Source organism: Corvus hawaiiensis, chromosome 1, assembly GCF_020740725.1.
Source record: "Corvus hawaiiensis isolate bCorHaw1 chromosome 1, bCorHaw1.pri.cur, whole genome shotgun sequence".
Taxonomy (NCBI): Eukaryota; Metazoa; Chordata; class Aves; order Passeriformes; family Corvidae; genus Corvus; species Corvus hawaiiensis.
Genome location: NC_063213.1, coordinates 54,282,765 through 54,426,943, shown reverse-complemented (window position 1 = coordinate 54,426,943; position 144,179 = coordinate 54,282,765). Strand labels below are relative to the sequence as shown.

The 144,179-nt window shown below is 39.1% G+C and overlaps 2 protein-coding genes and 1 long non-coding RNA gene across 11 annotated transcripts in view; 1 reads left to right on the top strand and 2 right to left on the bottom strand.

Annotated features, from left to right (window-relative positions):
• LOC125326551 overlaps window positions 1-1,833 on the bottom strand; it is a 14,886-nt gene extending 13,053 nt beyond the window's left edge. Inside the window, exon 1 of the long non-coding RNA XR_007203884.1 lies at window positions 414-1,833. This is a non-coding gene — a long non-coding RNA (uncharacterized LOC125326551). The remainder of the gene's footprint in view (window positions 1-413) is intronic.
• A 4,548-nt stretch (window positions 1,834-6,381) lies between these two features.
• GLCCI1 (glucocorticoid induced 1) lies at window positions 6,382-60,809 on the top strand. 6 transcript variants are annotated; one of them, XR_007203874.1, is made up of 9 exons: window positions 6,382-7,335; window positions 26,581-26,732; window positions 34,676-34,762; window positions 42,782-42,898; window positions 44,868-45,020; window positions 50,966-51,176; window positions 56,735-56,855; window positions 56,982-57,094; window positions 57,919-57,960. XR_007203874.1 is itself a non-coding variant. In XM_048304850.1 (8 exons), the coding sequence occupies exons 1-8, from the start codon at window positions 6,888-6,890 to the stop codon at window positions 58,265-58,267; spliced, it is 1,635 nt and encodes a 544-aa protein (XP_048160807.1). In that variant the 5' UTR covers window positions 6,382-6,887; the 3' UTR covers window positions 58,268-60,809. The 6 variants fall into 6 exon arrangements, 5 of the variants coding, with proteins under 5 accessions (XP_048160807.1, XP_048160798.1, XP_048160816.1 ...); XM_048304850.1 differs by lacking the exon at window positions 56,982-57,094 and having other exon boundaries at window positions 42,785-42,898; window positions 57,919-60,809; XM_048304841.1 differs by lacking the exon at window positions 56,982-57,094 and having other exon boundaries at window positions 57,919-60,809.
• Window positions 60,810-72,728: 11,919 nt separating this feature from the next.
• Window positions 72,729-141,759, bottom strand: ICA1 (islet cell autoantigen 1). Of its 4 annotated transcripts, XM_048304801.1 has the most exons (17): window positions 141,661-141,759; window positions 131,800-131,846; window positions 130,022-130,060; window positions 126,527-126,698; window positions 124,537-124,609; window positions 122,665-122,788; window positions 120,398-120,596; window positions 97,878-98,003; window positions 97,597-97,695; window positions 90,134-90,228; window positions 88,083-88,132; window positions 84,527-84,589; window positions 84,372-84,413; window positions 81,928-81,960; window positions 80,329-80,604; window positions 75,395-75,490; window positions 72,729-73,662 (listed from the first exon to the last, which is right to left on the bottom strand). In XM_048304801.1, exons 3-17 carry the CDS (start codon window positions 130,036-130,038, stop codon window positions 73,541-73,543), a joined length of 1,587 nt encoding a protein of 528 aa, XP_048160758.1. In that variant the 5' UTR covers window positions 130,039-130,060; window positions 131,800-131,846; window positions 141,661-141,759; the 3' UTR covers window positions 72,729-73,540. The 4 variants fall into 4 exon arrangements, with proteins under 4 accessions (XP_048160758.1, XP_048160766.1, XP_048160775.1 ...); XM_048304809.1 differs by lacking the exon at window positions 81,928-81,960; XM_048304818.1 differs by lacking the exon at window positions 84,527-84,589.
• Between the last annotated feature and the right edge of the window lie 2,420 nt (window positions 141,760-144,179).

Sequence of the window (144,179 nt, the reverse complement as noted above, 5' to 3'; positions counted from 1 at the left end):
CTGCACACTTCCTTGTTTTTACAGGTTTGTTCCTTACCGTTATGTAAATGCACTTTTATTGTATGTAAATTAGCATTAGGCAAACTCTTAAAGCCTGTTTTGTAGCTGTCACACCAACAAACCACATTTACAAATAAATATTTGTTTCTACAGGCAAATATATTACTTACCTGGAAATAATAATAATTTCCAGCTTTTTGACTCAGTGCTGGGACTCTGCTCTGGCCCCACAACCTGTTGTATGCACAGAATGGAACATTCTAAGAATACTCTGCTTATAGAGTAGCATACCCTAAAATTCATTAAATGTGGCTCTCTAATGCATTTTATTGTTATTATTCTTACCAGGCTGCAAAATCTATTTAAAAAGAGAATATTCTCCTGCTTCGAAGATTCAGAGATGGAGTGTTTACCTCCCAGTAGTAGTTGTGGAGTCCACCATGTCACTCAACAGCATCCCATTTGGCTGGTAAAGGAAGAGTGATGATAAGTTCCAAATAAAGTTTAGTGCTGTTTGTTGTACCTAGAAAGAAAGGTCATGGTGAACAAGGCTTTATTTGTCAGAAACAGCGAAGTAGGATAACTGGAGGGGTAGAAGCAACCCAGGAAAGGACTCTCTGAAATGAAGGTTGAAGTTCCCTAACCCTCAGATTTGCCTTTTAAATCAGTATTGTCAAAATGTACCCTTATTAACACGAGCACAAATCTGACAGTTAGGGCACTGGTGTGGTAAGAGCATTCATGCTTAATGCAGCTCAAAAAAAACCAACACAAAACCAGATACAGACCAAATCAAGAAATCTTAATAGAAAGATGTCAGGGACTCTACTATCAGACACTTATTACTCTTTTAATGGATCATAATGGCTTCAAATCTACCTCGTTAAGGGGATGCTGCTCATTTAAAAAGTTAAATGTCATATAAATCTAAGTACTATACAGTACATTTGTGCTTTCCTAATAGCAAGGTAACTGCTCATATGAAATGGTGCTTCTCCTTTCTTTTATTATATTGGTGTGATTGGTAATAGATATAACAATATCATTATATTCAAATTGCTACTGCTATTTGCTTACTGTTTCTACCTTTTCCATTAAAGATACGATTGCTGTACATAATATACAGTACCTAAGCACTCTGCAAACATTTTTTTTCCTCACAGATAATTCTATGATGAGCATGAAACTATTTTAAGGAATAATTATTTTCATTATGTTAACATGATGTGTTGCATTGTTTTGCTATTATTAATTATATATTTTAGATAAGAGACTGGCAAGATAAATTATAGTAAAGAACCACTAGAAGTGCCCATTACATTTGACATGGCAGGTTATCAGAATACCAACCATTTTACCATGTTTCAATCAGCTTCACTTTGGAGAATAGCAACCACACATACTTGTCCAAAAGTGTCCTCCTAACGAATGCCTAAAGTGGAAAAAAGGGAAAATAAACCTGCAAAATCCCTCAGCTTCTCTTTTGAAAGAACTTGGGCTTAGTCCCAACTGTGCAAATCAGACTTTTTTCCAGATGACGAACTAGGGAAGGGAGATGGAGATGGTGGTTGAGTCAAGTAACCAAACTCAGAATAGTAATGTAGGGCAGGACTGCTGCCTGGAGAAAACCCAGCTTCCGATGGGATACTGTCTGACATGGTTAACTTGCTAGCTAAAGGAAAGTGTTGAATGGAATTACCTGTACCAATGAATAGAAAGAAGAACTTCAGGCTGAAAGTGGAGCTGGAAGGAAGGTTTGGTGATTTTAGCTGTGTGTTGAATGTTTGCCTTTATGTAAAAGCAGATGCCTAAGGAATACATAATTCAAAAGTCCCAAGTGGTTGGCCTATTTTCCTGAAGAAGAGAAGAGAATGTAGCAGTAGGTCTGATTCCAGATGAGATAAGACTTTGTTATAACAAAGGTAATGTTAATGGGCAGGTTCTGGTTTAAGTGAGTTATTCAGTATCACAAAAAGGCTTCTGACAGATAGGAAAAAAAAGACAATTATCCAAAATGGTATTCAGTTTTCTTAAGGGGAAATCTTACAGCTGGCTCTTACTCTGTAGTTTACTGGCTTGTTCATTATGCAGTCCTCACTCCTAGTGACAATCCTTTACACTGAATGAAATAAAGTTAACAATAGCATTTGACTAAAAAGAAAGTACTATAATACCTTCTGGCTGAAATTCAGCTGTAAACTTGATTCTGAAATTTTCCAGTTTGTGAGTATTCATAAATACTGAGTTTGACCTAGTGTAAATACTGTTGGACCATAGGTCTAACAGCCCTTTACTTAATGCATTTTCCCCATATCTAGGAAAACAAAGACATGAGAAAAGGAAATCTAACTCCTGACTACATGCCTGACCCTAAATTGGATGATCAGCAATGTTAAGGTAAGTCCTCAGTAGTGGGTTTCCTTTTGTTATTGGAAGACAACTTGAGCATGTAGAGACTTGAAAGTGATCATGAGTTGGAATTCTCTTCCCTGGTGAGTGTCAACAAAGCCAGCAGTGGGGATAATGATGTATCAGCAGCCCTGGAGAATTCAAGGGCTCGAATGCAAGGTGAGTCCCGAGAGGCTTGGGGATAGAGAGTGCTTGGCTGATCTGAGGAAATCATATCTGTACCACTGAACATTTGGGAGCTGTGAGAAGATGGAGTGTGGTTGATGAAGGCAGTATCTGTCTGTCAAAAAACCTTGTAGTAAAAATAATTCCATATATATTTTTTTGCCATTACCATCATACTCTAGCTAGAACTTTGTTTAAAGGCAAACAGGCCGAAAACTAAACCAACACCTCCACAGTTTGAGACAAATATTTTCTAGGAAAATGGGCCACTGCTGCTTCAGCAGAGCTGCTCAGCTCCAGATAGCAGTTGCATTTCACGTGGAGGCCCTTACTACAGGGGATGTTCCCATTCCTGCCTAGGGATGCTCCAAGTCCACCGAGGCAAGCCTGTTTTAGTTTCAGTTTTGTAATTTGAGAGCTGCAGTTTGGGTCATTAGGGGTCGTTCTAGTCTTCAGCCACATATAATGCTTTCTGGTCATCATCTCTTTCAGAATATTACTGTGATGTAAGTACTTCTTGTTATTTCTCCCTTCCCAAATGTAATATTCCTAACTGTATATTCATTATATTCATTACACATAAGTGAAACACAGGGAATGGACCTGAACATACATGAAGATAAATGCACCCATTATTATTTTGTGTTAGATGCTGTGTGAATACCTCAGAGACAGTCACAAAGGACTTGATTCTAAGTGGAATGGGCAAAGGGCAGCCAAGAAAAAACATAGACAGCGGGAGATAAGAGAGACATAACAAGAATGAAACAAGCAGGTAGATACACTGGGAGCAGAGTATTGATGGCCTTACAACCTGGTAAGAGCCTAGAAACAAAAGGTATGTCCAGATTTGAAGAGTTTGCCCTCTCTAAAACCTTCAAGTAGGAACAAAATAAGGATTAGGATTGCACAGTGTCTAGTTACTGCTTAAAACGTCTCAGTTTCCATGGCTCACGTAAATCTGTTTCTGACCTTGAGAGATGAACCCATTATCAATTGATAATAGTAAGAGAGATGTAACTTTGCCTGTCACTGCCCCACTCCTTGAGTTCACTCCCTTGCTGTCATGCTCTTGCTGTGATGTGTAATGTCCACTGCTCTCAGGATGCCTCTCCCAAAAGCTGTGTTAAGGATGTCCTTGTCTCCCAGAAGGATTGAAGATTCAGAAATACCTGTTACCTCCAGTATAAACTCCCTTAAGCACATGCCAGCTGACAAGGTAGTTCCTTAAAGTGGAAAAGAGAAGCACGAAATGCCTTTTACGTGGCTTTTGAAAAGCTGAAAAGGGTATTTCAGGCAAACATGGGTTTCTGAAAGATATTAAGATTCTGATAAGAGCTCAGTTTTTACTTCACTTTCCCTGTAATATCTTGTTAATATTACAGAGCAATGGTACTCCCTGAGGGAAGTACTCTGAAACCTAGATGAAAAACACTGAAAAATTCAACAGTTGGTATCCCACTTTAAAATACAGAAGAATTCCTTCTTCATCTCTTCTGAAATCACTGTTTCCTAGGGATGTGGCATGGTGTTGTACTATGTATGCTAACTCTAGTTTAGAAAGAATTAGGATGGAAATAACTTTTGGGGAGCGAAGTCTCCCCAGTACAGCTGTTGATGTGCCTGGTAACAGTTTGGCTGGAAACAGTCCCAGTGGATCTTTCCTTCTCTGGTTGTGGTGAAGGCAAGTGAAGTGGTGGTTCAGTTTGGACGGTAAGGCTGTGGCATGGTCCTCAGCTTGTTTGGAAAGGAAGACTTGCTACTGATATTTTACACTGACATGCCCTGTGGTTTGGGGTGTGTGTGGGCTCTTATTTTGGGGCTTGTGGGATTTTCTTTGTCAGACATTTACCTTGTCTTTATGCATCTATTCTTCCTATCTGAATACCTTGCTTGTTTGATGTGCAAGAACATGGAAATTGTAAAATTTAGCCATTGTAAAATAGTATCTAAACAGACAAATTCAAGAGTTATATTAGTTCATCCTTATTTTAGTCTGACGTAACCCTGAGCATTGGCAATAGCCGGAATGTATCAGCTACTGTCTCAGTCAAAGGTGTACTTTCTTTCTCAGCTGACACCAGATGATTTTTGGTCTGTAAGACACTACTGTGTCAGCAATGCTATCTGACAAAGTTACATATATAGGAAAATGTGCTTACTGTTTAAAACTCTACTGATATTACTGTGGGCAGATGGCTACTACAGGTGAATGCTTTCCAGTCATTTTGAGCCCAGTGCAGCAAAGCAGAAAAAAATAAACTAGATGGACTTCATAGCTGTGATTAAGCACAGTGCAAAATCCTTGGGGGAAAAAGTCTCTACAGCCCAGTTGTACAAACAAATTTGGCTCATGCTAGCAGAAAACAAAAAGACCGGAATAATGGAAAAATACATGGTTGCTGATTTTTCTTAAAATGAATTTATAGGAGTGGCTTTGTTGACTGAGCACATGTTCACACGGGTGTGCGGTGTATTATTCCAACCCTTTCTGTAACATAACCACGGTGACTGCGTCACATGGTGCTAGTGCAAACAAAGTCTCACTAACAGCCCGTGAATAGAAGCATTTCCGGAGAATACAGTTTCTCATTGGGACTATCAACTGATTCCTGTGCTACCAAGTGATAAGGATAGCTATGGACAGCGTTGGAAGTATAGAGTAAGTGTAGTAATCTGAAATGTGCAAGACAAAAATGAGTGTTTGTTATATAATCAAAAAGGATACAAGGGATATAGTCCATTCTGTCGCACTTTTAATTGATTACTGATTGGAAGGCAGCATCTAATATAGGAGAGTATATCTTGTTAAATATTGTACTTCTATCTATATTCCATATCCTTTTTGTTCTCCTAATGTCTGAATCTGAAAGGCCATCACTGAGCTGACTTCCTCCACACAGCAAGACTCCCTGCATTTTCCCTTCTCCTCCATTACCATCCTATTTGCATCAGATCCAAAATAAGCACTGTTTTCCCGATGGACTCAGCTCAACTTGTCTTTCTGATCTTACAGCCATTTATTTTCTTAGCTATTAAGCTACTCATCCTAATCTTCATTTTGTTTCTCATTGTCTCAGGTTATCAATTCATCTAATGGGATCTCTTTTTCCTAGAGCAAAAGCACTTTTAAAAAATATCACTGTAAAACTTTTTATTTTCCTCTTGTCATTTTCTGAGAGGTGCTTTTGGATGTACATCAGGAAAAAAAAAATAATGTTCTATATACACTTATAGGAAATGATGAAACCACACTTACTTAGAATTTGAAGAACACCTTGATTTTTTTAACGAAAGTAAAAATACTGTCAAGGTTTGATGGACGTGAACAGACTTTGTTGCAGGAAATTCTGGCTGTTTCTCAGCCTTTCCTGCATGGGAGTGGAGTAAGAGGGAAGACGCAGACAGTCCTCTGGGAATAGGGATAGCGCAAGATTTGGTCCAGATGAATGGCTCTCTTAAGCCAGCGTTAAGTCGGCATCCCTGTAAAGTCCACTTTGAATTCAGCAGCACATCTTTGCACCTCACCCAGCGTTCCCCGGGGCTGTACTCCCCGCGTTCCGCCTACGGGCGCCGCATCCCGGAGCTCCGGAGCCGGGCCCGTGCCCGCCCCTCCCGCCGCCGCCACATCCCACTTCCCCGGCCCGCCTCCCCGCCGCCGGCCACGCCCCCGCCGCGCCGCCGCTCCCATTGGCTGGCAGCGAAGAACGGCAGGGCCCCTGGCCAATGGAACCCGCGCTGGTGCCGCGGTGGCGCCCAATGGGCTCGTGCGCCCCCCGCCCCTGCCCGTCGCGGCCGGGCGCCGGGGCTGCGCGGTGCCATTCGGAGGGCGGGCGGCGTGGGGAGCGGATGGTGCTGGCAGCGCCTCCCGGGCGCCGGCGGGGGCAGGAGCTGGAGCAAGAGCTGGCTACGAGCATCTCCCTCCCTCCCCATCCTTCCCCCTCCGGCTTCGTGTCCCCTCGTCGTGCGCTGCCGCCGACCGCGCTGAGCCGGCAGCGCTGTACGATGTGAGCGGCCGCTGGGCTCCGCAGCGCCCCCGGTGCTCTCGACGCTGGGGCGGGCAGCGATGGCCAGAGCCTGGCGTGGAAGCAGCAGCCGCCGTCGCCGATAGGAAGCGCCGGGGGCAGCTGGGCAGGCGGCGCGGAGACTCCCTCGGGCCGTGCAGCGCTTGTCCCGCCCCGCCCCCTCCCTCCTTCCCTCCCCTCCTCCTTCTCCTCTCCCCGCGGCCGGTGCATGCGGGGCGCTGGGGGCCGAGCTCGGGTGCCCCGCAGCCGCCGGAGCGAGTGACCCGCGGGGTTTTCCCCATCCCCGCCATGTCCTCATCCAGCTCCTCGCAAACCCCCCCGTCCCACCACCAGCCCCCGCCGCAGAGGATGAGGCGCGGCGCCGCCGGGTCCCCCACCGCCGGCACGGCCGGGGGCCCCGGTAACGGCGCCGGGGGAGGCGCGGCGGGGACCAGCCGACTGCTCCAGCCCATCCGAGCTACCGTTCCGTATCAGCTCCTGCGGGGCAACCAGCACAGCCCGACTCGGTCCCCCTCCGCCTCGGTGGGCAGCAACACGGGGCCGGGGGGTGGCGGCGGGGGTCGCGGCGGAGGCAGCCCCCCACCGCCGCCCAGCGCGACGCCGCCGCTGGCGGCGGGCGGCGGCGGAGCGGAGCCGGGCAGGGTGAAGGGCAGGCAGCGGCGCTCGCCGGAGAGCGGCGGCAGCAGGAGGAGCAGCTCACCTGAGAGACGGAGCCCCAGCTCCCCAGTGTACAGAGGTAAAGCACCGGGAGAAAGCCGGTCCTGCTTCCCTGCCCCGCGGGGGTGCTGGCCGGGCTGGGGCTGCCCAGCCTCCGGGCACCCTGGGCTCTGCTTTCCGCTGTCGGGCTGCGCCCTGCCTTCCCCCCGGGCCAGCGGGGGTGGGACACTGGCGGACTCCCGTCCCGACGGGAGGAGCCCCGCTGGAGCCTTAGGGAGCGGGTCGGGGGGCGGGGGTGAGCCTTAAACCCCCCCATTCCCGGGGCAGGTGGCGTGCCCCGGTTTGCTCTGCCAGGAAGCGGGAGGCGGGAGGAAAACACTTCATCCCGCCGCCCTCCCCCGGGATGGGGGGAGGCGACCCCTGAAATGTCATCCTCCTTCTTGGGCAAGGTGAGAATCCTTCTCAGGAAAAATGCCCCAGTGACCCCACCCGCGCCAGCCTCGGGAGGAGCGGAGGGGGGCGAGCCCTGGGGCCGCCGGCGGCCCCCCTCCCTGGGGGAGAAGCAGTCGGGGGCTCCGACGGCGGTGCTCCTGCCGCTTCTACCCCTGCGCTCGGGCTCTGGCAGCGGAGGTGTGTAATAGGGAAGCGAGCCTAAAATTAACTCGCTTCCCTGTCTCCAGCTGTAACTATTTAGTAGGGGTGATAATGGGTTAGATTTATATCTGGGGAGTCACAACCCAGCTCTGAAGTGTGTGTTAAAACCAACCATCAAATGCTCTTCCTTTCTGTAGAACTCAATTTCTTAAAAGACTTGCATTTTTATAAGATCATAGGATAAAAAATGAGGTGTTTTCAAGCACAGGTTCCAAAACAAGGAAATTCCCGTATTGAGGTGCTTAAAAACAAGTCTTCTTGTGAATGCTTGAGACTGTAAAAAACTCAAGCAAACAAAACCCACTACAAACCAACCCAAATAACCAAAATAGGCCTGTAAAGTTTAAAACGTGAAATTGATTCCCAGCAAGTCCAACTTAACCTGCATCAGGTTGTCTGTTGAATTACTGAATGTGTTAAAGTGGCAGTGGCCATCTTACCTCCCCCACTCCTTTCTGCCTTCCCCCATCACTTGAGCAGTTGAATGAATCTGACTAAACGCACTTTTTATGTTGTCCTGCTGTAGCTGGACAACATAAAAATACCCCTTGCTTTTTCTGTCCCTTCCATAAGTCTTACTGCGTGTGATTTCTGCCAGTATGTGTTGTAGCAGTGGAATCTTACCTTCTCCCTTTTTTAGTTTTTATGTGTAGTAAACCCTTGCTATCTGTAGTATTTGATACTTGGGCAGATCTGTCATCAGAACCATCCTAGGTCAGGGACAGCATTTTACAAATGAGCAAAATGTCACTGCCAGTTACAAATGGAGTTAATTTGCCCTATGCATCTGCTTATGCAGATGACCTAATTGATTGTGTTATAATCGGAACAGAGATACTTCATAATGTATTTTTCAAAAAGCCCATTTCTGCAGAGCGTTTTGCATGCTTGAAAATGGAACTGAGCGTCTGTGGTTTTGATTCATTCAAGCGCTACTTAAAATTTTAAAGATCATATTTTTCCCACTGTATGGAGCACTAAATGTAGATTTCCTCTTTGCCTCTTAAACCTTTGGAAAATGCTGATGGGAAATGAGGAAAAACCAAAATATATGTGCGTACGAGTAGTGGTGGTGCTGATGATGAGCAGTAAATTATTTAATTATGGGAACCCAGAGGAAAACATTGTAGTGGTGCAGTGTATAAAGGCTACGCTTAAGGTGTATTGAAGAGGGAGGAATGTGTGCAGTTACCTGCAAGCAAGAAAAATACTGCAAAGCTGTGAAGTACTTCATTAATGTGTATGAATTTTTTGTTGGAGGGGAAATTTTAATTTTGGAAAGTGGTTTCAGTCTTCTTCATCTGTGGGCTATTTTAGCCTTAATAAATCAGACTATAAATTAGTACTGAATGACTTTTCTGTCATTAAACTTGTTTGAGCTTGCCTCCTGGTGAACCGCGTCAGCAGCACACAGAGCTTGATTTGGTTTAATGAGTGCAGTGTATAAAATCATAAATGGTCCGTCGAGAAATGCACCCTGTAATCTGTATGCACTGCAAAGAATTCCTTCCCCCTCCTCCAGGTCAAGCCAGCTGCTGCTGCAGAAGCTGACATCCTCTAGCAAATCCTGAATGAATGAATGAAAACAACGTGATCGCCCTAATAATGACCACAATTGCACACGTCAACAGCTTTATTTTACCGAAGTACAGGCACCATTTTCTAGCAGGCGAGAGTAATAAGATACTCTATTTCTTCAGTCTTGCAAATGAAAAAAGGTTGCCAAAGCTCCCCTTCATCTGCCCCCCCACCTTCCCCCCCCAAACCTAGAGCTGTTTTTACACAGTTTGGAATATAGTTCCATGCCATGGGGCAGTATTTTGTCTTTGTTTCCCTGCTTGTTCTCAGCATTTTAGTACATGATGTGTGGACACTAAAAATGTGTTTGTAGTCTATATGGTGATAATAGTATATAGAAAATTGATTGCTGAACTGGAGGGCTACTGCAGTAATAATGGAGGACTTGAAAAAAAAATTTAAATGTTCCATTTTCAGACATGGACCATTTTGCTGTGGCTTGTTAAACAATGCTGCTCCAGCTATTTATAGTTGTTATCAGTATGCAAGTCTTGGGGAAGTGGCTTGATTAAGTTTTTTTGTCAGTTTTTCAAAGCCATTTCCCACTGCTGTAAAATATGAGCTTAGGCTCTAGGTTTAATCCTGTTGTTTTTCTCACCAGTGCGGGAGATGTGTTTGTCTTTGGCTCTGCAGTCTGACTTGGATTGTTTCACGAATGTGCTCATTCTGGAGACTGCTTCTGATTCTGATGGATAGATGTTACTCTCTTAAGACACCTGTCCCCTCCCCACCTCCCTTCAGCCTTTTTCAGTATAGATTCCTTGATCTGGCTATTCTGCTAAGCCATTTTGTGTGGATATTTTAGTGATTTGCTAGAGGTCCTTTTATAAAGGAGATTTCTGTGAAAGCACTCCAGCTTTGAGCTTCTACAGGTCAGAGCAACTACCACTGCAGGCACTGACATCACTACTACCCGAATGAAAGCAGCATGATCTGTTTTTTCTCCCATCATCATGTTTTCTACCCCTTCTTTCTAGTATACTGTAAATGTTTTTGTTCTGTAGCAATACCTTGTGTTTTTAGGACTGAAATTTTCAATAATATAATATTTTCTTCTAAGCAGATTTGGGGATTTTTAGTTGTTAGGAAACCATCAATGCCAGTAGCAGTATTTGGTTAGTACTGCTACTGAATGGGTGAGAAATTGTGAATGTTATATGTATTTTTTTAAGGTGCTAAAAAAAAAAAAAAGGGAAAAAGGGGGAAAAACCTTCTGATATCATAGGATAAATCTCCAATGTGCAAGTCTACACCTTTCCTCTTTCTTGAAATGTATTTATTCCTTACTAGTAGATATTTTTTATGGTGTGTGCTCATGTTTTGGAGAGCTGGCAGTGGAAAAAGTGTCTGATTGAATGTAACAACACATGGTTTTCTTAGAGGGAATATATCTGTTAGATCTCTGAGTGCATAAAAGTAATGTCAACAGAATCTGAAGCTATGTGGTTTATGACAAAGGTGTTCCGGTAATAGTCCAAAGAAGCCAAACCCTTGGACATGTCAAATAAAACTTGCCACTTGCTCATGGACACATCTTCTAAAGAAAAAAAGCAAGTTTACTTTCTTGCCTTACCTGGATAAAATCAGAAGTTTCTGCTGTTACGTAAAGTAGCTTGTATAAATATGAGAGAGGGTTTCCTGTTTAGTTTCTTTTTTTTAAAATAGGTGAATATTTTGTATACAAGGAGGGTGTAAATGACTTCTATATGATTCAGACTTAACACTGGTCTCACCAAATGCTTTGATTTGTGTAGTGTTAATTCTGGTGGTACTGTAGTATTATGTTTCATATTTTTCTAACTTTCACTTACACGTTTTATAGCACAAATTTTTTTTCCATATAAAATTTTAAAGACAAATGTTAGTTTTAAGGACATACGAAAAATACTGTAATCAGTTTGGCTGTTAAAGGTTCCCAATGTCTTTTACTTCCCAAAATAACTCCTGAAGCGTTGCCAGCATTGGTGAGAGAAAGCAATTACAAAAGATGCTAAACAACTGCATAACCCAGTTCTGCTGTAAGAAGTATATATATCTGGTTTTAGGCTAGTGGAGGGAGGAGTGGAGTAAAACAAACAGTGTTGTTGATCTCTAGACTTGTAAGGGATATCAATATTATAAAAACACCCAAAATGTGGGCTTCAAAAAGTGGAACTATTTTAGTATCCTGGATTCAAGCCATCCAATATTGTGGCATCATAAGCATTTATACCAGAGACCAAGATGATCTTTCCTTTATTTCTTTTAAATGTAGGTAAGGAAGTAATTTTTGTGACGCTTCCTATTTCCTGATCCCTGAATAATAGCAGTATTCCCATAATTGTATGGCCAAAACAGTTTTGCTCCAGCTTTGTCCCTCTCTCTTCCCAAAATAGCTTTCATTGGAATATAATATGATGAAATAAAAGACCCTGGCTAAATTTGATCCAGTTGTCCTGAACTCAGAGGCTTTTTAGTTATATGTTTTAACATGACTGTAAATGAGAATGGTGTATTAGGTGTCTTTAATAAATATGCTTTATAAAACAAATAAACTGTGCTTCTTTCTGGTGTTAAACTACAGGAAAGTAAAATAGGAAGGTACTTTCTCCATTAAACTTGAATAGTACTGTAGCAAGGCATTAGCTATGAAAAAAGAACCTCCCTACCCCATGGAAAAAACCCAACTTAAAGATGTATATGTATATACCTGTTTTAAATTGCTACTTGTCCTTTAATTCTTATTCTTTGGACATAAGCAAGTATTCATGTGTTACAGATGGCCAAACTGATGGCCAAATTGAAGTTACTTGCCAACATCTGTGCATAGTAAAACAGAGGCAAATACTGAAATTTGGTTTCTGAAATACATAGTTCCTGTGTTTTGTTGTTTTCTTTCCCATGGTGGTGGGGTGAATGGAGGTTCTTAAAATGTATTTTAAAATGCAGGGATGGTAGATCAAGGGAGTGTATCTTATAATCTTACAAAAAAAGTCAGTGTTCACCAAGCCTAGACTGCTACATTGCAAAAATTCACAGTGAAAAGCCAGTTATTTTCAAAATGGGTTTGTGCTACTACTCTGTCATTATGAAAAAAATAATAAAAATAACTGATGCAGTAATTCTGAAGTTTCAGTTCAGTCTAGACTTGAAAGCTGTAGTTGTAACAATGCAAAATGTGTTGGAAATAGAGTATATGCTCCTCAGTGTTTCAGTTTAAGTGAGTATCTGAAATACATTTTTAGTGGGCCTTCACTGGTTGATTAATTATCTTCATCTGAAGAATATAATAATTATTTTTAATTTGCAGTGAAAAACGAAAGTTCCTGTTTAAATCAGTTGGCAATTACTTCAGTAGAGAAAAGCATTGCCAGCACTTGACAAAATAGGTAGTTCTTCATGGATTTCACATGTGTTCACGGGAAGTTGTTAAAATAGTAGGGTTTAAGCATCAACTAGCATTTTTTAATAAGTATCTTTTATTGATGAAAAAGTGACCGTGTATTAAAGATGACTGGAAAATTTTGCTCAAGAATTTAACTGTTAATGATTATCATCTTGGTTTACTGTTAGTATTTAAATGAATGTTTATGTTATTCTTTCAGTGCTGCCTCCCATGTAAATCTGTAGTGCTTAAACAATGGCTTAAGGCATTTTCAGGCGAGTAAAATAATACTTACATCTCATCATTAGAAAGGATGCATCACAGCAACTTGTCAGCCTGAGATTGTGCCCTTTTCCTTTGTGTCACCATTTTTAAGATTTGGGTTATTGCAAAATGAAGAGCATTGGAGATAACAGTGAAGGAAAATGGGTACTTAAAAATCTAATTTGGAGTAATAATTTTGAATCTGTATTTACTTCCCCAAAATTAGATAGTCCTTCAGTTATGCTTTATTTTTTTCCCATCTGTTTTGACTCTGAAGTTCATCACTGCTATACAACTAGTTTTGAATTGGGAATTAAATGCTAAAGTGTAGAGATAGCATTGAAAGGGATCAGAGGCTTCTGCAGTGTGGATGCCACACAGAGTATCATGATACACTGTGTAATAGCAATCCTTTGGAAGGGTGAGTCAGGCTCTCCGGTTCTTACTTTTCTGAAGTTGACATCGCATCCATGGAAGCCCTCATCCACAGCTGAAACTGAAAAACGTGCTCTCAGGAACTCTTCCCTACTCTCCCAGCTGTGTGAGTCTGGGCTTAGCACCAGAGCTGTATGGTTATGTGGCCCCCTTGGATTGTTTGGTGATAACTTTGCTCAGACAGTGTGTCCTGGTAGTAGGACAGAGGAAGGCATGTAGTTCCTGGAAGTCTGTCTTGGAAGGAAACGCAGCCAGGCCAAGTGAGGCTTGTTGGGGAGTGCTCTCAGTCTGCTGTCTCAGGCCTTGTAATACTTGTAATGTCTCTGCCCTGGGTGTGTTCATTCCACTTCTCCTTTGGTTTGTGCATTTCCTAGCTGCTGCTGCTGATTCCTGCCAAACTATTCTCTGAAGAAAAGACTCCCAGAAAGTGTGAGTGTCTACACTCAAGCAATAACAGTTTTCTGCACAAAAAATTTGTAAATGGGGGATTAACCTAAACAGTTGATGTTAGGTCAGTGAAGATGGTTGTGATGGGAAGTTTTCATTTTTTGTAGTAGCAGATCTCTTAGCCTTCCATATTAGATATTGTTGCTTTGGAGATTGTGTACACTTCCCAGTAGGTTGTAAAATGTTATGAGCTTGAGTTTTGAAACCTTAATACAAGGTACTGTATTGGTTAGACCTCCTCATTTAGTGTAGCATATGTCCTGATGATAAATGATGCCACTGATGCTGGTGTTCATAAGGACTTAACATTCCCTGTTGCTGGTGTCAAATTGAGGAGTAGCTGTTTGCAATGGATATTGTTCTCTGAATCAAATACAAATGTGCTATTAACAGCATTGGTTCTTACATGCCATTTATTTTGCACAACCTGAAACTAGTTTTACTAGTAGTACCCAAACTATGCATTCTGTTTCCTCTTTAGGAAGAAAGTGTCTCATATTTTGCTCATAAGAGCAGTAGATAGTAGTTCTGTCATGGTTTTTGAATAATCTGAAATCCACTGTAGAGTATTTTCTTCTCAGTCTGCTGTGAGATAGTCTAAACAAGAATAATAATTTAAGTGTCTCATTCCTTGAACAGTGCAAGTCACCTGTTTGAAGAAGGATAGCTTCAGCCTCCTTTCCTGTGCTGTTACTGCCAGGCATTTAGCACTGTTGTAGACATGCTTCTGAATTTCAGGAATTAACACATATTTTTGACTGATAGGTCATTGCAAGATGACTGGCGTTCATACTTGATTTTGAAACTAATTTCTGTAGCTAAATTAATTTTAGTATTATATAGTAAGTATAAATCTGTCTTTTAGAAATGTAATTACTCAGTTGTGAACCGATTAAATGTATGGCATTGTGGGTATTGTTATAGTATGTGCCTTTTAATCTCAGGTGTTTTGGTGTTCAGTGTCTATTCTGGAGTTCTGAAAGAAATAATTAGTAAAGGTCGTCTAGCTGGATTACCTGGGTATCTACATTTTTTAAAAGTCTTCATAGTTAGGAAAAAACCCCAAACATTTTAATATAGGTGCTTAGGCTGCAGTACCAAAAAAAATTCAAAACTGTAATAATTGCTTGACATTTTCAGCACTTGGAGACCAAGCTATCATTGGAAATAACGTGTTTTTACCAGGAAACAAGTTTTGGTTATTCAATGTTCAGTTACTAGCTAATTCAATTAATTGTAGTCTGCAGAAATTACCCTGTAAATACAAACCTCACTTCAAATTACGTCATGCAGTCAGCAGTTGGCTATTAGGGAGCAGATTACTTAAGTGCAAATATGAATTCCCAGGTTTGTGAACATGTAGCTCTCAGGGATAACAGTGCAGTTGCTTTTCTTAGACGAAGTGCTGTAACGGTGCTGGATCAGAAATGTTGCTGGTTAAACCTTGAAAATTTTGCACTGTGTTCCCATAACTCAGGCCACAGAGACACAGCATGGAGGAGCCAGCTCTACAAGAACTGTGGGTTTCTGTGGGTATTTAACAGGATCTCAGTACCACCCCTTCTGCACGTCACGGCAGAGCTCCCTAGCCCAGTAGGACTAAAGGTGTTGGTGATTACAGCAGGTATCAGAGTGGTGCTGTCTGTGCTCGAAAGGTTTGGTGAGTCCAGTTCTCACACATGGAGGCAAATTCAGTCCTGAGTGTCAGCTGGTCGGTCTTTCTGGAATCTGGAGCCCTGGAAAGTACATTATGAAAACTAAGTGGTTTTGCAGCGTTGACTCTGTGAGTTAGGTGTTACACCTCCATATTCAGCATACATTATTCTAAATCTTTGTTATATGTGATATCTTAACTTTCTCCTTTTCCAAGCAGTGAAGAGTTGAGTTGTTCACAGAAAGTTAAATCCAGATTTACGCTGAGTGCCCCGGAACAGACTTTGACCAGAGTGACTCTAAAAATACCAGCTAACTGCTGAAGAATGCAGAATGAGACTTAGGTTTACACAGTAGTTGGGAGGCTGCCAGGTTAAAGGAGAAGCTATCTTCACAGAAGTAAATTTCTGTTCAAGGTCTTAAAATCTTTATTGTTAACTGATAGCTGTGTTTGGTTAATTGTGGCAATTGATAGTGGAATACCACACTTCCTTTCTCTCATACTCTGATTCCTTTGGTATTTCACCTTCAGTGGCTCCTTTGTTATACCTGATACCCTGCCCAGAATAATCATCTTCGCAATGTTTTCTTCACCCACAAAGAAACCATAAAATACATTTGAAATACTTGCTGTTCTTTTCAAAGGAAACAAGGAAAAGTCCTAAACTGGAAGAGAAAAATTTCTCATGGGCAAAAATGTAATTAACTCATGCATGTTTAAAAGTAATGTGTATTTGAGAAGTGTCCATACAAGGAAGTGACTGGAGACACATACTCTGTGTAGGTTATTCTCCATGTGGAAGATCCAAATAAACTTCAGGTGTTGTTGTAGAAAGAGAAGTTTATTCTTTCAAAACAAATGTGCAGTCCATACATATATTATTTAAAATATTCTGTAAAACTGTTGCATAGATCCACCTTCCGAAGAAGGGACTAGGCTATTCAGATGATTTGAGACTCATGGTTTTGTTTAGTGGTGTGGATAGCCTTTAATATGAAGTCGAAGGATGCAGGGAGATCTTTTCTTTGCAAGATTTATGGTAGAAACTTAGACTGGCCACGTTGAAGATGGGAATTACCAACTGTAACAACTCAAAATTTGGGAGAAGCGGAAGAAATGGGTGTGCTGACACTGTATGTAGAATGTTAGATCTTGTCTTTGTTTAGTCATGCAAGTTTGCATGCATATACAGCAAAAGAAGAAAATCCTACATAGAGGTATGTTCAAAATTCATAAATCTGGAGTAAAGTTTTGGATTTCTGAAGGAAGTAGTTTGAAAATTCGTCTAAACAGGGTTGCTCTGCCTTCAATACAAAGAGAATCTGTTTTAATGAAAAATGTTAACACTATTGGAGTCTTTCAGACATCAGAAGAGTTCAAGGATGTGATCTGATTGCATGGACACTTGTCGCAGCGGGGATTACTGCAACAAGTATATTTCAAACCAGGAGTCCCATGGAAACGAAGTATATATGGACAGATTCGTGATAGATGTTTCAGAGATGTTTATTTCTCCAGCCGCATGGCCGGGGCTCTGCTCAGGAACTGTTCCAGTCACGGGACCCGAGGGTCCTTGGCCACCCCGGGGAACCCAAACCAACCAATGGGGAATGAGACTGACCAGGGGCAGGGAAACCCCGTGTCTGTCCCCCCAGGGCCCATCTCCCAGGGCTCCATGGCAGGGGAGGAGACCCCAACAGACACTTACCTCGAAAAGGCTGCTAGGGATAAGCAGAGAACCTGCAAGAAACAGCAGGAGGAACTGAGGAAAGAATGTCATGTTACCAATCAAAAGGTGAACCTTAGCTGAGAATTTTTAAAACACAAACAGGCTTGGTCTTTGTGTGCTTTAAGACAGAAAATAAAAACAGGCAGATTGAAAAATGAGGAAGAAGTTGTAACCGTTTGGTACGAAGAAGAATAGATCTGAGAATGATCTGAGACTGATTTGCTAGAATGTATGGTTTCAAAGTCAGCTCCAAGGAGCAGTAGCTACAGTCTCAGAGGAAATAGCCCAAATACTTGGTCAATGCTTTGTGCTCACCAGAACAAAGTCTAAGAAATCGCTTTCCATAAGGACAGTGATTTTTAACTCAGAAAGATGAACCCCAAAATTGTAAATACTGTAAGGATAACTTGGAATTAGGAATTACCAAGACTGTGATAAATATAGATTGCATATTTCAGTAAAGTCAGTTCAGAGATCTCCATTGCAGGATTCTAGAGCAGCCTACTCAGAAATTGACACTTACATTCAAATTTCTGAGGCAGTCTTGTTAGTAGGAGTGACATCATTTGAGAATAGATATCTGAGTATAGAATATACAATGCTGATGTTTTAAAAATGTGAAAAACATGTCCATTGCTAGAGAACTGTCAGTGAAACTTCAGAAGACATTTGAAGGGATGGTGGAAACCAGGAAGAAATGTTACAGTGCAAAATGAGCTTTCCAAAGGGTGTCATGCTAACCTGGTGGTTTTGATAAGAAAACTGATCTCCTAGACGGGAAGTAGATCTTATCTGTTTAGGCAAATTTTGAAATTAGGGTGATGAAACTGTTGATGAATATTGAGAGGTTTAATTAGTATGCAGGAAGCTTATGCAAGAAGAGTTTAAGAACCATGGGAATTGAAATAATAAGTTTAAAAAATAAGATTTAAAAGTAAAAAGTGGAAGTTTATGTATGTGAGGTTGTACTTGAGGAGAATATATTTTCCTTAGAGGAGGAGCATCTAATTTGAAAATTCTGGAGGGTGGAGTTGGGTGATGGTGGGATCTCTAAACTGCCAACATGAAGTGACTGAAAAATTGCTGGGCACAGGTCTGGTCTTGCATGAAGTGCAGCTGGCCACACAGGGTCTGCTGGGGCATTTTATGGGGTACTGCCCACCATTTTGGTGCTCCACAGGTCAAGAAAGGTAAAGTCAAACAGGAGCTGACTCAGAGAAGGACTCCCAGATTAGGAGTTGAACTGTGTGATGTTAAAAAAAAGTCACCTCTGAACAAAAACAGTTGCTTTGTCAGAATCTGGGTGGGCAAGGAAGGGAATGAGTGGGTGGATTGCTTTGACAATGTAAATATTTATATATTAAACTATAAGAAGGCCTGAAACTATCAGGAGAAAAATTTTCCTGGGTCATTTTTCCAGTAGGAATTGTGACAAAATAGCTGCTGTAAGACTGACTGTACTCTTGTTTTGAAGTGATTATGTGTTTTGTCAGTGCTAGCTGTGAAGTGGGCTCCAGATTTAGGAAGTTGCCCCTAGTCCTTTGTTTCTATGTCTTAACTGATAATGAAAAAATAATTTATTTAATTGTTGAAGTTGAGCACTCTCATTTAGGCAATCAGTTTTAATCTGGTTTTACATTTCTATTCTTCAATTTTTTTTTCAGAAAAATATATTATTGTTTAGTATAATTTTCTCTAGCTAGGAGAATGCTTTCTATCTCTAATAATTGGTGATCATTATGATGGCATTGTATAGCCTCTATGCATTGATTACAGTTCTTTGTATATTTTGATTATGAAAGTAGTGAGTTGTGCCTTCTGATTTGTTTTATTCATTATTATGTCCAGCTGCATTTTGATGGAAAGAAGAATTAGATTAAAGGTTTACAAAACCCTCACTTTCTACATCTGGTTCAATTTTAAGTATTGTTGTTATAACAAGAAAAAAAAATCCTTTCAGAGTCATGAAGTTTATTCTAAAAAAGTGGCAGTTTCTTCAGTTGCTGGATCAACTGGCTGTTTATAATGACCTTCTGTATTTTAATTATTAATATCCTGGGAGGAAAAATAACACCCCAATCTTTAGTGCTGTTCTTGGTTCCCAGTTTGGTTCTCAATATTGTAGACATAGAATAGATGATTTAGCAGATCTAAATTAATGAACTTAAAGAAGGGAAATTCTCTATATCTGCTGAAGTGCCCAACAGTTAATGGATAGTTGTTTCAGTGAGCTTTTTCCCAAGTACTTAGCTGCTGAGCTCAAATCAAATTTGTCTTATCTTTATAGTATGAGCCTTTTTTAGTTACTTTATTAAATTATACTATTTGTGTAGTATTTATATTTGAAGTAATAACCTTACAAAGAAAAACGTATTCTAAAAATGTGAAATACATAAAAATTGGAAAGGTCTGGAATTAGTGTTTTTTACCTACATGGCATCCTGTTAGAAGAGTGCAAGTGTGTAGGTTACATTGGTTGAACAAAGCAGGCTTTTGTGACATGAAAAGCTACAGGTCCTATACATGCCAGCAGTAATCCTTGTTAGAAGAATAATTTAGCTTTAGTGGGCTGAAACTTTCTGCCATATGGTTTGTTTACTTTTCTTACAGAGATTAGAGCGTTCTTTCTATGTTTGATCTCTAAGGATAATGTTGATTTTAAACAGGGGAGTTTTGCTATGAAGAAAATCTGACTTCTGAAAGACATTCATAGTCACATTTTACTTGACCGGTGGTTGGGGGGAATAAGGGACACGAGGCAGAGACCTTGCTTCAATGTACATGCATAGGCAACCAGGATTTTGAGTCATCTGCAGGTCCAGTGAAATATGCCTACAAATTCATCCATGTGTTCTGTTTCCTCTGGTATCCATACTAGCCCTGCGCACCGTGCCTTCCTGTGCGGTTGGGTGAGCAGAGCTGACATCCTTGCAGAGTCGTGCATGAAACCTCTGTTACGGAAGGAAATGCCTTAACCTATGGGTTGGATTCAGTGACTAATCAGAAGCCCTCTTCCCTTTCTAGGTGACTTAGTCATAGCTGTAAAAGATAACTCAATATAGTGGATTCCTAAATCCCGTACTGTGGGTCAGTGTGTGTACGATTTTCCTTTGAAGGAACAAGCTGGTTTTGTTTTATGTTGTTTTCCCAGTATAGGTTACGTCCTGTCTTGATAGACTTCTGTTTCTTGCAGTTCAGTCTGAATTGTCATAAGCCTGGGCAGGTACAAAACCAAATCTGCCCTGACTACCAGATTGTAAAATGCTCTGTGTGGAAGACTGGCTTCCCTCTTCATTTTTTTTTTTAATCCCTGAAGAATTCTGTATGTAGAAAGCATATCATTCATGGACCTGGATCCTTGTTCGGTTTTGGTTGTTGGAGCCTTGGTTAGATTTTGGTGCTGTTCTGTGCTGCCATTTTTTTTTTTTCTTCAGTTAGGATGATGAGAGGAAATAGAGTGGATTGTGTCAGTCTCCTAGTAACTTAGAATGTCATCCCTCTTCATTTTTAGTCATTCTGTCTCTTGATTTCTAAAGATAGAAACTGGGGAATAATTTCTGAAGTTGATACAACTGAACCAAAAGCAATGTGGTGCACATAATGAAGACAGACGTTTTAAGTGGCTGAATGTAAAGTATTTTAGAGATGTATCGGAAGGTAACTTGAAAAGACTGTCTCTTCTTATATTCTCTTAGAATTATAATTTTGGTAGCAAAACACTGTACTGCCTTTTAAATGTTTGAAAAAGCTAGTATTTTGCTTTAAGATATTAAAAAGATTAAGCAATTTAATTTGAAATTATGAAGGAAGAGTGCAGTAATTTCACATTTTTTCCTTTCAATTGCATAAAAGGGTGTTGTGGGTTTTTTAAAGATGCTATTTAAAATCCTATTTTTTATTATTTTGTATGAACAGTACATGGCAAACAGTGTGCTCTTTGTTGCTCTGCACCTTTCTGAACTGTTAATGCAGTCATGCAGCCAGTTAGCAGACTGGGTCAGAAACAAGTCTGTCAGTCACTGGCAACTGGGAAATGTCTTTTGAGCCAATAGATCTCTTTACTCCTCTGGAGTAAAACTTCAGGGGACCCCAAATCCCTTGTTAATCTTCTTCATGAGAGATTTTGGCTCCAATTACAAGAGAAAAGCCTTCTTGAGAATGAAGGTTGAAATATTTTTTAGAGTGGCCTCTAAATCCTCCTTATTCCATCTTTTTCCTGGCAAAGTCATAGAGACAAGTTCTGCAAGTTAAACATGCACTAGTTGGACCATCTACCTATATAATCAGAGCAGGAAAGACCAATCAGATACACATTCAGATATCAGCACAGTGCGGTGGTTTTTTTTTTACTTGCTTAAAAAGCAAACCAACAAAAAAAACCCACCTCCCTTGACCAGACTCTTCAGAGACAGAGTCCTTTTGAATCCAAAAATCTACTTTTGTGCTACTCAGGGAATCACTGTCCAAAGTAAGCAAGAGCAAAGATAACCCTTCTTCATGCTTGTACAGGGTGTAACAGGAGGAGGGGCTTTTAACTAGGTGTAGGACAGTCATCAGTAGCTGCTGTGGGAAATGTGACCTAAGTGATGTCAGGCCATCATTCTTATGGGTCACTGTGGGTCACCATTCCTTAATATTCAGCTTTCTATTTCTAGTTTTTGATTTCCTAGGCTGCATTCCCACATAAGGCATTATTTAAGAAGCATTCACACATGCACTTCTTCAGCTCATTGGGTTAGTAGATTTTTATAAATTTGTTGTCATATCTGGTAGGAATGTCCTAGAAGTACCTGATACTATTTAATGGTGCTATACCCAGTCTCTGAACATTCTTTGAGCCAGACTACTTGAACTCTGACTCTGTGGCTCTGGAAAAGAGTCTTAAGCAGACTAGGAAATCCATCATAGTCCTCCTAAGAGTATTTTTGGAGAAAATTCTTTTGAAGTTAATATTAATTTCCTAGGTGAAATCTGAAATTCTTAAGGAATGGATGAGTCCTAAGCTTGGACTCATTTCACTAGTAACTTGTGACCAAAAGGTTGTGCAGGGTGCTAGCAGCTAAACTGAAGAGAAACAACATCTCATGAAAATGTATTGTGGGATTTAGTACTGATAGTTCATGGTGTCTTGGGTTAATACTTTAAGTTAAAGAACTTTTGAGAAAAGAAACTAAGAAATTACTTCAAGAATATTGTCTAGCCTTTTGTCAGGACAGTGTCACGATTAGCTGACATCAGTAGTGAGATGACAACACTCCTAGTCTGGGGGAAGACTTAATCTTACTTTTATTTCACATTTTTCACTCAGCTTGAGAGGAGTCTGTGTTATCTGAGACATTCTTAGGATAATTTTAGTCTTTGAAAATCAGTTACATCTATGCGAGTACAGGAGTGGAAAAGTTTTGGCCGAATTTGAACTGGATTTGCTAACTGTTGGAAGAACATGGGGAGAAAAGATGCTGACAGATGAACTCTGGTGGATTGAGCTGAATCAGTTTTTTTAATGCTACCAATGCTAACTGTCAGTATTGCTCTTCTACTGCAGGTGATTCTCCTCATTGCACATGTGGCACAAAGCTTTATTTAAGCTGAAAATGGACTGTGAACATGGCTTTCAGATTATGTACAGGTTACCTATCTAGCCTAGATGGGAAGGCAAGCTCTTCATTTTAGAGCTCTAGCAGATGGTTTTATTTGAGTCCCATGTCCTTTCCAAAAGAGCTGTCGTGTTAGCCTCTTACTGAATTACATTTTGCTGTCAGAGAAATGGAAACCTTTTTTCAGTCAGTCTAGGTGGTATAACTAGAATTCTCTTTGCTCTCAACAGAGCATGCAGAATCATGATTTCATGCAGTTTATTTTAGTTGATTCCTGCTGGGAGGTAGGATCATGCTGAATTTTGCCAGCTGTAGTATTCAGGTGGACCCTTGTGTCATTTTGTATAACATTAACATTCATAATTAGAATTGTGTAGCAATTTGCCCTAAATACATTCCATTAAAACTTGTGGCATTTTTTAAATAACACATAGCATCACAGGATATTCTGAGTTGAAAAGGACTCACAGGGATCATCGAGTCCCACTCTTAAGAGAACAGCCAATACAGAGATCAAATCCACAGCCTGGGCATTATTGTCATCATGGTCTAATCCACCAAGCTAATCTCAGTCGTCATGAGGTATTTTGCCTTGCTGCAAGCATATGTCTTGCTTTTTTAATTTCTGGCTAACTTCCTCAGGTAATGTTATGCTGCTTAAGTGCTGTGATCTTAAGTTTGCTTATTCTGGAGGTAGAATTGGTTTTCATATGAGATGTCTCACTTTTCACTGAGGAAGACAGCAGAATCCTTTGACTTACCACTGCAGTAAAATCCATTCATATGCTTGAGATGTTGTCAGATGAGTTTTAGTCTGAAACTTGGATAAAATCAAGTCTGTAATTCTAGAGATTTCTTTGTTTTGTTGAAGCCTTTCTGAATGCTGAAGTCTGTTGGCTATCTTCAGGAGCTGTTGAAGCACTTCAGCTACTTCGATTCTCTGAGAAAACTGGAACATGAGGTTTCCAACCAGAGAAAGTGATTTGGGCTGGAGAAGGATATTCATGACAGCATTAGCATTCCATTGATAATGAAAATTTGAGGAGAAGTGTTATGTAGTAGCTCCCTAGAGTAGTGGGAAGCCAGACTTAGGAGGTGAGAAAAGCAAGATTAAGAAATAAACTCTGAGAGCAGTTCTAGTATTTAGAAAACAATTTAAGCTGACCTGATCTGCCACTGTTGGGGTCCAGTACAGTGATGCTCTCCAGGGCATCCCATCATCTCTGAATACATTACTGTACAAGACACCTTGTCAGATGATAATTTGCAAAAGTTCCTTCAAATGTCGTGCTTACAGATCCCGTCTCCTTTATTTTTTATGATCTAATGATATATCATGAAAGATGAGGAGCCAAAACTGTTACTGAACAGACCACAGTGCTGCTGCTGTTCTAGCGCTCCTGGCGGTTTCTGCCCATTATGTTGTGGCAACTTTGCTGTAATGGGGAAAACCATGTGTTTATGACTTTGGGGGGATGCACTTTTCTTTATGTTTAACTCAGTGAATTGCTTTCACACCTCTGTGCATGCCATCTCAAAGGAGATGGAAGGAGCACAGACAACGGTGGAATAGGGATGGCATTACATTTTTGTTAACTTGAATGGATTTATGCAGTTCAGAAGTGGTTTGTTTCCTGTAATTCAGAGTAATATTGATGAATATTAGGGACTTTGGAAACCACATCTTGAACATTTTCTTCTCTTGGCTTCAGGGCTTGACAGTGTCTTGCAGTCCACTTCCAAAATGACCATGGAGAAATAAAACTAGTAATTTTTGGTGGTGTTGTTTCTCTTCAGTTTTAATGGCATTAGTATAGTTACTAATGTTGGGATTTGTTGTCTTTCTTCTGGATGTAGAACACGTCACAGACCGTAGCTAATTTTCTGGTTGTATATATTTTGTTGTGTCTTTTAGGCTTGTGTTTTCTTGGGTTTAGTCCTTATTTCCTCATCTTCAAACATAATTTTGTGCATTGTCTTTGACTTGTTTTAAAAGGTGTTTTTTGAGAAACTTTCAGAACTTGGGCTACCTGAAACAGTAGCATAGTGCCATAGCATGACAGGGAAGGTTGGAAGAATTCTTTGTAGCTGTGTACCCATTAGGTACACTTGTGTTTCAGCACAAATGTAAACACTCGTTTCATTTTTAAAATTTGTCATCTTTATTTTGGATTTCAGACTTCTTTACTTTTAATGGTTCAGGGATCTTTCTTAAAATGCCAGTTTGTCACAATGGGAATCCTATAAGAATAGATCTGTTTGAAATGGTAGGGGTTTGATTTATAGATAAGGCAGTCAAAGCAATTATAGTGTGAGGCAGTATGATGTATTACATCATGTCAAATTCACAGCATTACTTAAAAGTCTTCACCTAAAATTTGTAGCTAATGCAGTGTTTCAGCAGATCTATATTTGTATAAAATGGTCTGTTTTAACATTATTGTCTTCATATATGATGCTGTAACCATGCTGTATTAGTGCAAGCTACACCCTAATTGTGCTGAATGCTATATATCACATTGATGGTGGACCCTGCCTTTTGAGATCAATCAGTTCTAGGTGATACACAAATAGAAAATGGTTGTGAAGGCCAGTGGCCTTGTTTGGAGTCAGAAGTGTGCCAGCAGATCTGCTCTCACATTCTGAGCAGTGAGTAGGCTTTTGGTGGGTCAGATCAGTGCATATCACGTGACTAATTTGGAAGGTATCTCACCTGCGAATTTCTTTTAGTAGGGGTGAGCAAAACAGACAGTAGTTGCCATGTAGGGCTTAGGTTGGCTGAGGTGGAGTCTAGACGATGAGTATATAAAGTAATTTTGCCTAAAGGACAAAGCAAGACAATCTAGAGAGTGTGCTGTAAAACTCTTGTTCTTTCCCACATCAGTCTCGTGAATCACCCTGCACTTTGCTCTCCAAATGAAATACAAGAAAAAGTGTTCCATGATCTGGGTGTATGGAGAGAGAAGTACAGGGAGGAGTCAAGGATTGCAGGCAAAATGAGGAGTGAAAACAAGCAAGGCAGCTGCTCTGACCTGAGCTCTTTCAGAGGGAAAGACACAGACACACTCTCAGCTTGCTAAGGCCTGTAGCAGGATCTTGTAAATAATACGGACTTGATTTAAATTATGAAATAATATGGAAAAGAGAATAAATTGGATAGGGATTTTCTTGATAACCACTATTTTTCTCATTATTTGTATTGTAGTATCTAGAAAGCTAAGCAAGCTGACTTAAAGAGTGCTATACTGTGCTATATTTTCTATTTCTGCGTGTCTGGCTTTCCTGAGTTGCATCATCACTGTATTTAAATTTGCTTGATGTTTTTTGCTGATGAAAATACATAGCATAAGTAGCCCAGTTCTTCGCAGATATGAACACCTGAAGCATTGTGGGGGTTTTGTGACTGTTAAATTTTCCCTTTTCTGTTTGTTTTTCTGCTTTGTCTGATGTTATTTGCTTTGATGTGATGGCATTCTTTTCAGCTTGGCATTTAGACAAAGGTTTCTGATATGTTTTTGCCATTGTGTGTCATAGCTAGCTTTTAACATTTCGCATCAAATTTAGCCTGACTTTTTTGTTGGTTTTGTTCTGGTTTTCTACAGTGGACAGGCCAAAATCCCAGCAAATCAGAACTTCTGGTACCATAAGGCGAACTTCTTCTTTGGACACAATAACAGGACCTTACCTCACAGGACAGTGGCCACGTGATCCCCATGTACACTACCCTTCATGTATGAAAGATAAATCTACTCAGGTAAAAGCTGTAAAACAAGACAACAGAGATGTTTCATGTAACTGTCTACTCAATTTAATTCTGAAGAAATGTGGATTCACTTAATTTTATTATAAATATGAAACCCTAAAATAGGTTGCAGGAGTCTTTTTTTAATCGGTGCTAATGCAGTAATGTGGTATGCGACGATAATATTTTTATGCTTTTAGAAAACAGTTTGTTAAAAATAATTTTCTCAGTGTGGGCAGATCTGTTGAGGCTGATCAATCTCAGCCTTGTATCTGGTTTATTTTGAAGCTGCTATATGCAAAATTGTGCTGAATGTTATTTAAGAAAGAGTCCCTATAGCAGTGGCTGACAAACTAAAGATTTTACTAAGTCATGGTAATAAATCTGTTGGTCTCAAAAAGTGTGTTTGTGTGTACGCTTGGGGGTGAGGGAAGGCTACTGAGGTTATTGATGGCCTGATACTCTTGTCATAGCCTTGGATTCTCTTCAGAGCTCTGTCTTTGGTAGGAGCCTATGGCAGGTAGGCTGCTGGGGCATTCTGCTGCTCCAGTGCTCTTTGGCTAGAAATGTGAATGTTCTTTCTTGCCTGCTTCCTCCTCCTGCTGGAGCTTGTTGCCCCCAAAGATGATTAAAAATACATAATTCTAACCAGCCTACAATTATTATCAAAGGAGCTGCGTTCTTGTTTTTTCAGTAGTGCTTTTGGGGTTTGGAATAAGCCATTTGAGTTTGACTTCCAAACTAAATTGGAAACTAGAAGAAACTAGCTCTCTTCAGTTATGTTTTCAATCTAACAGGCAGTGTAGGTGTAGTTGTTAAATCAGTTGCTTATCTCTTGTGCCATGATTCTGATCCATAGTTATCATGGGTCTTGAAATAGATTCTATGGTTCTAGTCTTTTGTGTAATACTGAGTTTCTCAGGACAAGTTAGAATGTATGTAGAAGTTTCCTCATCTCTAAAATATGCTGTCTTGCAATGCAGGAAGCTCTTTGATGGGGTAAAGATAAGCATAGAACGCTTAGAAAAGAAAAAAAAATGGGTCTGTATGTTTCAGAAATCTCATTTAATGAATTTGAGAAACTGATGATTAAAATGTTCCAAGAAAAATTTTAGAAACTTTGGTGAGGACCTTTTGGAAAAACCTGTCTTCATGTCCTGCTTATTTTGGAACCAGACAGTTAGTTTTAGCAAAAAAGCAGCGGTCATATTTACTGTCACAAAAGGATCTACCTAAAAAGCCCTTAATCCTGGATTTATTTTCAAGATGCCTTCCTTTCACAATACTGTGCCTTTAAAGTCTTTCTGTTTTGAAAATAAAATTTCCATTCAGGAGATTTTCAGTAGCATGCTTTGTACTTACTTTATTTCTCAACCGCTCTCTTAAAATATATATCCATATCAATCTTTACAAATACTCTTATGAATAGAAAATTTAGAATATTTAAACATTCACAAACAAACCTTTTCACTAGTTACGGAAAAGATAAACAAAGTGTTCTATAAATATTTGAGCTCCAAGTATTTGGCAGTAAAATTGCTTTCCTAGTGAGCTCAAGTAAGTGTTCAGGTTATGTGAACTGTTGGCTGCCTCCTTTTGCCTCATTCAGAAACTAAAAATGAAGTTTTACCTTTTCAGCATAATCAGGTATAACGGAGAGGAAAAGCATACTGCTGTCATTACAAAATCAAGTATTATTTCAAAGGGGTAGGAACAGTGAGATCTCAGGGTTTGGATTTGTGGCTATCTCCTAGTAAAGAATTATATTAGCTGTCTTTTTTTCCAAGTTACGCCAAACTCAAGCGTTTATCAGTGCTTAAGCTGAGTCACTCCTTGGGACTATGAATATGTAAAATGTAACAAGCATATTGATTTGCTCAGTGATTTCCAGTTTGAGGGGTTTTTTTTGTTTGGTGGGGGTTTTTTTCCCAAGTAAAATGCTCACTAGGAAGGCTTTAAGATGATCATAAAACATTGTCTTATGTTTTAGTGTGTGTCTGGGTTTTTGTTGTTTGAGCTCTGTGTAGTTTGAAGTATATCTAATTTCGAGAACTAAGGATGAGTTCCAAGTTGTTGATAGGGTGCATGCATCGCAAATAGGTTAAATAAAAAGAAGATAATGAAAATCAATAAACCATTCTTCTGTACGAGCATGTTTCATTGGAGAATAAATTATCTCTTGTTTTACTTATAAATTCATGAACAATGCTGTCAGTATAACTTACATGGTAGGTGGAATAATTATTTCTCTTTCAAGGGTATGTTTTGTTCCTAATTAAACATTAGTCTAAAATCCAGATTTTGTGGAGTTTTGTTAAGGTTGTAATTATGGCTGTTCCAAATTTCTTAGACTTACTGTTTTTAAAGAAAGAGAGACAGTTTCTGGTCTTCATGGTGATCAGATGAACGTTTAATGAGTTTTATTCCAAGTTCTTGTTTCCACTTAAATTCTTTCAACCTGTATAATGCTCATGAGTAAAATGTTTCTTCATAAGAATAGATGGGAGGGAGCAGAATTTTGTTTGGTTTAGTTTCTGTCACGTCTTGGAGAATAGGACTACGGTTCATATTTCTGTGTCCCTCTTACTTGCCTCAAGTGATTTGACTGAAAATACAGAAGAGAAGTGAGGTGGTTATGTTTGCTTTCGGAAAAATACGCTGTAAGACTGCATTGTGGTATTTGTACAAATCAGTATTTCTCAGAATTCTGTGTGTATGTTCATGCGTGTATGTGTGCATCTGCATACAACGAGCTGATCTTCAAGGAGCAGCACGTTTTGGATAATCAGACGTATGCAATTTTATTTAGTCATGCTTTAGTATTTCAGAAATGCAGGTAAACTTCCTGTTGTAGGAAGTTACATTTGTTGATGTACTTTGTGATTCCCTTTCCTGAGTTCCTTCATTGTCCTACCTTCCTCTCCTTTCTTAAAATCTGAACTTTTCATTAAGGCCATTTAAAACTCAGTATAACTTCTTTCCCCATTTTTTCTGTCTCTTTTGGAGCACTGATGGAACAATTTTGTACACCACTTCTTTATGCTTCATCGTTTAAGTATTTCCCCCTTCATAGTGTAAAGAACAACTAGATATAGAAATGGCTGTGTCTAACCTTGGAATCTTCAGAAACCTTTGGATAATTGTCAGAGTTGATAAATATAATTATTTGGCAGTAGCTAAGTAATTAAAAAGATATTTATAAAATTAAAAAAGAGATTAAAAAGAAACATGGTGTTAATGTCATAACAAAAATATTGCCAGTTAATCTGTGTAATCTTTCTCTATCTAAATAATACAAAGAAACAAACAAATGGCCAAGTGGCATATTTATTATCCAGTAATTTCCAATTGATGACTGAGGCATATCCAGCAATCCAACTGGAATCCAGTTTTTCTCATTGTATATGGCAATTAGGTATTGCACAAATGAAATGAAAGAAAGTTTGCAAAACACCTTTGAGAATTTTTACTTCTCTCTAACCTAAAGAACAGTGCAGAGTTACTAGGCTGGAATGCTTGGCTAAAATACGTTTTTCTTGTGGATAGGTCAAGGCTTTAATGTAGTTAGCTCTCGTTAGGCACGTTTTGTTTTCTTCTGGGTAGATTTTTTTTTTTTTTTGCTCTAAAGTTAACAGCCATAAATGAAGAGGATCAGTTCCATGAAGCTTTTTTATTGGTCTGTTAGTTGTCATTGATTTTATGGGATATTTTAATGATGTACACTGGCAGAAAGAACAGGGAATAAGATGTGTCATAGAACTATGAGTTTGTCCTTCTAACCTTACTTAACCTGGTAACATATGTTTAAGAGTCATAATTTGATGTTTAAGAGTCATCATCTATAGTCAAATTGACTTCTAACTGCTTTGGCAATTTCTTTTTGTGAAGTTTCTAGATGGCCTTTGAATGCTTTAGAAATACCTGAAAACCCATCAGTTCTTACGTACTAGTGCTGCTGTTGGGTTTCTTTAAAACGTGGAAGTTCTTCAAAAACACATTGCTTCCCCTGTAAAGCGTGGACATACGTAGGTATTCCAGAATGCAGGCTGGATGTAGTAATTGGAGTGAAGGGCTGGCAATAAATGTGAGATACTTAAAGTAATACAGTCTTATTTTAGGTTTAGGTAGGTTGGTATGCTATGCAGTCATTCTGATATAAGTGGAAAGAATGTAGGTGTATGTCCCTGGCATGGGTGGAAAAGCAAGGCAGGATTACCAAACGTGTTGGAAAAAGTGCTGATCTCCACAAGGTTGGTGAGTAACAATGGTGGTTATGGTTTACATGAAGACTGAAGAGAGCAAACAGATGTGGCATTCTGAGCATGTCCTATCCCATATGTCAACTGAAATGGAACATAAACCTTCACATCTTGAAAACAAAGGATCCATGTTTTGTAGGTGCAGCATGCGTTATCTAATGTTTTCAAGGTTCTTCCCCTAAAATCTTAGCAGGACTAATCCTTCTTCATGAAGTTCAGTGCATCACTTCTGTGATGCTCTAAATTTCTTTCTGCTCTGAAATGTTACTAGTTTCACATTTGGTGCCTGACCTCTCTTACTGTTAGAGGTACTCTTTCTCTCTGACTTGAGGTGCAGCAGCTGTGGTTTTGTTTATTGTGATTCAGATTTTTTTCTTCTGATACAATTCTGAATTATGGTTTGACTTTAATTTTTTTTTCATATGTTTAACACTTGAGAAGTACACTTGCAGCTTCCATCGATTAGCCTCTTTTGTGGAAGTCGTAAATAATTTTCATGAAATGTGACAGATTGTGGATGCTACACATCCATCAATATTTGTGGTCTAAATGACAGCATTTAAGTGAGATACGAGGTGGTCAAACATAAGCTAAACTTAGAAAAGCAGAATTTCTGTTTGACTGCAACTAGTCTGGGGTGTTTCTGTTTGTTTTTTGAAAGCTTTTGCTTGAATACAAGGATTTGATGTTACAAACCCAAAACTATTCTTCATATAATGTGGATTACAATATATTATAAGCAGCAATTTCTGTGGTTTGAAGAAGACTACCTTGCTATAATATTGTAGTAACTGCTTATGTTGTATTATTTTTGTAAAGCTTTTTCTTTTTTAAATCTGCCTCTAAGTAGCACATTAATATAATGTTGTCCAACTTCAGTATTGTGCTAGGAACATCATACAGTGCTCGTAATCTAATACTGTAGGTAAAATTTGGGGTCACAGATAGTGTGCCCCCTGTATACTGTGTATATTTTGAAGGATTGTATCTTGACTCAGTTCACCAGGGGCTGAAAGCACCCATGTAGTCCTTGTTTCCAGGGAGATGCTATTTGAGTGGAAGAGAATGTCAAAGCGTACTTGAACAAGTACAAAATTTAGGATTAAGTGAATAGATATTTTCTGATTTTTATTTTTGATTTCTGAATAAATCCTCTGCAATATAAGGATTCCCATCTCTCTCTCCTAACAGTCGGTGTTGTTGATGAACTTCAGGGGTTGATTTTAGTTTGCTTTTTGTCCTTGCTATCTGGATCAGTATCTGTGTTTACTAAAAATACTATCAAGCTCATATATTCTATATATTTGTTTTGTTTTTTAACAGTGTACTTCTCTTCATTGAGAAAGTCACTTGGCTTTTTAGATTCTTGGCATCTTTTCAGTTTATTAAGCTGTAGTTGAAAGGATATGAGCTTATAGTGATCCCTGCTACACCCTCCTGCACTACCAGTAAGTATTTAAACTGCCAAACTGCCTGCTTCTGCATCATCCTGGTGTTCCCCAAATTGTGGAGCAGTGCTGTATTCAGAAAACACTCTTGAAAGATAAATTTTCTGAGAATTCCCTTTGCGATGCTGTTGTTGTGTGAGGGTGTGGCACTATATCCCAGCTGTACTTGGGATATAGTAAAATACTGTAAGAGCAATTTAAATTGGAAAGTAAATTGTAACAGATTGTGAAAGCCCGTGATTTTGAAAAAGTAAAAAATTTTCCTCATTTTCTCTAGTTCAGTAGAAATCTGCAAGCCACTTCAGTGTTTAAAAAAAACCATCATTTAAACCCAACAGAATGTCTTTCACACAAATTCCAGAGAAGATGGTAAGTACCTGATCTGCAAAAACAAGTAATTATTTAGAATGTGGCTCTGTTAAAATGCAGAGCAGGCAGATGCACACACAGGTGGCACATGCATGTTGGCAGAGGCTCTGCTTTGGGTCAGGAGAGTTAAGCATTGCCTGGCTGAGGGACTGCCTTGTCTTTCACGTAGTTTTAAGTATCTGTTTTAACTCTTCACATTTGATTTTATTCTTTTTTTCATAACCGCATTATCTTCTGGTTTCTTCCCCAGACCCAAACAGAAATGGGTATTACGTGACGGAGTCAAGTAATAAATACACAGAACTCTTTAATTTTTAATATAAGAACTTGTTTTTTCTGGGAGCATGCAGGAAAAACTTCAGGACTGATTTTTTTCCGTTTTGCTTTCTAGTCGCCCACACGGCTTGCTGGGCCTTTGGCTGAAGTATTACTGGTGGTGTAAAAATAGCAGAGAAAAAGCCCCACCAAAACCATGGAAAGTGCAGGGCTGGCAGAAAACACAAGAGGGTTGAGTAGGCCTGTGCACACAGAGACTGAGTACATTAAATATTAGCACTGATGAGTTAGGCGCTGGGCTGTAGGCTGTGTAATGCTGTGGCGGTGTGGTGGTTATGAAGGTGCAGCCCATGCTCTAAAATTGCAGTTCTGTGCTTGATGGTGCCATTCCTGGCCTGGTTTAGCTGGAGGGGCCTGGTCTGGGGGCTGCTCTCGGCTCCCTTTGCAGGGCAGCGAGGAGCTGTTGGTTTTATGGTGTTCTCCAAGGTGGTGCCCAGGCTCCTTCCTCAGCCAAACAGAATCTGTGTTATCCATGTGGGTACTACAGAAGTTTCTAGATCCTAGATAGGAAGCAAGAGTAAGGAAAGCTGTGGAGGATCAGGGTTTCCATGCCTGAGAACACGTCCCACAGGGATGTGGATCCCAGATCCTATTTGTCCTGCCGGCTGGGGTTCTGTCTCCCTAGAAGTCTCAGCAGTGGCCCCCTCCCTTAAAAACCCCATGGACAAATTGTTGTTTTCAGTGGTATGGTTTTATTTCTTTTGGACTTACTGTGAAAGATTCAGCTGATACCAGTAGAAGCTGTTGGGGAAAAAAGCCCCCAACATAAACAGCTTTATATTTATGTGCCTGTAGCCCTGTGTTTTATATAGTTGATATCCCAAACTCTTCCTGAATTTTAGATGTTTCCATTGTTCCTGTGACTCTCTTGGTCAGGAATTCTGGTGGATAACCTCAATTTTCATAATAGCCTTGTGGCGAATAAGCATAGTAGTTGAGAGTTTGGGCTTTCAGATGCTTCTCAGTCTTTGGGGTTTAACTTTAGCTCCTGCATCTGAGGACAGTCCCCAAACGTCTTGGCTTTGAGATATGGCTGAAAAAGGCCAGCGTGTTACGGTACTGCTCATGTAAGTTGGTGCCAAAAATAATAAAAGGTGTATCAAACTCTATCAAGTCAGAGTTAGCAAGAAGGGATTGGTTGTGTGGTCCAGTGGTTGAGGAAGACAGGTGAGAGAAGTGAATCCTGGCTTGAGGTTGTTGTACAGTTTTTTTAATCTTGTGGTTTTCTAAACTGTCTGCTGAGTGAAACATAGACATGGATACCAAAGCACCGGGTGGGAGCAGCCAGGTGAGGTTTTTGTCAGGCCTCTGATTCCTTCTTCAGTAATGTGCATTGTTCTTGTGCTTTGTAAATGCAAGTTTACAAAGCTTTGGTTTTCTGTATTGCTTTTTATTTGTTGAGACTATTAGTGCTGCATATCAGATTCTGAGATTTATTCACGTAACTCTGACACTGCCTAAAGAGTAAAGCAGTAATTTATGCCAAAAGTTCGTCTTACCTGGAGAATTCAGTACAGTGCATTTTTTTTTCCCCCCCTTCTAGACACCCAGTTGTTGGGCTGAAGAGGGAGCAGAAAAGAGATCACATCAGCGCTCAGCATCGTGGGGAAGTGCTGATCAGCTGAAAGAGGTGAGAAGTTTTACACAGTGGAGCCTTTCAAATTTTGATAAGCCCAAGATATTTTTTAAACCCTTGCTGTAGTCATGGAATCTGCACCCTTTCCCTCTCCTCTTTTGCTTTTGAAACAGGTTTTACCTCAAATCTAAGAGTTGTTTGAAGAGTGATTGTTATTTTATGCTTGTTGGACTTCCTGCATACTATGAAGCATTGGCTGTGAAAGACTGGCCAGAGTGAGCATTGAGGAACCAGCTTCTTGTTGCTCGCTTTCTGTTCAGTGTTACCTTAGTTAGCTCTCTGATCTTTAATGCTGCTCTCCTGAAAGAGGCAAAGTGTCAGGTGGTGTGTTAACATATTCTTGTTTAGAAATTTTGTTCAAATTTTAGGTTGGAGATCAAGAGGACACCACTTTCACAAAAAGGTGTTGATACAGTAATGGTATGAGTACTTGAAATGCTCTTTAGTCAAAAATATTTTGCTGTAGACTATAATTGCAACTAGAAAGAACCTACCAAAAGTGAAGTGGATTTGCATCATGAGAAAGTAGATACAGTAAAATGGTTTCCAGCTCAGCTGAAATGACAGTATCTCGGTTTTTGTCCCAGTAACCTCCATTTTGTCCAGAGTTTGAGTAACTAAATCTGTCCAGAACCTAATAAGGGGCTACATTCAGCCTCATGCCGCTGTCAGGAAGGGTGTAGCCTCTCTTCTTCTTCTGCACTTTCTTAAAAAAAAAAAATCCTGCAGCATGTTCCCATGAGGTGTAACTTTCCCTCATACTCTGGGCTTTTTGCATGTTCTTTCCTGACTCTCTGTTGAATAGGACATTCAAAAATGAGAAGAAATGTATAGGTTATCTTAGGAGAAGAAGTTATAGAGGCAGTATATATTCCTCTTCTGGACAGACATTGATAGAGTAATTATCAAAAGGAGTAATGCAAGTTTAATTACTCAAATTTTAAAATCACATTTGACAAATACGGAATAATCTTGCAATCCACTGGTGGCAATAGCCTCATTTTTAAAGATGAGGACCTGGGCCAAAGGGAGGTTGATCCAAAGAGGTTTTTCTGTTCCCGTCTCACTCAGTACCTGTTATGAAACCTTGATGTGTTGGAACATGGGCCTTCAGTTGCCTGGATGACTTCATCTGCAGCTGTGAGGAAGCATTCAGAATCACAGATTAAGTGATCAGAAATTAGTGCAGAAGGAGTTTTGTGTCAGAGAAGTTTTGGCTTAAACCTTACCTACCAGCACAAAGAAATTATAATACAGACAGGAGGAGCATCTGTTTTTCTAGGATAATGTTTCCTTGCTTTTACTGAGAGACTATCCTTCGTATTCTGGCAGTTCCCTATCAACTTGTGCAACAGGCAGCTGTACTTCACCACAGGCCTGTGGCTGTCAGTGATAGTGAAACCTTCAGCATATAAGCAAGTCTCTGCTATTTGATAACAGTGATCCATTGTGCTGGGTTGCCACCCTCTTGGTGTACTGACCACACGAGAAAGATAAGAAATGTGTGGCCAATGTGTTTCACAGTTCCTTTTTCGATAGAATGCATTAGTGGACAAAATAGGTTCTGTGGAAGGGAGTTGTTTCTATCCAAACTTTGCAATGGTTGTTCGCCCCAAAACCGCCCTTGTCTTCTTCAGCTTACAGTTCTTCCCCTTCCTCTGTTTTCCTTTCTCAAGCTACTCAGGACAGTTTTCTTACCTTTTCTAGTTCCTTGGATTCATAACCCAGTGTCATTCTGCATGCATCATCCAGCACTCGTCATCTACCCTCTTAGAGCTCTTACTCTGTTACCTTCCAGCTCCTTGTCAGTTGTGGCTCTCCATTGTTTGGCTTCTATTTTATCCCTTTCTTTTTCCTTTCCCTCACGTGTCAGCCTGTGTGTGGTGGGTGTTAAGTGTTTGTTCAATACCAAGAGTATCTGTGCACTCACTTTTTTTGTGCCACAGTAATCTGCAGTTCCTGGAAGGAGGAATTCTCTGGGGTGGTTCTATTCAAAGTGTGAAGCCCACGAGAGGCAGAATTGTTAACAAATGCAGCTGCCAGTTCCAGATATCTTTCTTGAACATGTGCAAACTGAAATTTTTGCCAAAGCTTCACCAAATGTAAAGATTCTTCCAAGGGACTAGAAGAGCACATTTGCAGCATAAAGGACCCCCAGGCAAATGTTTGGCTTTTTCATCCAAAACAGTGGAAAACAGAACTATACAGGTAAAAAGCTAAAGTAATGTGTTTTGGCACGTAAAATGGTAAAATCTCTTCCACCCCCCTTTCATTTTAAATCACATTCTTAAACAACTGTAACACTTGTACTGAAGTCTGATGGGGAGGAGATAGAAGATCAGAATGTTGCATGGTAGATATTTGACTAAACTATGGGCAGCTGAAAGCAAGAGCTTAAGTAATGGAAATAAAAATACCACCTTCTCCTGGGCAATTGCTTTTGTTACGTGTGGTGTAGGTAACATTGTTCTGCTTAGAATTTTGAATTGTTTCCCATAGCGTTTGACAGTAAACAAGTAGATAGCTGTTTGGAGTTTCCTTGGGTTGTTTTTGCAGTTTGGATTCATGTTTTCTTGCTTCAGAAATTAATGGGATGGTTTCTAGCATGTTTTTTTTTTTTATTATGTTGGTTCTGTAAACTAGCTAAACACTTGTGTGATAGTTACTGGTTTTGATAAAATAAGATTGAATATTCATTTAAGTTTAAAAAAATTATTTTCTTGGTTAAATTTGAGTACTATTAAAATGAGATATATTTGTTTAATACAACTGGTAGCTCTTTTTTAAAGATCTGTATCGTAAAAACTAAGAGTGAGTGTATAGGTTTAAGATCCCAAGCAAGCAAATGAATTCAGAATTACCACTTTTAAAAAGGATTTCACTTTGGGTAGTAAAACTTACTTTGCCCTTAATTGGGATAGGTATGTGTCAGGATTAAATGTCTAGCACTGAAATAGATATATTTGCTTTCTTGTAGTGAGTCTGTTAGAAATTTAGAAGTCCCCAGCTCTCAATATAAACTTCCCTTTAATAATTTCATAACAAAATCTGCTTTTAAAGAATTTGTTTATTCTGAAGGGCTCTACTACTTGATTTTAAGAAGTCTTAAGTGTAACTTGTCTAAGATGATGCCGGACTGCTTTAACATTATTTCAGTAGGTACATGTCTTGACTGGGAGATGAAGATTGCTATCAGTCTTTATACTGGATACAAACCAAGTAATGGCTAAAAACACTGGTATTTTTTCCCTTTTCAACCTGAATAATTAGTTTGAAATTCTATTGACGTTGTTCAGGGACAATTTTAGTTATAGCTTACCCTGAACTGGAATTTACCCAGAACTGGGAAAAACCCTCTATTTAAAGCAAGTAGTTTTCGCTTTGTATAGGTTTTTAAAGACATATTTCAGACAGCTGATTTTTCACTTCCCTTAAGCGGCTCTCTGTGCTATATCTGTTACACAGACAGCAACAGCCCCCCATTGGAAGGTCCCTTTTGCTCTTTCAGAGTACTTGAAAAGGACTTGGGAATAAAAGAGAATTGAATATGAGAGCTTGCATGCCTAATGGGCTTTCATATACCAATTGAAAGATTGTATTCAAAGGTTTAGGGTGAATTTCTAATGCTTGTTTTGCTTTTTGACCTACTGGTTAACTCGTTTATTAACAAACATTTAGTGATTGAGGTGGAGCTCACTCATTACCAAGGAGTTTGTGGTTTGTTCAGCAGTAGGAAGTTACCATGTTGTGTAGCCTGAGCTGTAGAAATACAGCCTATTGACTGGTAAATATTAGTGAGCATTTGGAGAGGTACAGTGGGATGTGTCAGGTTCCTTCATATTCGTCTGCATCTAGGTCCCTTCAAAAGGGAAAAACTACCAAGATACTCAGATTATCACAGTGTTGTAAAGCACTGACCTAATTTGGTTATTTCTCAGTTTAGTGCCATTAGTTATATTAGACTGCATGCATATTACAAGTGGCATAGACAAAATTAATATTATTCATTGTACAGCTTCGAGCTGGAGAAATACTTAGGAAGCAGAAAATATATTTGTAGGGGGTTTTCCTGACTTGTTTAATAATCCTGGATGGTCATTTTATCTTTGACTGACAGTAAACCATTAAGACCAAATTGAAACTTTGTGCCCTGAATGACTTTGTGTAGGTTTCTGATGCACTGATCTTTGTGTTTCCTTGGTGTTCATTGTTGGTGGGGGTTTTTTATAAATTACTTTAAAATAGGTGAAGAAAAGAGTCTTTCCGCTGCATCAGCAACATTGCAGAGAACAGTCACTGGAAGAGCAAAGGCTGAAAATTCTCTTTAATTTTTTTTGAAATGTGCACAGATTTATGCTGTGTTTTCCCCCTCCATGCAGTCACATGAGAGTACTTGCCAAATTGTGAATTAAAAGATGTACTTTGAAATTCACTACATATATGTTTACCCATCAAAATGTAGCAAAACAGTTTTCAATAACAAAGGGCATTCGAACATTGGAAGTAGCATTCAAATTGAGTTCACTCCTTTATAAATTCCTTGATTCTTGTTTTAAAATTTGTTTTACTTTCAGCTGTATCCTCTAAGAAAATAGCTGTATTTTCTAAAGGAAATGTTCGGCATGTCTTCAAGTTAGGTAGGCAGGGAGAACATTTGAATTTGTTTACTTATATAATTCACGTTATGGATCTAAGTGCACATATGCGCAAGGCTAACACTTAAATGTCTTCGACAAGTGGATGCTTTAGGATACACGTGAGATCTTTTTGGGATGATTTACATATGTTCCTTAATATGACTGTGTATGCCCCAGTCATGTTCGTGCTCAGAACTTGGGCGTGTGAGGGAAGTGGTGTCCCAAACCTTTTCTGTTCTTAGCTGCTCGGTGAAAATGGAGTGTTTTGTTACTGCCCTTTGGTTTCCCCAGCATAGCACATGGTTCCTTTCCTGCCACTTCCTTGGCACTATTTTCTTTGAATAGATCTGGTCTGATGGTGGATCTTCAAGTGCCTGTTTTCCTGATACCACTCACTTGGCACCATTTTCTTCGCACAGCAGGCTCCCTAGCTCATATTAGCTGCATCAGTTGAGTGCCCAAGAGAAAGGATCTGCTGCTTCTTTGAGATAATTGGTAGAACAGGTGCCATCAAGGCATATGTTTCAGATCCTTTTTTACTCCATAAATTATATTTGTTTTGTAAGAATTAGGGTACCTCATAATTGTCTGTAGATCATTTTGCTTATGTTTGATGCTCTGATGATGCTTCTCTACCTGAGAAGAAGGTGTAGATAAACTTCAAGGAAGCTAGCACAGCTGTCTATTCCTGTTAGTAGTAGTGACTTTATTTCAGTTTGAGATAAGAGAATAATTGGTAATTAAAAGACAATCTTATAGAAGAAAAAGAGCTATTGCAGTGTCAGAATTAGCTTTAGCAAGTGGTAGAACACTGTGGACTCCCCTTGGTGAAGAGCTGGAGCATCATTTAGTTCAGCGAATTTCATGTACTCATTGACACTGCACAGACAACTAGCAGGCCTCTGTCTCCCAGGTCTGCAGGATAAATAAGAAATGGCGAATTCCTTTTTATATGCCCATTGTTACTTTCTCATTTTCTTGTCGAAAGGTAACTACCACATCATGGACAGTTAGGGTCCTGCAAGTTCAGGGCTAAGGATGTATGATCTAAGAAGGCACATCTGTTTCTTCACTGCATTACTTGTTTGGCTTAAGTGATCGTATCAGCTCCAGATACACAGTCAAATCAACTATTTTCCCTCTTCCGTTTCTCCTCAGTGACCCAAGAAGTCTTTTCTTCGTTAGTGTCAAGAACCTATTGACTGCCAAAATACACATACTCTTGAGGTGGCTGAGAGAACCGTAAATTCCAGGGATCCATTGATTCCTTTCACAGTATCAGAGCTTCAAGGTTTTTGGCTAGCCTAGAGACATACCAGCCTATCAACACTCTCCCATTTAGAGCTTTCACTATCCAAATTTTAGGGTGAGAGGCTATGTCCTCAAAGATTTGCAAGCTTACTTGTGACAGAAATCAGTCAGCCAGACCTCTGAGGTGGTATTGTGTAGTTATTTTTTTTCATAGTGTGCTCCTGAGGAGAACTCAAAAACCATATTTCATTTAAATTAAACAAAATAGTGTATTTAACTTTTTGATTTAGGAGGAAGTGCATGGCATCAAGGAGAGGCAGTAGAAAGGAAGGATTTATATACAGCACTCTCCTTGCTTTCTGATTATTCTTGTAGCCAGCCATCTCTGTCCACAGCTGTCTTCTGATCTGGGCATCATTTTTCTCCTCTGTTTTTAAAAGGGAAGATGAAGATTATTTCCCAGTTCTCCCCATTCTTCAGCATTCCAATGTAAGACACAGATATTTGTAATGTGTGTATATTTACCAGAGTAGTTACCTGCATGTTTTTTCCTCTATGGAGTTAGGTTTCCCAATTGCTGTTACTCCTACAGGAAGAAGGGAAAAGTTCCCAACAAACATACGTATATTTTTTAGAGGTGAAATATCTCTTCATACTCCGAAGTTTCTTGCAACATGGTGCTTGAGTTGCACCTTTTATCAAGAGCTTAGTGTCCCAGTTCTCTAAATGTAGCTCATCTGTGTAAGTAATGCAGCTGTATTAGGGCTCTGTTTTTCTGGATGTATTGAACACACAGACCCTTTTGGAAGTCTTGAACTGTTTGTTGTTTAAAGATCAAAGCATTCAGCCATTTCTGAGTAGCAGTTCTCTAAATATGGGTAACGAGCTGTGGCAAGACTTGATATGAAGCCCTAAAGGTAGATTGTTCTTCTGTGAGCGCTACCAGAAGCAGCACAAAGAAAAGTTCACAGCCTGCAGCAAAGCTCCATCCAAACCTCTTCACCAAGCACTGTCATCTCTGACACTGTGAAGAGTGATGTGAAGTGATTCTCTGCCACAGAGTTGCTTTGCAAGAGTACCAGTGATATATTTAACTACTTGGAAATAACCACAGAGTGCATGTACTTGTAAGTTGTCACTCAGAAGGAGAGGTTAGTTTCCAGCTGATATATGAATTCCATGTGCATTCATTCTCCTTACTTGCCCTCAGGTTTTTAAAAATTCTGTCTCTAGCTGAGTTAAAAATGAAATGGGGCCATGCATGGCCTTATATACCAGTGAGCTGAGCATGAGGAACAGTAGGATTTGAGCCTAAGGGAACAAATTATCCGGTTTTAAGGAAGTGTCTGTACCTGTTGTGTGAATTTGCACATAGTCTAAACTTCTGAGACAATGTTTATAGAGGTAAGTACTCTCTTTCATGTAGAAGTTTCCCAGGAGGGATAAATAAGTAGAGGAATCCCCAAATGAAATTCTTAGGTTTCTTGTTAAGGAGCAGGTCAAATGGATAATGGCTTTAGTTGCATTTGACATTTAAAATATGTAACTTTTGATTAGACATCTTTGCAGCAGACAGTAGGAAAGATAATTCCATCTGCCTGAAGGAATTTGTGTTAATTTTGCCTGCAGGGAAGTGCTATTGAATGTATTAAATAAGTACTCAAAGATGAGCAGTGCATTTTGATTGCCAGTTGTTTGTGAAGGCTCTTTACTTTTATGATGCATTACCACTAAAAAATTATGGTTTGGTTTAAGATCAAACAAATTAAACTGTAGGCTTCAAAGTCCCCAGTTTAAACCAGTTAGAGGTTAGAAAATGCTACAAATTGTCATTCTGACTCCTTTTATTTGCATCAGATATTACAGTGCTTGTGTGTAAATGAGGAAATTCACTAAATAAACTAAGCCTGTTGTTGTATTTAGGTTGGCGAATAGGGCAGATACTTTGGAGTATCTGATAAGCAGAAAGAAGCTTTAATGCTCATACTTTAAGGAAAGGCAATCCCATATGCCTATAAAATCCTCCAAAGAGGATTTAAAATGTCCATGGTTCACTTGATACGTGAAGATTTGAGCAGTTACCCATTCGAGAACTCATTCTCACTTGACCTGAACTTCTCTCCAGCAGATTGCCAAACTGAGGCAGCAGCTTCAGCGCAGTAAGCAGAGCAGTCGTCACAACAAAGAGAAGGAACGTCAGTCACCTCTCCATGGCAACCATATAGCAATCAGTCAGACTCAGGTAAGTGGGTAGCTCCTTGTATTAACAGCCTCCCACCTTACCAGGGTTGGCTGAATAGCCTGCTGAGCGTTCCCATCTGTCTTGTGTTCTCTTGTGTGGTACACTGAAATGCTTAAGTCTGATACACTGTACCTTCACTGGAGTTTATCTGATGGTCATCATGTAATAAAAGAAGGGTTGCACCAGGATAACAACTGAAATATGTAATGATGTAAAAGTTTTGGGCATGGCCAGATAAGCCTGTGCTTCCAGGCATACATACTTGCTTCCAAGACTAATCTTTTGTGGTAAACTTTCGAAGCTCCTGTGGAGGGTATTTGCTTATAAGTTTTGCAACCTAATTTTATCTGGGCTAGTTAAAAAATAAAAATAGAAAATAAAGAAAAAGAAAGTACCAAAGCAGGGTGCAGTGGAGGATGCCCAAAGCAGTCATGATCTAGTCATTACAACGTGTCAGCAAAATTGCAACCCACATTACAGTTCTGAAGCTCAGGTGAGGTTCAGTCAATGCCTTCACAGACCTTAAGCCACTTGTAGAAAGCATTTAATCATGGCTTATTTGGGAGTGCAGATATTTGAGTCCTGATTACATTTCACCTATAGTAGTTGATCCTTAACTTGGAGTGCCTGTTACTAACAGGCCACTCTTTGAACATCTGAAATGTTGGTTCTATCATGGTATTTCCTGAGTACCTTTTTAGCTACCGGGTGTTCTATAAAGCAGTTAGTTACAGCAGCTGGTTGAGCTGTAATGGCTGATTCCTTACATTCCTTCTGTGGGGGTAAAGTCTTGTGGTCAAAACCTAATGCAGTGAAGACAATAGGAATTTCATACTTTTTCCTGAACCTGTTATGCCTTTGTAACAAAGGGTCCTGCAACATTTTGCATAGAAAAGCATTTTGCTTTACATCTCAGAGTAAGCTGTTGCAAGTACCTATGCCATTATAGTCACATAGCAAACAGTCTTTGACACAGATTGAAACCCACCTAGGACATATGCTGTGAAGAAACATTCTTTAGTACTTGGAGCTCACTTTGTCATTGCTCATGTGACATTTAGATTTCTCAGGAAGGTGTTCTCTGATAGAGCCGTTCTGCAGGCATTGTGTTTTGGCAGTCAGAGAACGGCTTGCAAATGACTTGCACCTTGGGAGCTGCACGTTGTGCAAGATTCACTTGATAAGAACTCAAAAAAAATGTTTACGTTTTGTCTTAAGCATCCTGTGATTCTGTGAGTAGGAGGAGAACACGTTGATTGACATGTGAACACGGTTCATGGCTGTCAGTGTAGCTGCTGCCAAGGTGAAGCTTTTAAGGTTGACTGTGTGAGATGTGTGTGCATTCTTGTGAGTGTTTCCTGTTGGTAACAGAGCTCCACTCGACAGGCTTTTCTGAAAGCCATTTTTTTACTTACTTGCATGCTTTTGTCTTAAACTCAAGATGATTTCTCTTAAGACCTTTGACATAAAGTTCTGAGAAGCTATAAGCTAATGAAATTAAAGGTTCAGAATGAATGTTTTAATTTTCATTCGCTAAAGCCAACCAAAAGAGAGTAAAAGTGCATTAAGTGAATATTTCAGTTGAGTCATTAAGCTTTAGGAATGTTATGAAATGCCTTTTGGATCCCAGTTAAAACATTAGCATCAGGCCCCACACGCTCCCCGTCCCCCTGCAGTGTAAACTGTAGTCTGTGCCTCTGGAAAGTACATACACCTGTCTGCTTACTACCAAGTGAAGTCATAGAATGCTTTGATTATACAACTCTTCTTTGAGTTAAGTAGAGATGATACATTGGGTTTTTATTTATGCAGGCATTTGTTTTTATTTAAATTCACTAAGTAAAGATGATCTTCTGGATGGCAAAATTAATACACAGCATCTTACTTAGTAATGTTTTTAGTTTTGGTCTCAGACTTGTGCCTTTATTCTGTTTTCCATCTTTAAATCATGTTACTGTCTACCTTCTAGGCTTGTATTTCCAGATCAGTCCCTATGCCACTGTCAAACATTTCAGTGCCAAAATCAACTGCTTCACGTGTGCCGTGTAATGTAGAAGGAATAAGCCCTGAACTGGAAAAAGTATTCATTAAGGACAACAGTGGAAAAGAAGAAGTATCCAAGGTAAGCGTATAGTAACATGTTTATGGTTGTTATCTCTTTGTAATCTATAAACACCGGGAAAACCTTCCTCTTGAGGAACCTTCCTTGTGGCTGAAATTACAAATAATTTTCTTCAAAGAACTGTTGGAAAACTTTGTTTCAATGTTTTAGCATGGTGGGGTTTTTTTTTTGTTGTTGTTGTTGTTTTTCTTTTTTATTTTTAAAGGGCTTTTGGCCAGACCTACTTTGTTTAGAATGCCCTTTCTGTAGAGAACTTGAAAATTTTTGTGACAAATACAAGTGTTTGAACATTCAGACACTTCAGGCTGCAGTAATAAGTAATAAGAGATCAGGAGGTTGCTATATTTGCTTTGTTTTGCACTCTTTTTCTTGTGCAAGATGTAAGTTCCCAGTGCTATGCTCTCTTTTTCGGTTTTAATGCTTTTTTTCTCCATAAACTGAATGTGGACCATTTTACTTCCATGAAACCTCTGTAGTCTGTCATGGAAGATCTCTGTGTGGGAAATAGTGACAAAGGGGGCAGCTTTGCTTTGGAGCCATTGGACTTGTCACTGAAGAGTTTAGTGCTTGGATGACACTTAAAATGTGGAATTCTTCCTTTACAGCCACTGTTTCCTAAACACCCAGTGAAAATTTTCTGCTGTGGAGTAAAGTACTCCACCGTTTTTTCTAATCTTCTCCAAGGTGTAGGTGCTTTTCTCATGAATGGTCATGTAATAGCAATTCAGTGTACGAGTCAAGCTATAAAACTTCAATCAGAGGTTTAAGATTCTGAAAGCTTGTATTTGCAGTTCTTCATGTCATTAGTAAACTTTAAAAGTTTGGGAGTAGTCTTGGCTTCTCCAGATACCTAGTTGTGTGGAAAAACCAGTCTTAACAATGAAATACTGTAGTAGTTAGTTGTACACTAAGTTTTCTTTCCTAAGGCTGTCTTATCCCTTTAGAAGAGGTGTGTATTATAATGGGAATAAGGAAAAAAAAAAAATCAAACATGCAAACTGAAAGCCCAGCTCAATAAGCCTTGTTGCAGCATCTCCAAAGTGAGTACAAAAAGGTGTGTATTGTAGTGCCACCACTGATGTTGCTATGGCTAGGGTTTTAATCTCCTACAGTTGGAGGATATTTCATTTATCTGTCAGACAAATCATCCTTGTAAATGTTGTCCTTGGGTTTTAACAGCTTATTGCTTGGGATGCAGAGCTCTCCTGCATATGTTACTGAATGTACTGACTCTGATCCAGCAAAACAGTTAAGCACATACTTAAGTGCATTGTTGGATTTGGGCCAGAGGTGCTCAGCAGTTTATGCAACCAAGGCAATAGTGAACCCTTCCTCCAAACATTCAGCTGGCGAGAGCTTCAGACACAAAAGAAAGTCATAAATCAGACATTGCCCTTGAAGTCAAGTCCATCTTTGTGGGCAGAGGGTTGTTTCCTGCTATGTAACTGTTAATTTCTGTGAAGTCTGGTCTTGTGGGACCTGTAGTGGGACTCCTAGCACTGTCTTTGAGATTACTAGATCTCAGTTTGCTTATGGAAGATCATAACAAGGTCATAATTTACTCAATCTTACTGCTGGTGAACTTTCTCCTAATAAACAACTTAGCTGTGTTTTAGCCTGGAGGAGTTGGGGCAGCTAGGTTAAGCGTTAGGAATTACTGAACAAAAGATAAATCGTAGGAAACCAAACTTCACTGGTTTCACTGCTAGTGAGCCTGTTTGTTTTCCTTTGAATTTTCTGCCATTCTTTCTTGCTGTAACGTTTTGTATTTTTAGAAACTGTTTTAAAAGCACAGTCAAAGATAGTTTGTTGCTTTGGAATATGTCTTCTGTCTTTACTCATTCTGACTTAATTCTGTTGGTTCTTCGAAACCTTTTTTTTGTTTTAACATATTAATGATTCAAATTGTAGTTATAAAAGTAAAAAAACCCCACCACTATTGTGCTGTCCTGTTATTTTTGTGTTTCATAAAGATAATTGATGATTAGTAATGTCTTTGTGTCATTACCTTTTAAAAATCCAATTGACTATAAAGTTTAGAGGGATTGCAGAGTGGTCAAAATATTAAAAAAATTTCATTCTTTGCAGTTTAGCTATAGATGTATTTTTTCACATAATTGATCTTGCTTAGTTAGTTAGCTGAAGGTGTTTTCTTTTTGCTCTCATAAAAATAAGTTGTCCTTATTGAGTCACTTCAATCACCTCTTTCTCCTCAAATTTATTAATAAACTTTTAATTCATGTTCTAATGCTTAAATTATAAATGTTTAATTTATTCAAAATTCTTGGATATATTTTGCTTCCTTTTTTTGTAACCTGCTGATTAACTCTGACAAGGTGTGATGGTGTGTCTCTGTTCTCACCATAACTTTTAAGACGGAATCAGCTTTTTTTGAAGTTGTTGCAGGCTTTTGTGTCCTTGTCCCATTGTGACTCCACAACACAAACGTTGGAGACTGAGGTACAATAAGATGATGGACTTTTTGTAGGGATTAAGGGTTAAGAGGTGTTCCCGCTTATGGAACACAAGAGTGAAAATCGCGAAAAGTGCCCTGTAGCAGAACACGGAAGTGTTCATAGGCCTCCTGTTAGGAAAAACAGTCTACTGGAACTATCAAGTATACAGAAGTAATTAGAAATAAAGACATTTTGATGGACTGTCACACAATGTAAGTAAACTGATTACTGTGTTCCTTGTTTGATTTTTAATGCTGCTGGAAGGAGATGGCAAGGTGGTTTTGTGTACCCATCTGGAAACTTAATCCTGTAATAAAAGGACTTTTTATTTTGCACAGATGCAGAGGATCCTCACTTAAATCTTCATAGCCTTCATCTGAAAACTCTGTTTTTCCCAAGTGTTCCTTCCTAGGATACATTATGGTTTTTGCACTTGCACCTCATCTGATGCACTGATGCCAGCAGGAAGAAGCACTTACCTGTGTTGGCCTTGGTGTTCCAGTCTAGAGGAAAGTTTTTAAATCAATAGCATTGAATGCTTTGCTCTCAAGGAGTTGCCTCCCAGATAGATGTACAGCTTGTGAGGAGACTCCCATCAGTAGTATTTTTACAGACTGGTAGCATTCCTGATTCTCCTAAGTAGAACATTTTTGGGGTTTTTTCCAGCAAAAAGATCATTACTGAAAACAGATAGGTGAACGTTAACAGTATGTTGAGAAATGCATGCTTGCTGTCAAATGGAGCATTTTCATACCTTTGCAGGGAGATGAGAGCAGTATGTAACTGTGTCCAAGAACACACATCCCATAGGGATGGACAGGTGTCCTGTCAGAATGCATTTGGCATAAGGGAAATAAATGACTGGACATACTTGCAAAAAACCCCTCAAGAAACAGTGTATAGAATGCAGTAATTTCTTGTTGTTTTCCATGCATTGGGCATTATGGAAACTTAATAGCAGCTGTACCAAATCAGTTACCCTCTTTCTTATGTTGTAAGGTTGTGAGAACTTCAGTTTTAGAATAGTTTGGGCATGACTCATGAAAAGTAACTTCAGAAGTGTTTTTTTATGTTGATCAGGTTTGATACATAAAGTTTTTGACAAGCAAAATACTTTTAGTTGGTATTTTCATGGAGATTTTTGCACTTGTCAGCATTAAGGGAAAGATAAATACAAAAGCACAGTAATCTGAGATATTAACTGGCATTTTCTATGCCTTAAAAGTTACTGCACTTGGAAAGTATGATAAATATTTAGCTTTTTCTGCTTTTGTGCATCTTTAGATATGTGTGTAAAAATATGGATTATTTTTGTACCTCAGGCTTTATTTCAGAGGAGATTGAAATATGTGATTTGGGATATACTTCCTGACTAGCTGAGACTACATTGTTCATCCAGGTGTGGAAGAACATCTGTGTTATCCTGAAGTCTTTAATTATGTGATCACTTACTGGTTTTTTTTCCCTCCCTGGAATCCTTGTTTTACCTGTTACATAGACCATAGTGTATGCCCTTAATGAGCAGCTGTTGGGTGTTTTTCTTTTCTCCTCCTTAGCTTTGTGTCCTCATGCTTACTGTTACACCTTGCTTTGAAGTCAGAAATCTGAATTTTTTCCTGAGATTTTGCTTCTTTTTAATAGGAGTATGTCTGAAATTTTGTTCACTTTACATCACAGTTATGTGAGAAGAAAGACACTACTTACACTTCATGGATGGGGAAACAAATCCATCAGGGTTCTGTAGTGTTGTTCTTCAGGTAACTCAGGATGTTGTATTCCATTTTAGGAGTTCAGGGTGTAGTCTCCTTCTGGATCTCTTAATGCAGAATACTTTTACAGATCACACCTGTATAAACTGGGCATCCAGAAGAGATACAGTAAAAGACAGAGGTTGGTTCAGTTGATTCCCTGACATCCCACAGAATTTTTGTGGCAGAGAGAGAAATAAGAATGCTGTTTTGCATCACAGTTTTTTTGTTGGTTTTTGGTTTTGTTTTGTTTTTTTATGTGTTTTTTTTTTTCTTTGTTGGTTTGGTTATGATAATTATGAGACTGTTTTCTTTCACAGCTTCAGTCTTGTTTTTTCTCTCTTCTTTGTGTGTAACAAACACTACAGTGCTGCAGGTCTGTCTTGTGCATTGAATGAGTCAGGGCCTGTTGGGGGTGGTGGGAATAGAACGTGCAGTCGTGTTGTAACGCATATGCAATGTGAACTGAGCTGTTGGAACAGACCACACAGCTGTGCCCAAACCTTACAGCATTTGATGGAGCAACTGTAATGTTCTCTTTATAGTGTGTTTCTTTGCTCTTACTTGAAATATGAAATGGTATTAACTGGAAGGCTCATAAGAAGAAAATTATCTTCCTGCTCTGCTATGTCTGCCTCTCTGTGTAATATGTGGTGGTTTTCTGGATAGACTGTTGCTGAAAAGGGGAGAATGTGATACTCAGCCAATAGGTGTCATGTCCTCATTGCTAGCAAAAGCGTTGGGTTGAATTTTAGGCTCTGGAACAAGCTGTTACAGTTTTGGAATATATGGGGAAGAGAGGTAATAAAATAAAAATGTTCTCTTGAAGTGAGAAGGAAAAAGACATTAATTTTTTTGTAGCTAGAACATTTAAACTGTTCTCTATGGTTTGGACACAGTTCTTCCTGAAGTGAGAATAAAAATTGTTTAAATCTTGCAGGCAATTTTCCCCCTTTGCTTCTAAGCAAGACACTAATTCCCATTTGATTTCTTACATTTAAAGCAGCACTGTCTTTATTAAAAAAGCTAATTTTCCACTGGGAAGGACAAGTAAGTAGAGCGTGCCAATCTACTGCTGTGAACATGTCTATGCAGTATGTTGCAGAATGGGATGCAGGATCTCTCTGGCCAGTGCCAGCTAGGCTGATACGGGCAGGCAGAGCTTGCTAGCTTTGGTTCAAGACAAAGCCTGTGAGCCTTGTTACAAGCCTGTGTGTGCATCTTCTGTAGAAGGATGGAATGTAGGGGTGTGCTAAAGAATTACAACTTAGTAGCAAAACTCGGATGGTTTCCTTTTATGATTGGTTGTTATGGCAATAGTATGCCATTGTATTTGACATTTTCTACTTTCCCTTTTATCCAAATGTGATCTCTGTCAGGGTACTTGTTTTTCTTTTTTAATAACAGTGACCTTTATTGAAAACTGTAGTACTAAGTATGATTAGAGAGGGAGGTTTGCTTTTTTAAACTGTCATAAAAACCATAAAAACATAGCACTGGCATGTGTTGAAGTGTGGATGTTAACTGCATTGGAACATGTGCACATTGCCCCAGTACTCAGCGTAATTAATGTATGTTGTGTCCATTGTACACTGCATTATTTTCTTGTGTGAGATCTTCTGTTCTTTAAAAAATGCCTTGTTTGTTCTTCTTAAGGCCTCCACTTATGACTGCTACAGGCTGACCTTGCTTGTGAGTTTGATGTTTTCTCTGTAACTTGAGTTGCTTGTTTCTCTTGCAGCCTTTGGATATCCCTGATGGTCGAAGGGCCCCGTTACCTGCTCACTATCGTAGTAGTAGTACCCGAAGCATTGACACTCAGACTCCGTCTGTCCAGGAGCGCAGCAGCAGCTGCAGCAGTCACTCACCATGTGTCTCTCCCTTTTGCCCTCCTGAATCTCAGGATGGGAGTCCCTGTTCAACAGAAGATTTACTCTATGACCGTGATAAAGGTGAGAGTAGAATGGCCTGCCTTTACCTATGGGAGGCATGTGATGTCCTGCTTTTACAACTACCTTCATTTTACTCATTACATCAGTTTTTGTTTTTGTTTGATGGCTGTGGAGGGATTGAGGATTTATCTGAAAATTGGTTTTGTTTGTTTACATATCTTTTTCCCTCTTGTTTGTGAAACTTCACAAACATCTTCCATAAATATGTCAGAGGAGCACAGCAAACAGTTAATTATTTATGAAGATTCTAATGTGAAGAATTCAGACTGTAACATGTTGACATTTAAGAAAGGTTTCAGGAAGGTTTGTGGTAGACTGTATATTTACCGTAGGTGAGTTGCTTGCTGTTCAAAATGGTGATGAAGTTTTGGACTGCTTTTAAAAGTACTCTGCTTCTGAACTCTTACATTCCACCTGAAGCTATTTGGTGAGGAGTTCAGATACCTGTTTGAACAACCTGATGGAGAGTAATTACTTCTCTGTGTATGCTGCATAACAGCTCAAAAATTCTGAATAATTTATGTGTTTATCAATATCCTGCTTTTTTTTTTTTTAAGTCTGTAAAATGTTGTGGTTCTATAGTGGGAGTCCAACTGGAATTTCAGTAATTAAGAGTTACTGACAGACTGTGGAGTATGGGAATGTAGGCACCAGTGTGAAAAAGACTGTGGCTTTTTTTTGACAACAGTTTGCTAATAAAATTACCCTTGTGCTTCTGGTCAGCTAGCTGAAACGTGGACTTCAGTATGGAGGATGTAGGATTTGAGTAAATCATGCAAACTAAGAGGAGTAAGTTTCACAGAGGAAATGAAAACTTCTAAGATTTAGCATATATTTACTAATAAGCTAAAGATAGTATTTTGAGGTTATAGGTAAGGTTAAGCTTTTTTCTGTAAATACTATCTGTTTGTTAATTGCTAAGGTAATTTGGGAATAGGATTGGGGAAGTCAGCAGGAGAAATACTAGCTTTTCTTGATTTCTGAAAAGTATTTTTTTCCCATCTTGGATTTAAAAGGAAGTAGTGGAAAACAAATCCATCTGCCCAAATCCTGAACTGGGGGTGCGTTAAGTTAACCACATTAAAGTAAAAGTCTTAAGTCAACATGATAGTTGGCTGTGCTCCAAAAATAACAGTGGTATTAGCTTACCCCCACCATACTCCTCTTAGACTACGCATGTGAATTTTAATATGTTGTCAAGACTGATTCACTATAGAAACATCCACTAAAGTATTAGCACACAAAAAGCCATCTTGACAGGTAAATTGGTTCATATATGTCTTGATAACAAATATAAGTTAAAAAGCAAGGAAATGAATAATTCCTTTTGCAGTTAGTACTTTGTTATCACAGTAATGGGAATTTTCAGCAGTACATTTATTGGCAGTAGCGAGTGAAGACAGTTTGAAATAGTGCATCTAGCCTTTTTAATGCTTTTCAAGGCTTTTTATCTCCTGCCTTGTATTTTTTGAACAGCTGAATGGAGTGAAATTTATGAGTAGATACTTATTTGTGGATTTTGGTTTTAAGACTGGCTTTAATGCTAGGCTTGTATCAAAAGTCTTCTCCAGTAGTAGTGTGTAGGTGATGGTGATAAACAGCCAGTTTTTTAAGTCATCATGATGGCATTTTAAAATCAGTTTAAGTAAGGAATGTAATACTGTGCATATGAAAAATGAAAGTTTGAACTGCTCATCACAACTTAATTCTTTAAGGGCAAGATTAAAAACTAGGAAAATATGTAGCAGTTTTCCAAGAGAAGGTAATTTGTTCAGAGGTTATAAAAACATAGTCAGAAAGGTGCTTTTTACTTCTAGATCATCCAGATAGTACAGGCCAGTTGTTCTGAATGTTACTCAAAATCATTAAATTATAGATAAATGAGCAGTATAGGTAGAAATACCAGAGAACAACAAGTTATGAGGGACAATTTATTACATTTGTTGTGGATGTTACCTGCTCTGTACAATAAAAACTTGGGAAGGTTTCCACACCTTCATTTTAAAGGCTTTTGTGATGCTAGAGGAAAACCATCATCAGTTTTTTGTGAGGCCTGTTAAGTTCGGAAAAATGTATTGTGTAACCAAATGTAGATGTTTTAACTATGTTTTCTTGTTACTTTTCTCAATGCTTGATTTTCCTCTTGATGGGAATAACTTGGGTTTACCATTAAAAAGAAGAATTATCAGCATTATTAATGGTTCTGGGGTGTGTTGCTGAATAAGAAAGGAAGGTTAGTTTGACTGAGAGACATAAGCAGTGAGAGGAGCCCATGGTCCGTACAGACACAGCACTGCTTTACATTCCTAAAGCATCTTTTTGTGCAAAGCTGTGCTTTGGCCTGAGGCCCTCACAGCTGTCCTTTGGACTCTATCAGCTGTTGGGTTTATCTTTTTGCAAGAAGCTGTTAAATAATTGAATTTTTCAAAAGCAAGTGAAAGCTAATTTTCAGGAAAGGCCCACAATATTGCTCTGAACACAGTATTGATTAGAGCAGACAAGGAAGGGTTGGGAAAGAAGGTATTTTCATGGCACCTGGCTTTATGATTTTATATTAAAACCACTGGTTTCACTAGATCTGTTTTGTGATGCTCTGGTCCACGAAACTGTAATTCAGAGCCCTACATAGCATTCTCGGCAGCTGTGACAGAGGTGAAATTCAAAGGCATCCGAATGTATAAGCAGATGAAATTTGGGGGGTGTTTTTTGGACAAATAGAGATGGTATACCCTGTTTTTCAGGGATTTTGATTTAGGTGCCTTTACATAGCATTTAGTAGTCCCACTGTTGCTAGCAGGCTCTTACAAGTAACATGTTCATGAAGATGAACTGAAGATACTTGTTAAATTCTGGGCATCTGATTCGTAGTTTTTTAAAGGGAGGTTGTTAGCGAAGTCTTTGGATAGTCTTATTATGTGTTTTTGAACATATCAGAACAAATCCCAAGGCTCACTGGCAAATTTTTGTTTAAGTATTGTCACTCAAAAAACTGTTCTACGGATTCTTTTTTAGTTAGCCTCTTTAGTTGTTCTAATGTGTGCAAGCTGTAATTTCTGGTATTGAGGTTAAAAAGGTATTTTTAGTGTTTTAATGACAATCTTAAAATGTCTTCTAGATAACAGAATATATCTGTTTTAAGTATGTGTCCAGAAATTTCGTGTGATAAGGCTCCATATTGTCTGCTGTGCATTTGTGGCAGCAAAACTGCCCAAAGATTCCATGGTCACTGTGAGCGGGGTGGAATGGGGTGGGTGGGCTGGGACACGCGGCAGGGCGCCCCCTGCTGGTGGGACGTGAGGGCTCGGCCTTGGGGCCTCAGAGAGCAACAACGGCACAAATCAAACACTCGCACAACACTCGAGATTTGCTGCGTCTGTGTCGTCGGGGATTAGTGATGGGATAGATAGCACTGCAGAGCTTACAGGATACACAGGTGGAGACTGTCTTAAGCTGTGAATTCCACTTCTTGCCGCTTGTGGCCTGTGTTCCCAGCCCCTTCTGCTCTCGCCCAACACCCGGCCTGTACGTGCGGGTCTGCTCACAGCCACACGTGTTCTTCAAATAGTGCGTGCTGTGCGTTTGGTCAGAACGAAAGTCTAACAACTCGTAGGCTTTAAAAGCAGGGAGGGTAAAGAGAGATACTTGTTTAGCAGCTGCCCTACATAGAAAGTTTCAGCCAGACAGGGCTAACTAAACCAAAACCTTGTCTGAAAGCTGAACTGGCTAGTAGACAAGATTTAGAATCTTCCAAGAACTGACTTAACTTTGAATTCTGTTTGATTCTTCCCTTGAATGTACTGCCATGGTTTTCCACTATTTGGTGAAATGAACAGTAGTACATTCTATGTCTCTAATTTTTTAAATAGAAACTTGGATCTTCAGTTTTAAATATTAGAAGGAGGAAACAAACTGTCTGGATTCTGTTAATGATTTCTGTGTTTGGAATGAGCAGTGTGGGCCAACAGTGGAAAGCTGCCAACAGGACCATCATGCTCCCAACTTGGCAAATATCTGTATCGTTTCTAAGCACTTTCTGCCTTAGTAGTTAACACCAAAAATTCTGTAAATAGAAGTTCTGTATTCACTCCACAGCAGGAAAGAGCTGAATAATCAATATGCTACTGAGGTTCACTTCAACTTACTTTTTTCCTCATATCTTTCATAATAAGTCTTCAAAGGGAAATGTGACATTTGAGTTGATTTGTTTCTTGTTGTAAGAGGAAGCAGAAATGTTTCAAAACAGCTAATATTAGCCTTTGTATTGGAGTCATGGTAATATAAAAGTTTGTGTAGTTACTCTTTGCAAGCTGTTAAAGACAAATCTGTCCACTTGTGTGAGGTTAGATCATAGTGCTTGAAGCTTGGGTAGCTGAAAGGCGACACACATGCACAACAGCAAAGTAAACAAAGGTTATAAACTTGAGTTAAAAATAAGGTACCCCACATTAGTGGAAAGATTCCAAAAGAGCTAAAGCAAGAGCAGCTGTTTCTCTCCAAGTAAGGTGTATTTGTAAGTTGGGTCCCCTTTAATTTTAATATTTCATTTTTTAATTGTAATCCTAAGCAGGGCATAGGGAACCACTAATACAACCCTGGGAGAGATGTTGCTCTTTGAAAAGGTAGAAGCCACTGCAGAAAGCTAATTTTCTGTGGATAGCTATTTCTGTACCTACTTTATTTCCTTAATGCATTCACTGTGATGTTGTTAGCATGACTGCTTAAAGGGAACCCTTTCATAGACTTAATATTTCAAACTTTTGTGCTGCTGTCATTACTGGACTTGAGCCTTCTCTCATACTTTCTGAGAAGTACCAACAAATCTGCCCATTGCCTTTTGTCTTAGATCTTCACACCTTTAATTCTACGTGTGTCTGGTTACAATACACACATACAGCTGGAGTTACGAAGAATACCTGTATCATATAGCCAGTAGTGATGAGAGAATTAAACTGCAGAAGTTTTATTCTGGATACTAAAGCAACTTCACAACTGTGAAGCAAGTAAGATAAGACATTGTAATGATGAGGTAGCAGTACCTGTGTCACAAACTTGTTTTATTACAGCTTCTGAGCTGTTCACGAGACTAATAAGGTCAACATTCCAGTGAAGAATTATGTTTTAAAATAAGACACAAGGTGTATATGCACATTTTTAATAACACTGTTTATACAGTGAGAAGGCATTTTCTCATTACCACTCATAATTCTTCTGCATGTATTAGGCATATTACCTTGTTCATTTATGGTTTTTGAACTACGTAATAAAGAATGTATTTGTTTCCAGGATCACAGCTCTGCTTTGTTCCGATTGCAGTGTTCTGGATAAAAATATCCTCCTGTTACGTGTTGTTATGCGATAGATTGCTGCTGCACCGAAGCTGTTATTCAGAAGAAATGTGCTATACAAGGGTGTTAGAAGTAGCCTGCAATAAAGGAAACGCTGTGGTAGAAGCAAACCAGCGTAGTGGCTAAATTGTGAAAAAGGCATCTTGTTTGGAAATCGAATTTAATTAAAAAGCACTCTCAATCTCTAGTAATATAACTGCTTTAAATTTTCAGACAGTGGGAGTAGCTCACCGTTGCCCAAGTATGCCTCATCTCCCAAACCAAACAACAGCTACATGTTCAAACGAGAGCCCCCAGAGGGATGTGAGCGAGTGAAGGTCTTTGAGGAAATGTCGTAAGTAATGCCTTTTATATCAGCTGGTATCTGCAAAGCAGTAAACCTGTTTACTGAGCCTATTCAACTGCAGATGAATAAACTATTCCAGCTGATGGGTTTTTCAGGAGCAAACTATTCTTATAGTTTGTGCAGAAGAGAAGTTGAAGTGTTTACATTGGTGTGAAGAGAAAATGGAGTCTTTTACCTCTTTTTGTGCACTTATAAAAGGCAACAAAAATCCAAGCAGGAAAGATAAGGTACATAAATTTCCTAAGCATTTATTTAAACCTCTTTCCATGTATTTTTTATAACATTTTAAATTTTCATGGCTTAAACAGAAACTCTCCTTGTCATAATTACCAGTTTCAAGCATAGGTTGCATTTTGATATGTATTAAACATATAAAATGGAATGAAAGATATGTAAAAGATTTGTAGATGGTAGTATGCTTATGGCATAGACTTGGCTCAATATTTTTGCTGAGCAAGAAATTGGAAGTTAAACTCTTGGACATCATGTCTTTTTTCCCTAGACCCAGCAGTATTTGAGCACAGCACATGCTGTTGAGGTTGCATGCTAAGCTCCTGTGGATGAAAGAATTAAGGAGGGGACGTTTCTTGCTCTAACAACATTCGTTGCCTGCTGGGTGGTGAAGGGAGCAATGTTGGGTTGTGGAAAAAGCCTCCAGACAAATGATGGAATACGGGAAAGGAGAGGTCTTTTTATGGAGGTCCTCAAAGGGATTTAAAATGACTGAATATGTTGTTGCTGCATTGCCTATGAAAGAAAAATTTGTGCCATTCGAAATTCACTGCGGCATTTTTCGTGTGCATATGTAGTGCAGATTTTTTGTGCTGGAAGTTGCATGTTTGTCCAGTAATTACCAAGTCATTTTTTGTGATGGTACTATTTTTAATGCTGTGGATCAGTTAGCTGACTACCAATATGGAAGATGTTTGCCCCTCTGTCCAATTAATCCCATTCCTTGTCATTCACATTTTAGCAATGTGTAGAACCACAAAGTTCATGATGTGAAAAACATCTCAGCTGGCCAGATATATAATCTTTTTTCTCGTTGTAGGTCTCGTCAGCCTGTCTCAGCCCCTCTCTTTTCATGTCCTGACAAAAACAAGGTTAATTTCATCCCAACCGGATCAGCTTTCTGTCCTGTAAAACTTCTGGGCCCCCTCCTTCCCGCTTCAGACCTGACGCTGAAGAACTCTCCAAACTCTGGTCAAAGCACAGGTTTGAGCACCCTGACTGTTGAGCAGCTTTCGTCCCGGGTCTCTTTCTCATCTCTGTCAGATGACACCAGCACAATGGACTCCCCAGAGATCCCGGTACAGCAACCGTCCCAGCAGCAGCAGCCGCTTCTGCAAGAAATTCAGACTGAAGACCATTCCTCTCCTCAGAGCTACATGCTAATCTAGAGCAAGGTGGAGCAGGCCTCTGCCCTGAGACAAGGAGTGAGGAGATCCTAGTTCAGATACATCTGCATGAGGTGGCAACCTTTCAGAACACCACGGAATACTTAGCAGCATTCAAAAAAATATCTCAACACTGTTCTTGGCAGGGACAGAATCCATATTCAGCATTTTTTGGTGAGAAAGCAGTAATGCCTGCAGAATTCATATATCATTAAGCATTTTAAGTGGAGACTATGCATTTCATAGTACGTTTGACCAGATTAGTACTGTGTCCTGTGTTCTGTTTCAAATTCTACAGTATAAATAAGCTCTCTCTATATATAAAAAAATGTTGCCTGTCTGAATAGAAAATGTCTTGCTGTGTTGTGTCCTATGGAAAATACTGTACTTCAGAATTATGTTTACAATTGATCCAGGTGTTTATGTTTCTAACTTCCGTAATACACACAATGCAAAAAAAAAAAAAAAAAAAAAAATGGCCACAGCAGTTGCACAGTGCCCACCCTATGGCCTAGCTTCAGGTACTTCTCTTGAAGTGTAAACTCAGGTAACTTGGAATGTATATCATATTGGAATATAAAATATTTTCCAGCTACAAAGCTAAAGAGGGAACATCACTCTTTTGCCTTTCCTTGTTTTATGCATTAATATTTCCTCATTACATTCCACTTTCTTGGAATAAGTGCATTCAGATCCAGGTGAATGATGACCCTGGACATGGGTGAACATGAGGAGAACCAGCAAATCTGTGATGTATATCACTTTGTCATGTGCTTACAAGTAAAACAACTGTTGCATTTACTGTCATTTCAATAGATGTAAAATTGTGGCATTTAAAGGTTTCAGGTGTTGCTCAGTTAATGACTGTTAAACTGTTGCAAATAAAGTGTTCAGTACTAGGCTGTACATGAGAAACATTCCACATTGTGTGTGAGAGGATTTTGAAAGACAAGAATGTTTTTGTTAAAGGACAGAAATTCTTTCAGGTTTCACAGGGGGCGATTGGGGATTTCCTCTCAAGGTTTTTGTTGGCAGTTAAGGATGTGAAATGCTACTGTTACCGTCTAAAAGTCAAATTAATGTTTAGTTTCTCTTTTGGAAATGTTCGTTCATTTGCTGGTTGGAAATAAGTTTTCAAGATTTTGTTGAGCAGTGTTAGAAGAGCAGCGTTTTATTTATGTAGTGAGTAATTGTGTTTGGGTGAAAGTCCAGAAGTAGCAAGTGGGTGTTCTAAGAGGGGTGGGGAAAACAATAGTTTTAAGTTCATGTTACTTAAAGCTTCTCCCATAACTTTCAGTTACTTGTGTGTGTAAAAGTGTGCTTTCCCCCCTCCTTAAGTGTGAATAAAAGAAAAATCCATGTAAAATAATCCTGGTTTTGCAGGCTGGACACTTTCTCAAAACAGTACATGGCAAGATTGGGTTTGTGGTGCTCTTCTATTGTACTGGAAAAAGAGGAGCATTGCTTTCAGAGATAATTTTCTGTGATACAAAGAGGACCCCAAAGGCAAAATAAACTCGGTGTTCTTGCTCCATTGCTTTCAGCTCATTGGAACTCTGTTTATGCTGTCTACTCCTAAGAGAATAAGGTTCACCTTTTCCAGGAATTGAAGAGATTAGTAGCCTGCAGCTACTAGGAGCATTTAAACTTGCTCTTCTCTGTTTTTTTCTGCTTTTGGAGATGAGATTGGAGGGGGGTGAGAGTGAGCCACCCCTCACCACTAGTGAGGTGGGAGGGGGGTGAGAGTGAGCCACCCCTCACCACTAGTGAGGTGAGAGGGGGGTGAGAGTGAGCCACTACTCACTAGATATGTGCTTTTTATGGAAATAAAGCATTGCTTCCTTTTTATTACTGAGTTTTTGTTAACGCTGTCTTACAAGGTGGAATTTGCAGCCTATAAAACATCCACTGTTTTTTGACTCCCCTTGCAGAAAATGTAGAAGGAGAGAGGTCTGTCTCTAACCATTTTCATGTGAAAAAGCTTCGTGAAACACAACAGCCATCTTTAACCCTACTAATCTCAGGCCTAGGTGAAAACACTATATATTTTATAGACTGAAGATAAAGGGCAGAAAATACTCATGATGTAAGTATCAATTCCTTTTAATATTTTTCTTTCTAGACTAACATTGCAGTATGATGACCTTTTTATGCTCTGGTTATGTCCAGGTAAGAAATTATAGTCTCAGTTATTGGTGTTAGGTTTCCAGGGGATATGATGAGTGGTTTTTAGGTCAGTGCTGAACTCTGTACAATATTGGCAATGCCATTACATGTTCTTTATATTTTTTCCATGAGAAACTAAATATTAATTAAAATGCACATTTGTTCTTAGCAGAATTGAAGGTTTTGAACCAAATGTGTTAAAGCTAATGCTTTGCCATGTAAATTTCCCAGCAGTTGTTTATCTCAATTGTATTCTACATCCAGCTGTAGAAATTTGTCAAATATTGTTTAAAGTTTTGTACATAGTTGTACTGTTATTTCTAGCCACTGTGCTGAACAGTATTCAAGTTATCACACAATATTGCTTTACACAAGGAAATGTGTGGCTTTTGTTTTGTATTTTTTTCGGTATAGAAGTTCCTGTGTCTTATTTAAATAAAAATTATAGTTAAAAAAAAAAAAAAGTGGTGGGGACAACACACAAAAGCAGTGGTTCATTTATTTGTTTTGGAAACTCTGCATGAAACACCATAGGAGGAGATTAAATTTTAATATTGTTCCAAATTTACATCTAGAATAATGCCAACCACGTATGACTAGTGTGCTATGTCTTCTACAACAAGATAATCTCTTATCTATTGATTTTTGCATAATGCTGTACTCAGAAGCAGGGAAAAACCCTAAAAATAGCTGAATGCTTAAATATGCTTTAAATAGCATACTCTGTTTCTACATAGCACAGGAAAAATACCAGTTAAGAGTTATTTGAAACGATGTATCTGCTGCTGTGTATGTGGTATGGCTAATTTCAAATTATCTGTTGAAAATGATGAAAGCCATTAGATGTTTCACTATGTGAAACTAAGCTAAACCCCTAAAGGATGTGGTATAAATCTACTGACAGTCTTGGTTTCATGTTGTTTTGTATGACTCAAATGATTGTCATTTGACTTGAGGAATAATTCTTTCCAGATGGGGGTGAGGGGGAAGGAGGAAGAAAGAAGGATAATATTTAAATCCATGTAAATCCTCCAAAGTCAGTGTTTACTGAAGAGCACTATGGCAATAACCATCAAGAATGGATTAATGTTTATGGTCATCAGTCAGTGGAAATTTTTTCGGCATCCCAAAGATTGCAAGGTTTCTATGTGACTATGTTAAAAACATCAACTGGAACTTAACTAAAACTCCTGTGCAGGGTCAGGAGTTGGACTTCAATGACCCTCGTTGGGGTCCCTTCCAGCTCAGGATATTCTGTGGTTCTGTGATCACACCCTGCTACGAGAGTGCTTGGTGTCCATCAGTGAGAAGTGGTGTCATTTCAGCCATTTCATCCTCAGCTTGAAGGGGTTCCTAGGAGTAGCTTTGTGACCATCCTGTCCCCTAAATGGATTTGGCTGCAGCAGTTTCGGGCTGTCCTTGAGTGGGAGTTTTCTCAGGAAGTACTTTGACAAAGGTGTGTTGCTGTGCAGAGATGAGCTGCAGTTTGTGTCACAGGGAACTCGTAAGTATCCTCATGAACCTAGGCCTTGCCTGCTTAGTCACATTTTGGTTTTTTTCCCACATGAGCCACACTTGGTGTGCTCTGTTTAACTCACTGCCTTTGTCTTCCCCAAAGCCAAAACAAGGAGTCTGAAAAGCACTGAGAGTAGAGAGCTAATGAAATAATTTTGCCTTGAGTCTCTCTTTTGTGAATAAAAGATCTTGACTTGAACATACATACATTTTCTAGTAATTCATGGCTCTGGAAGTGAACACATCAGAGACTGGAGGACTCTCTAAGGGGAGCCCTTGGCTGTATATGCTGGGGTAGGGGACAAAAGATAGTGAGTGAACCTGCTTCTTGCAGGAAACGGTGCTGTCAGGGAAGTGATTTCTGGCTTCCTGACAAATTAGCTCTTGGGAAGGGGCAGATACTAGCACAAGGATAGAGTCTCAGTATCTTCACAGTATAAGCATAAGGAGTAACACAAACGAGAAATTGTGATTTCAGCCAACATCTCTAATCCATTCAGTTGCAAGGAAACACCATCGAGGCTTAGCAAACCAGCTCCTGGCCTTGCTCCAGGGTAACGGATTGGGACCTTCAGACATTACTTGAGGTACAACCCAAGCAGTTTGGAGATAACAGATAACTAGTAGAAGTTAGTCAATTACTGTTGTAAAACAGCCTGCCTTGCTGTGTAAAATACAGCCATGAAAACAGATTTGAAGCTACTCAGTTGGGAGGAAATAACTGAAGTCCACGTTATGTATATGTCCAGAACCTAAATGCAAGGAAAAAGTGAATTAAAGCTGGGAAAGTACACACATTACACACACAGTCATCCAAACTTGGTACTTGGCTGAAGGAAGTTGTTTGATCAAAGACTGACATGCAGTTAAATTGTGTGTATCTTGTTTCTGTTTTCATTAGTGTAACCAGTCCTGGAAAACTCTTGTTTGGGAGAGACTGTAAAAGGCTCAGGGAAGAGCTATAGGAATAAAGTACTGGAAAAACCAGAAGGCGGCTGTGTGGGAGCTCAACATGATTAACTTGATGGTTGAAGAGTGACTTAATTTCAGTTAGTAAATACCTACACATGGGAAATAATTACTAATGAGCTTTAAATTTAGCAGACATGGAATACTAAAGCAGTAAGAAAATGAAGGTAGATAAATTCACATTAAAAATGTGGATTTGTTTTAGCACTAAGTGTAATTAATAAATGGGCCAAGATGCAAGGAAGGATTTTTGCCACGTATTGATATGTTTAGAGTGAGATGGTTTTACAAAGAAAGTGCTCAAATAAGGTTTTTATAAGCCTTACTAACTTCTGATTATTTGGGGCATTTTACATTTCAGTTGATGGTAGAGGTGGAATTTTTTAACTACCTTAAGCATTCTTGCCTCACTAAAGAAGCAGGTGCTGCAATATTTTCAACTAGGGTGTTAACACATCTTTTAAACTGTCTGGAATAGGTCTCTGGAAAGTTCTGGTTTGTCAGACATGAATGAATCTCCAGTAAAGCAGAGGTAGTTGAGTAGCTTTATTAGTTATTTTGATTCTGGCACCTCCCCTATAGCACCATAATTATGGAGAGGTGGTAAGAAACTGGAGAGTAGGTGTTGTCTTTCTGTAGTGCAGCAAGTCACAGAAATAACTCAATTACTCAAGTGGGGCTGAGAGGAAAACACTAATTGAGGAGGTAGGGAGTTTCCTCAGTAAAGGCCACATTGGAAGTGAGTGAACATGTAAGTTAAACTGCAAATTCAATTGGTAACAAGAAAGAAGAGCAATTAGATGAAGCTGGATAGAGAGGTGACCCCATTTTTAAGAACAAGTTGAAATTTTATCTCAGGTTGTAAGAAGTTCTGATGGGAAATTTTTAGGCTGCCATGATGTGTAGCCTGGAAAGCTCAAAGGCAGAGGAGCTGGAAGCCTGTGAGAAGAGAAGGTCGTGTAATCTCTTCCCCCTATTGAATTAGAGACTGAGCTTCATAACAAAGCACAGTTAGGTTAATACTTGTGCCTGTAGAAAAGTAAGGGGGTGTGTGTGTGAGCTTTATTTTTGTGTGGTTAAACTTCTCAGTGATTTGTGCAGCTGTTGGTTGAAAACAGGGTTTGCTCAGGGCAATAGTAATACCCATGGTTATCTATTTCTTGCACCTTTGTTCAACTTCTCCAAATAAGTAGTAAGTAAATAGCATCATCTAAATCCCAGACTGCCAGGCATAAGTCATGTTAACTAAAACCAGGTATCCACCTGCTTTCCGCAGGTGAGATCTGAGTGCTCTCGAGATCTTTATGGACAGAGGTTCTTTCTCCAAAGAGGAGAAAGCTGAAAGAAACTAGACTCCCTGTTAAGGTTTGGTGCCAAAAGGCTGGGTGATGCAATTACTCCCTTTCTGAGTTTTATTTGGGTAAGAATTTCTAGTCATGCCTTATCTCTGTGATAGAGGTTTCTCAGAGGGCAGCAGCCTCCCTTTCCATAAAGTTGGTGCTATCCTTGGGCTTCTTACATAGGGAAGTAAGAACTCATTCTTATGAAAGATTTTAAAAGGGTGTTGCCTTTGGAAACTAAATACTGTTTTTAGGAAATGGGAAGGGGTGGGGGGGAAGCGCTTAAATCTGCTTTTGTGATTCCTTTGGATTCTAATTCATTGTACATCCTGAGAATGCTGAGAATCATTCATTTTGATGTCAGTTGCTGAAAACACAGGAGGCTTTAGATGTAGCTTTCCGTCTCTATGACAGTACAGAGATAGTACCATACTACAGACTTTTCACTGCATGGTTATATTTTGGGTTGGGCATGTAGGTGTATTTTAAGGATTGTCACTTCGTTCAGGGGCTCTTGTTCATGAAATGAGTTTGGGTACAATGGTGGGTCTGATTTTGATTCTAGTGAAGAATTCCAAGGAGATAGTTTAGACACCTTCTGAATTGAGTACCTAAGAAATCTGTTCTCTTCTAGGGAGGATTTTCTGGTTTTTCTCTTCTGCAGGGGAGTACTAAACCTTTGGGGTAGGGGAGTGATGAAGATGGGAGCAGTAGGTCTTGCACTTTCTAAACAATGGGAAAGCAAAGGCAGCCTAGGCCCCTGATTTGGAGGGTAACCTTGTATGTCTGTATTTGTACGTACAGGATGTTCCTCAGGTTAGGAAGACAGTGGATGCCTTAATACTCCAGAGGAGTATTAGCCTGGATAAATGTCATTTGTTCTCTAAATCAGGCCATCTGTAGATTGCAATCTGTCCCTTTGGTGGCGTCCTGGCTGAAAGGCTGTTGAATTCTGCTCTGCATCATGACTTGATGTTGTATTTAGTGAGAAAATATACCTCCAGACTGGACAACAAACTGGTGCCTCTGTCTGGCCCACGGGCTTCATGGCACTGGCTCTGTCCTGTGGGTGCAGGTCTGCCAGAGCAGGAGCTCTTGTCCCTCTCTCAGCTTTCACCGTTGTGGAAGTTTCCATTTTCCAACATGGTCTGCGCAGGCTCTGCTGGTCCCTCCTGTATGGGAGTCTCCTTTCCACCATCTCTGATGATGGGGAGATGCTGTCTCCGTGTTGCAAACCAACAGGAAAAACCTGCAACCCTGGACTCCTGCAGCTGTTGGGAATTATGGCAGCACAGTGGTGCACACGTTTGTACACTGGGGACAGGAACATCATTACCTGACTCATGGTAAGACTGGCCCCAAGCTGTTTGATGTTGTGGGTCAGGTGTTTTTTGTGGTTGTTTTTTTTTTTGTTTTTTTTTTTTTTTTTTCTTATATGCCCTGGTGCACAAACTTAAGCACCTTGATAGAGATTTTGACATTGCTGATGGTGTATATATTGGATTAATCTTCCCTGGAGAAAGGCACTTGTTTCACTTTGGCAGTTGACCCTTGCAGAAAGGAACTTGGTTTGTCTTGGTGATGCTACACAACAGGACTTATAAAAGCATCTTCTTGTATTTTAAAACACTTTCCTTTTTTCACTTGGATAACAGCCGTTAAAGAAAACAATATTACGTACCTCAACCTCAGTTAAGCCCTGCATTAAATACTTCACGTGTTTATGGGGAACAGAGATGGAAGCCAAACCACTTACAGACAAGCTGCACTGTTCATTAAAAACCACCCCAGGACAGACAGTTCAATCTGCTCCTCCAAATCTCAAGTAGGAAAATGACCATTATGTATTTTTAGTGTTTTTTCAATTGCATTTAATATTTGCTAACAGGATGGGCTGATAAAATGGATGGGGGCAAGAGGAGGGTCTGTAAAGCAGTGTCAGTGCAGCCTTTCTTCCTGAATGCCTCTGTTTGCTTTTTAATCTAATTTCCTTTTATGTTTTGTTTTGGCAACATTCCCATGGCTTAAACTGCAAGCAGTGAGATGGACCTGCACACTCTGAGGTCTAGCCAAGCTTTGAAGCACATCAGTAGTAACTTACGAAGGTTGCAAAGGCCGGTGAAGCCTAGAGGTCTCCTGCCTCCAAGGAGACCTGGGTCACTTCCTTTAAAAATGAAAGCAAAAGTTGCAAAGTGCTCAGTGCTGCAGGGGGAGGGAAGGTTAAGAATTAACAAAAGGAAGGCTTTGTTCAGGTAAGGCTTCTTGTAATCATTTCCCTACATGAAGAGCAGCCGTGGCTGTGAGTATCTTGCATTCGAGCTTGGCTGTGGTTTGGTGACAAGCAGAGGTGACCACAGGTCTTGCCTGAGGGCTGTCGTAGTGCTGCTGGCGTCTCGCCACTGCGCAGCCTCATGCCCATCTGTGGCCTCTGCTGCCTCAAACGTTATTTTTTTATCTTTTGCGGGGGAGGGTGGAAAGTTTTCAGCCAGATCAGTACCACTGCCTGCTCTTTTCCAGCTGGAAATGACCTGCTATGACAGTGGTGGCCCATGTTTAGATGGGTTTGGGATGCTCACAACCCTGGGCTGTGGGCAGGCTGCTGTGACTTGAGAGCACAGACTGGCCTTTTGGGGGAAGAGACTTGAATCGCTCCAGTGCGTCTGGCCCTTGCAACCATGGCTGCTGTCTCCAAAACCAGGGAAAACTTTGCAGGAAGGGCTGGATCAGCCCAAGACCCAGCTGAACCACAGATCAGAAAAGTCCCCCACAGGGCTTGTCTCATTCTTTGTGTTGTCTTCTAAAAATCTTTCTGACAATCAGTTACCTGCAGCTCTCTGGTGTCAGGCTTTGGTGTTCTGTTCTGAAGCTCTGGTACTCAAGTTCAAGGTAGAGATGATCATGGGAGGACCACACAGACTGCCAAACCAGTCCAGAAAAAGCAGCAGCTCTAACAGCAAAGTGGCCCGTGATTTCATTTCCTGTGTTTTATGTGTCAAGGGTTTATTCTGAGGATTGTACCTGGAATAATAGGAGTTTGGATTTTTTCCTTGTCGCATCCTGCTCCTGTTACATTCAGCATATTTGTTTCCTGCAGGCACCTGTTATCCATCCATCTAGATGGAGAGAAGGTTGGATGATTTAGTTGTGTAGCACTTTTAAAGTTGTTTTTCACCTCATTCCAGCCTGTTGATGAAGCAAGCGTATGGCTTCCAGCACCTGTCCTGGGGCCTTTCCTACTGCCATAATAGCTGTGGAAGTCCAAAATAAAAGAAACACTCTGCAGAGTAAGTTTCTGGGATAGAGGAAAGACTTTTGTTTAAAGAGAAGACTGGCTGTAACTTCCTTAACAGCTTAGGTAGGTCTGCTCTCTTCTAAAACTGATTATCTACGTTTTTCCCTCATTTTTGAGTATTCCTTATCCCATTAAGATTCTAACAGCAACCAGTGTAAATAGCTGGCAGGTAGTGTCAGCCAGGCTTCCACCTCCAAGCTACAGCATGCTTCTCTCAATTTAAATTTTGTAATTTTTTGCAAGCAGCCAAAACTTCAAACCCACTATGGATTAATTACAAGGCTGGGCACAGCAAGCTTTGGCTATGGTAGAACAGAGTTAAAAGCTGATGCAGCTGCTGGGAGCTGAACACTGCTGCCTGGCAAACAGTGGCCTCCTCACTTGGTCACGGACTCGCAGAATGGTTTGGGTTGGCAGGGACCTCTAAAGGTCTTCTAGTCCAACCCCTCTGCCATGGACATTTTTTTTTTGAGATCAGGTTCTTTGTAGTCCCATTGAACATTTCCAGGGATGGGGCATCTCTCACTTCCCTGGCCAAACAGTTCCAATGTCTCACTACAAAAAATTTCTTTCTTACGTGCAATCTTACACTCTTTCTGCTAAAAACCTGCCTCTTGTCCTTAGGCCTCGATAAAGTCTCTCTCAGTCTTTCTTACAAATGGTATATATTGAAAAGAAAGCCCCCCAGTAAAGTCTCCCCCCAGAGACTTCTGGACCACAGGCTGAACAAGCCCAGCTCTCCCAGCCTTTCTTCATAGGAGAGGTGCTCCAGCCCTCTTGACTGGTTTACTGGCCCTCCTCTGGACCCACTCCAGCAGGGAGAGCTCCTGTGCTGGAAAGTACCTTGTCTGACTTAAGGAGAGGGCTATACTGGTTTGTAATTAGTCAGTGAGGGAAAAGCCAATTTTATGCTTGGGAGAGCACTGTTAATGAATAGCCAGGTAATGGTCTGATTGACTGCAAGGCCAGACCACCTCGGCGCTGGAGGCTGGATGGTTACCCAAGGCCAGACTTGCTGGACCTGCAGGGCCTGTTTGGCCACAGTGCCCTTGTTTACTGTCACAGGAGAGGCTCTGTGTGTGTGCACTCTGTGTGTGTGCACTGTGCTGGGCTGAGCACACGCAGAGGAAGGATGGCAGCTCCAGCAGCTCCGTTGTGCTTGGTTGGCCAATGAGGTGCTAGACCATCTCAGCATTTCTGCTCCTCAGCTGAGGCAACACCTCTGCTGCTTGGCTGTTGGCAAGCCTGCTGCTTGCTCTGCTTCCTGCCTCCCCCATATGGTGGCTTGTTTAAAAATAAGACATTTACAAGGAGCAGAAGTCGTAAAAGTAGGCTAACCAGAGGGGAATTTGCAATAACTGCTTTGAAGGGAGCTTGAAGAAGTGAGGAGAGACCCAATACCAGCAGTGGCACCTTTACCATGTTAATTCTTGCTGCTGCTCTGAGATCTGATCATCTTAGCATGATGAGATCCAAGCATCTTGAGCACTGAGAGAAGACAGGAGTGCCCTTCCTCTGCTCTGGGGCTATTCCACCCCACATACTCTGAACAGCAAAACTGGACTACACCCACCATTCATTCGCTGGCGGTGCTCATTCAGTATCCCCTGGCACTCACAGTGGGATGTGATGGAAGGTGGCACATAGCAGCTGATGGAGGCCCTAGGAAAAGGCATGATGGCAGTACCTGGGTGCTGTGTCCTCACATCAATCTCATACCCTGCTGAGCCTTTGCAGGCTTAGATCCTGTCAGGGCTTGTAGGCCATGACATTTCTTGTATTCCCACTTGCAGCAAAGCTGCTTGCTGGTCACCTTGTTGCTCAGGTGGTCCCATTTTTTCCTAGCATGTGCAGCCCCTAATGTTTGCAGGGAATTTAAAAGGATGTTGGGAGAAGGCAGGTGGCTGCTTGTGGCCAATTGGTTCTGCTTCAAAGTACATCAGTGTCATGCTCATGCAATGCTGGAGAGGGAAACAGCAGAAGGGAACAAGGTGAGTCCTATTCTACTCTGTTGGAATAAATCATGGTCATTTAAGAAGGCCAGAAAAGTTACTTTATAAAGTTATTTGCTAGTTTTCTCTATGAGCTGTTCAATTGCCAAGGCTCACAGTCCAATCCCTCTGAAGCAGCTGCTCTGAGATTTGTAGAAACCTTGAATCACCAGAATCAATTACATCAAATTTAATAAACTTCACAATAAAGACAGTTAATCAATTGCCACTGTTTTCATCTGCCATAGGGGTTCTGCAGCTGTATCCACTACTCAACCAGAATATGCAACTGGAATGAAGCATGTTAAATCAAGATGAACGTTGTGTGTAGAAAAATCAATCTGTAATTTTCCCAGGATGATGAACTGCCCCATTGTCCCAAGCACTGCTGACACTGAAAGCACAGACAATCCTCTCAGTGGCGCTGGCCTGGGAGGGACTCCACGGCCCAGGCTGCCGAGGAGCATGTGCCAGACACTTCCTTAGTAGCAGGGAGGTATTGTTTCTAACTCTGTACTTAAGATTTTTTGCCTTAACAATGTCTATTTGCAGGATGGTAGCTTTCCTGCTCTAGTTTTCAAATTCAATAAATCTGTATTAATTTTCAAATTCAATAAATATGCAAATACTGCATTGTACACAGGGATTTCAACTGCTTTTCTTTAAGCAAAATCAATTATATTTTAAATACCTCTGGCTTCTTCTTTTTTTTTTCATTTGAAAGTGTGAAAAAAATTGCATTGCAAATGATTCAAAGCTTAAGTTAATTTCAAAAATTACACATTACAAGAAATCAATGCTTAATATGAACTACTATGAGGAGGGAAGAGAAAAAACCCTGCAGCTCTGCAGCTGTGGTTTGCCTTGTGTAAAAGGGATGATCATTCTGATGCTTTTCTACCTAAAACCAGGATGAGGATTCAGAACATCTTTAGTTGAACCTCTGTAATGCTCTTAATTGTCCCAGTCAAGACAGGAGTTTAGTTTTTTGTGCCTTGTTTTGGCTTTTTTTTTAATCCTGGAAGTCTATAATCTGTGACCTAAAAACCAAACATTTTTTGAGCCTTATGGAACAGTTAATTGTCTGTTTTGAAGTCAATACAGCCTCCTCTCTGCTTTTCACCTAACTGCTTCAGCTACTAAAAAATGCTGGAGTGGATGGTCCACAAGTGTTTTAGAAACTATCCAGACAAATGTAATCCACAGCAAGTTTAGCAACCACAGACTTGCTTAAAGTTGCAAGAATCTGTTTAATGATTTTGTGGTAACCCAGCTGGGCTAAAGAGCAGCCTGGCTCTCCCTTGAGCGCCTAACACTAACATTTTTGGCATTGCAGATAATTACAGCTTGGGATGAAGAGGATTTGGGGCAAACAGTCCCTGTTATGAGTACAAAATAGCACTCCTACATGTAAGTGCACCCCAGTGTAAACCTTAGATACTTCCCAGTTAATCCCCTTAGTAGATGTCTTATTTACTGCCAGAACTGCAGCCCAAAGTTGTGAGTTCAGTCCCCTCTTAATGCTCAAGAAAGTTACAGAGTGCAGAACAAGGCAGCTCACTGAGCAAGGGGCTGCCACTACCAAAGAGTAGCAAATAGTGTGGAAAGAACCAAGTTTTATCTTTAGAAAGAGTAAGGCACCGACATCAGATTCCATGTCTTACGTGCCTCAGGGCCCCGGCTGGGGTGGGTACTGTGCAAAGAGAAGATCAGGCCATCTTTCTCCACTACACACGAAAATCCACTGCTAAGTATCTGAAGAACTTCTCTGGCAACAACTGAAGTACTTTGACACTTCCAGGTTATGGGATGAGATAATGAACATGACAGTTTTGAACAGGGGTGTTTAAAACTTGCTGAGGATTGAGCCTGATGAACTCTCGTCAGTCTAACCTCGCATCCACTGATAGCACATGGCTTTTTAGATAGGAGGCACCAAATGCACATTACTGCTGCTCAGTGCAGCCATCCAACCATGTTCTGCTGCATTCAAGAAGTTGGCCAATTCAGTGAACTTGTACATTTATATAGTTGTTTTCAGGTACTTAGTTACCTAATAGACCATGAGGCAGGGATTCACTGAGTGGACAGATAACTGGTTGTGAAACACTTTACCAACTAAAAGGAAAACCAAGCAAATTAAAAATGGCTGAATATAAATAAATAATATAAATGCCTCTACTTGGCACTGGTGAGGCCACATCTTGAGTACTGTGTCCAGTTCTGGGCCCCTCAGTTTAGGAAGGACATTGAGATGCTTGAGCGTGTCCAGAGGAGGGCAACAAGGCTGGTGAGGGGCTTGGAACACAAGCCCTATGAAGAACACCTGAGGGAGCTGGGGTTGTTTAGCCTGGAGAAAAGGAGAGGTGACCTTATCGCTCTCTGCAACTCCCTCAAAGGAGGTCGTAGACAGGAGGGGGTTGGGCTCTTCCACCAGGCAGCAACTGACAGAACAAGAGCACACTGTCTCAAGCTGTGTCAAGGAAGGTATAGGTTGGATATTAGGAAAAAGTTTTTCACTGAAAGAATAATAAAGTACTGGAATGGTCTGCCCAGGGAGGTGGTTGAATCACCATCTCTGGATGTGTTTAAAAAAAGACTGGACATGGCACTTGCTGCCATAGTCTAGTTGAGGTGTTAGGGTATGGGTTAGACTCGATGAACTTGGAGGTCTCTTCCAACCTCGCTATTCTGTGATTCTGTAATAAATTGTAAAGCAGGTCCTGTACAGTACATAGAGCTTGTGCTCTTAACTGGCTACTGACACAGCCTCAGGGTGCGCCAGGGGTTGTCCAGGTTGGACATATGGAAGAATTTCTTCACTGAAGGGGTAATCAGGCATTGGAATGGGCTGCCTAGGAAGGTGGTGGAGCCACCATGCCTGAAAGTTTTCAAAAGACAACCAGACATGGCACTGAGTGCTGTTGTTTAGTTGGCAGGGAAACTGTTTGTTCCAAGGTTGGACTCAATGGTCTTGGAGGCCGTTGCCAACCTTTATGAATCTATGAGCCTTTTCCCCTTCTGTTGCAGGGAAGCAAAGGGACACCACATTGAGTTCAAATTTTCTCACTGTCCTACTGGATTACTATTCAGACACAAAGGGTTTGGTACTGTCTAAAAACTGGTCATGTTTATCTTCAGATGCTTATGTATCAATTCAACAGCACAACAGCATTCCAGTGGGAATAAAGTTGTGGTTTTTGTCAAAATCATTTTATTAAAGAGTTAATGTCACAACAAGCTCAAAATAACACATGCTTCAGAAATAAACTGGATGAGAAATTCTCAGAACAGAAACAGAAATGGATTGAAGGCATGGTAAAGCATCAGTTCCAAGAAACTTTTGCAAACAAGTGCAAATTCTGTTGGTGCAATGGAGAAAAAACTCAGAAAAGAAGCCTCCTGGGCATGACTTCTCTTTATGTAGTGCAGTTTGTCACATAAGTTAGATTGGGAAGGGCACAATTTCGATGGCTGCACAGACCCAAATTTACGTCTTCGATAATTAGCTCCAGCACAGGTTTTTCAACTGTGAGTACTAACAAAACAAATTAGTTGACATTTTAACATAGCAGTAGTAGATATATTATATACGTGATAGATGTTTGACTCATGCAGCCTCTTCAGTTACATGATTTTTTTTTTAATTTACTCAAGAAACATTATAAAAAAATAGGTTTGCAATTTGTATTTCACTCTGGTGTTACCTCCACATCACCCCAGGCAAAGACAGTGTTTCAGCAGATAATCTAATTTGGCAAGAAATCTGCCCTAGTTCTTAACCTCATTTTTCTAAGTCCACATAGAAAATAAATGCGAACTCTTTATACAAAACAAGAGCAAATAACTGTACCTATAGAAAAGGGGATTCATTCCCTTTAGTTTTATTATCATGGCACATACTTTATAGTTTCACAACAGCATACTAATTTTCATTTAGTATTTTTAAACTCCAAAAGAGTGTTGATGAAGGGAAGAATGTGAGTTACCAGAGGCAGCTGACTCATGCATTAAGCAATTCATGTTCTTTATCAGTTCTCCCAACAGCATCGGGATTGGATAATGGGTCAAGGTCAGCAAAGAGACTGAACCAAGCAGTCAAGTCTTTAGGATTCTTTGTAGATTCTGGAAAAAAAAAAAAAGAAAAAAGAAATGCACAGACTTGTCAGCTATTTTAAAACAAAACTGACAATGTTTAACTGAGGTCAAACAAATGCCATGCTATTGTTTAATTTATTACCAAGGGCACTTCTGACAAGAAAATCGGAATGTGTGATTTTAAAATGAGCATTTTAAAACACTATCAGAATATAGAACTTCAGTAAGAATGAGGGTTTTACATGTCTGCTATGTATTTTATATGGCTCCTGCCATGACAAGTACAGGAACACCTTAACTAGAAACAATCTCACACTGTCTAGCTTTGTTTCATAGAAGGTATTTTGAGTGTGCCCCTGCATGCCTGCAAACAAGCAAAAGGAAAGTGAAGGAAAATTTTACTTTCACCCTCTCTTACAGGACTAAATTCCTTTGCCTAAATCCAATTCATATGACTGTTCTGTCTCCCCTGTATACAACCAACAAGGTCATTACTCATCTGGAATGAAGTTTTAATGGGAATGCATTGGCTGGAGAGAGAGAGAGAGAGAGAGAGGTTATGTTTGATAGCCAGTCCCCAGTACAGCTTCTACTATTGTTTTGATGGATATAGAAAAAATATGAATAGGGAATATACCAACAGCAGGTGGACTATTTCACCTCTGTGTCCACATTGACATATGCATTTCACAGAAGTCTCCTGCCTGTTCTTACTCCAACTGGGCAGATGTTCAGGTTAAAGCAGTAACAATTTTGGCTGCTATGAAGAAGGTACATCTCCACTAGCTTTGTTTTTGCGACCCCATGCCATATTACACTGATAGTGGAATAAGATGTCCTCTTCACTCAGAGACATAATGGCACATGACAGCTTTCTTTGTGACACAAAGAATTTACAGGCAAAATAGGCTCTGCCTGGCATGACACTCCTCTTGGTATTTGCCACTTCGAGAACCACAGACTTCCAAATAGCTGAAGGCTGTTCCTTCTGCTGGTGCCAGTCCTGTGGCTGTGTAATCACACTGATTTCCAAAACAGTTTCCAAAACACCTTAACCCTCTTTTCTTTTTTTCTGCTGAGCTGAAAAACGTCAGGGGAAGGAATACATGTCACCCCTTTCTTCTGCACTGAACATCTCTGACTTTGCTTCTGATCAAATGTGAATGCACAAAATTGGCTACAAACTGGAAAAGGAATTCAACATAATCCTGGTTCACTTATCCAGAAAGCAGTAGACAAAAATCAGCAAGGCTTTGTCTTGGTAGATGGCAAGACTGCGCTCTTGGCTCAGTTGCAACAACTGAATTAAGTTTTAAACAGATGATTGCTGATATATGTTTATCAACAAAATTTGCAATTAGGGCTCTTCTGCCTTATCAGTAGCCTGTATTTTAGACTCAATGCTAAACCCTAGAGCTACAAAACATTGTTTAGCTCAGACAAAGTGCATGCAGATGCTATTCTGTGTTACTCAAAATTAAAGTAGGTAAAAGAAACTGTAGCTTCAGCTCCTTTGTTATACAGTAAATTACTCTTTTGACATGCTATTAGCACTAAGCCTACCACAAATATACATACACACACATATCATACACCTAATTAAGGTGAAACAAAGTAATCAGGGAGCACAAGACTGAGCTGTCGTTACAACAAAAATAAGTTTTGTTATGACAGTAACTGAGGAGACAAGAGACACTATGCAAGATACAAGAGCTAAAAAGGAAAAGCAAAGTCACTGAAAAAAATACATTAATATCACCTTTCACAGGCGTCTTGTCATCATTCACATTCAGGCTGTGTGGTTTCTGTGCTGGCTGTGGTATTGACGGTGGGCTCACACTGCTGGCTGCCCATCCTAAAATTCAGGAATACAGCAGCATTAGCATGAGGAGTGACTTTATTAACTCCAGCACCCCAGAGTCTGGCAGCATCAGACAGCAGAGCAGAGTATTAGGTTTATGGCCATTCATATCTGTCCTTGTACACACGAAGTCAGCAGTCAGACTGCAGAGGAGCAACATCCTTCACAAGAGAGTATCTACACATCACTTTCATCATCTCCAGATTCAGGCAACTATACTCTTTTCAAACCTTTAACCTGGCTAAAAAGGATTTTTGTTTCTCATATTGAATCACCGTTAATACTCATTCACAGAAAGGCCAGTTCAGTAATCAAGTCAAACACAGCTGTAGGGAGAAGAATCACTAACATTTGGGTGGAAATACCACACATAACAAACATTTTTTTCCACCTTTCTTTACTTCTGAAGTTCCAAAGACTTCCATGTCATCCACTGTTCAAGACAAAACCTTATTTAGAGACCTTAGATTTTTTAGTAAATTTTGAAGTAATTCTGAAAAAAAGATAATTTATTGCAAAACACTGAAGAATTAAATTCAAGATTAATTACTTCGAGTTAACTTAAAACTACATTTTAGTGGAGTATTTCTTTTTGTTCTTTATTTGAAAGGATCTTCTCAGCAAGAAGAGAGCAACCATGCAGGAAAAAAAGAAACAATTTTTACATGCATATTCTATATCCACACAAGAGTAATGATAATAATGAGGCCAGATAACAGGCTGGTAAAGTGAACTAGGGGTAGTATACTGCAGAAACATATTAGGAAAAGACCAAAACAATTTCTGTCCCTGACTTAAGGTATTTAAATTCATATCCTTTATTACATTTAGAGGACTGGAGATAGTATTTCTAATTTAATTAATATCTCCTTTAAGTTTGGCCTGGTCAATTATCCATCTAATTTGGCAGTATCACAAACAGGATGCTCATCTATGCACCCAGTTACCATTTCCTTATTCAGTCTCTTTTTTCTAGAAGTTCATGCTTTCCTATCCTTTTTTACTCTTTTTGTCCTTCCTCCCCTTACTTTCCGCACTTTTGGGAGCCCTGTCAGATACTGGCACCAAGCATCCTGACAGGTAATGCAACAACCACATCAGTCACATCAACCCTTCCTCTCTCAGCAGATTATTCTCATCACTTTCTGATCTTACCTTGCCTATAAAATGTCTAAAGCCCAAGCTGTGTCATAAAAAGAGGCAAGGAGAGTTTTTCTGTAAAATACATGAATTAGGAAGGAAATTTAAAGCCACAAACATCCTCTGTATCTCTAAGGAAACTAACCAAGAAGTTCTTCAAAATCTGGATGCAGACTGCTCACATGTATTTGTTCTAGATGAAGGTGGTAAAGGCTTGTGAGCCAGCCTGTGCCCTCTGAAAGTGAGGTTTTAGAATTTAATCTTCCAAGTGAGCAAATCTGAATGATAAATAATGGAAAGCATGGTATTACCTCTTCAGAATGACACACTTTTCCAGGCATTTTCTCTGCTTGTGTCACAAGTGAGAATGGCAGAGGACATTACACACAGCTACAGTAGACTGCAATGCTTTTGTGTGCTTGGAGATGCATTGTGAGAAAGTGTTTGATAAGGCAATGAATGACAACAGGTAAAGTCAGCTGCTTAAACAAGTAGAGCCAAATCCTAATCTGATAGAAATGAATGGGAGCTCTGCCAGAAACTTTCTGTGCAAGTCCCAGTGACTTCAGTGAGATCAGGAATTGGCTCCCTGAGACATCATTGATGTTCCTTTACACTGGTGTGCTCAGCAGGTCAGAGAGCAAAACACTTCAGACCAGTGAACTCCTTTGTCATCCTTTTGAGTCCCTGGACTAAGGCCTGGGAGGCAGCACATCTGTGAGAGATGCTGTGGCCTGGCTGTCTGTCTAATGAAATGCAGGTAGCTCAAGAGCCACTTAGAAAAACAGAAAGAACGTAACAATAGCAACAAAAAAATCCAACCAACTACATTGCAGAAAATATGGGATGTTTTCATAATGAAATTACTGATCTATGAAGGTACTGGGAAAGACTGACACAGAATTTTTATTAAATACTTTCATTATGTTTTCATTATGAATTACGTTTTTAGTGAGCTACAGAGAACAACTTTGCCTTTCAAAACCAAACCGCAGCCTATCAGTTTGAAAGCAGTTGTTGGCCCTACGCCTGTTTTGGTTTGCCTGTTCACAGGATGGCTTTGTTACATGAGCAGACAAAAAGGTTATTGCCAAGACAGCAATAAAGGAAACCAAACAGCTTGCTGTTCAGCAAGCATCTTCACAAACATTGCAAAAATTAAATTTAGAAATGGAAATGGTGAGCTGTGCATTTTCTTACCAACTAGAATATATGCACATGTAGGGAGATAAAGAGGAGCCCTTAATGGTATAAATGAGTAAGTAAATGAGGCCCATAAACATCATGAAAAGAGAAAGCCAATGCTCCCTCTGAAAATGTAGAAAGGCAACTGAACTACAGAGCTGTATCTGGAGGAGAATCTAAAAGATATGTTGGGAGCATGCTTTGTTTCTATGATATGTATACACACACACACACATTTGTATGTATTTTAAACCAGCACCTGGTAGCCCCATAGCAATTCAGAGTCCCATTGTACTGGATCCTGCCTATAAATACAGCCAGAGAAAACTCTGAGCTGGGAATTCCTGACCCTAACAGTTTATAACCTGCATAGCATTGTGCCTGTTTTACAGATTAAGATCTGAGGCAGAGAGAAAACAAAGCCCCAAAGATTTATGAGCATGCTTAACATAAAATAAGTAAGTAATCCCACTGAAGTTAATAGAAAAGTTAATGTGCTTAAAGTTAAGCATGTGAGTTTTAAAAATATTTATGGTCTTAAGGCCAAATTCACACAGGAAGTATGCAACATTGAGGCTACAGTGTAGCACCTCACACTGAATAATTATTAAGCAGTCCTACCAGTTAGGGGGGAAAAAAAGTGTAGGAGATATGCCACAAGTCCTCAGCAAAAATATAATTCATATATTCTAATATTTCCAACTTGAATGTCTAGATATGCTTATACTCCAGTTAGTATTTTTAAAAAAAAGTCTCTCTTCTCATATTCAATGATAAAGTCAGATTATGAAAGAAAAGCTGTTAAGTGAAATCAAATGTAGTTTAAGGTTAAAGCTGAGTTTTCACAAGACATAAAATGGACCAAATTTAATCTTCTGTTAAAAAACAAGAAACAAAAAACTTAGAAAGATTATTTTCAGATACAATCACTCAGCTGATTAGCCCTGACTTTTTGAATACTAGTACATCAATTACCACAATCTTCTACCAAAACCTTGGAAACCCATTTGAAAACATCCACATATTTTTCCCTTTCAGTATGGATTTATTATTTTTTTTACTTAAAAAGATTTTGGGATACCATGTTGACTGGAATGGATTTTCCATTTCTAGTGTTCCTTGAATGCAACATACCTGAATTCTGATTCTGAAGTCTCTAACACTGCACCCAATGCCAATGCAAATGAGAGCTAACAGCCACCTTAGAAAGGGTACCCAACCCCGCTTGCTGTTTATACCTAAAAAATATTTTTCCTTCAAAAATATATTTACATTTAAAAATTTAAATTACACTGAAATGTAAAATATATTTAACAGTACATAAAGCTGTGGGAAAAAAATCAATCTCATAATATTTCTGTTGCTATTTTTAGTAATTTGCTTAAAAATCACGTACATTATAAAAATACATCTAAACCTGTGCATCATTGCAAATGTCATTCCCCCATTTTTCATCTACGTGCTGAAGCCAATGAACCCAGATACCTTGCTCTAGGGGTGCTGGTAGTAACTGTATTAATTATAAAGTAAATCAAATTTTCTTATTCCTGCCAAAATGTCACAGGTCATTTTACATCATGTATGACTCTTCCAGTTGCATGGTTTCCAAGAAATAGTCTCCAGGACAGAATCAGTCTGCTACTCTTTTCTGTATTGCTCTTCCCCAAATGGGATTTAAACGACTTGGGACAGAGCCTAAAAAGGCAAAGTCCCCTCAAGCTTGCAAAGCCCTACGAAAAATCCAGCCAGACTGTGAGGAGGACAAAGGTAGGTGCTGCTGGCTGTTTATCACCAGCCTGCTTTCCTCCCTCCCTCCCTTCCTTCCTCAAGGCCAAAGCAGCAGCAGGAAAGTTCTGCCCTAGTTCCCCCCTTTTTTTTCCCCCAGCATTAGCTTGGAAAAGCCAAGAGATTTAACTGCACAGAAGAAAGAGGAGAGAAAGAGCTGCATTAGTAACCAGACTGCAAGAGAAACCCACCTATGGTTGCTAGGATGAGACAACTCATTCTACCTGACCCATATCCCTGCATGTAATGGTATAGGATGCTTGGAGGGGGGAAAAAAAAAAAAAGAAAGCAACTGATTTTCACTACAATGTTTAAAAATAGTATCCCCAGACAAAATACAGAACTTATTTTTGGTTCCTTAGCCCCTTAACAGAGACAGCAGTTATGATTAAATCAGTAAAACCCACTCAAACATATTTTCTGTTTCAGGAAAAAAAATTATCTCAAAGGTCCACAGAACATTTAAAGAAGCTCAATGAAAACATTCAAGACAGTAATCTTGACTTTAGGTTTTGGGTACTTCATTCTCAAACACTGAATGAGAAGGGCTGGAAAAACAAATTAAGTTACTCACATGTTTTTTCTCCAGGCCATACTCTGCTTTAATTTCAGGGCTTCTGCAGCCATGGCATAATATAAACTTTCACCACACTTCTACATTCCAGAAAACCATACTCTAAACCCTAACCCCAACATACTGACAGAACAAGATGAGCCCTCACCATGTAAGGATGACTGCAAGTCATTCATGTTTTGGTCTAGCAGCTGTGAGGGCAAATAGCCTGATGGTGCTGGTACTGCAGATGATGAAGTGTTCTCCCCATCTCTAGCAGAAGAGTTCATGGTGAGATCAGCAGCCTGTCCAAAAACAGCTGTCCACTCTTTGCTGAATTCCCCCTCATCCAGGGAGGAAGCGTTGAGGATCTCATTCAGTAATACCATGTCATCCTTATCACCAGGTTCTGGCTCCAAGGATCTCACAGACTTTTCCTTTGAAGCTGTCTCAGAACAAGAGAGTGAAGATAAATAATTTTTTTTTTACAGAAAGTAAAGAAGGAACATTTTAAAAATAGCCAATCTAGGTTTTGTATTTTAAGTGAGATGGAATATTTTAGCATGAATATTTATTTTCTCTTTTAGACTCAATTCTCTTGGACATCTAGGTTTATGCCTTATGGAACAAATAATTCCTTGATTATCTTAGATAACCTCACTGCTGTTAAGACTCACTTCTCATTAAAAATAAAACTACAAGTATGCTTAAAAATCTATTAAACACACTGAAATAATTACACAGTCTAATATTTAGATCATTGGAAAAGACTACTTTTATGTTGCTTCTTGAAACATTATATGAAACTCTCAAAAAAATCAGATTGGTATAAACTGAAAAAAAGTAAGACTTGGGGATTATTCTAGAATCTTGTGAGAATTTAAGATCACCCTTATGGCCTTCTGATCAATGCTTGAATTATTGGGGTATTTCCCCATGACAAAAGGTTAGTCTATCACACAGACTTAGACTTCTACACTGATTGGTTCTGTAGTATTTTTTTTCTTCTCATAAGCTGCTGAGAAATAATTGGGGCTCACTTTCCCTCTGACTCCCTGTGCTAGTTTTTCCAGCAGCAGAACTGCAGTTGAAGAAGCTCTTAGATCACTTGAACCATTACTCCTTAAAAACATTTTTTTCCTATTTTAGAATTGTTAAATAGTTATATAAAATACATGAAACTGGAAACCAGGATCCTAATCCCTTTCCAAAATATTTTGAGAGTTAAAGAACTATCAAGGACCCCCAAGTGTTATTTTACTTGGAAACATTTGGAGCTCCACTGTGGAAGTCTGCAGATCACAAAAATGGTGGTTAACAAGGCTGATAATGTTACATTACTGAAATCCAGATCAGTTTATCTTGACTATGATTGTTTCAAACTTGTGGTAAGGCACAGAAGCAACTTCAGTTTTCCAAAGTTTGGGTAGATCAGCCGAACTCTCCAATTTGCATTCAACTTACAAAGATGCTTTTAACCCTTTTGGGGTGGGACAAAAGATTGAGAGTAGCAAAGTGGTTGCAACAGGCCATTTTACTGAAATTCAACAGCCTCCTCAGCAGTTTCCTGGTAATAGCTGTAATAATTTATAATGAAATGGTTGAAGTTGAGTCAGACGAAGAAAAAAAGCACAAAACTGTGTTTTAAAATAGGCTCATGCGTCAGCACACACACCTACGTACTAAGAAACAAATAAACCAACAAACAATAAAATTATTTTATTCATTACTGAAGTCAGCTGTGAGATTCAGCTCCTTTCTAACTCACATTTTGATATACCTCTGTACTCCCTGACAGGGCCTAAAAATTAGAAATAGAAACATTAGAAACACGTCAATTCTCCTGATGTTCCCACTAGACTATAACTAAAATACCACAGAAAACAATTTGTTCTTACGAATTTTCAGGCTGTTCTCCCATCTTCAGATAAAGAGCAAAGATTACTAACATTGTCCAAGTACCTCCAACTCCCCCACGTTACCCAGCAGGTAAGACAGAGGGTTAGTCCACCCTCCCTGCTATTTCAAAGGCCCTTCAGAACTCTATGGGGCATCACCATCTCCAAGCTGTTTTCAGGAAGCCCCTTCATGAACTTGCAGGGGGAGATGCAAAGGGAGCAGCATTTGTAGCAGACCTGCTACGACACAGCACCAACACCACACGTAACCACAAGTGCCCCGAATGGAAAAAATGCAGCAGCACAGCTCAGAGCAAAGCTCTGCTTTTTCTGAGGAATCACTGCAGGAGCCCCATCTTGACTTCAGGAGCAAGTACAAGATAAAGCTTTATGTGTGAAGAGCAGTCAGGTCTTGCTGCAGGGTGTATGACCACCAGAAATCTGAGGAGTGACACATTTTGTGGCTCAGCAATCTTCCTGACCTTCCTGTGGGCACTGTGCACCCATGGCAGGGCAGGATAGTGTTCAGGCTCAGGCTGCTCTGAGTAAGCAGCAGCAGCAGCAGCAGCAGCAGCAAGTTTTACTCTTGTTTGCAATAAAGGTTATCTAGAAAACAATCTTGCTTACCGAGATATTACTCTTGTGGTATCTCTGCTAGATTACTAGAATGATATGGACTTTCTCACTTTACCTGTAAATCTTCTATTACTTCTTTTCCTGTTTCTGTTTTCACTGCCCATTTTCAGTCAAAATCCTTTTTTCTGTCTGCACATGCTGCCCCAACCTTATAAATGCCCATGAAAAAAGTCCAAACCTTCCAATAAAACACTGAAAGAACAATGTGACTATATTCTTTTTGTAATTGTTTGAACAAGCCTCTAGCAATGCTCATAATTCCTTTGTAAACATACCTCATTTTGCTGCTATTAAAAAAAAAGGGGAAGAGAAACTAAAAATATTTACAACAGTACATGATCAGCAACACATGATAAAGACTTCCTTCTGAAACACACATGAAAGTGTACCTCTCACTATACTGCTTCACTTAAAATAACACAATATTCATTAGCCTAAAGCTAGCTAGTGTGCAAAATTAGGTCAAATGGCTGATATTTTAATAGTGCCATAGCCATCCTTAGCTGATGCAGGCATCCCCCAGCAGTTTTTGTATCAATTTAACTGTTTAGGTAAAGTAAAAAAAAGTGTTCTGAGTGACACAGCTAAGGTTGTATGAGCAAACATTGTAAGTATTATCTGTATCTCCACTAGGAAGGCCTAACAAGGAATGGAACTGAGTAAGAAGAAAACCAGAAGAAAAAAAATGCCACTATCAGACATGCACCGACCTTTTCTATTAACCACAGAAAAGAAGTCATTGTTACCTTATCTATCCACAGATTAGGGCTGCTTCTGCAGACAGCTGAGAATCTTCCCTGATGCCTGCCCTCATGGCTGACTCCCCCCATGGATAATATCCCCCCAGTGCAAGATACTACCCGTGGCAAATACAAAGTCAAGGTGTTTGCAAATGTCCTTGAAGGCAGTGTTTTAAATAACCCAAATGCTCTTGGTCTGACTGACTAAACCACACAAAGGCATTTTTTTCTTTGCTTCATTTGCTTTTTAAGTTGCCACAGTTGTTTTTGTTGTTGAAGGGTTTTTTTACTCATTCTTCTGAGATATACGAGTGAAAATCAATTGAAAAATTATACACAACACTCTGACTTCTTATGAAAACTTATAAAACTTCAACCCAATATTTCACATGTTATCTGGTAAAAAAGCACATCCCCTTGAGCTGCCATGGATCTCACAGAAGTATAAGGACAGTGGATTTAATTAACTCTCTGTCTGAAAGAAGTCACCAGTTCTTACATGGTTTTAAGAAGACTAGATCATTTGTTTCTGATATGTACATTTCAAACACAAAATCTTGTGGTTACTAGTGTATTGCCAAGGGTTGTAGCACAACAACTAAAGAACCAAAATGAAAAATCTGTGATATGTTATAGGAGGGGTAAGGTTTACAGTGGAACCTACTTCAGTTGGGCAAACAGGATATAGCACAGTCTACCTGATCTTGAATTACCTGGTATAAACATTTTATCCCCATTAAGGTTTACTTCGTATTGTAACATCAAGAATAGTGCTTCTGCTGAGTCTCCTTTAGCACTATTTAAATACTACAGCTGAATAATTTCATTCAACCTTTCAGATTGTGAAAGAAATTAAAATCTAAGATTAAAAGTATACTTGGAGATTATGATTGCAAAGCAAATTAAACATGAAACAGACATGCACAATCACATCATACCATTTTCTTCAGGCTGCAGGTCTAATAACTCATCTATAGCACCTAAAAAAAAAAAAGAACAAATAAAGAAAAACTAAAAGCAACAAAGGAAGATCTGCGGTACACTGACAATCACTATGTACACATGTAAAGATAGTTTTCTTAAGTGTCTTCACCTGAGTTCTGCTCGTGGTTACAATGTCCTTGTAACGTGGAGATGACATCCTTGCCATCATCAGCTGTAATCGAGATCCATAAACACGTCAAATTGCACTTGGCAGGAGACCATGCTTAAGAAACAATGTCATTCTAAGATCAACATGCAATGGTTTTGGGATTCATGTTTTAAATGAGTCATGTTTAAAATGAGCCTGGTCACAATGAATGAAAGATCCAAGGTACAAGCATTTCAAAGTGAGGCAAATTTCTGAATAACAACCTTAGGGAGATCTTCCTTTGAGTCCCTGTCTGCTACACTACCCTCTCCAGGCTGAGTGCACCCAACTGAGGCAACTGCAACAATCAGACAGGTCTCTCCTGTCCTCCAGAAGCAGAGAAATTTCTTTTAGAAGCTTGTACCTAGGCCAGGAGAGTGCACAAAAGTGCCAAGACCGTGTCGCTCTCTAAACTGCCTTCCTTACAATGTGTTCTTCCTCATGAACCAACTCTGGGAACAGGGAGAAGGAGTCTTCACCTGAGCCAGGCAATAAGTAACAGCACCTCCTCCACAGGGAAATAAATGGACTAAGACCAATAGGGAGTAAAATGTAGAGCTGAGAGTTATAGGCTATTAGGTGACAAAACACCACTTAAATTCTCAACAAGCTTCTTAGACATGGAGTCAAAACAATCATCTAGATTCTGTTTATCAATGAAGAGAAAGATACCCCCGTCAGGTGATTAATCCCATTAAAGACATGTAGCAAAACAAGAGGGATGAGTTACTGCTGAATATGCCTTTCTCTCCCTTATTAACTGTTAAGGCAATCTAGCTCCTAGACAACTAAGTCTGTAGATCTAAAGGCAAAGGAAGGGCTTGGCCACAGTACTGCCAGAACTGGAAGGCCCATCTGCTGGAAGCCTCACACAAGAGGCTGGAAAGGTGAAATAGAATTCTCTATTGGGAAGTAAAAATTGAACCCCAAACTCTTTCAAGAGACTTGCCAATCTCTTCCAAGGGAAACTTCAAGGTGTGTTCAGAACTAAATGAAACAGAACAGTTTGCTGCTGTTCATATCATATTCTCTTCATAAGGCTTTGCTAGGACAGAAATGTGCTCCCAGCACTGCAATCAGCAGGTCATTTAAGAGCCCATAAGCACATCTGATTGCACTCTATGTAGATATAGACAGGAGAGGGATAAACACACATGAACAAATACACATGATGCTTTCATAAAAACACAATGCACAAAGCTAAAGGGGAAAACCCCAAGCCTAAATTGTCTGGCAGAGGGGAAAAGAAAATCAGAAAAAGAAGTTCATGACAGGTGGGATATGGATGGCCACAATTCTGTAATGAAAAGGATACAACTGTTGCTCAAAGCCTGCCTCAGCTGAGTGGTAAACATGACGAAGCCAATCTTAAAGGGATCTGTAGTATAGTAAGTGAAAATGCAGAGCAAATGATAAAAAAATTGAAGTTATGAAGCAGAAGTAGTTGGTGAGGAAAACTAAGAAGCAACACAGCTCCCTCACTAGAAGCACTGTATCTGTACGACTTTAGAGCATATGGGGTAGTTTAAGAAAAAAAATCTTAGCAATGGCACAGACCTGCTAGTGTATGAAGATGGAAAAATTTAGAAGACCAGTTAGAAGTTTTTCAAAACACTTCAGTTCCTTTTAGGGGTGATGGAGAAAGAGACAGAACAAGGTATTTATATTATGGTGAAATATTTTACAGTCTGTAAGTAACTGAGATTCTAGAAAACATCTGCTAAGAAAAAGTAAGTCAGAGTTTGTATCCATGAATATTAAAATATCTTATCAAAGATATAGCTGATTTAACTAACTGCAAAAGGGGTGAAACTTTGAAACACTGGAAGAGTCCTAATATTGTGTCTTTATTACAAAAAACCACCCAAACAACAACCATAATTAAACAGGGTGACTCAAGTAACCGCGAGTTACTACAGGCTAGTAGATCAGCGTAACTCCCAGTTAAAACATTACCCCAATGCCATTCAGTATGGGATTCAGCAAAAGAACGTGAGCATAATAAATGCTCCTATAATAATTTACTGTTGCTTTTATGGAAAGCAGACCTAGTTGAAAAAAAACCAGCTAATTTAATTCTTCAATATAACTAAGAGCTTTTTTCAGTAAAGATATTTGTTTAGAAACAACTTGACTTGCACTGCACAGCCTTCCAGCTAAAAAGTTAGCACTGCGTTAACATCTATAATGAACATATTGAATGGATTAGGAATGTGAAAACTAACAGATGTCAAAAACACATTGTTAGGAGAAATAATTGCAAAGTAGAAGTGTTTCTAGTTTAGATCTGCAAGGCTTACTGTTTTATCCATTGCTAGTCAATGGCTTTAGCAGTCATCTGGAAGTAAACACAAAATCACTCTTGAAAAAAATGTGCCAACAACTAACAGACTATTAGAGCTGGTCAGTCAGTCCAGTCATTCCGTTTCTGTAGCCAGAACTGGGAGAATTTAATACCACCAAGTCATAAGTTATATCTCTAGGAATACAAGGCATGCTGTAGAAAGGACAAATGAATCCTGGAAAGCCGTGACTAAAAGGAACTGAGTCTTGGTAAATAATGCATTCAGATATGAGCTTCGAACTTGATGTTGCAGCAAAATGGGATGTCCTTCTTGGATACAGAAACAGGAATGTGATTTTACCTTCTAGAAACATGACAGATGAGAACAACATCAGAAATGTCTTGTCCAGTTATGTATTTCATATTTGAAAAGGGATGTTGTACAGTGGAATGGAAACAAGAACTTGAAAAGTAAAGAATAGATGATGACTTCAAGACATCAATACAATTAACCCATTGAAATAAAGATTTCAGAGTAGTCTTGACTTTCATGTAGTACCTTTTAAGTATCTTAATGAAGGATAAAATATATTAAAATTATTCTCCATTAATTTAGTAGAAAAAGTTAGATCGTCTTGAAGAATTCCACAGATGAAGATTCCACTTTTTCCAGCACTTCACCACCCTCACTGCAAGCACTTGTTTCTTAGTGTGTACTCAGAATTTCCCTTTCTGTCACTTGTGTCCATTCCCCGCTTTCTTTCACAGCGCACGTCCATTCGGAGCCCAGCTGTATCACTGGGTAGTAACAACCCATAAGGCCATTGGCAGCAGCTGAGTATGATCTTGCCTCGCTTTTGGGCAGAAGTTCCACTGAATTCATCAAGTTTTTCACAGAGAACAGTTTAACCACTGGAATAAATCTAGTGAGCAAAGTGGCACACTTTCCTTGTCTCACCTACTACCCTGCAGGTCCCTTTCTTGAAGGGTACTTGCCCCGTGTAAGAACTAGGTTTTGTAACACAAGCTATTTGACCTATCTGAGAATGACTGAATGAAATGCAGTGGGATGAAATATGTAAGAGATTGGTTTTAACAGGTTCTCCTGGCCTTAGGTTTCATGCATTTGTAGAGATTTGCTGGGTGAAGCTTATACAGGAAATAAACCAAACCAAACAAAAAAATCCAAGTGTTACAGCACTTATGGAGTTATGATAACATGAAATAAAATACCTGAATAGTTTGATTCCTTGGTATGGCTCTCCTCATCTAATGAAATCAACCTTAATTTGAAAGAGTAAGAAAAAAAAAGGAAAAATAATTCTAAGGCGCTAAAATAACAATACATTTTCCTCTTTTTGGTCAAATCATTACAGATTCATATCAGTAACAAATAAACAGATGGACTCCTGCATTTGCTGGTCTGTTTGTTACCTTTTATTGTTTCATTAGCAGAAGTCTGTTGAAAATGAAAATTAGATTGAACTAGCAGAACCTACCAGCTTCCATTTTTAGTCTGACTCCACCTCTGATGAAAAGGGTCATGTATTCTGCTTTTCCTTTTGAAAGACATTTGGTCTTTCATAACTATCACGAAGGAGCTACAACTGTTCCCCAGCCCCCTCCCCGCTTCTCCCCCAAAATGACAACCAACTGCTTTGCGCTTCTCTTTTTAACAGCAACTAATTAAAAATCAACAGTCAGGAGAGTTTTGCCCCTTGTCAGCAGATTTCTAAAGTAACAGATCAGCAGCATTGATGAAAAAAGCTCTCAACGGGAGAAAAAAAAGGTGTGGTTTACATGCAATTCTTATACAAAGGTGATCTCTCCAATGAAGAATACATCCTTTCTAACTGCTATGACTTTGTGTAAAGCCTGTCAAGGAGCAGGGAATGAAGCAGCCACAAGGCTGTGGTGGTGAAAAGGGCTGTGTGGGCACATTCCTCCTATCCTCTAGTGACAGGACAGAAAGAGACACCTCCCTTGCTCTTGGGGGTAGGCCTGTGGTAGAGGAAAATTACATTCAGGCCAAATTCTAAAATAATGAATGTTTACTGTGAATGAAGAGCTCATAAGGATTTAACAAGCTTTGTTTTGTGTAATTCTTCTCGAATCTTAGATGTTTGTTTATGGTTTTAGACAGCAAAAGGGTGACATATTTTTTCCCTCAGTTTTATGCCAGACAAGGACAAAGATAATCCATAAATAAACACAAGTACAATCATGACATGGCATCTGATGCATTTCCTGGTAGGTGCCAATGCACACATCTTGCATAAATCACACATTCATTCTAGAACTTTATATTCAACACTGAGGAAAAGAGCTATTTATTAAACTATTACTGTCACATGAGATGCAACAGATGGAGGTAAGTGCTGTGAAGACAACCACCTGCCAAATGGTACTTGGTCAAGTCCTTTCTAATGTCAACAGCACCAAATCTGACCAATTTATAAAGTGCTATTGGTCAGTGGTTCTGAATCTAAACCAGAAAAAGGACAGAAAACCTGAACTCTTTAAAAATTCATTATTATAAATAGCCAAGCAAAATCCACTAATCAGTCAAGCTGTTCTCTGCTTTTTGACAACTGATCCTTTGCTGGGTGCTTCATTTAAGCAGGGATAGTCAAAACAACAGGTGGCAGCAGGATTATATCAACATTGCATCTCCTGGCAACCGAATCCTGATGGTCAGGTAGGGGAGGGATCACATCTCTTTCTCCTGTTCTCCTCTCCCCACAGCAGTCCATTCATAAGTCTCTCTAAGCTCAGAGCTACAGGTAATTCAAAACTTGACAGCATCAGCTCATTTAGATGTACCTTATACTAAGTACCTCCTGCTTCATTGGATTACTAACCGATGTATACATTACAAAAACTAATCGCTGCCTGGAGCAATCAGTAATCTATATCCTATTCCCAGGTGAAAGGAGATGCTGCTGAAAGGAGAAATACAATGCTCATATATCTTTCTCCCCTGTATAGCTGTTTACCATTTCTTTTAATAAAGAAAAAATGAACAAAAGCTGAAAAAAATTAAAAAGAGGACTAAGAAAGATGAAAATCACATAAGGGCCTTTTTAAAGCTCTTAATGTCACCATCAAGTTTATTAGTCTTCATGTACACATTACAACATTTCAGGAATTTTTCTGTTGACGTAACCAGTAGAATTAGACTAGCTGTGTCTGTATCTCTACTTATGTTTGGTGACTTGAGCAACCAGAAAGCAGATTATAGACAAAAATAGTTATTATTTTGATATATAGGACATGTGACTTACTGACTCTGCTGATCTTCCACTGAATTGGTGCTCTCACTCTGCAGGTCCTCCTTTTCTGCTTTTTCTGTTAGTTTATTCATAGGATCTTGCAAGCTCTAGATCATAACCATAATATAAATGTAAAGAAGAAAAAAAATTAGAATCAGGGAAGCTAAAGTGTGTCATTTAAGACCAAACCTCATTCTAGAGCCAACAGAAATCAAGCAAGAACGGTTTTGCACTATATCGAAATTGTATCTGACTCAAACAAGCAGAATTAAAAGTGTTAGAAGATACTCATTCAAATTGAGTCTATGAACACACTTTATATAAGAAGGTGACACTTGGCAACTTCTATACTCATGTTCTGTTTCTAATATTTCTAAATGAATATTTCTAAGTAAATATTTCCAGTATTTCTAAGTAAATCTATCTATACCATGTGCAAAGCAGGCACAGGTGGTGTATTTCTTTGCTGTTTTGGGGGTTTGCTTATTTTTTTCCTCCCTCTTTTCCTTTTTTGTTTTAAGATGAGAAAAGATAATTCTTTACATCTGTTTGTTCACCATATACTGCTTCTTTCCTTATTTATTCTCTTTTTCTCCCTCCACAACTATTCACACAAACTTGGCAACTGCAGTGGTAGTGGGAAGATACTGCTTGTATCCTGAATCTGAAAACAAGGGTTAAAATCTTGGATGATGGTTTGACAAAGGCCAGGTGTGGTATTATGAAACCCTACTGTCCCTTTGCAATCTGAAAGGCTGTGCTACAAGATAATGACGTGCAGTTTCATGGTCAGCATTTTTATAACCAAAATTTGGAGATGGGAAGAAGCCAACACAAGCATTATAGACTGACTCTTTGAAGTGATAAATATACTATTGGTTGTCATTGTTATGCATCAATTAGGAATTCTGTCTGAAAAATGAAATAAAGGAACACAGTAATTAAGTAATAGCAGATATTAGCCATGTAAGTATTTCTATTTCTGTCAAATGGTTTTGCTGTGAAGGTGAAAAAAATTTCTTCTTTCTAAAGTCCAACGTGGTTTCTGAAAAATAAAACCATGTTACATGAGAAGTCTTGACCATTTGTAATTAAATTTATTAATATTGCTCTCATAGTCATAGTAGTGCATCTCACCCCAGCTTCTCTTCATGCTCCCACAAAAAGATAAGGGTAAAAGAGAGAAGTCACTTTTTGCACCACATCTAAAAACCACAAAAATGTAGTGGCTTTGCATCTGGAATGTGAACAAAACATTAACGTGTTTCATGAGAAAAGTAAAACAAAAAACCACGGCCTAATCAATTGAATAAAAGTTAAGAGTGCCCAGCTCATCTGTCACAAGAAAAGCATTCCCAGACATGTTGCAGGTCTTGTTTGCACTGCTTGTTAACCAGGACAGAGGAGTCCCCAGAAGGAGCATTCCAGTTTCTGCTTGGTTCAGTACTTGTCTGTATGAGGAATCTACACTTCAGTATTTTAGAAACTAAACTTACAGATCTGTCATGTACTGCAGTTGCTTTTTTCTCCCCCTCTCACTAAGTTAATTCTACCTAGAACTGCTGATTAATTTGTCATAAGCACCCTCAGCACTACAGATGTGGTCAAAAGATGAAGGTCACAAAAGCAGCAATAATAAAGGCCCTAAAGAAATTAACCTTATTCTGTGGTTGCCACTTTTTTTTTGACACTGCAACAGTGTTAACCAGAACCCCATGTAAGTATACTTCTTGGATGCTGAATAACAACACCAGCCAGCTCAGCTAGGTAACCTATGAATGAACGTCACCCTGCTTTGGTACTGGGTATTCATTAGACTGAACTTCTCATGCTATTAAAATTAATGGAAATTACTTCATTGACTCTAAGAAGACCTGGACTACAGTTCAAGAACATACAAATATCCGCTACACTTGCACAGAAGTGCAGTGTAGAGAAAGAAAGCAGCTTTGCATTATAGGGACTGTGCTGCTTTGGGCACTTGAACCACCATGGACATCTTCACAACAGGACACACAGTCCACTGAATCAGGAGGTGATGGTGAAACATTTTATGGTGCTCTGCTTGCTACCAAGTATAGCACCTCAGAGCCTGCTCCAAAAGGGTTGTAAAGGATTTGGAAAAAAACCAGAACTACTTTAACCACTGCCTAATTATACAAGTTAAAGAAAATTATTAGAAGTAAAATCTTCTGCATATTCACCAAAAATATACAGGTAAATAAGCATCCTTCTTTAAGGACCTATATTTTATGAAGTTTCCTTCATCAATGTTTCAGGAAATCCATATTTAAAGGACTGTGATCAAACCACGGAAACAGCATATAGAAATGGAGTTCACAAGTACCTTGGGAAGGAAGCAGCATGATAATAATGGCAGTTACTATTTCCTGTATTAGAAAAATAAACATAGCTCTGAAATACAGCTTCGGTTTTAATGGGATTATGATAAAATTTGTTAAAAATAAGCAGCTTTATTTTGAGGCAATAATTCCATGCAACAATTTTATTCAGATAATATTCCCTCAAAATCAGATAGCAAATAATGAAATTATTTTCCTCACCCCTGCCTCCCTCTACTCCGCATCCTGAGGTACACTACAAACTGAGGTATCTTTTCAAAAAGATTTTTAAAAGCTAGACAATGTGCATGAAATGAAACAGAATGTTAAAAAGCCAGTGTCAACTGTTTTCTAAACATGAACCCACAGCAATGTGATCACTACTCTCAGCAGGCATAGAAATGAAACCATGATGTTCTCTTAATTGTTTCAGGTTATATTAGAAAAAAAGGGAAGAAGCCCCATCATTTAGAAAGTGTAGTGAATTAACAGAGTTACAACAACCCAGACTGAGATCAGAGCAAGCACATCTCAGTTGCATGCACCCCTGCCTTGGCTGCTCAGAGCACACAGATGTGTAACTTCACAGCACTCTTCTGGCTGCTCACGGGGACTAGCACAGATTTTGTTGTGAGCTACACCAGGTATGTGGCTTAAAGTATGATCCTTGCATATTTAGAAACCTATCTTCCTAGCTTCTTAAATCTTTTACTACAAAAATCAGAATAAGACCATACACACTACCAGAGCAAGTTCAGAGTCATTCATTCTGCCTGATGTGTCCATCTCTAACACCAGAAGTCACCAGCGATATTTCACCTGCTCCCAGTACTCAGAGTAAGTATCCAAGCCAAGGGATTCCTCCACTGTAGATTTAACTCTGGTTCCAGCTCAGGCTCCATTTCTGACTGCTACTCACTCACTAAATTCCTTCACCTGCATCTAGGCTGCTTTCAAGTCAAGCCAAGATCATCTGGACTGCACATAAAACCTGCCCTCTGCAGTTAAATCATCAGTGTTCACATTGCACTCAGCTCACCCATAGCTCCTCCCAAGTGCCTTGGCCACCTAATGCACTTCTTGACTGAGAAAGAATCAAAGCAACACAGCTAAGGGCAGTTTCAGGAGCCAGGCATACATCCCAAGATGTCACAACATTTATGATGAAGTGCAACATCACTGAGGAGACAAAAACTTGAATGTTTCATTTGGGGGGAGAGCTGAAGAGAAAAAGCAGGTTGTCTCAGAATTTCCTCCCAGACATTCATCAAGAAAAGAAATACCACACCTCCTCAAAACCCTTAGAGATAAAAAATCATAGGCAATCTTGTCTATGAGTAAAGTCATGGTGCGACAAACAGAAACAAGAGAGGATACCAAACTACAGCAGAGGTCAGCAGAAGGCAACAGTGTTGTAGCATCTGTTTGGACAGAGTACTCCAAAGGAGTACTCCATGTAAGGAGCTCAGGCAGCAGTATTCCACTTCACAAAGTAAATAAAAAAAACAGTACTCCACTTTACAGAAATAAATAGATGCATTGAGATTTATGCCTTTTGACTCCCTTACCAAGCCTATTATTATTTCTAGGCTAATATGAACTCCTCAGGAAGTTTGGTATCCTAGCATTTAAATGTAAAAAATGCAACTAATTATTCTTTAAGTAACTAAGGCAAATAAATGGTAACAGAAACTAGAAAGAGGTATTATTCATGAAAAGTAGCCCCTGAAATAAACTTGAATTCATTTGGTATATGTTTATTTCAAGACAATGAAACCTTAAAGGCTTTACCAAAACAGCAGCTCATCATATGTAATATTAAAGTGATAGATGCAGTAACTTTTTACATCACTACACATAGAGTTGTTAGCACATTAATAATCATCTTTCATCAAGCATAAAACTCAGAGTTAGGAAATACAGCTGCAATAGCACAATTATACTGCTCTCTGCATATACCCTGAAGCAAAGAAAACAAATGTGCTGCTTTTCATTAAGGGAGTTTGGCAACCATCTCTAAAGACAGTGTTTTCTTTCCAGAAACAATCCCAAGAGGCGTTTCAGAGTCTCTTTCCTGAGGTAAACCTGGTACATGAATATATATTTATACTACAAACTACAACTAGCAATTTTCTAGTACATAGCACCTCTTAATTTTTCAGTAAGAAATTCTACATCTAAGTCAAATATTAACTTGTAATAATTTCTTGTTTTAAAGCAAAACAGTAGCCCTACATTCACGTATGCTTAGTTTAATTCAGTTTAATTTGTATGAGCAAGATTTTGTCTTTTATGGAATCATAAAAGACAAAAATTATTTACAAGCATCAAATTCAAAATTTTAATTTAAGAAAGACCCCTTTTATGGTGTAAGGCAGGGAAAAATAGTGTAAGAAAAATAACTTCCAATTAAATGTAGGAATGGGCACATTGAAATATTTTATGTGTATTTTAAGCCATTATGTATTCTGATTGTATATTTTAATGCATAAAGTCAACAACAGACATGGCATCTTCATTAGGTACAGTTTTCAACCGAAAGTTTCTCCATCAGAAACTACACTACCTTAGATCAGCTACAGCTGATTAAAAAAAATACCACATAATCTCAATGTAAAATTAGTTTCCAGCTCCTTTTTAATATATAGCCACTCTGGCATGAACATATGACATGAATGGTAGGGATCAGTTCCCTAACCATAATCATCTATTTTTATTCCACACCCAGGTTTAGCAGAGGTGAGCTGGGACTCACCACACCCTTCAGAAGTGACAAGCAGAGCTCACTTAGCCTAGTAATGCATCTGAAGTAGCAGCAGATATCTATTCTCTTAGGCAACACAATCTCACCCGATGCAATCACCGAATTTTGATTTAATCATCTTAGTAAACATTTAATGTTCAGAAACTAATAGCTGGGGGACAAGAGATCATGGAGAAAACTTTGGTATAGAAAGTAACTCTAGAGACTGAAAGAAAAAAACCCTGATACTAAAAGCCAGTAACACAGTCTTATTCCCAAGCAGCTGTTTTCTGAAAGCACAGAATTACATGAAATCCTACAGTTTTAAACTATCTCCTGATTGGCATCATTTATCAGTATACATATCAGTGCAAAACCAGGAAATCACATCTTTTCAGTGTAGGAGATGAGCAATATAATTGGTTAAGATTCTCATAACAAAGTTAGGATGCATCCTAAACAATCCTACAATATTCATAACCATTTTTACATTTACTTTTTGCTTCAAGGGAGTACTTGTTACAAGTGTGGGTTCAATATAGATGGTATTTCTTTATCATAGATTCCCAATCTAATTGCAAATTTAAATCATAGTGAAATGTTTCACACAAGGAAGTTCAAGAAGTACAAAGCATCCCCAAATATCTCTCATCCTCCATCACAAGGGTACACCAAAACAGGTGCATTTTCTCTCCAAGTTTCTCTCCAAGGTGTCCAAATGTTACTATGTGTCTTGAAACATCCTATGTGTTGTTCAAATTTTTAGATACAAAAGAGCATGAAGAATACCTACCTAGCAACAATACAGGCTACCTACACAAATTAGACTGAAATTGTTTTGGATCAAAGCAAAGACAAAAACATCCTCAGAAACCTTTTAACATCAGGAAGGTAAGCGAAGAGCCCACAAGCATGGTGCCCAGGCTCCTGAGCAGAACTCTGGCCAAGCTAAGCCCAGGGAGGGGGAAAGTAAAGGAGACACTTTCTTCCCTGGTTTGGAGTTTAACTGGTGAGTCTGAAGACAATTACTAGCAATATCAAGATAGCTATGCCCAACTGTCTCCTGCTGAAATCTGACTGTAAACTCTGACTAAAACCCATCTTCCGTGATGCAGACTATGAAAGAAAGAGGCTTACAGTTATGTTAACTTCATAGCAAATGAGGATTTCTCCTGCAAGACAGGATTCTTCAGAGGCTGGGTAAGATGAAACAGTTTATAAACCTCCTCAGTCACGAAAAGATTGAGCCTGAAATTTGTTTGGTCTGCTGTGATGTTTCAAGCTGCAGAAGTAACAGTCTCCACAAGCTCTTTATGCACAGTTTAGAAACTGCTCTGTCCCATCCCACATTCTAGAAAACATCTTTAAATATGGCATAGTAATGTACAGACAAGTTTGGTAGTCTGGGGTGAATTACACCTTATACCTTCAGGTGCTTCTTTTCCAGGAGCTCAGGGGGAGCCACAGGCTCTAAGGCAAATGCAGCCCAACTTCCATTTGACAAATGCACAAAGATTTCATGGATTGAGGCTGTGACTTGAAATCATTGTCAAACTGGGTTGTCTCTCCAAGCAAAGAGTGGCTTTGCGCATGCTGTTCAGTCCTCACTCTCCTACCCGTGGCAACCCTTCTATCAGACCTCTGTCACACACACTATTTTTCTCCCATGCAAATAGTAGCCAATCAAGTAGTTACTGCACTGCCCAAAATAACTACAGGACAAAAAGGCCTATGAGGATAATTGGTAGGTTCATGAAATTTTTCACTGTTCTCCCATTCCTCTACTGGGTCTCAAATTGCAACACATAGGGCAGCTTCATATGCAAGGAAAACATGACCAGGAAAACACACAAAGCTTAGTGATTATTTTTAGATACTTGGCAAAACTCTGAACTCAGGCTTCAGTCAGATATTGCACATATACCATACTGAAAGTTTACAAAGGATCAGCAAATACCACTAGACTACAAAACAGTATTTCCCAGTAAAGGGTCAAAAAGTGAGTACAGATGGGGGAGCCCTGAGCATTCACTTACTCATATTCAGTCCAAAAAAGGTGTTCTTAAAGAGTGTGAAAAACAAATGCAAAGGCAACATAGTTAGTATTAATTCACTCCTGAGATTTTGGAGAGCAACATAAATCCCTAATTCTACTAGATGAATAATCCAACACAATCCCACAGCCTTTAATAATGTCTTCCTTTGAAATATTCCTTAGTCACTGCACTAGACATACAATTTTTGATCCTACTAGTTAGACGGACATTAAACAGAAAACTTAAAAGTGTCAGAAAATATATGGGAAGAATATCAACATGTGCTTTCTACATCCTTGTATGATCTCTTACCAGTTATCACTGGGCAAACATATATATCTATATATTTCTTACCTTTAACATAGTGAATTCATATGGCTGATAACCTTTGAAACTTTCATGGATGGCTGCCATTGTGTGTGAAGTTTTTTCCCAAAAATGAAGCAGTGTTGTCTGTAAGGCAGGGTAAAATTTCAGCGCCAATGTTAAAACAAATCTGTTTTCAGTGCAAATTTCACATCTTCCCTCCAATGCTAGTTACATATTCTTACAGTTGACTATTGCCATGGTAACCTCTTAAAAAACCACATTAGCAGGAAAACATTCTTTCAGAGGTCAACATTTTCCTTGGATACCTGATATGTTGTTAACACATGAGAAAGGAGGTTGCATCTGCTCGCTCCCAAAAGATCCACTTTTTGACAGACATCAGTCTTCAGTTTGTCAAAGTTGAGTTTTGCATGTCGCACTTGTGCTTGAACCTTCAAACAAAGGGACAATTGTTTATGTAGTGTTTTTTTCCTCCATTTTTAATGAAAGAGCAAACTAATACAACATCTAGGAAAATCGGACAACTGAACAGACTCAATTGCAATTTATATTTTCATCAATCACACTGAAATTAAGATAAAACAGGCTGATAAATGGTACTCTTCCTATCGTCTCTGTTACTGCTTTTTGTGATATATTCAGTAAAGAATTTTTGTTTTCTAACCCCTGTTTGTACGATGGATATTAGTATAAAATATATACTGAAAACAATTGGAAAACATACTTATATTGGTATCTCTTTCAAGAATGACAAATTCAAAGGCCAACCAACAAATTTGTAGCTAAAAGTTTACTACATAATATACAGGTGCACAGTCAGAGACATTTCCATGTACCTATAGTAAGAGACAAATCATGCTGACAAACTTTAAAGTCTTATCTGCAATGATATAGCACTTCAATATCTTTGATCTGCTACAAAAATTTCACTCATTAAAGTTTTCCTTCTAAAATGGGAGCGCCTTTCCTGTTTATTGCTATCGGAAAAATATCAAGTCCCTTTTTCCTACCAATTAACAATTTCAGTTTCAAAAAGTTTTTGTTTTTCAAACTATTTTTCTACCACCTGTTAAGTACATAAAAATGTACCTTAAGTACATGTATAACACCCTGTTCCACAAACTGTATATGCTTGACAACAACATTGACATGATTTTGTATCATGGTAGAAGGTTGATGTGGGCATTTCATACCCAGGAGTTCCCATTTTTGTGACAGCTTTGCACACTACCCAAATACTATATTAATGAAAGAAATTTGTTTAAATTCTGTAAACACGTTTTGTTATAGTTTTCTTCCAATGAAATGGGAAACACTCCAACCACAAAACATCATGAATGCCCTATTACTCTTTCACAGTTAAAATATTTACCCAAAAAATGAAATGTTTTACCGTGAAAACAAACTACTGTAGTAAATTATACATTTCTTTCCTTTTGTGGCCTAATTCCAAGAGTAAACTCATTTTGTCCAGAATATGCAAACTCAATCAGAGATTTGACAAACATGTATGCTCCTGATCTTCAGAAGTGAATCTGGAACTTTGCAGCAAGCTCCTTGTGCAGTAAGAACAAATACATACATCTCATAATGCAATCTGAAACGTTATGGTTACTGTACTTCTAATCTTATTTTCCCAAACCCAGAGTATACAAGACCTCCAACCAGGCAGGAAAACAGCCAAAGATCTGCATCACAAATTCACCAGATAACCTACTCATACAAATTGTGGGACTCTTGGATTGCTGGACCCATGGCAACTTTATTTCACTGATCAGATCAGCTCTGCATAAGCAATACTGCACATCAGCCTAATCTGTTCATAAGGAAGAAACTACCACAACTCAAAATCTCTCATAAATGCAGAATCTTACACGTGAGATTTTAATAACAGAAAAGGATGATGCCAAAGAAAAAAACTCGAACACTTTTTCTTATTGTAGTAAAGAGCAGAGCTACTCTACCTTTACAAAATAGCTTTGTGGTTACTGCATTCATCCAGAAGAGGAAGTCTTCCAAGACAACTCCACATATTACACCAAGCAATCAATGAACAAATCTTGAGCTCTGGTAATAATAACTACAACTGAAACTTCTGACTGGATCCAGTGCTCTAACCACGTGAGTAAAACATCTCACTGATGTTGTCTTGCTTGTCATCTTTGCATGTTGAAGAGTTCAAAAACAAAAAAGGGGTCTCCAGAAGATGGAGGACTTCTTAGGTAGTTAGGAGATGTTTTAGTGAGGTAGAGACAGATTTGAATGTCCTCAGGAAAGAGGAAATTGCCCCAATAGCTTCCACTTCTTAGGCAAGCATGACAAATGCTAAGCTATGACATAAAAAGCAAGGAATAGCTACTGCCAAGATATCTACTATGAAGTACAGTACTTTGTGAAAAGCACAGCTGCCTAGTCAAAACAGCACATAGGTAAAGAGCTTATGAACCTCCAAAATTGAGCAGCAACGGAGGAAGATAGGAGCAGTGGCAGGAGGAATGTAGAAGCTTTATCCAGTGCTGGATAAAGACATTTGTCCTGTGTTAGGTCCTCAAGTCCTCTGTTTGCTTTAGCTTTAAGTGCCTGAGAGCACAGTTACTACTTTAGTGTGAAAAGGAGAGTTGTGAAGAAAATCATGGGCCTGTGCAAAAAGGAACTTATAACCGAAATCCAAATACGGGGTTACGCACACCTTTTGCCATAAAGAATCGCTGCGATGGGTAGGGAATTAAGTAAGAGGTGTTGGAGGGCTTTGAAAAAATGAATCTCAGTTACAGCCATGAAAATCCAGAGAAATTCTAGTAATGTAAATGTGTCACATATATAACTATATTTTACAATGGTACAGCTGAGATCAGAATCCCTTTCCTACTCGTTATATCACAGCACTGGTGAAAGCACAGTAAGAAGAGCTGTGGCTTTGTAGACTGAAAGTCCAAGTAAGCAAAGAATATTAGTTCACCATCTATCAGAGATGGTGAGCCACAAGTTAAAAGAAAAGAAGTACTACTAAATATAATTATGAATTCCTACTCCAACTCTTTAAGAAAGGAGAAAAAAATCGATAGAACAAAAGCACCTGTAAAGTTTGAGTTGCGGTCTTCCTGCATACATTCTTCAGGGACATTTAGCAAAGAACAAGGTTGGCATTTATCTTCACTGAACATGTAATTAGTGTCTCTTTTAAAAGCTAAAACATTCATAAAAAGAAAGAGGTGATCTACAACACAATGTGGAACACAACCCCTTATTTTTATCATGTTCCTATGGACGATTCAAGATACTTAATGCTGCGTTATCAAATGCTACACATTTCTCTTGCCAACCAGGAAAGATGTGATACTATGAAAACTATTAAATTAAGGATGCTTTTAGGTTTTTTGATATATTGAAAGTTTATTGAGCAGAAGCATTCTCCTTTTTTCAGCAGCAGTGCAGGATAACCAAGAAAGAACACCACACGCTACATCAGCATGACCTTTTGCTTTTTATCTGTGCCAATAAATGAATTTTCAATTGAAATTATTATTAGACATCTTTTAAGATTACTTGTTGGCTTCAGGAATTAGGTGTAAAAGCTTAGTGCTCACAAAGTGCTTACACAATCTACTTAATACCACACAAGTCATCAGAATGAACCTTTGGTTTTCTACTCTAGGGAAAGCTCATATAATACATACTAATCTTCTCCTTTCTCTGCAATTACTCTTTAAGACATGAGAAACAGGACCTCACTGTGGTCTCAGTCCTGCAAATTTTTATTCATATATTTATGTTTATTAAAGCTGAACATATAAAAATTCTCGAAATTCCTGGTCTGAAAACTGTCAGGATTTTCCTGGCCCTAGGAGAACTGCCCTGATCCAAACACAACTTGAATTATTTGATGACAAACAAGCTTCTAAGCATCTGAAATTAAAGGTGCTAGATGTGAGATTTACACTATACGAGAAAATCTTACGGTACTCTTGACATAAAAAAGATTATTACTCTGTCTTTTTCTAAGCAGCAACCTAGAACAACCTGCTTTTAATTTCCCAATGCAAACACCTAAGTACAATATTCACAGAGAGCACACAGAAAATATAAATTTGGAAAGCAGTATCTTATTCAATCAACAGCTTGATAAACTACAAGATGCCAGATAAACCTGAAATAATTTCAAAGGACTGAAATATATAAGCAAATAAAGAAATGCTACAACCCTAAATCCTGGGGGCTCAAAAGTCAGATTATAGAATGCTTGACTCGAAGGGCAAACATTTGCTAACAAGAGTTTCTTAAACTATCACAAAATGGATCAGGTTGGAAGGGATCACAGTGGGTCCTCTGGTTCAACGTCTCTGCTCAAACAGGGCCATCCCAGACCACATGGTACAGGAGTGTGTCCAGACACTTCTTGATATCTCCAGTGATGGAGACTCCACAGCCTCTCTGGACAATCTGTTCCATAGCGTGGTCACCTGCACAGTTCTTCCTCATGTTCAGGTGGAACTTCCTGTGCATCAGTTTCTGCCTGTTGCCTTTTATCCTGTTGCTTGGCACCACTGAGAAGAGCCTGGTCCATCCTTTTGGCACTCTCTCTTCAGATAGAGACATTGACAAGGTCCTTTCTCAGTCTTCTCTTCCAGAATCTGAACAGGCCCAGATCCCTCAGCCCTTCCCCGTAAGAGAGATGCTCCAGTCCCTAAATCATCTTTGTCACCCTCCACTGGACCCAGTCCAGCAGTTCCTTGTCTCTTTTTCACCGAGGAGCCCAGAATTGGACACAGCACTCCAGGTGTGGCCTCACTAGGGCAGAGTAGACACGCAGGACCATCTCCCTCGACCTGCTGGCAATGCTCATCTTAGTGAATGCCAGAATACCACTGGCCTTCTTGGCCACAAGGGCACCGCTGGCTCATGGACAGCTTGTTGTCCACCAGTACCCCCAGGTCCTTCTCCACAGAGCTACTTTTCAGCAGGTATGCTGGAAATCCTTATTTGAACAGAAAAATTCTAATCTTCAAGCATGCTAACATTAAAAAAAAAATAATGCTCAGACCCAGTTAAAAAACTCTATTCAATATGTTCAGTTACTAAACTACAGATTTGTCATGTGCTTTCAAGGAGTCTTTATATGTTGTCTACAGTACATCTGTGTTACTACTTTCTTTTAGTCTCCTATAAAATGCAAAATTTGTTTTCAGTAGTAGACTAATTTCAGGGACAATTCAACTAGTGAAGCATCATCTCCAAAATTATGTCGGATAAATGCACTAACTCACATTACATACAGTATATTTTTGTCTCAGCATTTCCAGCATAGAAGGAGAAACAGATGCTTTTAGTCTAATTTGACACCCAACCTCTCACTTACTCGATCTGAAAAGCATGCACAGTGTGTGTATAGGCTGGAAGGAGGAGGTAAGTAAATCAAGAGGGAAAAATGCCTGGAATATAGCAAACCTTCCTGTTCGGGGCTTTTGGTAAACTCTACCAGCAGATGGAATCAGTGCAAATCTTTGTGTTAAATAAGTACAGCACCTTCTGACATACCTGATCGCTGTAAAGACTACATGAAAATGAAATCAAACTGTAGTTTGAGGACCAAGTATTTACCATAGAGCACAACTTACAGCATTTCTGCATATGGCACAGAAAACACAAGGAACTAGACCCTCAGTTCCCACAAACTCTAGTAATTTCATAGCTTGAGTGGTGTTTTGATAAGGAGCACCCATTACACTTTCACATGAGCATAACTAAGTACTTACCGGTTTATGTTTCCTTTTCTTTTAAATTCAAGATTGATAATGTGCAGTCAGAGAACAGAAAAGGTAATGTTTTATGCAAAATAATGCCTGTAACTAAACTTTTCCACGTACAATGTAAGGAATTCCAACGCCTTGCGCAGTATGACACCTGATTTCCGTGTGCTTTGATATATTCTGCATTTAGCAGACTATACTTTGACTCAAATGTTCCCTTGGGTTGGAATAGCATTTACTGCATTCATTAATCTCCACTCCATCATTTTTTAAGAGTAACACATAAAAACAATGGTTCAAGAAGAGTAGGCATACTTCTGTTTGTCTGCTTCTACCCTGGTTATTAAAATCTTCATTTATGATCTGATGAGAAACACTGGTAGATATTAATTTTAGGAGATGGAATTTTTTAAGTGAGCCATGTCTAGCTAAAAGGGAAAACTACTTGGACAGTATAAACAGATCCAAATTATATCTTTAAGTCTGAAGCTGAGCAGATGTACATCACATTTGTTCAAGAAATTAAACTATTCTTGAAATTTGAATTAAGATAATTTTAGAGCAGAACAAGTTCCAGTAATACATTTCTTAAATCTGCCATTTTGGACTTAATGATAATTTTCTGTGCTTGTGCAAAAGCCCTATGCACCTCATTCTATTAAGCTTGATTAAGGAAATTTGTAGTCATGTTGCAAATCATATAAAGCAAATTTGCATAAATGCAAAATTACCATTGCATGCCTATCAGTCTCACTCTGGAAACAACCAAACACCTTCTGTGGTAGGTGTCCCTGCCCATGACAAAGGGGCTGGAACTAGATGATCTTTAAGATCCCTTCCAACCCAAACCATTCTATGATTCTATGGAAAGTACTGTCTGCCTTTCTGCCATAAAAGAACTGGTATGTCAGCTTTGTAAAAGCAGTTATGCCTGTGTGAGGAGAGGAAAGGAAAAACTGCAGGCACACCTGCTGTACAGACTCCTGCCTTCTTTTCCTATGCAAAACTAGTGGAGTGGAGCTGCTGCCTATGACTCAGATACCCAGTTGCTACAGCAGTACAAGCAAATAACACTGAAACAGCTGTCAAAAATGTTATGTCCTGTTGTGAAGTAGCTTAAATATATTGGCAAATTCATGTGGAAAGACAGCAGGTAAGTGAAAGCTGAATTAAAGATGTATTAGGTCAGTTGCACTGCAAGAGAGAAAGATTCTGGAAAGGAAGATGATACAACTTTCTGATGTCCTGAAGTGGTAGAAATCTCTCATTATATACAGACTTGAACAAGGCAAGTCTATCACAAGATAAAAGACAACACAAATACTCTTAAGCTAATGGCTTTTTTCTAATGGCTGAAACGTTCATGGCGAGAAAAAAATAAAAGATTCCACTAAAACACAGCGATATCCAACATAATCCAATGAAATCAATGCCAACTGAAGTAATTGCAAATACCTACTAGAAAATTACCTTCCATAATTACTCAGAGATTTTAGATTTAATTGCTCATGACAGTTCTGGAATTCAGTGTAAGCAACAGAAGAAGAGTGCTAAAGAAAATTAAGGAAAAAAAAAGGAAAAAGGCAGAAGCAATGCTATATTTCTCCATAACAGCATATAGACAAATTCAGCTTAACATGGATGAGTGTAACAGTAGCTGCATTTCACTGTATGTACTGAGACCAGATCATGTTTCTCTGCCTGGCAACTCAATATGAAACATAAACTATCAACAAACAGAATGACCATAAAGTCAGTGTAAGCTGATTAAAAGGTTCTTTCATTTAATACGGACATTTTTGACTGATTCTAGTCAGAACCATCAAATCTCCATGAATTAAACATGTATTTTGCTCTCCTTATGCTACAATGAAGAAAAATAGAGATTAAAAATACTAAAAAAGTCACATTATAACCAAAATGTTATTCTTCCAAACCCAGAAGCTCTCACACAAACTTTGTCATTCAAACATTTTTTACAATTTATATTAATTTACTTTTTTTTAGTATGTTAAAAACATTTCATTAGAGAAATTTGGTATCTGTGGATGACAAAATGTTAAACTCCAGGAAGCACCAAAAAGTGTATCATATTTTCTCCAATTTTGTGATTTTCAAATGTCCTAATAGGACATGGTCCTTGGCAGTTCTTGAGGAGAGCCATTATGACTCTTCAAAATTGTCATTACTATTTTTGCTCAGTTTTTACCAGAATTTGTCCCAGAGTACACACCTTGGTCATTCATACCTAATACAGCTTTGGGAAGCTCCACAGGTTTTCCAGAAAAGCCTTGCTAGACAGTTGCTATGTATTTCACCAGAGACGTTACAGGCAGTACAAATCAGCAGATGAACATCACAAAATACTACTCCTGCCTTACCCTCAGGCATGCCTTCCACAAAGGTATGCTAGGTGTGCCTAGCTCAGGCCTTGACATTCACCTTGTTACCTTGTGGCCTGTGTTAGTGGATGGAGATCTAGCAAACACAAACAACTGACACCTAGAGTTCACTTCATATTACCCTGTTTCTCTCCACTCTACAGGAAATTCTTGTTGATCAATTTAGGTGTAGACATCTACATAGCACATATCTGAAGCTCTGTTTGATAAACCCTAACCTAAATGATGTCCAGAAAAATATTTTCTTTATTGCTAATAATTGTGTTTGAATGTGTGCTTATTTACCCTTTTAATTCATTCAGTATAAGCTTCCACACCGTGATTCTTGATGAACTCCTTATGAACAGACTGAGGAGCCTCAGCAGCTTATGTATGTACCGTGGTCCAACCACTTTTTCATCTTGTCTTTGTTAAATGAGACAGATTGATTTAGAAACACCTCATCTAAGTAGCTTCCCCTAGTCCCTGTATTACATTTTACACTTTTTGATACTCTCCTCTCCAGGTTTTTAATCCAGAGACGTGGAATGTGATCTGCGCTTGCTCACACTGCACCAAGAGACACCACTGGCTAACAGCTAAGCTACATCTTTACATAAGACCTTCACAAACACTCTTGCAGCAAAAAGCTTTCAACTGTAGTTGTAAAGCTGCAATTAGCACTTTGCTGCTGGGAGAAAAGAAATAAATATATAAAAGAGATGAAACTGTGATTAAATACACAAAAGAACTCTTTAATCTAGAACTTCAAACATACAAACAACAAAACAGTGTATCTCCAGTCACTGAAGGTGAGACCATTGTGCTCAGGGTACAAATGTATCACAGATGAAGTACAACTACCATTCTCTGTTCTCTTCTTTAACCACAGAGCCTTGTGCTTTTATTTTCTCCTGCCTATGTAACTTTGCCCTAATTTCTAGCTCTGTTATTATCCTCTCATTGCTTTGGGTTAGATGCATATGTTTTTCTTCCTGTTTGAAATCCATGTCTATGGTCTGGGTCAAGGAGAATGCCATGTTAAAGAGCAATGTGCTTAATGAGCTTTGCTGCATTTTTTTACTTTAACAGCAGTAGAACAATCTAAGGTAAGAAAATATGTTGTTAGGTACACTGAATTAACTACTATTATTTTTAAATCCCAACAAAGGATTTTTTTCTAGAAGATATACAAATACCTAGCAAAACATCAGGCCATGGATATGCACCATGACTTCTCTGTGGATTTTTTTTTTTTGGCAGTATATGAAATTTGGTCTTTGTGTCACATTTATGACACATTTCCCTCTTCAGTTTTTCTGTATTTGGCCTGTAAAAATTTTAATGCCTTCAGCCTGTTGGCTCACACACCACACAACTCCAGCCTGGTAGTAATGAGTAAGCCATGGCCAGAACTGCTTACTTCACAACCACTGACAGTGAGCAGATGTGAGCAATTCTCTGAACCCTGTGAGGATATAAGGTTATGGCTGGCTTGAATATGCTTCCTTTTTTCCGCTCCAAAAAACAAAGGCTGGTTGTGCCATCTTCTGACATATTCAGTGATGGCTATCACAGAAATTGAATAGCTCTCCCTCTCTCCTTTATGTAAACACGTAGACATTTATCTTACTCCTTTCTCTCTTTTTTTTTCCTACTGTCTCACTTCCTTTCCAGCCTTGTGTTTATTCCTGCTGTTTTATAATGTACCTTTTTCAACTCTCTTGTGTCTCTTCAAGGATGGGGAAAAATGAGAACCTCCTCACACTTTATGCATGTGATTCCATAAATAATATACAGGGACATGACTTCTCACTCTGTATTTTACTTCAAACCAAAGGCACGTTTATCTGCAAACACAATCAGTTCAGGCTTAGCAATGGGGGAAAAAAAGGCAGGCAACAACAAAATACCTGACCAAATATGTAAATTAGTTTCTGTAAAAAGAATGATAGATTAGGGTTTTCCAGGCCAGAAAAAAAAATGAGTAAGGAGGAGTATGATGGAAGGTCATCATACCACACATACAAAACTTGTAAAAGATGAGACTTCAGCCAACATGGGAACCAGAGGGCATTATACTGAACCAGCCATTTGAACACAACGCAAGGCAAGGGGCTCTTTACACAACATCTGTCTCTGCAGGGCAGGTCTTTGATCACAGCCATGCACTGGGGATGGCCAGAATTTATATTGGTTCAAAAGGCAACTGGACAATTTTACAGGAGAACAAACCCTACGTCCTGTGATGTCTCCACTGGTCACAGTACTCAGAGAAACCACCACTGTGAATTTGCTTTGTGCAGCTCCCTAGTTGCTACCATTGGACACCAATGAAGAAAGATGATGCACATACAGTGGATTTTTGTCTGAAGAATAATGTAACCCTGAGGGACATTCACAGGTTAAGGGGAGTTGGAGAGTTTGCTCTGCTGGATTCAGACCAGCGCAGCACCATTTTATGCCAGAAAGACTCTCTGTTCTGTGGTCTAAGGCAGCACAGATACTTCAAATGAGCTTTTCCAATGTAACACCTATGTAACTGCAGATTTTCTACTGCAAAAATTCAAAATCAGGTGCATTCAGGTACTGCCTATGCCCAAACATGCTTAATTAATAGAAATCAAATGGAAATGCTTCACATACAATAACTGTATGACAGAATGTAAGCTTTACATTCACATAGTTTCACCTGGAGAAGGGGTGGAGGCAATTTTCAGATGCTCCAACATTTCTACAATTATGACTGCAGTATAGAGAGGAGATCAGATCTCAGTCCTTCCAAAAAATTTTGTACCCCCCTGTAAAAGTCTACATATACCAGGATTCACCTGGACAGTCCAAGCTTATTTTTCAGTGTCCACCACAAATCTCCTCTTTTCAGTCAAGTCCCAGAGCGCTGTCTGCCAAGTGAAACATTTACTCATGGTATTTAGGTGGGGGCTGGAATACTAAACAGTGCTATTGTCTACGTGAAACCTGTAGGAAAATCTATATCTAACTAATTTTTTTCCTCTATTTTTTAGAGGGTAGTTTGCTAAAAATAAATATTGTTGAAATAGCTGTGCTTCTGGGTTAGTTATTTCATCAGAACAGGCCCAACTACATGTACTCTAAATTTATATGAAAAAAGTTGTCTTGCTGTTCAATTAACAGGATGTTCTAATTTTAGATGTCTCAAGAGAATGTGTTTTATTCCTTGCCTGCTTTAACCTTTTTTGATGCAAATTTGACATATTTTCTTCCCTGCTGTCAATACTATAGTAGTGCAAAGACATGGATCCAAACACCTCTTTGCAAAAGTTTTGTTACATCCAAATTAGATTTCCCTGAGACATGAAAACTATTTGTGGCAAGTAATACAGTGCTCTGTACTAAATAACAACATTCTGAACAGCTGCCCTGAAGCAATAGAAATATACTTCCTTCTCCATTATTAAAAAGTAATTTAGTCCCCTCATAGGAAAAAAACCCCAAACACCACAGGTTGAAAGGTACAGCCCAACAGCAACAGAAAACCTCTGAAGTTTTTTTCTATGGAATTACCAGGAATTAAGGCGGTATTTTCCTCCTCCTTCCTGATTTTTACCCCTCTAGCACGGCCAAGTGGAGGCAGACAAAGTATGTCATTTGGGGAGAGCAACACCTCTGCAGAGTCCTTTCCACTTATCCAGCAGCTGGACACAGCCCTCATCAAAATTACATCCACAATCCAGCAAGTTCATCCAGTCAAAAACCAGACAACAAAGTCTTTAGCTTGAAGCCTCACAACAGTTTTCACGAACAGAGCACACAATGCAGACCCAGAATGTGAATCCAATGGCTTAAAATAAAACAATTACAACAAAATATAAAAAGAAATAGTCACAGAAAACAAAATACATCAGCTTAATAAAAACTTCTATAAAATACAGCATGGAACTGATTCTCAAATACATGATGTGGACCACTTCTGTAATTCCAACCACTATTTACTGCAAAATGAAGGAAAGTCTGTCAAATTTAAGAAGATGAAAGCAACAACACTCTTCAATTTTTCAGAACCGCACTCAAGAGTCATTATTGAAATTATGATCACATCACAACATAAAAATTCAGGCAAAGCAAAAAACCATTCCTGAGTCACCCCATTTTAAAACATTCAAGAGCTTTTGAGCTCACCGCTCAAGAAATTGAGGAGATATGTTAGTTTTCTGCAGGTTAACTAAGCTGTTTTAACAACAATTTTGAATTAAACAGATGCTAAGCACGTTTACACAAGACTTATTTCAAATTAAGAGTGGTTTACTTGAATTTAAGTTTGGGAAAATTCATTTTTAAGCTAAATAGACAGATGCTATGCTCAAAACGCAGTGAGTGTTTACACAGAGTTCTGCACAGAGTTCAGCTTCATCTAGGCATCCCCTTTCAGAAAAGCAGCATCTCTGCGTAGCAATACATCTTTCCCAGAAAACAGGTCATACATACTCCTGGCTTTTCCTTTCCAAAAATCTTCCCCCACTCTTCAAATACATAGCCCCATACTCCTTACATGTTGCCAAGCAACTTCTCTATCTCCTGCTTGAGCAGAAATAAATCAACTTCAAAAGAATGTGTCCACACTTTATGCAGGATAGAACCTGGCCTCAGCAGCTTTGATCCAAAAAGCTGTAGCTTGTGTTCCCAAGAAAGGTTCAGGGGGAAATAAAGGGATATAGCCAGCAGCAGCATCCCAGCTGACACTACTGCTGGCTGCACGAGGCCTCTCCTCCTATTTTATCCAGTATAAATGCAAACTACTTATCGTCAATATGTTTAACTTCAAACTGTATCAAAGGAGAGAGTTTTAATGCAGTGAGATATGTGACAGCTGAGAGCTGGAGTGCACACAGCCTCTCCCAACTCATTCACACAAGGCCATTACAGGAATAAACTGTATGAAAGCAGCTCCACTTCTCAGAGCTTTCATCTCCCGGCTACTCTCAGATTATCATGAGCAGAGAACACACCATAGCTCCTGAAGCTATTAATATGGATGGCTTCCTCACAGCCATTGTATTAATTTTTACATCTTGGATCAATATGCAAATTATTTTTAAAAGGGAACAAACATGAAATGACAATTTAAATGAAAGGAAGGCAATAAAAATATAGCTTCTAGCCTTGTTAAAACATCTGCTTTTTTCTACTTTAAGAAGCCTTTTAAATACATGCCTCAGCTTTCTGTTGGTAACAAGTTTCAGTATTAGTCCAACCCACAACGAGTGGTTTACTAGGCTGAAAGGAAAAAAGACCAAAAAACACTTGTTGACGCTAACAGGGACCTTGAAGCAAGGACATACAAAGAAAATATTCATGATCAGCAGACTCTTAAATTGAATACAGAGTGACATTCATCTAGACAGCATTATTTCAGAGTTTGGGGATAGACTTTTACATTACGAAGCCCAAATGTAGTTCTAGTAGGGAGCATGCATCTGTCAGTCTGCAGACATGAGTCATCACCACCACAGTGTAATCCCTCCTGATCTGCAAACAGGTGCATATTTTCATGCATGGACACACATCCTCTTTAGGGGAGAATTTGGTCCTGAAAACTTAGAACTCCTGAACTCTCCTCTCCTGAAATGACTATAAGAGAGTTGATAAAAATCCAACAGTTCTTTGCATAGGTGCAAATAACTAACTGTAGTTTGAAAACAAAGAGCCACATTTTACTAGTATGATCAAAGTCTATGAGTCGATAAAAATTATTGCAAAGATTTGTAGCAAGAAGCAGGCCAATCAAGATAAATGGCAAAACCAGAAATAACATGATCTTTCAGGTTTGAAAGGCCACATATAGCTCTAAAGCAGGCATAACCTGGATTTAGATTTAAAAGTGCTGAGAATTGCTGAGCTATCAAAACTCAATTGTGTTAATCATACTAGAGAACCTGAGAGCAAAGGATGGTTGCCACAAATGGTACAGGGGGGAATGCCAGCAAGTGGGCAGCAATTAGTCAGCCCCTGCAGGAAACTGAGATAGGTAATTACTGCTTTTGAACACTGAAAGACCAGAGAGGTGATGTAAAGAAAATTGTAATATAGCATAAAACTAACATGTCTATTATGCCCATGACTGTGTTCATTTGTAATTATACAGTCCACTTTATCTCAGATAATGCAGGTAATTTGGAGCTCTTCTTGACTCCTTTAGGTACAGTGTCCTCATAGTGAAAAAATGTAATTCAGATTTTTAACTTCTTTGCATCCCAATGAAATTCTTCAAGGCCTGAGCAAGATTGTTACTGAATCTGTGTCCCCTCTGAGCAGGCAGATGGAAGGAGTGGTAAAGGGACTTGAAAAGCTCAAATTCAGGTGCAGTAACAATATCTCCATTGAAAGCACCGAAAACAGTGAGCTGGCCTGCATGATCCCCTTAGCCACTGCAAAGGGCAGTGGGATGAACAGATGTACAAACTGCCAGGGAATGGCACTGACACACGTTGCAAATCCTAGCTAGATATGACACCAACAGTTTAAGAAAGATACCTTTAACAAAATCAACATGATTACCAAGTTCCTTTAATATTCAGTCTCCAGATGCTCTCACTGTCCTGAGTGCAAAGCCACTGTGTTCATGGCGCTAATGCAGGAGTAGAAGTCCTGTAAGTTGAGGATTTGTGTTTCATTTTCTATTTAACCTTTCAGCATGAAATACAAAATGGCACCCACTAATAATTATTATTCACTTGTAACACAAAGGCTGTTGTACATAATCCCATGCATTGTTATTGCTATTCCTGGTTGGCATTTAATATATCAATAAGCATTCATTGTTTCCCTCAAAACAATTTAATTATATTTTGTCAAGATACAAACTCTGAAAGAGTACAAATTTATAAAAAAAACCCAAATCTTTTTGTGGTGCTCTTCAGACTTCACAGTGTGCTATTACAGACAAAACATTTGAAATCTAAGCAGGGTTCAAGGCAGAACTCTGAATCAGAGATGGTGGTATATTTGCCATTTTTTGGGTTAGAACAGTACCTTTTGTTTGCTGGGTTTTTTTTAATCCTATCTAATTTGATTTCATTATGTGAAGGAGAGAAATCAAACATAGCATCTTTTTAATCATTCAGAGCCTATGCAACATACAACTGAACAGCAAAGGCCTTATGAAGTAAAGCAGATGGACTACATTATGCATGTGCCCAAGCATTTTAGGAAAGTATAAGAAGAATTCCTGGGCAGTGGTGACCATAGAAAAACTTGGTTCTCTTGTGTAAACAGTGTTTTCCCCAACAGCTGTATTCCCCTTCCTGTTTATTCTTCGCTTCTGCAGAATTCTCTTAGTTCAGTCACATCTGTATTTCATTTATTTTTAAAAAATATTCCTTTAGCTATCCTCCTAGACTTTTCAGATTATTAAGGCTGAGGGAATTTTCCAAATCTCATTTCTCTTTTCACAACCTACTCTGGTCATATTTTTTACACTTCATTTAGGTTCTGATTTCACAAAATGATCCCCATGGGTAACAGGCTTTGCCCACATAGACCAACTTGCAGGGTTTGAGTTTTCATGTGAGCAACAGAAATTGTCTAGGCAATCATCTTTTCTTTCCCATTTTCAGCATAATGTTTCAGAAAATAGTGTTCAGTTGTTTCTAGAATTTTTTTTAAAATCCAATATTAAATTTAATATTTACACATTTCTATAATTATTAGACATGAGAAAATTCTTGGAGCTTAATTTTTATCCCACCATGTTTGAGAGAGACTTTTTAATACTAGGACCAAAACCAATTATTAAATAGAAGTTAAGACTACTGATTTAAATCACCAATTTTTTTTAGAATATTCACTGTACTCTGTGGAAACATTTTATATTCTGCTCTTTAAGTGAAAAGAAATTTTTAGGATGTGTCTGCCTACCTTTTCACAAAAAAAATACAAGTCTGAAAATGTACAAATAACCCAAATCTACCTTTTTTGGATTTCAGCAAGGTTATATGAAACAAAGTTGTTAAAAAACTACATTGTATCTGTAGTCTAGCACTTAATTTTATTGTACTTTACAGCCATTTTTCTGACTCTCACCTCAAATTCCTCTTTCTTAAAAATAACTGAACAGATGATGAACCATTTCTCAAGGGCAAGCATTAATGTCTGGAAGCAACCATATTCTGCAAGCAATACCTCTAAAGATGATGTAATCTGTTCCAAGAAGTCTGTTTCTATTTTTAAGTGGCATACTCTTATTATGCTTTTAAAAGGGCATCTCCATCACACGTTGTTTTGCTTTTAACCCAGTAACAATTATCAGTGATATTTAAAATACATGAAATGGCTTCAGAAAATAATTGATTTTTATATCACTATGTACTCCGAGTCTTAAAAATGGTACTTGAAATGGTAATTTAAAGTTATAAGACTATAAAACTCTTTTACTGTGAAGAACATTTTTGCTAAAGGTCATGTTTTCAAAAGAGGTACATCTTTCCTAACTGCCTTAAAGTGCTTGAGCATTTTGTATGTGAAATATCTTGCAATGTTTTGGTTTCTCCACTTAATGTTACTAAATACAAGATTGGAGAACCTGGAAAGAACATTATAGCAGAAACTCCTCAATGAAAACATGCTCAGCACTGGAACTCCATCTGCTTTTTCAAGGACAGAAAATAATGACAAAGCAGTAACTACAATTTTGATTGAAGAGCACTTTTTAGTGTGCTTTGTTTTTCGCTACCCTGATTTCTAGGTAAATCATGAAATTTAGCATTTCCAACACCATATACTTTCATACTAAAACAAAAAATGACTTCAAAACCCATAGTCTAGCTGCTATTCCCTACCACAATGAAACCAAACCTAGTCTTGATGGCACAGGCATGTCACAAGAAGTGATATGTGTAGGTGTTGCTTATCAACGTATCGTAAGAGCAGGCTGTTACCTCTATCTCTGCCATCACATTGCTACACTAAGATGTGGATCTCAGAGTGCATTTTGACATCATCTTACTAATTTTAGGAGACACAGCTACCTTGCAGACAGTATTACTGCATCTCCTGGAAGCTTGCCTATTCTTCTAGAGAGCAGAAGCAGGAATCCAAATCAGTGAAGAGAAGGGGTGGGGCCTTTTTTTTTAAACTAAGATTTTGAACCAAAAGTGATAAAAATCATATCTATAAATGTGATAGGTTTTACTATCTCAGATTCCTAACAGGTATTACGAAAGCCACCATTCTTTTTTCACATTACAGTGCCACACATCTCATATCCAGCAGATGGTCTACTAAAGCAATTCAGATCTTTCTGACACCTCCAGAGCACAAACACCAACATGTGCCCTCTCACATGCAGGGGCCTGTATTATCATCACCTCAAGATAAATGTGCTTTAAGTTTTTCACATGAAGTTGAAATTTACTGGGGAAGTATCACCTAAAATGAAACAGAGATGACTACTGTTTGAATTTTTTTTTTTTAATTATTTTTGTTAATTTTTAAAACCTAAGGTTGGTCAACAGTGACTACCCTAGCTGGCTCTAAACATCCATCAGTTACACTGCTATTTGTAACTATGACAACTTAGAGTCTATTATTTACACCATTGTGACTGCCATGGCCAAAGATATTTTTCTTTAAGATGCTGGTGTACTTTGCTGCTTGGAAAACCAAAAGACTTTCCAGCTCAATATCATCTGCAGATGTAAACAGCATTAGCACATTTTCTCTTGGTTGGCTTTTAATAATTGAACTAGAACATGACCAACAAACACCACCACAAATTTCTAAGAGGGTCACCCTCAAATGAATTATATTTATTAGATATAGAAGAACACTTGGAAAATATATTACAGATGCACAACTTTGTCCTGGCAGAAAGAGAGTTTAGTTGATCTTTAAGTTACTTTCCATCTTTAAATTCTATGATACTCTGAAACTTTGTTTAGTGTTCCTTGGCCAATATTCTCAACTCTCACCTCCTGAGAGCTCTTATTTTTCTACTAAAGTTAAATTTGCTTTTCCAGTAATCACTCATAAGGAAATGCAACAATCTAGATTTGCAATTTGTTTTCCATTAAATGAATAGTTTGACTAAAAAGGCAAAAATATAAAAAATCCCAACATGTAATGCTATTTATAAACCTGTGTTTTTACTCGCTCTTCAGTTTGCTAGCTTCTAAATGCCTACAGATTTCCTTTTCATTTTATTTTTACCAGAAACTGAAATTTACTTTCCAAGGATGGCAACTGCTAAGTCTGTTCTTATTTCAAAGATCAGCATCATATTTGTTTTTTCTCCTTTCCTAGGCTTTTTGCATTTTCTCAACTCTCCAAGAGTTTTCAAAAGTAACAGAGAATTAAAAAAAAATAAAACAATACTCAAGCACATTTCCACAGTGCCTTTAGGCTTGCTGGGGTGTTTGCAGCTGATGGACAGGGGAGTAGCAGATGGTGCTGTAACATGGTACAGCACCTTCATCATCACACAAGCCAAAATGCCCTCGTGCCAGGCAGTGATAACAGGCAAAGGGACAGCAGGGGAACAGGGATGTAGGTCCTGAGTCTTCCTGAAAGGCTGCAGCAGAGGTATCTTATCTATACTTGCTGCAACCTTTACAATGAATACTTACACTTCAGTGTTTCCCTTCTGGCCTTTTATTCAACAGATTTACTCATATCTTCATTATTTCCCGGCTGTCCACACAAGTTCTAACTTATAAAAAATAAAAGATATGCAAGGAAAGCTTTCACAGATCAGCTACTCCCTATATTGGTACATTTATAACAACAACAGTTTAAGTTATCGTTACGTCATTATGAGTTCTTCTTGTTGAACTTTCCTTCTTGTCAGATTTATCTTTAAATGCCGTCTAAGGGCATTTATTTTGTTTCAAGTATATAAAGGGCTACAACTAAAAAGAACTGGAGATAAACTGTATCCAAACAATTCAGCTGCAAGCTTGCAAGTTTCTCAGCAGCTGCATGCAAAGCAACAGGTGACTAAGGTGACTGGGCACTAAGATGCAGTGCAGCCTGTCTCAGGGAGCCCAGCATAGCCACTGGGTATTTACAAAGATATTCCAGCTTTGGTTCAAGCCTCAGAACGAAGGGGACGCAGAGGAGTACAAGAACGATGGAAGCGAAAAACAAATATAGAAAGGATTAACCTGCTTTATCAGTGTAGCATGATAAACAACCTATCATGCCACAGATGTAATTTTCTTATAGTTAGCCTAAAGGTCAGCATGGCAATTTTTTCCAGCTCTCACTTTTTACTTGTTAGGGATGGCACTGAAATGTATAGATTTGATGAGAAAGTGTATATTGAATTGTATATGCATCTGAGATAGCACAGGCAAGTAGAATTAAACAGCAGTCCCTCCTGTACTCCTGTGGGCTGCACATGGAAGGCTGCTGCCTGGCATCATAGCCTACCACTACACACTGTGGCATTCCTGCTCAGAAAATGCATGGAAAAGCTTAACCTTTTCAGAGCTGGAAGAAGGACACCAGCACTGGGATCATTTGGTCTACATTTTTACAACATCACAGCACAGTTCATGTTATAGTGTACAGTCTCCAGACAGATAAAAGACACTAGATGTAAGAAGCTTAAAAACGTGATCAGAGTGGAGAATTTGGTAAACAGTTATTAACTCATTAAAATTCTTCTAAATATCACAGCACTGTTTAGATGCTCTCAAGGAACACTTCAAACTCTGAACTTGGGATGGAAGACCTCTGTAACCAGAACAGCACTGGACTGTTCATAAAAACTGCTAATAGGAAAAAAAAAGAAGTTAGTTAGCATTTATAGAACTCTGCAGGGAAAAGTAAATACCTATTTCCTTAGTTTGACTCAAGTAGCTACAATTACATAGATATCTTCAAACAACAATGTAAAAAGGCTGCTCTGCAGTGCTCTGAGACACTCTGAAAGGAGTAGTGTTGCTAGGTCTTGCATACTTAGACTGACGCCTTAAGAACAGCATTAGAAAATTCTTTCAAGTACCTCATTGTTTTGAAAGAGAGCTACAAAAATGTCAATGTTTTAACTCAGATTTTATCAGCTCTGAAAATACTGACTAAACTATTGATCTTTTAGCCTGAGCTTTTCTGAGGGAAGGTATGAAAACCCATCTGGATTGATTTAACTTTGGTCTCCAAAAACAAGTACCATATCTGTATACATAATGATACATTAAGGATTACATTATAAAAGGCTACAGACTTGAAAAACAGTCCTTTAACTAAATGATATAAATACTGCTGATGCACTAGGTGCATTAAAGATTGTTAAACCAGCACTGTTTACTTGAAATAAAAAAACACCGTTTACTAAAGTAATACTTTGGATTTTTACAATCTGAAGAAAACTTTCTTTCAAGTGCTCTGACGGGATCAGCTTCAATAACTACCTGGTGGTGGATCACTCAATATGCAGCTCCAGCTCAAAACACTTCTCTCTGGCAATGGCATATTTAAGAACCAAAAACCTTACACAAATAATTATAACATCTTTCTCAACACAAAACTAGCACGACTTCTTAAATTGTTGTTACAGAACCAAAATAAGTCCTAAAACCTCAGCATTACACTGCCACACTATGGCACAATTAAGATCTGCAAGCAAAAATAGAAAAAAAAAGACAATAGAAACTTGTCTACTTTAATTATTTAGGACTACAGTATCCACCACTAATTTTTGTAAAGCACTAAAAACAAACTTAGATCTTGCTCAGCAACAGCTATCTAGGAACATTATGCTCGAGGATTTTATTTCAGTTTTTTTTTTTTCCAGATTCAAAAAGGAAAAGTGTACTTGTCTTCAAGTATTAAATCTTCAAAGAATAGTTTGATATGCCTGTTGCACAGATGGGATATGTGGGGAAGTGGATAGCAGGGGCATTTCTTTACTTTGTTGGCTACAAAAAGTAGAGCTTTTTGTTCTCTGCATTACAATGTGAACTGAAAGGTTTTCAGTTGACAGCCAGTTGGAGAAATGTTCAAAAGACTTTCAAGTTTGGTTTTTTTAACTATTTGAGGTCATGCTACAGAATTGTAGAATCTACCTTTTTTTTTTTATATAAGTTTATATAAGTTAGAATGTAACTTATTTCAGGCCTAGAAATATTTAAAATACTTAGTATTTCTACATTTTTGCTACTAAATTTTGTAAGAACTTAAAAAAAAAAACAACTTTTTTTTTTTGCTGACCTTGAAGCACAGCAACCCAAGATGGCTGAAATTTCACATCTAAGTTTTTACCTACAGCAGCTCACTGTACAAAACATGTTATTTTAATTACTTTTCCATTTATGTAATTTATGCTTTCCATAGCATTTGTGTTGCAAGAAAGTTATAAATCAGTCTTCTATGACCATTACCAGTATTGCTTTATTCATTCTAACATTCCATTTTTAAGTGTTTTCCTAATAAAACAAATATTATACATAAGCAATCAGCTGAGGCCAAGACCATACCAATTATTTTACCTGCAAGAACTTGCCATTACAAACATTTGCCATAGGGCATAATAAAATACATGTCTGGTGCCACAAGACTTACAGGAATACCCTGTACTGAGGCATTAAGTAAAGATTAGATGACCAGCTGGGGTACTGTTTGTTCCATCCCTTTCTTAATTGCTATTGTCACCACTTTGGTTTACAAAAAATGGCATAGTCAGATTCATGTCAGTCCTTTCCTTTAGGATGGTTTATTCAAGCTTTTAAAATCCCCAATTATATATCTTTCATCTTCCAACCCTTTCAGTTACAGACTGCTTAAGCCATCAATCAACAGGGTTTTCTCTTTTATACATTACCCATCTCTAAGCCATATGCATACTTGTACACTTTAATACAATTTCTGTTATTAGACCCCTGCTTTCAATTATGACACAATTTCTGTAAATTTTTTTACTGCCTTTAATCAAAGCATGTGCCACTAAATTATACCTATGATCCTAAGTCTTCCTTATAGACAGCATGTATGAACAGCCAACTGTGAACATTACAGACTTTTAACAAACTCTGCTCTAGGGTCTCACTAGAAAATATGAAGGCCTCATAAGCATTCCTGAACTGTCACAGGATCAGCCCAAATAAATGCTATGCTCTCACCTGGTGGGAAAACTGCAGACTACCACTTAAGACTTGTGATTTTGCAAGTCTTTTGGGAGGGGAGGAGTTCAGCAAACTTGAGTGACACTGAATCAAGATTATTTATGTAGAGTGCCTCCTTAGCAGTTTTAGTGTTTAGCAGAACTGCATAAGGAACCTAAAAATAAATTCCAGATTTGCAACTCCTCCCCAAAATCCAACAATAGCGAATTTTGCAAATGTTGGTCTTTAACTGCCCTCAAAATTTAGCAACAGATAGTAGAGCACTTCTGTTATTCTTTTTTTAGTTGCAAAAATCAATGTTCCCTTCCCCCTCTGACAGCAGACATATCTTCTTCCATTAGTCATTCAGGCACCACCACAAAATTCAAAATTAGACAACCTTCTTCAAAAATATATATTATCTAAACTGTAAAAATGTATGCTGAAGTTGAATATACTACTAAAAATGCCTTTCCTTACAGCCCACACAGAACAGATTAGTTAGGATAAATGGCATCCCTACTGCTTCTCAATTATGCCCTCCTTGGAAGAATCAACCCCATGCTTCATTGTCATTAATTAGGCAACCCCTTCTAGGAAACTAGAGGAAACTTCATACCTTCCTGAACTTTTCCATCTGCTTATAAAGATCTGGATCCAGCTCCTGAGACACATCTTTCATCCAGAGTAGAGCTCCTCTGTATTCAGTCCGATACTGTTCCATTCTGTTCACTGTCAGCCACGTGTCTGAGATGGCCCTGTATCTGAAAGTCTCCACTTCTTGATATAATCTACTGAGAGGAGTACGGAGTGCTAATCTGGGGGGAAGGCACGAGGGAAAGAGAAGAAGGAGAGGAATATGTTAAACATATATCCAACTCCTGACAGTTTACTAGCACTCAAAAAAACCCACACAGCCAACACAGCTCACTTAAGTGCTAGTGTATGTCCAGACGATTTTTCAACATGGTTGGAGGTCCACATGAAACAGAATAAATTTTGCATGAATATTGTGTTTGCAACCGTTCTGTTCAAATAGTGACTTTTCAATTACACATGAGTGGAAAAGAAACCTCTTCTGCTGCACCTATGTATTTTATTTTGACAAGCCACTTGTATGTTATTACCATTCCTCTTCACAAGTTTCATTTAACAACTATAAAAATATACCCAAGGTAATTTATTACTGGAAAAATATCACAGATGTATCAGGATTGTTATGCTAAACATCACAAAAAGCACTTCCATTAAGTGGAAGTCATCTTCCAGATATCTGAGTTTTTTCCTTTTTTTTTTTTTTTTTTTTTGGAATTGCAACAATTCCTTTGAAGGACATTTACCTTTTGAAAGGATTTAGATGTTTTCCTAAATGTTTCTTCTGGCAACCACACTTGGGAAAGGCAGTAGGGGACACTGTTGTCCTCACTATGCCATCACTTCAGCTACTAATGGGATCTCAAAACTAGACAGGATTACTCCTTTTGCTTTGCTTCCTCCTGCTGCTTCTGCTTTCCTCTTGGTTTCTAGCAGCACCTCACTGGAATGGGTTCAATCAGTTCCACACCAGCACAGAGTTAGTTTAATGTGGTAGGAAGTTCCTTGGCATAAGAGAATTCCTAATTTCACCTCCAGTAACCCAAGAAAGGTCTTCTTGATCTCCAGCTATGGAGCTAGCTATGAGCATCAAACATACATAAAAGCAGTCCCAACTTCAACAAGAGTTTGAGGATAGCTCAAGAGAAGAAAGACAAATGGTTTTATTTTTATGTGAACTTATTGTAAAAGATGCCTTAAAAATGCATTGAGCAAGAGCTATAAAAATATGTGAATTTATTGTGACTTGTTCTTTTCCACTACATTTTTTCTCATTTCACAGATTCTTACCTGGATATCCAAAGGAAAATTTAGTTTATGTAGATAGGCACTGAGATTTCTATTAACAGTTAAGCTTCATAAAGAAGCAAGTCATCAGCGCTTTTGCTCAAAGGTGTTTTACATATGTCTTAAAGATCCCAGTCATGGCTGTTACTGGAGGTGCTAATGACCAGAATCCAGCCCAAAGTAAACATAGGAAATTCTCAGTGCTCTCCCCCCCCCAAATCCTGTAAAATGTAACGGAATAGAACTTTGTTTTGTGAGTGATGGTGAACTTCATGCTTTCATAGTCCTAATGCTGTTAAAAAGAGCATCACAATACTTACAATGCTATCAGGTACTGTTACTTTTAAACTCCTAGAGCAAACACTGGGTGAGTGAGACATCAAGGGCTCTGGTTAACAGCAGGTGTTAGTTAGCGTGTCCCCCTGGATTCCTTACCTTTTACTAGCTCCTACACAAGCTGCACGAGCTCTGTAGAGATCTAGGATCTTCTCTCAGGGGGACTTTAGTGTGAAGTTCAAACAGGAGATGGCATTCACACTCCTCCTTTCTCCTCTGTCTAGTCGAGGTATGAGACTCAATGGCTCAGAAAAAAGTATTCCCTTACTCATTTCCTCCCTTGCAGGACCCAGACACCTCCACAGTGAGCCTGCTGTGGCATTTCTCTGCAGAGTAACAACTGCCACCAAGCAGGAGAGGAACCTGACATCAGCGCCTTTACAACCCTACTGCTGGAGAGGCCATGGAGATGCTCCAGTACAGCTTTAGAACTACTGAGCTGAACAGGCACAGGCAGGGGATCTGGAGATACAGACACAGCAGGTCTGACAAAAAGCAGTATCAGGCAAAATTCAAGAAGCCACTAATATTGCCAATACTACAGCAGATTCTGTCAATAATTCTCTTATCAACTGGTTCCTGAAATATTTCAAATGGACAAATGAATTATGCCAATGGTGAATCAACTACCACTATCACAAGTACTTTGTAAATCAGACAGCAATGTACCTTTGCTGAGAAGAAAAGCAGAGGGCCTTTCCTGTAGCTTGCATCATTTTTCCTGCTCTTGTTTTATCCTGAGAACCCTGTGATCGAAGAAATTTTCCCAATTCATTTTCTTCCTGAGACAGAACTAACAAAAAATAAATGAGTTGTCAAATATGTTATTTAATTGGCTCCTAACAGCTTTAAAACTGGCCTAACATCAAACAGCTTAAGTCACTCTAAGTCCAAGCAGCAAAGCAAAAATAAATAATTTCACAGCATTCCTGCATTTAGTAAACAGAAGATCTGATTCATTCTGATTCATTTGAGACATTTGCTGATACACTTAACAAGAATCACAAAATTCCACCAGCACCAAAAGAGAACAGGAAAAACGTGCTATTTCTTTCTTAAAAAAAAAAAAAAAAAAAAAAAGGTTATATTACAAAAATGGCTATCTTGATTGCAGTATCTTTCAGTGTTGGGTTTTTTGGGATGTCTGGTTTGGTAGGCTGGTTTTTAATTCTTTTTTACCATTTGGATTGCCTCAGCTGATCTTTGGTAGCATACTTTTATTGAAGCTAATTCCAAGTTGTACTAGCCAAAATTCATTCACTTGCTTCTTTCTTGTTCACCGTTTTTCATGCTTGACTACATAAAATTCCACATGAAAAATACAGTACTTCATTTTAAAGAACATTTACTTTCAAATTACTTTGCAAGATTACTTGGCAACTTTAACATTCTATACAATTCAAACAATGTATTTCAACTATCTGAAATACATCTACCTCAAACTAACTGATCATTTTTTAAAAAAGAAGATGAAGTGATTTTACACTGATTTGTTGAATACTTCTAAACTGGGACCCTGGATCTTGAAGAACCTTACAAAAACATTTCATGATGCCCTTATCTCTTTGTCTTCTAAAGTGGCTATCTCCTATAATACCAATTTCAACCCACTATCGAGAGGGAGAATGGCCTAAAACAACGCAAGAAGATCTCTTGAATCCTCTTGACATTTTTCAAAATGTTGACAGTCAACTCCAATGCAGACTCAGCACACTTTGGTAGAAGATGTGCATCTGCATCTGATGCAAATCTTTGCATCACAGATTTCACCTGCTACTTCTTGAACTCTGTACACTACTGTTCTGTATTTCATTTTACCTCCTGATTCTGAAACATTATCTCTGACTTTCTTTGGATAAAGAAAAATGAAAGGCTTAACAAAATATGGGTAACACTCAACAAAAGACAGTAAATTGGAAGATGACTTCAGAGCTGGAGTCTCTTCTTCAGGCCAGAAATCAAATAATATTGGCTGCAGAGAACCTTTAGAGGACATTTAATACAACTTGCTGTTTGAAACTTCCCAAATTAGGTCCCCCCCATCTCTAACTAATGACTGTCACTAATTACTGAACGCTTGTTACAATCAAGTCAGCATTATCAAATTCACCATAATAGCGTGCATTACTTAATTATAAAACAGTAATAAGCCACAAATTCTTCATCAGCAATCCTGATTAACAAAAAAGACAAAACACTAAAACAGTTTAGAAAGGAGTTATGATTTCTAGACAACGTATTTCTGAATTTACAAAAGCCAACCAAGTAAGGGGAAAAAAAAAATTAAAGAAGTTAAAGAACGCTTTCTCCAGCCATTATTGCTATCACTGCATTATATCAACATATAAAACTTCAGAACTGGGAAATCTTAAAAAAAAAAAAGCAAATCTGCATTCAGCTGTCTGCAAGGAACATTATCTTTACTTTTGAATAGTATGAAACTACTAATTCCCCACTTTCATTTTTACCTTTTCACTTGTTAAATGATTCCATAATGCAGACCTTCTTATCATTTTAACTACTGTGTTTGAGCATACTTACAACAAATCCTTTTTTGATACAGTTCAATTGCTTTCAGCAACTCCATACATGTTCTCTGAATAGAGTGGAACAGCTGATATTGAAACAAAATACACAAAAGTTCGTCAAGTGTATGCAAGAAACACTGAGGAATAAAATACAAGAAAGAACTTAATTTTTTGTAGAAATTATTAGAGATCATTATTCTCTTCTTGAACAATGAGCAATATTTCTGGTATTTTTCTTATCAATGGTGCTCTTATTTCAATTAAGTTATTCACTGAAACTACAGACTGATCAATCATAAATTTACAGAAATAAAATAAAGAAAAAATAACTCTGGAAACAGATCTATAATAAACAGTTGATAGTTAACCAAACTACTTCTGTTGGGGAGGGTTTTTAGATAATATCTTTGTATATATATGAAGATGTACAAATCTGTTTCTAAAAACCTCACGGTAGAGCAGACTTATCAAAATATCTATCAATCAATCATTCTCATGTATGGAAATAAGCATACTGAATTTTTCATAGACACTGTGAAGTCTAGTGGAACAAACTTGCATAGGTACAGCCAACACAGAAAGCTGTTGATTTAAACTGAAAGTTTTATTGGCATAATCAAATTTCTAAAGCAGCAGCTTCCAAAGGAAGCAGAGGTAAAAAAAAAAGTCAGTCACAACTACATTTGATGATTGTTTCTAGGCAATAGAAAAATTACTACTCTTTCTGTCTGGCCATCTACAACCTCCAGCCTGCAACTTAAACCTAAACTCTACCATATCAGGCATTAGACAGCTAGAAGTAAAATGGACCACTGGTACAGTAAGTGCCTTCTTTCAGTGCTGCTTGACTGCAAATGTTCACAGATCTTGTCTTTTAAACATGGAGTATGACTTGCAGGTGAGGAGTTGTCTAAAACATGCTTATTTCACTGGTACGAACACAGGTTTCCCTATTTCCTATCTCACCTGAGCTAACAAAGCATCCTTCCTGATGACTCTGCAACACAGTAGACATGGTAAAAACTCAGGTATTTATTTAAAAATACTGTTCCATATTTCCAGCTTGTTTTACATCAATACTCTTGATTTATAACCCATTGTGAAGACTACATAGGTGATAAAGTATCACTGTTCCTGTGTTTGTTGTAATACAGCTTCCTGTATTTCAGCTAAAACCTAAATAAACTGAGAATCCTAAGTCAATATTGTTTTTAAGAAACTGCAAGAAAGCCAGTAAGGCAAAACATTTACCCTCACATAAGAAAACAACACAAACAAAACTTACATGCACATTAACTGGGTTATTATACTTCTGTAGTACAGCCTCAATTTTTTGCTTTGTCTCAAAAAGACATTCGAGGTCTTCAATTTGTAGAACCTTTAACTATTTTTTTTTCCTCAGTGGGGTTGAGGATACTGACAGTAGGACTGTATTTGTCACACAGCAGATTCCTTCTCTTGGTTTTATTTTACAGACTTTCAGAAGCTTCTTTGGCCATGTCAGAACCCGCTAATCCGCTCGAAACCTCCACAGCAGAGTGCACTGTGCATCTTGCTCCTTGGCATATTGCATGTTTTTCTGGTATATGTGGTATTTTATACTTATATAAAGAATGTCATCTGTACACTCTATAAAATATATACTATTAAAAACAAAACCCCAACTACCTTAAACTGACATAGGCAAAGGATAAAGATGATCTCCTGATCCCCCCACTAACAAAAGGAGAAAGTCTGTCCCTAAAATATTAAAATAAATATGAAATATGTTAAGTTCCAAATAAAGTTAGAGGGACATGGGGTTTTGTGTTACAAAATTCCAACACATTCCCTGAATTTACATAGGTACTTCTGTCAGAATTTGGAAGAGATATTACATGAAAACTATAAAAATATATGTATGTTATTATATACTATGTGCACATATATTAAAGGCTTGGTGGAAAGGAAAACACCTTAAAAATTAACAAGGAGAGAACATCCATTATGTAAACATTACAAACCTCTAGTTTTGCATCCAGATCTGCATCTGAAGCCACAACATGTTCATCTTCCTTTTTTCCTGTAACTTTTATAAGGGTTTGTTTTGTTTTCCAGTATTTCTGTTGCATTTTATTGACCACAGATTTTTCTTGGCTTTGAGCATATTGATCGTAAAATTCTCTTGGATAGTTGCTAGAATATTAACAAACAAAATTAAAAACTTCAATTGGATGCTTTAAAAATAAGTCTAACACACTCAATACATACATTTCCATTAAGAATATTGCATTTGCATGCCAACACATATATTCTAACATGAGGTTCCTCACTGTGCATGAATAAAAAAGCAATTAAATTAGTACTACATTTCCCACCCTACTCTGAAAAATACACTGACTTCAATTTGAATGTCTTAACCATGCAGTACTGCCTAATAAACAGCTGCAAAGAATTCTTCCCAATGCATTATGAAATGATTTATAGCCCATGGAATTCACTTTTTATTTTGTATAATTAATAGGAGAGTTTCAAGTGAACTAGCAGAGTTTGAGCAGGTAGCAATTTTCATGCCATTTCAGCACTGTTGGGATTTCACGAATCTCATTTTATGAATAGGATTAGACTACTTCTTGCCCTCCTTTTTTTGTAATTGAATAAAAAAAGCATTAGAAGAACACTCATCTCTTTTGAGCATGCGATGTGAAAGACTGATATCTCACATCTCTCTTTATACAATTGACTACATGACAACTGCAGGTATGTAGGGTATGTAACACCTTTTCTTTCAAGGATTAGTTTTCACTGACAAATAATTCTGCATTCCTGGAGCAGACCTAATAAAAAGTGCAATATATAAATTCCATATTCCACAATATTTAAACCATACCAACACAGTTGAATAGAAAATACAGCTTCACAATGAAATCTTGTGTTAGGATCTGGTTTAAACCCATAAAAGCAAAGAAAGCCAAGTCCCTGTGCATAAACCGGAAAGAGCTTAGAAGGTTCAAAATATTCCCAGAAATGAGATTAAAACCAAATGAAATTAAATGTTGATGCCAAAAAATGGATGTATTTTATTTAATAGTAGAGAAGGGAAGGGAAGGGAAGGGAAGGGAAGGGAAGGGAAGGGAAGGGAAGGGAAGGGAAGGGAAGGGAAGGGAAGGGAAGGGAAGGGAAGGGAAGGGAAGGGAAGGGAAGGGAAGGGAAGGGAAGGGAAGGGAAGGGAAGGGAAGGGAAGGGAAGGGAAGGGAAGGGAAGGGAAGGGAAGGGAAGGGAAGGGAAGGGAAGGGAAGGGAAGGGAAGGGAAGGGAAGGGAAGGGAAGGGAAGGGAGAAATAGAGAAAGAAGTGTGCGTGGGGGGTTGGGGGGACAGGGAGAGGTGACAGGGATCAGGTGGAAGCATATCACCCATCCAAGGGTCCCAACAACATCTCATTGCTCCCCTCCATCTATTCTTCTGGTGGTGAGGGTCCCCTGTCACCACCACGGCCACGCCACCACACCAGATGCCAAAGAGTACAGAATCCCGTGGAATAATACTCACTTTGGGCCAGGTGGGAATGCCCACGTGTCTCCTCTTGCAGGGGCCAGCTTGACACTGTCCCTTGCAACACTGAGGGTCTGTTGCATCATCTCTGGTGCTCTGGTGCAGGGTCTGGGGACCCCTTTGAGGGGGGCCCCTGTGATGGGCCTTCTGCTGTGGATAAGCTCCCCCCCTGCCATGAGGACCCCTCAGCTGGGCTTCTCTGCACAGTGGAGGATGGGCAGCCACTGCCCCTCTGACCACAGGCATTTTCAAGATACCCAAAGCCTCTCCTCCCTCCACCCTTTGGCACAAGGGTCTGTGCCACCCTGGCAGCTGAAAGCCCTGGGGCTGTAGTCTCCACTTTGGAGGCTTAAGCTTGTGCTCCGTGAATGTCCCCAGCCCTGAGCTGTTACTTTATCTTATCTTCATCATCGAGCAGTGTAAGGCCTCAGTCAGGGCCCCATTCAGGGTGTGGTAGTCTTCTCTGCAGCTTTTGTAATACAGTTTTAAAAGTCCTTTAAGAAAATGTTTAAGTCATAAACTGTAATATTTCAGTATCTGACACCTTGGTGTCTTTCAGGAAGTGTTATTCCATTATTAATTTGCACAGAAGTACACGCATCTTCCCTATGTCCATATATAAAAAGCTGCAGTACTCTTTCAGCTTTTTAGAAGTACGTGGTTGCTAAAAATTACTATATTGAATACTCTATGAAACTTAAATAGGTCGAGTTTATTTTGAAAAGATACCTTCCACCTGTGGAGTGACAAACTGTGGTTCATTAGTGACATATTGACCCCTAGCTCTGTTCACAACACACATACTGCTCAGAGGTGCTACCCCAAGAGATCTTCAGACCCAACATTCACATCAAGTCATGTACTGAGACACTTGTTCCTCCACATGGCAGGGGGGTTAGAACCAGATCACCTGTAAGGTCCCTTCCAATTCCAGGTCATTCAATCATTCTATGATCCTCTGATTATATGTATCTTTATTTGCTGTGAAGTAATACAGCCATTCTGAAAAAACAAGCAATTGGTACACATGCTCCCCAAAAGGGTAGGACATCTACCCTACACAGTTACTAGTGACACAGTTTAACCTGAAAAGGAAATTTTTTTCATGGGGGTATATTACTTGCTTTAGTTACTTTTAATCAGTGAGTTAGGTGACAGTGCCTTCCTCACCAAAGAGATGGTAAGAAATTGAACTGGAAGTGAGCAGGGACATAATTTAAAAAAGCACTTATACACAGCATTTCTTACCTTCTTCATCTAACTTGAAAAGCAAAGATATTTACCCATTTAATTCTACACAAACATTAGTTCCAAGAGTTTATGAATTAAAATTAAAATCAAGTTCTTTTGGTGCTACAGCAGAAAATAAAAAACATGTACAAAACATACCACGTTTTATTTGGAATTCTGTACAAACAAGCCGTTACACACACTGACGACACACAACCTATCAAGTTAGGTGAAGACTATATTGACCAGATACATGCTGCACCTTTAAAATACAAACTTTACAGCCTCTAATAAAAAAAAATCCTCCTGCATGATAAGAAAACAGAATATGAGACTTTAATAAAAAAAGTGTTGCATTATGAATAATTTTTAAAAACCCATCAAACTTCCCACAAGGTATTATAAGGGCCCTAGCTGCCTGGCTAGTTGTGTGCTTTCACTTCTGCTACACCTGTGCAAGTAACTGACACCTCATTTCAGTAGTCGAGTGAAGAAAACACCATAATTCATCTGATGTTAACCAGCCTTGAGAGCTACCTCAACTGAGGTCACCAGAAATTCTGGGGGCATAGTGCAAGGAATAAAAATGAGCTAATATAAGGTCACAAAAAGATTTTTTAAAGTGCTGGGATTAATACAGATTCCTGAATTATGAGACTGATAAACCAACTGAACAAATTCACATACAAAACACTGTTAGCTCTTTAGAACAAAAAAAAAATTATCAAGATACTTACTACTTATGACCTTCCATGATTCTTGTTTTCTTCAGACACCTAAATAAGAAATTATCAGTTAATGCAAGTATCTTTAAATTTTAAATTAAACACTAGAAATCCTATATCTTTTCTCTCAGAAAATTACTATGCTGCAGCATCTACTTTACCATGTTACAAAAGGAAACTTTTCAATCTGTGAGCCAAATGCCTTCCTTGTGTAACACAAAATTATTGCAAAAATCCATTACAAACGGATTTAAGTGCTGCCATCAGTGATGCCAACTCTTCTGTGTTAGCAAGTTTTTCAAGCAAAAGAAAATTTACCAGGCATAAATTCAGTGACTTCTGAGGAGGAATGCCAAAATTGTCCATGCTGGGTATCACCCTCAGTCAAGTTTTTTTCGTCCAAGTTTTAGTCACAACAAAATTCAGTTACTTTTTACCTTTTTTTTTGCCTATACTGCAGTGATCTATTTTTTAAAAACACTAGTTACATCACGTCTTGAGTCACAGATGTGAAATTTAATGATCAGATGGTTTTTCTATGAGGGACACCCCAGTTCCTAAGGATAGAATATGATTTGTATGCATTAGGACTTCAGATTTTATAAATTACTATCTCCAGTTTGGATACTCAAGTCTCCCAGGATACTTTGAGCTGGCCATATGGCATACACATCACTTCCCACCAGTACCTAAGCACACTCCTCCCAGGCCAAATTTAACAGCCAAGCCAGAGGCTTCTCCTCTGCTGCTTTCAGAGACGACTGTTCTTCAGCATACGGTTAACATGGGAACGGAGGCACTGCAGCAGGGTCTGGATGAGACCAAAATTAAACTGGTGAGATGGATGGTGCTGCTCGGGAATGGCCTTTGACAAGAAGAGGCACAGAATAAACATACCAACAGGCACCACTAAGGTATGAAGCTGACTAAGAAAAGAGTAATGGAAAAAGCAGCTAGGGAGGTAATGGTGCTGAAACTAAACTTTGGCACTAATCCAAGTGAAAAAGAAAAGGAGCTTACAAAGGGGAGCCATGATGTTGGAAACGTATCTAGCACAGTACTGCATATAGACAGTGTGGTTAGCACTGGAGAGGCAAAAGGACTGGAACAGATTGCAGGAACCCAAACAAGGGAATGCAAACAACCTGAATGCTTCCTGCAAGCGTGAAGCACATGCACTTCCATTTGGAGCTGAATGGAGCCAAATCCCAGATTTCTGAGTCTAACCTCTCTGCTGTCAGTACCTGTGAAACTTCCTGGCAAAGTTCCATGAGATACTGCAAGATTTTATCAGAGCAGGAATTTTGCCTGAATTGCAATTTTTGTGAAATGCTCTTAACCACTGCAGGAGAGACCATGAGAAAATTCCTAACTCTGTCGTCAGACCAGAGCTTAAATGTAAGGGTCAACAGCTAAAGAAAGAGGAAGAAATAATTGTTTCAGATTGTTGTTTGTGTTACAGAACCATTGAGTCAGACAAGATACAGAATGGACTGCTTTGCTCTTGTTTCTAGAGCCATAGGCACAGGCGCTATGAACTCATTTTCTAATACCTTTTTATTCTTGACTTCACTGTTTTCACACTGGTCCTCCTTAAGTCAACTGTGGGGGTGTGTGACTGAGATAAGACCACAGGATTGAGCTTGTATACACATCCATGACTCAAGTTATTCAGCAGCACACTTGGCTTGACAGGAAGTAAAGAACAGCCTATCTAGGTGGAATAACATGTATATTACTTGGAACAAAGTATAAGCTACCAATACGGGGAAAAGGTGTAAGGCACTGACCTTACTCACTGTACACGTCCACCTGCTTCTCCTGGAAACCAGTGTCCCTACAAAAAAATAAATAGGGTCATGGTCAAACAGTTCTCATTTGCAAGTATAGCTCATGCTCTTTCTTCCTAAACGTCTGACCTTACCTTTAGACTCTCAGATCTTCTTAGTTACACTCTTCCAGGTCCTACATAGCACCCTTATGCCCTGAAGATATTCTTTGTGGGAATTTTTACGTTCAAAGTGGACAATATTTTCATGGTATGAAAATGAGGGCATGTACCCTCTGTTCTGCTGTGTGACGGGATGGCATCTGAGGTGTTTGAGGCTACAAGACCTGCTAGGATGGTGTCCTATGGTCAATCAGGGCGGAAGGAAACAGAAGTGGAGTCTTAACTATGCTGCCTGCTGGAAATGGCTCCTGGCATGGGATATCACCCAAAACATGCCAGGAGGGAAAAAAGTCCCAGAGCGCTCTAGGTAGTATAGATAAAAACAAGCCAGGGTGATTGCTATAATTAAGCAGTGGGAACAAGCAGCAGCCCAAGACACAAGCTCAGTCCTTGGGCCCACTTATTACTAGGATGGAGCTAACTTTTGGTCCTAAATGAGAATTCAGTTTGCAAAGACAGCTTAGTAAGCACTAGCATTGAGTGAACAGAAGTGTAGTTGCTGAAAAATAATGTGCAGTATAAATTGCCTCTGCAGTAATTTAACAGGGCCCTGATTTACATGTGTTATTACTGTCTGTTCCAAGTCCACGAACCAAAGAGGGTTAAGATACTGGTTCAGCTCTAACAAAGGACATTATTAAAAGCATATGGCTTAGTTGAAAGCAGTGAGATTTTTTTAAAAGAAATACCAAAATCTAAGTCTAGTCTCAAAAAGTGAGAGATATTAATAAAAGTAGACTGGAAATAGCCCAGGGACATATCTAAGAATTAAAAGGAACATTTCACAGCCATGTAATGAAGAATCCCTACAGTCACAAAACGCTGGCCCTGAGGTTGCAGAGAGAGACCAAGAATGAGCACATAACCTCTCACTACTTTAGGTTTTGAACTGTGTTATGCTTTCGAAGAACAAGACAAATGTCCCGAACAGAACTAACAAGCCAGCTGGTCTTTGCCAAAGCTGGCTACAACAGAAGCACGACACTAACTTGAACCCAATACTCTCCCAAAAAGATGCAGTCAAATTTAAAATTCACTTATGCTATCATATAGTTTTAGATATAAAAACAAACTTAATTTGCCACAACGAGTTGATGTAAGGGACTTTTTTTGTTCTTTTTCTTCCTAGTGTATTAAAACAAAAAGTTTCAATAAATAGCATTATACTGACGATGATTAACAAAAGAAAAAAAAAACCACTACTCTATAGGAAAGCATTTGTATTGAGACGTTTCCAAGATCTTTGACAATAAAGAATAACCCAACACTTGTGATCTCCACGACAGACTTTATTTTGACAAACAAAAGGGAGGGATACTCTAGATGAGGGTGTGGGTGTCGGAAGCAAGCATAGCTGCTTTTATCATGCCAGAGAAAGCAGTGCCACACTACAGATGACTGTACACAAACCCACATTTAGTACTGCATAGCGATGGATCTGAGGCTTCCTGAAGAAGTCCACTCATGGCTCCAGTAATTTTGCAAATGCTTCTCAGTGTTTTGAGAGAGACTAATGCTACCTCACTTTAAGCATTAAACCTGAGCTGCCCCTATTCATAACAAGTCTGCTTGGAACACAAGGGACCACAGCACTGTAAGACCCATTCCAGTACAGAACCAGGTGGGGTCACAAGCCCTGTCAAAACCTTGAAAATCCCTACCAGGTTTTTTTGAGGAGCCACCAAGAAGCCTCAGCACCACTTTCCACAAACGATCCTGTCTGCAGACTGATGCCACAGAAGACAGGCACAGCCTGGACACTGAAATACATCAAAACTGTTTCTAGACTCAGCCTGGCTTCAGGAGTAATACAGCTGAATTCAGGCAGCGCTCTGCCACAGATAACAAGAAATGCTGAAACCAAAATGGTCCTGCAAACAGCCAACTCTGGTAGAATTCCTCTGGGTGGTAGACTAATCACCCACAAATTATTTCCACAGGAAGCCAAAATACCTGAAATGCACACAGAACTTCATGTTACTTCTCCCATGCTCATCATCCTACAGAGAAACTTTATTACCTACGACACTGGAACAAAACTTGATGGAGGACATTTGTCATTAGCAAGCGGCATTTCTATTCCTATGAAAAATCCTCTGATTCTCTATATTCTTCAAGACCACTTGAATAAACATGTAAATTTTTCTGTGCAGATAGGAAAATGCTTTCATGGTGTTTCGTGTGATTTGAACTTCAGTATACCCTAGGCTTACCCTCCAGCTCATGCTCTGCACAACATCTGTACAAGCTTGCTTCTCTTTTTTAGCTTTATCATATTTTGATGCAGCATAAGTTGTTTCCCAAGAGCTGAACAACTTTATGAATAATCTTTAGATTCTACTTGTATAAGAAAAAAATTGTAGGAGTGCCTTCTCTCCAACAGCTACATTGATAATAAACAAGTCTGTATAACAGTGTCAGCCACCTTACTTCCCTTTTTCAGTGAGCCTAAGTGTAAGAAGTGCCACATGGCATGGTAATGTTCAGATCTTAATACTCTCCAAGGTTATGAGGAAATCAGTTTAAAAACCAAACGAATAAACAAAAGCTTTACCCCTAATTCAAGTATCTCTTCTTGTCTGAGCATCGGTTACACGGTTCTTACTGCGCTCTTAGCTCAGACAACAGATCACATGGAAAAAAATCAGGATGCAACCAGAGACATCAAACAGGAATCTTTTAAACTCTGAAGACTGTATATAAAACAAACTGTTGATCTAATCACAGCTTCTCAGAACAAAGAGATGAGCTGAAATCCTTGTAAAAACGTTGTAAATGCTGATGTACAGAGCAAATCTAACACCCAAAGATGACCCAGCAGTAATGTAGGAAGGCAGTAGATTGAACAACACATCCTTTTGAGATACATCCAGAAACAATGAAAGGGAACTGAACAAGCAGCACAGCAGAATTCAGCAATCCTTATATGAATGCAATATGCTCATCAAAACACACAGATGAGTCTGCACTCTCACTGCCAGAACTGTCTTCTGAGTCTGCTGTTCTTTCAAAGCAGATAATATGTTCTGTGGCTCCTCAAATCCCAACAGACTTCCATACCCAAAAACCCTTGCAAACCTATAACTTCAAATACAGCAGAATCACACATTGCAGTTGACTTACTTATGTCAACAGTTTTATTAAAATGAATAATCTTCCAAGAAACTTTTAATACTGTAATAGTACAGTGATACTAAGTAACAACAAAAATATTCTATATATAAAAGTTAAGAGTGATAGTTTCATTTATGTAAAATACTTTGAAGGGAAGAAAATGTGCTTAGGTGAGGGAATCAAGGCCATCTGTGCCTCCAACACCTCTTGGCTGACAACCTATCTCCTCCACTCTGCTCCCTGGAAGCTGTGACCAAACCAAACCAAGTAAATGGGTCTGCAAAACAGAAGCAGTCTCACTGCAAGATGAAGGCTAGACAGGGTACAGTTTTATCTTCTCTGGTGTGTCTACAAACACACAGACCAGGAGCTTCAAACGGCATTGGACTTTGCCTTTCCCAAGCAAAAGAGAATATAACAGCCTGTAGATCTGAATTATCCATGTTGTCAATGCAGGAAAAGAATGAATGCTGAAGTCTGGGACTTTCACCATCAAGGTTAGACACAGAAGTATTCCTACTCTTAACTACAAGAATAGCTACTACTGTAATTCAGCTAAAATGAATCTAGAGTTCAAGCTATATCTGTGACAAACGACAAGATTTAATTTTTCCTCTAAAGCTCTTCATTCTCAATATTGATGTTCTAATCCTGCAGAATCATCCATGCTTAGCTTTAAATCCAGGAGTCTGTTCATTCTGTCCAACTACTCACTGATGCACTTGTTTATAAATTCAAAAAGTTTGCAAATTAGTCTGTAAGTGCTGCATTAGCAGTTCCTTCCATCCATTATAACTTTTTGTCTAATCCTTTGTTTCAGACTGATCCCGAGCTTTGCTTCTTATCCTGGAAAGTCTATCTTGGAGATTACCCACAAGTTCTCAGGAGAAGAAATAAAAGATTGCAGTATCAACAGAATTACTCTTTCAATCTATTTCAGGAGTTGACACCTAGGAAGAAATTTCATACATTCTTAAAAGAAGCACAGGTTAAATGGCATCTGTTACACAGCGAAGGCTCCTGCTATATTCATACACCTGGGAGGTTCTGAGAGGGGAAAAAAATCATCCTGTTTGACTGCAATTATCTAACTGTAGTGCCTAAATTACCATACAAGCCCCTCAAGACTAAGTTCCTGTACAGATAGTGAATAGAACCTTCAAAGAGCAACACTGAGCACCTCAAGCAGAGCCTCACCTGTGCTCTGTGCACACAGAAATTATGCTTTTTGCATTAAGCATCTGAACAACACAGCTAAGCCATGCTGTGAGAGCACTGCTCTATTCCACTTCTCTTAGAACTCGGATTTCATGGTGGTCTACTGAATTACTGGGGGGAAAAAAAAAAAAAAAGAGTCAACAGCATACTGAGTAACACTGTCCTTGGGACATGGCCACATCCCATTAAGTCCCCTGGAACCAATTTTCTCTTTCACTGCAAACACTTCTGGAACTAACATTTCTATACACAACTTTTGCCATTTCCTTCTCCTCTATACCAAGGCCTATGAGACATCCCAGCAAACTGTTAATTTATTCCATTCCATTTATACATTTGTCTTGATCCTTCAAAGAATTAAAAAAAACCTCAAAGAATTAACCTACTCTACCCACCCCCCCCTGCCAAAAAATCCCAAGCACATACTCAAAACAACAGAAGTATCAAAGAAATTGGAGTCTGTTCTCCAAGGAGGTAGTTTGACCCAATACAACAATCCCTTCTTTTTCAAGCTAGTAAACTATGTGGAGAACAAACCACAGTAATACCAGCAGGTATCTTAAATGTCTAAGATTGCATGATTAGAGACTTGCATTGTAAGAAACCATGTACAAGGTATGAAGAAATCTGAATGATTTGGGTCTTCTTTCTGTCACTTTATAGCACTACCTAGGCACCTGTCTGCAAACAGTACATCCAACCAAATGAATAGCAGTACTATTGACACCTGTCTTTCACTCAATTCTACACTGACTCTATTTAATACTCTGTGTATGGTATATATGGGTCACATCTATCGCAGAGAGTACTGTCAAGAGTTACTTTCTTCCAAAACACAACTGTCATACTTCTAATTTCAGAATACACAATTAATGTAGGAAATTATTCTACTTAATTTTCTGGTGTAGTCTAAAAAAAGGATGATATGTGGGGCCATGTTTCTTATGCTATTATTTAGTCTTTTTTTTTCTATTCCAAACTCTGATGCATAGAAGTTAATAGAAGTGGCAGACAAACTGCAAATTTACACTTTGACAGTTCATTGCTCACTTATACCAAGAACTAAAGAGTGTCAATCCATCTGAACCACTCTGGTTTTCGTACCTGAGTGGGTTACAGGTAAGTTTTAACCAACATGAAAAAGCAGAAAATTGGCACTATGTCACCACGTTTTCTAAAACCTGGCTTTGCCCCCACAAAGTGCAAGGAGCCACTCAACAGTTAGCATTCCTCTCTAAAAAAATAATTTTGTGTCTATTTGGTACTATGTATCTGTCATATTATTCCAAAAACTATCAGACCAAACTTGTAGGCATAAGTGATCTCCTTTCTAGAACATAAAATGCATTGAAATAATACTTGGAGCTGGGTTGGGGGTATTTTTGGTTGTTTTTTTAAACAGTTGAATGAAAAACTCCTAAACACAGTGGATTATCTCGAAAAACACTGATAAGAATGGTACATGAAGTCACAACACAGTATATGCAGTCTCAGAACAAAATATTTCAAATAAATACTGGTAGACTCACAGTTCCAAGACTGATGAGTGAACAATAGCACTTTCTAGGTAAGCTCATCTGCACACAGAACTTTATCATTTGCACAGACATATTTAATCACACAAAAAATTAATTTTAAATTCCTTTTTCAGATAATACTGATTTTTCATCCGCTTATTGTGAAATAATGCAGGGACAGTACACAGTAGCAGTTTTCCCTCACATAACATCTTTCATTTCACTAGTAAAGTATTCCTTACATTTGTGGAGAACAGTGAGACAACCAGGTAAACATTGCAAGTAGTACATGCATTTTATGGAAGAATAATTTGAGTATAAGTCATTGAGTGGCAGGTTTAAGCTCACTGCAAATGAGAAATCTGGTGATATGAATTATCAAGGATTTTTTTCTAAATGCAGACTTGCTTTGTTTCTTCAAAATGACTATCAAATTGTTTTGTAATACACATTTGACCTCTTAGTTTAAGAACCAGTATTTGTAAACTTAATAGCTGAATATTATTAAAGAAAATACCATATGGAACATGCACTGTACATAGATTATAAGAGACAAGACTGTTTTCCTGACACATTCTATCTGTAATCAGTCTAGAGTCTTAATATTGGGAAACTTTCCCTTTGTAGAAACTATGGGAAAAGTAGTGAATGAACAAAAAAAAATCATGGAACTCTTTCTGCATGTATAGTATATTACATACAAACATATAAGGTTTTAGAACTTCAAAGTAATGGCTCTCTTATTTAGATACCCTATTTGTTGGCACAGTCAACCCTCTCATGTTTCTGTCTCCCTCCTGCCTTTTCATCCATTCAGAAGCCAGGAAGCAATGCCATTTACACCCAAGGGGAAACAATGGCGGGGGAGGGAACACGAAAAATAATTTCCTCCAGATTCCCTTAGAGATTATTTCACATCTGTGGATAAGAGATTCAATTAACAAAACAGCCTTAGCATGCACAGCAACAACAATACACGGTGATCTCCTTGCACTGCCCTTTGAGTAAACACCATCAGTACAGGCTACACATTCTCAACAGATGCACAGTCCACTCAACTTTTATATTACCGCTCTCAGTAATATCCTGGCACACCAGCTGACTGTTCCTAGAGCAGTGGTGATCCCTATGAAGCTACTTGCAAGATGGACCCAAGTACTGTTTCAGTGACTTGGTACAGACAGTTCTCAAGGTTGATGTAAGCAATTGCATAACCAGTCAAAATGCCCCTCAGTTTGCTGTGGCTAACAATAGCCACAGGAAAAACTACTGTGAGACTGTTATTACTAGCAACACTTAAAAGGTCAAATGTTTCTACTGTTCTTGACTGCTTGCTTCTTTCTCTAACAAATTTCACTCTCTGGGTTTTTGTATTTTTAATGCTTCTGCATCACGTGGCATAATTTTGTCTGTAGAGTGATTTTATGGTTGAGAAGCAGCAAAACACCTTGAAGAATAAACTACAGAGCAATACTCTTGGAGGAGATTTTGAATAAAAAGTATTAAAAAGTCTTTGAGAGCATTTTTTTGTCGTCTAATTCAGATGAGATATTAGCACATTTTTTTCCACCAACTTGTACCAACAGCATTCAACACTAGTTGAAGACTGAAAAGAGCTGTTATTATTCATTTCTTCAAGAAAAGGTTACGTGAGAAATCATCAGAACAATTTAATAACCATGTGAAGTACAGATAACAGAGAAGTACTGGCAAGATGGTTGGGCTTGAAACTCTACTAAGGTGGGGAAAAAAACCCCTAACCCTGTAGTAGGGCTCAACAGGAATTTTTACTTTGTACTATGTGATCCCTTTCACTGCCCAATAATATAAACTTCTGAAAGAAAAATGTTAAAGAAATCTTCCCCTTCCACAAAGTCATAGCTCATCTTCTTGAATCTGCAAATCTCCAGCAACATTTATATTTTAATCTCAACTCCAACAAACACAATAGAAGAAAGCACCATTCTCTAAAAACCACCTAATTTTTTTTTTCTCAACTGAAAATAAAGCAAATTCCAATGGCCAGCATCTAAATTCTTGAGTAAAGTGCTGGAACCTTTCTGGAAACAACGATGTTTCACCCATGAAGTTCTGACAGAAAAGAAACTTTAGAAACTCATTTAGACTGAGGTTTGGCAGAATTTAACTGCCACATTATCTTCCAGTAGAGTTTGTCATGTGCAAAACGTGACTGGTTATACCAGTTATGGCAGTTCACTACGCAAAAGATCTCTGTGGCTTGACACTAAATTCCTCCTTCAGTGGTATTAACATTAATCTTAAACCATTAAATTACTCAGTTTAAACCAATAGGCTGTTCAAATAGCAGTTAAAAAAACTGGTAAAATCTAAATGAGGTGTTGCTGGTCTTCATGCTAAGTACCTGTAAGAACTGCAACTCCTAGATCTGTGACAGACAGGTACCACAGCCAAGGGGTCTTCCACTCCTTTTTTGAGAACCCTAGACAGACCAAGTGGAAAAAGAGTGGATTATCAGAAAAATCAGATAAAAGACCATAACCAAATGCCGCCTGCACTGCAGATGCCAAAATCCAGCCCAACATTTTCTCTGTCCAACACTTTGGAAAAGTGATCAAACACAGTTTTGTCCTTACTAGAGTCTTGCTAGAGCAAAACAGAAGAACAGTTTATTTCCAAGAAGTCTACTCGGAAACAAGAGTCACAGCTGCTTTCTGAGACCCAAATTAAATAAAATCTATCCCGAAACTGAAAGAAACACGGGGAGAACCAAATCAAACATGGGGAGAACCAAAGCCAACAAACAGGTGCTTCGTGGAAATAAAAGGTCATCTTGGTTTAATGAAAGGCTTGTAGACAGGGGAAAAGTATTACAAACAACCAAACAGAAGAGTAACTCCAATGCCAAGCTTCCAAAATACTACCACTATGTAACGTGGGGGTAGGGACTTAAAAGGATGTAACCCTGAGATTACCAGATTCAGTTTCACATTTTCACCTTTTGAACTAAGGAAAGCCTGAATTACTGCTTTAAGAGGGGTCATGAAGATCCTTGAGGTTATCAGCTTTACGCAAAACTGTGGAACAGGAGGCTTATTTACATACGGCACTGAACATACACATAATGATATCAACAAATAAAAGAGCACAGTGCCCTTCACCTCCTTCTGTTACTAAAAACTGACCTGATGTTTCAAGTAATATCAAATTTTCCTTTTTTCTTCTAAAGGACTAGAGCAGCTTTCATCGGTCAGGTGGATGGATGCAAAATAAATCTGATTACCAAGATGAACCTTTCACAAATTATAAGCTTTAAATCGTAAATGTGGGGTTCTTGAATTGCCATTTCACCAGCTATTACTGCCTCGGTGCTGGGTCGAGATCTGACATTACCTGATCAGAGGATGCCCTGCCACCCCTCTCCACCCGGCCGGCCCCAGGAGGGTTCGGAGCGCAGCCGGGCAACCTGCGCCTCAGCCCGGCAGCCAAGCCGGAAACCGCCGAGGAGAACCGGCCGTTTCCCTCCCCGCTTCCAGCGGGCAGAGAGCCAGGGAGGATGTACGGGAGGCACAAACGGATAAATGCAATAATCATGGCGAGACAACCGCACGGCGGGAGGGGAACACAAGGCAAAAGGAGGGACAGATGCCATCTTGTGTCTCGGAAATTTCGCCCTGACCAGATCCGGCCGTGGCTACAGCGCTGACGGGCACCAGCTAGGCAGGCCCGGCGGCCGCGCCACCTCCCTCGCCCAGACCGGGCAGCCCGCGGGGGAGGCGGCGCCCACCCGGAGCTGCCCGGCACCAGTGGCACCAGCTCTCCCCGCCCGGCCCCGGCACGGAGACAAGCGAGTCCCCCCTTCCCGCACTCACCTTGCGGAGGGAGGGAAGGGCCGAGCCGCAGGCGCCGCCGCCTCGCCAGGTGTTCCAGCGCCGCCCGCGTCAGCGCGCCGAGCGGAGCCGCCTGTGCCGGCGCGGGCGCCCCCGCAGCGGGGCGGAGCCGCCGCCCGGCCCGGCCCAGCCCGGCCCCCGAGCCGGGAGGGCGCGGCCGGCAGGTCCGAGGCGCTCGGGCCGGCCGCTGCCCGGTCTTGCCTAGGGCTGGGACGCGTTTCCTCCTGCTTTCCCGGCAGCGCTGCGAGGGAATCGGAAGGAGAGTCACCCGGCTTGGGGCCCTTTTGGGACTCTGATCACCGCCTCGACCAAAGCCCCAAGCCCCGTGCCTCCAGCCCCAGCCTGTTGGGGACTGCAGGTGCCCGGCGAGGGACAGCAAGGAAATACTAAAATGTTTTGGCTGCCATGAATAGTTGCTGTCGAGGTAGTGGAAACTTGGAGGAAAAGGCCCTTTAGCGTAGTGGGCAGGTGGCAGTGTCGGGGGGGATCAGGAGAGCGTTGGTTTTGAGCTCATATCGGAATTGGGTCATTGGAGTTTTGTGAGAGCTTTTTGAGTAAAGGAGGGGGATTTGAAGCTGATTTCAGAGCTTGAAATGAGGAGTTCACAGGTGGCATTTGAAAATGAAGTAAAAGGAGAAAAGGGAAGCAGCAGGATAGGGTGAAAAATGATCCCAGTTAAATGGGGCGGTGTTAACTTACCGGTGTGGCATGTGAAAGGAGCAGAGGTGAAAGCACAACGCAGGGCATGAAAGCAGGAATGGAGAAGAAGAGACAGGGCCCCAGAAAAGGGTTGAAGAAGAGAAGAGTGGTAATGAGGCATCATTTTCTGAACCTTACAGAAGTCCCACGTGCTCGTGTCAGTGTCTCCATGTTTCTGTGAGGCAGAGCTGAGCTTGAAGAAATCAACAGGGATAATTTGACACTGTATAATGTGAGGAATTTCAGGTATCATTTGGGAGGTTGTTTACTTTCCCCATTTGGCATTGGTGTGACCACTAACAGCAGGTCATATCCAAGCATGGTGTACGTAGCACAGACGGTGTGTTGACAAACAAGAATGATTTATGGCAAGAAATACAGGATTGTTTCCCAGAACTGCAGAAACCCTAATAGGATAGTTTTTGTGTTAAAATATAGTAACAGCGAGAAAATATTTTCATGGGAGTATCTCTCTTAATGGGGTCCTTAGTCTTGCAGAAAAAGGTGTAACACAGCAGCTGAAAGCTTGGAATGCAGGAAACCTAGTGTGAAATATCTCATTTACCTTTGAATGTTATACTGTAAACACCCTCAAGCTGTTTTGGTATTCTAGAGCTCTCTTTAGAACAAATATAAAAAGATGCATTTGAGGGTGTAGTTATCCGGTTTATTTTCGTTTTCAGCGAGGTTAATCATTCTCTGGAGGTGGGTTCCTATGACTGAAAGAGTAACAGGCTGAAGTGTAAATACTTGCATTAGACGTACTGCCCCATTAGTCAAATAAATTCCAGGTATTATTGGTTTTGAGAAAAAAAAAAACATTCATGGAGTTCTTACCTTGCCAAAGGGAAGTGGTGCTAATAAGTGACAAAAAATTTCTCTGCAGTGGATGAGGATCTGGGATCTCTTCAGCCATGTCTAGCATTGGGTTTTGGTACCTTTTCATTTCTAAGTGAACATGAAGAATCCATTGTGTCTTTTAATGGCATTTATATGTGCAAATCTCCTAGAGGAAGGTGTAAAAAGAAAATCTCACAGGATATAAGGAATTACTTTAGCCATTGCAGGAGCAGAACCAAGACAAAAAGAAAGATTTTTTTTTTTTTGGTAAATTTGCAAGTATTGTTTTTCTTAGTTGCTCCACGGTAAGGTAGGAGGGGAAATAGTCCTGAATAAACCTTGATTCTGCAAAACACTGTACTTTTGTAATCATGGAATTATTTTTATATGCCAATATTTATGTATGTGTGTGAATATACCTAAAATCAGGACTTAGGCTAGCTCACTTCTCATGTATTTAGGGCTACATCTTCCAAATTGCAGACAACTTTTTGCATTGTCCATCTTACTGTCTCAAACCATTAGCTGAGATTACTATGTAACATCAAAAATTAGTTTTAAAACTTTATTCCTCACTGAAGTGCAGGAATTTCTTATTCTTTTATTATGTTTCATGTAGTTTATCACCAGACATAAATGTTATAAATATAAGCAAGTGCCATCTGGTTGTTCTAGCACCTCTCTTATCTCCCATGGAGATATTTTTAGGGCAGCAGAAATACAGAAATGTAACTAAAGCAGTTATTGCAAGTGATATTTGAAGTAAGGTGTACTTACTACTTTTCACAAGCGTAGTTCTTCAATAAAGCTGACTGGATGCATGAAACACCTTGAAGCATGGTGCTATGTACATTCTGCTACTAACAATTTTTCTCCGTTTGAGCATCAAAGTACTCCAGTTACTTAAATTAACTAAGCAGTTGGTTCCCTGACCTCAAAAAAGTTTATTTCTGTTGTTCCAT

Excerpts from the sequence above, each read along its gene's own strand:
- GLCCI1 (XM_048304841.1), top strand. The coding sequence starts at position 6,888 with ATGTCCTCATCCAGCTCCTCGCAAACCCCCCCGTCCCACCACCAGCCC. Across the intron at positions 45,021-50,965 it reads GAAAAGAAGAAGTATCCAAG|CCTTTGGATATCCCTGATGG; the intron begins GTAAGCGTATAG and ends TTTCTCTTGCAG. Across the intron at positions 56,856-57,918 it reads AAGGTCTTTGAGGAAATGTC|GTCTCGTCAGCCTGTCTCAG; the intron begins GTAAGTAATGCC and ends TTCTCGTTGTAG.
- ICA1 (XM_048304801.1), bottom strand. Across the intron at positions 88,133-90,133 it reads GTGGAAGATCAGCAGAGTCA|GTTGATTTCATTAGATGAGG; the intron begins GTAAGTCACATG and ends TTTCAAATTAAG. Across the intron at positions 80,605-81,927 it reads GTACAGAGGTATATCAAAAT|CTTCAAAGGAAAAGTCTGTG; the intron begins GTGAGTTAGAAA and ends GTTCTGAGACAG.